Here is a 120,416-nt window from a genome sequence, read left to right as displayed (position 1 = left end):
AGATACTAAAAATTGAAAAATCCCAGCTAAAATTCAAGTTAATTCAATGAAATTTATTTACAATCTTAATTAAGGTTTACGTGTAAAATATTTTTGATAGTTTATTAAGATCAAAATGTAGTAATATTAGGATGGAATTTGATTTATTTTCTTTCTTGAAAAATTCATACGAATTAATCCTCAATTACAGCTATTCATATAAAGTAGTCCTAATCAATCATTATAAACTTGGTTTGACACAAATAGTGAATAAAATCTGTTGATTCTTTTCCATAAAATACGATATCTTGAATTATTGCAATAAATACTATCTGTCAAAAATAGTCTAAAAATGACTCATTTAATTTTGGATGATGATACAAATGGTATTTAACCCTTGTGCTCCCATCGACAGGCTTTGACTTGATTTTATGTGGTTGTAGCTTATTTGGATAAAACTCTGGTGTGTGAAACATTTCAAATGTACCAGCTGTCAAGCAAGCACTTACCATATTTTCACGACCACGCCCACTCTTTGTTTTTGATGGATAGAATAGCGACAATCCGGTGAAATTCAAAGCCGAGAGAAACATCGATGTTTCTTCAGTCAAATGAATTGACCACTAGCAATCTTGGGGAGGAAAAAGGGTTTACGTACAGCTTGAAATAGAATTTTATTTTGTAAATTAAAATCTTGTTGTAACTGTAACAATAAAATTAGAATGACGTTATTCCTAAACTGAAGACGTAGCTGCTATTTGTCTTTTTTTTCCCTGTTGGCTTGAACGAGGTGATCTACCAAGAAGCTTGCTTCATTCTGTATCTGGATTCCATGACATCTGAAGTGTTTGGGGGGGAAAAAATGAACAAAACAAAACAAAAACAAAAACAAAAAACAACAACAAAAAAAAAAAAAAAAAAACAAACAAAAACAAATACTATTTATATAGAGATTAAAAGCTTAGACAAGGCATTAGATTAGCTATAAGGGAAAAAAAAAAGGGCATTCATTTGAATCTCTAATTTAACAACAGATGCACTGGATTTTGAAAGATCTATTATATTTAACGGACTTTTATATTGGAGTTACATCTCTCCCATAGATTATATTAAAGTTCTACAAAGGCAACCGTCAGCTGGACAATCAGACATAGTTTGATGTACTGCTGGTTTGCAGATTTTAATGAACTGTAACCCGAAAGAAGTTACAATTCATACGATGCCCAACGTTTCGACACTCCTGTCTACGTGCCTTCATCAGGGGATGATCTAAACGCTGCAACCAAGAGGTCCTTTTATATGATCACTATTAGCGGCCTTTTTTTCTGACGAGGTCTGGTAAATAAGCGTCAGGCGCTGATAACCACGCAACGACCGCCTATCGTTAACGCTGCATTTACAGAAGGAGCGTGGACAGCGGAAGTTAAGTATGCCAAGCCTCCAACCAAAGGCGCTGGTGTTAACCGCCGATTAGTGGGGATTATTTTAGAATTATCCTACCCACATCGTAGTGGTTGGTAGGCCTGTATGCTCGATTATAAAGCTGATTTCCTTTTTGCAAGAAAAATACCCTTTTTGCGTGCTCTTTTAAGCGTGTACCAAACTGACGTTTTGTCTCTCCGATGTATTCGTTGTCACAGTCATTGCAAGGAATAGAATAAATGGCGTCGGTTCGTTGTTCTCTCGTGACAGAGTTGAATTTAATAGTATAACTTGTTGTCTTTATGATTGACAACAAATGAGATACTCAATTTTGTTGCAAAGGCGGAGGCGCGCAATTTGTGGTGACAGTAGTCAGAGTTGACTATTTTCTGTGTAACTTGGATGATCCGTTTCGAACAATGACGACAGATCTTGAACTTTTCAACTCACTCAATGCTTTCGATGGTTGGCCCTTTCAAAGTCGTCACTCTTTGTGGGTTAACATTTTCCTGTAGTTTTACATTCTCTAATACTAGATCTAGAGTTTGGGAAATCACAGAGTTGATTGTGGTGGTCAGTCTTCTTATTCTATTCCAGTGTCGTACACTCAGGTGCGTAAATGTGTAGACATTGTTTTCTTGGAGTTGTGAAAATTATCAAAGATTAGATTAATGAAGTTTAAGAAGAACACTTCACTTAATTGTGAAGTTTCTCAAGGTATCCACAGAAATCACGAAAACCACTCAGTTACCCCTAAATGAACCAAAGATCTTGTCGCTTGTCTAAAAGAGTCTACTAAGCTACCGCCTGTGAAGAATAGTTTACTGGTCAGCTGTTTTCGATTTAGGACCGGACCGAATCCAGCGAAAAACCATTTTTGAGCACGTTGGAGAACAAGGTCTCATTGACGTTGACGGCTAAGTGAACTATTTCACAGGCAATGACAGAAATCAGTTTCCTTAAAGCCATATTCCTGAGAGATGACATGCTTGTAAAGCGATTTGCCTTCGTAAAACCCATGAAAGGAAGAGTGTGAATGAGTTGAGTAATGCACCTGGTCTTTACCGCGATGATTTGTTAATTTGTTGCAAGGCTTGCTTACGTCTGAAAGATAGACCATCTGTGGAAGAATTGGACAAAATTGTCAGCAAGTGGGTTGCGAAGTATCCCAACTCCGAATGGGCTCACCTTTTCAATTATATGATCCATTTTCCCATACCTAATGGAAGCCTAGCCGCGTTGAGTCAGTCTGCAAAGCTGTCCATTAAGAAGTGTGACAAAATTGTTAGAGACAAGACAGGAATAGGCTTTCGGAAATCTGGGGCTGAGTACTTTCTTGGGAAGGGAATTGGTTTGTACGCCATTGTAAACAGCCAAGAATTTCGATGCCTAGAAACAAAAGGGGAAACGAAGACTGACTTTTGGAGGAGTAAAGAAATCTCTGAAAAGCTAGAACGCGTCTGTGGTCAAAAAGACGTCAACTTCAAAGGTGTCATAACGTATAAAGGAATTCAACTCCGGTTTGACGACACACGCTATCCAAAGGAAAGTAAAGATGACTTGTGGTTCTACATTGGTTTTTCTGTTGCCGGACCCTATGCGTATGACCCAGTCGACAGTGACACCTATGCAATCATGACCCGCAAAACCAACGAAAGTTTTCATCAAAGCGTCTCTGCGAAACCGAAAGACATTAGTACTAGTGGTACGGCTATAGCGAGAAAGAGAAAACTTCTTGAGTTAAAGTATCCAAATATAGAACGGAGTCTAGGGGTATGTGATGAAAAGTTTGAGAGCCCAGATAAATTTTCAAATGACTTTCCGAAATTTCCTTACAGTGATTGGCCAGAGAAGAGAGGCAAACCGATGAGCTCCTCTATGCCCCATTTTCTAAACGCACCACCAAGTGATTCTTGTGAAAATCTGTTGAATGATTCGAACTTCGCCTCTTCTTCTAGAGCAATTTTTCCTCCAGGAATGTCATCTTGGGTCAGTGTTGACTGCGTCAATCTCCGAGCAACAAAATCGATGCCGACCTCATATGCATATGCACTACAACATGGCAGCGAACGATCAGAGGAGCACATGGCTAAAGCAACCAACACACAGCAACCAGGTGAAGTTTGTGGCTCGTTGCCTACAAAAACTCGCAAATGGAAAAGCATACAAGGAACCCGAGGAAGTAATAAAAAAGTATTTCAGCCTAAATACGTCGATAAAGCAGGAAAACTTCATCATGGTTCTTGGGTCCTTGGTGCCGAGAAATCGAGAGAATGCAAAGTTCATACAAGCAAAAGTTCTGCCGACATAAGAGCGACAACTCGATGTCCTTTTGCTCACTCATGGCGAGGAGACACTCTACAGTATGTATGTATGGAATGCACACGAAAGAACAAGCCAGTTTGCAAAGAACGAAGAAACCATGATATGCATATTTGGAACTTAGGCCCCTACTACACGGAGAACGGGACTACCTGGAAAGACTCACCTCAATGAAAGCACGATTTCCACTGAGCACGATGTTCAAGACAAATGAATGTGATTAAGAAACCTCTGCCAGTGCAGCCAGAACATGTTTAGAAGACAATACTAAAAAGAAAGTGAATTTAGACTAGAAAACCTCACATAGCCAGTGAGTGATAAGATGAGAGGACAGTGTCACCTTTACGTCAAACAATGCACTACGTAGGACGTACACTTCTCTAGGGGTTGAAAATCAAAAGGTAGAAGCTACAGAAACTAGAAGGTTGATGCTATGAAAAAATTTAACTATTAGTATAAAATATAAATGTTGAGAGGCAGCTACAAAGCTGTTTAAATCTCTGTCAGAGAGTAAAAGTTAAAAGATTGAGAACCTAAATGTTTTTAACTCGCTCAAGTTGGCTTTCAAATTCTAATAACAACCAGACTGCAGCCTTATCTACAATGCTATAAGATATTCATCTACTAAACCAATCATTGCTGGGTGATAATGAGATTTTCTGATACTTCACACAGATCGAGGAGAGTTAATTTTGACATATTTATTAGCTGTGCACACGCAGTGTAGAACTTAAGTGAGAGGAATGGTAGCCCATGTGGCCGTGAAAATGTTTTTGTTACTTCGCGACCACGCTTTTGTATTTTTATGACTAGGATACAGTGAGCATCTACGTAGTTAGGGAAGTCGAGAAACGATGGCTTGTTCAAAGCTCTTGGCCGGTCAGTGGAGACGAGCGAAAGAGGCTTGGAGTAGTTTTGAAAGTCGTAGCAAATAAACCTGAAAGTCACTACATTAAGAAGCTTTAAATTAAGACTAGGTGCACACTAGAGGAGATTTTTTCGGATTCATAAATGTTAACGAATTCATCATTTCAGGGTTATAGATTCGTAGAACTTTATTCCCGATCGTTTACATACGTTAATAAATCCACAACGATTCTTGAATGAGTGGTTACAAAGCTGCCAAAAGAAAGGGAAGAGTTGATCGAGATGCAAATTTTAAATTGTTCAGGAATACGTCTGCCATTTTGGGTCAACAACATTTTTTTTCCACAAGCAGACCAACATTAATAAGCTAACCTTTCGGTCATCTTTAGTACTTCTCCCTTACTGTCAAACCACAAATGTTATTAGATGGATTGGCTTGTCAAGAAAGGAAACATGATACAAACGCAAAAATATCAAAAAAGAAAGCCATTTTTAGTTTAGGATTGTTTCTGGAAACGAGTTTCAGATTTACATATATCACACGACATATTATGATAGGATTATTTTCAAAGTGATTGCATCTTAAAAGATAAACATCTTTTCATTTACAGACAGTTGCGATTATAATTCTTTGTAATCTTTACTGCATAAATGTTCTCTCTGTCAATAGCCTGTCAGTAGCAAGTTGCTATGTACGCGTAACCTTAGAAACACGACTCTTTCTTTTCTTTACACCCGTACAATCAACTGCCAATAAGTTGAAAAAAAAACCGTCTAAACTCTTCTGATATTGGCAAACCATGAGAAAAACTGAACTTAACATCTGGAAAATATTGAGCCAATTTCTTGTCTTAATTTCTTTTCACATGTAAACAATTAATCCTCCGACCATCATTTAAAATTGATCGCAAATTTCCATATGGCAGTTGTTTTGAAAGCTACGGCCATGTCAGCCATGTTGGATGTAAACGCTTTCTTCAACACAGGATTTAAATTCTATCCGGACGATTAGTGTTATCAAAATATATCAAAAACAACTGATATACCTCACGAATCAAGCAAAGAAGGACAAAACCTTTAAAAGGTAAGTTTGTCTGAAAAATTTTCGATATTGTAAGGTTGGATTTCATTTCCATGTTGGTCCTTCATATTTCAGCTGTCCTTCGAAGCTTTTAAAAAAATTTAAAATTTAACTGGACAAAAGGCAGAATTTAGTCGTGATTGCTTAAGTAATACAGAAACGACAGGAGCGAACCTTGAATACTTTTGTTCCATGCGTATCAAATAAGCAGCGTTTCTGAATGTGTTGAAAAAAATCGCCATGAAATTTGCTTTGGCTGAAATCACAAATTGCACGATTCTTTCAAGTCATGATGCACGTCGAATTGAATTTACATGAAAATAATTTTATCGAATCCTGAGTTCTTAAGTCTTTCTTTCTTGATTTATGATCGGATATACAGTTTCGCTGTCTTATTTTTATAAGTAAAATTGGTTAGCACACTTAAATATTGATGCTTTGCCTTCGAAAAGAGTGGACGTTTACTGAGAATTGATGTTCGAACCGCTTCGGCAATTAATGCACTGAGCAGAACGACGATCATTTCGAGTAGCACATCGCCAAGGAACATTATACCTTAAGCAGGAATTCGAAAATTTTACATAACCGTATGATAATTCACTTTTATTTGTGTTCAGATTTTATTTGACTGAGGCAAGGAAGTCTCAAAAACGCCATTTGACAGGGAAGAACAAAAGCTCAGCGCCTCGCGGTCGCAAAAGGTAAGCTTCTGTGGTCACATTTTGCTAATCATAAATAAGTTTAATCTTCATAATTGCAAAAAAATAAATAGGCCCTAGGCTGCTGAAAATACGAGTATCAAACCACAGAGAATAACAATACCTATTTCATTTTTTGGCAAGTCTTCAATTTCATCTTTTTTCTACCCGTTGTTGCTGTCGGGGTTTTTCCGGCAGTTAGAAAACTGAAAACATAGCCTCTGCTGACAGAATTGAGCCAACGTTTGATTAGATGTCTTTACAACCATGGAACTCTCGCTTTATCAAAAGCGGTATCAGCAAAGGAAGACAGGCAAAGCGCAACTAAAATTATAGCTCTTATCTGAAAATATGGTATGCACCCGAAGGAAGATAAAAATCACTGCTACTCAAAATTTTTTCATGAACTAAAGACGACAAATGGTTTTTTAATGATACAAAAATACTCTTTCGCTTTGATTTGTTCTGGTTGAACTTTACTTGGAGACCAAAGAACGTAAAAATATTGACCTTATGGCAGCCGCATAGTAGCTGTCAATCACGTTGACAAAGGAAGATTAGTCTCAGCAACATAATGACATGTTTTTCTTCTGCCAAAAAAAATAACTATGAAAACAGCGAATCAAACGCATAAGAAAACACAGGAAATTTCTTAACGACATGAGGTAATTCGCTCAGATAAGCGTCCCTTATCATAATGAACTACGTTGTGAAGTCTAATATTTCCAAATATCATGGAAAAGTGTAGTCAGCGTAGGCCGGTTGTATGTTCTTGTGCCGTTGTAGTCACTACTCGCGGGTCACTGTAAGCTTAAGGACCTTCACTCTACCTAATAAGCTTTCTCCAATTTGTGTCCTTTAAACTTTTGACCTCTAAGAGTGATTAGCATTTACTTTCTCCTTAACATTATCACAATATAACGTCTCAAGAGCAAGGTCATGATTATAGAGGAAATTATTATCAACTAAAGAACTCAATTGATTCAACAACAAATTCTCTTTGTCGGCATCTTAGGAAATGTGTAGAGACCATTATGGAGAATATGTATATACTAACTATTGAAGTGTCTCTTGATAGGCAACCAGAATGGCGGCGACAGCGTGGTCGTTAAATCCAACAGTGACTGTCAAAGTCTACAAGAATGGTAACCCCAATTTTCTTGGAAAAACACTTGTTATCAACCGACGCCACATACGTAATATGGAGGCTCTGTATGACGAGGTAACGATGCACATTTCAGCCTTTAACGCCGTGCGAAAAATATGTACACCGATCGGCGGGCGACCAGTTCAGAGCCTGGAGAATATCAAAAATAAGAGCGTATACGTGGCTGCAGGGAGGGAGTGTTTTAAAAAGCTAAACTATGCAGATCTGGGCATAAGAAAGCCTCGCCCTCCGCGAAAGGCGAACTATTCCCCCAGGAAAGCCGTCATCGTGGCCGAAGGAAGGCACAAGATGGATTACGAATGGGCGAAAAGAGACCTAAAGATCATCCACGTGTTTTGTAATGGAGACGTGTTCAAACCGAGCGTCAAGATTGTTCTTCAAAGACGCCTTCAGCAAAGCATGGAACAGATTTTAGGCATTGTACAAGAACACGTTTTCCTAGCGGCTGCCATCGTATTGTACACAATAGAAGGCAAGCTGGTCTTCGCTCCCTCCCAGTTGATCAGTGGACAAAATTACGTGGCTGTGGAACGAGGGAGGATGTTTAAACGCGTGAATTACGGCGTGGCTTCCTCTTTACTTTCTAAAAGTCCGCGAGGGCCTTTCTTGCCTTTGATCGGCAACGGACAACTAATCAACACAGTAGGACGCTCGTCTCCAAAGAAGATTTCAAAACGAAAACTGCAGGCCACAAAAACCAACGCACAAAACAAATCCATGGAACACTCAACAGGCAATCAGTCAAGTGTCACCTCTATGATCGTGGAGTCGCCTCGTGATGTTATCTCTAACATGTCCCCAGGCCCTCCACTGGCCACGTCACTGTTACGTGTATCACAAGACATCCAAGATAGTTTCACCATCTCTGCTTCACCACCTACACAACTTGAGGGCGATACTCCCGTTCAAGAGTACGTTGCTCTGCCGATAAAAAAAAATGACAATGATGTTAGTTCAGTTGCTGACAGTGTGTTCAAAGCGAGTGGTTTACAACAAGAAAAAGCAGCTGAAATTAGGGATAGCCGTCAAACGAAGGAAGAAAAACCAATAGACCTACTTCCGGCGGAAGAGATTCTAGAGGAAGTGCTCCAGGAGGTAGAAGACGCAAAGACTTCCATCGAGAATTCTCACGTGCCAAACAAGGACGAGACCCACGATGGAGAAGTTGAAGATGACGTTGAAGTTATAGAGGATGAATCCAACTTGATTCAAGTAGCGGACAGAACAACTCAGTCCCAGGCGCAAGCTTGGCAGCATGAAGAGCAAGAAATAGGCGCTCACGATAATAACTTCGATGAAAGGATAAAAAATTCTCGCCTCTCACCAAAAGAATATCGCGAGGATCCCTCAGCCTCTATTAAAGATCGAGATGAAAAGTCTTCTGTTGACGACATTCAAAAGCCTGCCAACTCCACGGACGAAGAAGAGGAACAAAACACATCTCCAGTCTCGGAAACGGAAAAATCTGAAAATGAAGATTCTGATAAAAGTGAGGAGAAAAATGAAGATGATGATGAAGGAGAAAAACAAATTACCAACAAGGAATCAGAATCAAGCGATCCCCGCAAAATTTCGAAACCAGACAAGATTTCTAATGACGTTGATAAAACCAGCTATATTTCTTAGCCATTGTACCTCTCAGGAAGCAACTTAATTGCAGCTTCTTATCACAAAATTAAAACATAACTCAACATCCCGTATGTGATGAGAGTGGATAAATTTTTCCTCCAAAGCATCTATCTCGATCGATATGTCATCAAATTTTCTTAACAAATTGGAAAGGAAATGGATGGTAGCTAGAGATGAGAATTACGCATCTGATGCTTCATTTTATTACAAACTTGAGCTAATTTCAAATAACTGAGAACTAGCTGAACCGTTAACACACGCACAAATCTTAAGGAGCTGGGCAGCAGTGTTATTGTGATTGAATCACTGACTGTTTTATAATATGTTAACAAAACGACCAATGAGAAGTTAGCGAAACGACTTAAGACGTTAACAATCTGGTAGTTAGCAAACGACTCATAGTCGAAACGACCGGCTCCCTCCACAGAGGTTATTTGCTATAAACAAGAGTATCGATGTCATTTGATTTCGTAACTTAAGTGTCGTGAAAATGATGAATTAATCGATATTTATACTTGTATTATACAAAATGAAGCCAGATTAAATATTGTAAATTCTGTGTTTATCTTTCTGTAGCAGCATTTCACCAACATTTGCTTGAGTTTCTATTTACGGATTCATTTTGGCTTTTCCCTCAGTAGCTATATTTTATTTTTATTTTTATTTTTATTTAAACCCATTCCCCAAAAGCACCTTGGCTTAACGAGAGGAATTACAATAACTTGACATAACCATCTTATGCTCTTCATAGTTGTACGGCACATTGGGGAGGACCAGCGGAATTAAATTATGCGAAAGCAAAGATAGGTCACCCTAAGGAAAAATAATAAGACAGAGAGGGAAAGTCAGAGCGTTGGCAGGGATGTGCGATTTCACTTAAGTTGTTTTTAGCATTCGGGGTGGAAATCGTTGTGGTTTCCTAGTGTAAATTCTTACTGTCCAAGTCACTTTGATATCAAAGCATCAGTCTTCTCGCTTTTCGTCAATACTTCAATCTTATTCACAGGCAACCAAGACTCACTCAAAGATGACGGCTGTCAGTTTTCATTTTTCGTGAGCTTAAGGCCATATATAAAACGAAAAGCGATGCGCGAGGAATCATCCTAAGTCAGTAATCAAACTGATTGCCATGTTGCTCTCTAAAGGACCGACAGCGATGAAATTCATATTGCCAGAAAACGATCGACCTAAAAACACGATTCGGACACTTCTCGAAGAAACTATCAAGTGTGTGTATTGGGACCGTCAATGTTACACGCCAGGTATCGAGCTTTTTTGTTACCTCTGTGAACGGATTTATCCTACATACATTTCCTTTACTTTACGTTCACTTCTCACTAGACACGGTATTCATAAAGCTTCATTTATTAGATTAATCAACAAATTCTTGTAAAGTTCGTGGCTGTGCTGTACTGTACAGGAAACTGGGGAAAGAATTCTAAATTTGGCAAGAACGGAACAACCCCAAAATGGCACTGGTGCTCATAAAAGAGCTGTATACCAATGGTACCCCTGAAGGAGTTAAAAACTAAATCTACCGTTTATGCTTTAAAAGGTATAAAGGTGGTGCTAAGAAAATTGAACAGTGTTCGTCTAAAAGAAAAACTCGTTGTCTTCTTCACTTAACCTAACATGCATGTTAATTACCGTTTTTTTTTAAGACCGCTTGAAATTTATTACGAAGTGAAAGAATTACCTTTTCTGTTGTTTCATCCGTGTTAAACTAAATTGGAAGAGGATTATCAATTACCTCCAACAAAATTATATTAACAACATGAAAACGAATTATTTTATGGGTTGAAACTCAAAGCAAAGTCTAGACTATTATTGTTTGAATGATTACATTTTCCGGAAAATGAGGTACGAAAAAAGTATTTTGAAAGTTTCCTGTTTTGTTCATAAATCATGGATTTAAATTGTGCTTTGTTCAGTCAAAACACAAAAAAACATCTGCTTCTGTTATGTAGAGTTTTGAAGTAACATTCAGACACACAATAATTGTTTTGATATGTTTATGTGCCCATTTACTTCAACTTCAATTACATTTTCCGGTGCGAAAAATATATTATTGATGCATCATAAACAAAACTCTCATTTGAAACTTCTCACTAAGAAGAAAATGAGTGTGTCAACGGTAAATACCGTGCAGATCACAGAGTTAAATGAAAGTCGCTTTAGAGAAGAGGCTGTTGATATATTTAGAGTTAAAAAAGCTGCCAAACGCTCTTTTTTGTGTAGAGATCGCCGTGAGTTTGGTTCTCTTCAGTTCACGATAGGAAATCTGAAAAAAACCAGCGAGAACAAGATCAAGGAATATGAAGAAAACAAGCGTAATCTACAGTGGTTTTTGTACAATCTTCGGCAGAAAAGAACAGGTAAAAATTTACCGCCAGAGTATAAGATCCTTACTCAAATTAGATCATTCATGAGTTACACCATATTGTGAATTTAACTGTACCCAACAGCGCTTTTTGGGAATTAACACGCTTTTATGTGTCTTTAGCGTCGTATCCCAACGTTCATTCCTGATTGCTCTCGAACTCATCGCGAAAAATAGCACTTGATTTTGATTCGTGAAACACCTTCAACAGAACAGATAATACTCTGAAACATTTCGCATAACTAAATTGATCGCTTGACGTTTAAAGCCCCCTTTTAAATATTTCGATCTCCTCTGTGATTGTCGCTTAACCCTTTAACTCTCATGAGTGACCAAGATAGAATCCCTCCTTACAATATCAGTACAATATCGACCAGATAAGCGATGGGAATAAAAAATATATACATTTGGGGATAACTATTTGATCCAGTACTAAATTCTCTGAACTAACATCAAAGGAAACGTTGTATGGCCGGGCTAGGTAGCAATCCAAATTTCAAATAAACTTATCTATGAAAGCCGGTTTCAAGCTTCCTTACTGCCACATAATGCTTACTGTTAACGATATCCACTAAAGCTGGGTTTCGGTGAAGATGAAGATCAATGAGTTCTTTATAGTAGATAAAAGTTTTCCCTCGAACTCTCCTTATGCGATAAAACCCCGTATGGAAGCGGTTTAAATCGATAATTTAGCAAAATTCTTTCGTTTCCATTGCGCATCCTGACTGCGCAGCGTTTGATGCTTTACTAACAAGGGCACATTATGATCAAAGGAAGAACTCGTTTAACGTGCATGTTAACATCCTTGTCACCTAATTCAGATCAAGTAATCATTCCGATCCTGTAGGGAACTGCAATTTTGAATTTGTGTCACGCGGTTGAAAGCATAGGATTTTCTGCGAACTGATCATTTACAACCTCCTGCTAGATAGAACCCTTCAATCATGATACATGATCTAAAATGGAAAATTTTCTCTATTATCACCTTGACTCGCCGTTACCAGTAGAAAACAACCCACTCTGTGTTGAAAGCTTTTGATTTTAGCCACAATCTTCCTTCTGAAAACTTAGTGTAAACAAATTGATTTACGATACCCCGGATGAGAGCTATGACGACGGTATGAGGAACTATTGCTTAAGAAAGGGTGTGGTTCCAAGACAAACTTTAGTGGAGTCCAAAACATCATGACTGTTTTGCAGAAAATTTTAAATGTATACATTTGATATTTTTTCACCAAATGTCGGTACTGACACACAACAAAATAAATATTGACACTTGTCAGACTGCAATTACACCAAAGTAGCTTTAACTTTAAATATGAACAATGATGAAATTCAAATTGAAACACGGGAAAATTATTCTATCAGGTTATTGGTTCTGATGAAGTGAATGGAACCACAACATTAGGAAAGATAAAAATCTTTCAGGGCCTTTCTTTAAGAAAGCTTTTAAATTATTTTGAACTAAGTGATACCATATAAGCATCTAAACAAGCAATTTAGCTAATAACTATTTTGAAAACACAAATGATTATGCACTCACCTTTGTGGCTTACCGATGTCGCTATTAGCAGATTAACACTAAAAACTTTTAAAGTGTTATTGCCTACGCTAAAAAGATCTCATGCTTATTTAATTTTCGAGAATGGATTTTTTTAGGAAACGGTGCGAAACTTTGAACTATGAAAATAATTTGCGAGAGGCGAAGTTGTGTATACGGTCTATATTTCCGACTGATACTTTTCTTTTTATACCTATTTTATGTTATTTTCAGTTAAAGTGCGTAAGAGTCACCTTGGTAAAAAATTAATTCTAATTTTCGTTAATAGCATCATGTCCTCTAGATCTCAGATGGAAAATAACAAAATAATTGCTTGTATTATTCATAAGACTATGAAGTGTAAAGAAACACATTCGCGGTTCGATTTGCACCTTCAGAAGGATTTGAGTGCTAATTTCAGTGCATTTACAAAAAAAAGCCACTGATTTTAGCTCCTGAAGACGGCCAATCAAAGACAAACCCTTCATTCTTCATATAAAATGATAGCAGTTAAGAAAAAGGGTGTACATTTCTACAATTCACTGCGTGCAAAATCTATGAAAGATTCACGCTTTAAACAACAGTCACGCTGAGAGTTGTCTCACTGAAAACTCTTTGCACATGTATTTCGATGTGAAACATAACAGTTTGCTCGCTCATACGGGAGGAAAATTGTTAAGAACAGATCAAATCGGGCTGCCGAGGTCGCCCCGGCTTCGTCGGGAATATGTTTTGGATGGCAAAAATTTTGCTGGCTCAACGAAAAAAGTATGTTATGGGAGACTTCGTAAAGAAAGAGTCTCGCTGCTTAGAGAAATGAAGGTGTTGCAAGAAAAGGTGGAAGTAAATCTTAAAAGACAAAGGCAAGAAAAAAGTAACTTGGAACAAATTGTTCATCATTTGCATTCTCAAAAGGAAGGTGAGAGCGGCTGAAGGAGTTTAAATTCAAATTAATCTGCAAACGATCCAATGGAAGGGGCTTTTCGTAAAATAGCGAAGCATTAGAAACAGGACAAAACCAAAAGGTCGTCAGCTCTAGTTTAAAAGATAATATCTATTTACAATTTTTCCGACAAAGTTCGAAGTTTTCTTGGTGGAGTAAAAAATCGTTTGAGGCGTCAAAATGAGTATTGGTGCGGGCTCCTAAAACTCTGTCGGTTGAAGAAGAAAAGAATTACTAAGTTTTGACGGCAAAGATAATTTGTCAAGGTAAGGCGACGAAGGAGTATTATTTTTTGTGACCGTCGTCGTTATGAATTTCGCCTTCCTAAGATTGCTCGCACGCTGAAGATGCACTAACAAGATTTGTCTATAATTCCATCTGAACTTTCAATGATTGATCATCGGCAGACAAGTTTAAGTTGCCATGATCATGATTATTATGCTTTTAAAAAAAAGGACCTATGTCCTGGACTCTTTGCCACCCTTGGCTGTGAAAAATAACCGCCTTTACTTATCAACTTCTCACAGGTGCGACACCTCCAGGAAGTGTTATCGCTGGGAATGCGAGTGGTCTCGTGTCTCTACGCGGGATGCAGGCGCAAAGTGATTGTCGGCTCATCAAGAGCATTCGTCGGCCTCTGGCACCGGAAGCTACAAGAGATCACGGAAACAGGCTAATCAATTTCCAGTCTAATTTAACATTCAAGGAGGGCTCCTTTATTCCACGGGTTGTAGAACGCGAAATTCTAAGAAGACGAAACAAGCGCTTGAATGCTAAAAGACAAGAGCAATTGGAGGGTGTGAAACAACGAGAAATGCAACTGGCAGACACCGTGGGCGTGTATACAAGGATAAACATGACCAAGGGTAGTTTGAACTACAAAGGAAAGCCGAAATACAGGTAAAGGAAGTCTGAACAAAGATTCCGTACTATCGGTGCATAAAAAGGGACAGCGGTGACAAACACGACAAAGACTCACCAGTCGCAAAAATGTGATGTTAAGTAATGAATGTTTCTTATACTTAGGTGTTTATCTTACGCGAAAAAAAACAGACACAGATAAATGAAGCGTATTATCTTCGTTTAGATATTATCACCTTGTCATGGCAGATTTACGAGCTGAAATTCTCCCAGTTGCAATCTTTTTACCTTCAAATCGTACGGGGAACATCGAAAGTATGCAATTTCTTTCTATTTCTTTATTTTTCTTTGCCGTGCTAAGGCAAGGTTCCCAAAGTCTTGTGGTGTTGGAGTACCTCTAGGTATGGTGTTCTTTCGTGCAGATGCCATTTTGCAAAGTTTGATGATGATAGAAAAAAAATACATCCAGTTATCCATTTCTGGTTGTGGTCAGAGCGGATCTAAATTAGGATTTAATTTAAATGTTAACTGAAAGAATGGAGATTAAGGTTTGAAGCCTTCTTTTCGGCGAGGTCCGTCGCGTGAGTCACAAAGAATCAGTGGGGAAAAAAAATTATTGGAGTGAGAGAGAGGCGCACCAAAAAGTAGGCCAGAGGTACGCGCCGCGCCCCGACATAATTTTGATTTTTCCACTGATTTTTTTTTGACTCGTGCGATGGACTTCGTCGAAAAGGAGAGACTGCACGTAGTCTTGATGCATGGCTGAAAATCAATTATGCACGTAAAAGATTTAGTGTCTCTCAATGCCTCTCCCTGCTTTCTTTTTTCGCCCATTCACTTGCAGGGAGTTTGATATGAGGACAGGCGACTCTCATGCAACCTTACCACGTTCGGTGAAATGTCACTATGATATACCATCAATAGAACTCAACCAGACAGCCAGCTTGTGGTCTAAGGAATTTATTGAAAAGAAAAAGGTCGACAACACGTATAAAAGACTTTTGCCAAATATTGAAAAGATGGAGCTTATCCTTCCAGTACAAGATAATTCAACAGATAAAATCTTCAGTGTAGTTTCGAAACAAACAAGAAATGAATGTACACAAACCAAAGAAGTAATTCGAGGAAAAAGCAAGGCTGCCAGCGTTCAAAAAGATGATCGTAAAGGCACCAAACAAAAAAGCTTTGCTAAGGACCGTGAAAAATGTAAGAAACCCGAAGACAATAAGGTTTTTGCGCCTAAAGATCTTAGTGAATATCGAAAAGACGTTTTCGATGGAGAGATTCCTGTCGATTTTGTCGCGGTAGAAGAAACCTCCTCAGTCGTGCAAAATACAAAGACAAAAAATGATCTTCAGAGAAAGGCAGACCTAGTTGTAGAAGACAGAGAAGGAATAACTTCGACGAAAAACAACAGTACAAAGATGGTTCGCAACGTCAGGAACAAAATCATTCCACTTGTGAAAATTCAACGGCAAATAAAGCCAGCTGTAAGAAAGGATCAAAATGACTTTTACATCGACAGTGTCATGAAAGAGAATAATGTTACAGGAAACCAAGCAATTTCTGAGTTAAACGAAGTGTCAGATGAAGTTGATGGGGAAAAATCCCACATTCCCCTGAGCACTGGAAAGCTACAACAACTTATCCGCGAAAATGTGCTCGGCCAATCACAGAAGAGCAACAAGCAAGCCAATAAGAAAACAGTATTGCTTACCGACTACGTGCGCACTCTACAAAAACACATGGGTATTAAAGCCTCAGGATCAGAAATTGCGAGCAATTCGCCCGATTTTAGTGCAACACCGTTCATACCTGCAGGAAAGAGATTTGGATGTGACGACGAGTACGGTGGAGAACCTAGTCTCTTGGAGAGAAGGTTGAAAATTTTGCAGAAGCAAATAATAAGACTGCCCGCGACATTCACACTGATCGATGGAGACTTGGTAGAAGACTAAAAAGACAGGGAGTCCTAATCTCTCTTGTCTTTAGTGTCAACTGTCTCTGGTCTCCTCGCCCCAATTTCCCTAAGGGGCGCCGAGGAAACTGGGGCGAGGAGATGGCTGACAAGATTGAAATCTCCGCACAGTAGCAAAAAGTTGTCACTATTCAAACTGGTGCCATAAGTTGAAGAAAGCCAGCACAAACGAAAGATTTGCTTACTCACTCTTTAGTGTCAATATTGATAAGATAGAGATTTTGCGCTGATCTCTGTTGAAGCTTGCTTTATCGTATAAATCAGTATACAGATTTACAATGCGACTTCGTACAGAAAGTGTCATAGTACTCTCTCTCGCGATCAACGATAGACAGATATGAAGCCACGTTTATTACAAATGAAGGAAAATTATCTACCCACATTAAGATCGAATACTTCTACGTTACTGCTCTTGTATATGGCTGAAAGAAAAAGAGTAAAATTAAGGTTCAACTGTCGTAGTTCATCTAGTAAACATCAAGCTCATCCTCGGCTCAGGGCAAAATACTCAATAAAAAAAAAAAAAAAGATAGAAACTTGGCTAGTTGTCTCCCGCTCTTTGAAAAGAGAAGACCATGAGTCAGACTGTTTATAGAAATGAAAATAGTGACTGAGAAAGATCGGCTGCTTGGTTCATCACGAACGGTATGAGTCACGAGTTTTATGATGATGAACATCAGTATACTTCGGGCGGTCATCAATTAAGATTAAATCTTGAAGCATCTTTTCTAAACGATTCGCCCCAAATATTTATGAAATTTCCCCCTAGGTTTTTCCTTGGACTTCTTTACGAATATAAAGATAAAATGCTATTTCAATTTTCTCGTTGCCTAGAGGCACTTAGCAGGGGTTTAGGATAATAGTTGATCTGAAAGACGTTCACGGCCTGTTAGAATGTTCCAGAAGAGAAGTTTATTTGACCAGTGACATAGCATAATAACAATTCAATGAACAATCCAATAAAACGCAGTAGGTTCTCAGACCGAGAACAACTGCCAGAAGAAAGTTATTAGAACGAGTTTGGACTTTAGAGGTCAGCAGGTCAAAAAACGAATGTGGAAAATTACATATTTTTTTGTTGGCTTGTTTCAAGGTTTCGAAACTGGGTGGTGCAAACTTACCAAGAATTCGTAGGGGGTACCTCCCGATCCTCTTTTTTATTGAAAGTAGGAAGCTCTGTAATCTTCCAATTCCGAGAGATGCATGGTAAAAATCATACAAAGTAGAATAGCCAATTTAATTCCGAATTATTCATCCGCTCGCGTGCCTCTAATATTTCATCAAGGTTATCAGGTCTGTTGGATACCACAGCAGCTACATGCATACAACATCATTACGACATGCTGGCTCGCTCTGGAGAGGAGACGACGTCCTGTGGACAACCCTTTGATTGTCGACGTCAATTGAATATCCTTCAAAAGCATTATTCTTCAAGAAAAACAAGTTTATTTCATTGAAGTAATTCTTGACTCTACCGCTGAACTCTAACTTAGCAGCACTCCAAGCTTTCATTTTTCTCGTTTGAATGATGACCTTTATGATATACTGTTGTTACAAGTGGACGAGCTTTGCCATTAAAATACTTGATTTGATATTTATATCACGTTTCTGTTTTGATATTACTTGCAAATTTTAAATGTTTTGTGTGTTCCCTTTTTGTTGTATTAGCATAACATAAGCTTTTGACACTTAGCGAGGATTTTTCGATTCCAGTCTCAGTTCCACATCGAGATAGAAGCGCGGGCCTGTTTCCCTAACTAGTCATTGAGCCGCGATGACCTTAATGCCAAAAAAAGAAAAGAGAAGACACAAAACAGTGAACCTTCCGATATTTCCTCTGAGGGACCGCAAAAATATTTATATGATGTGTTATGATAAATTAGTTGCCAGGCGGAAATGAATTACTCTTTTCCTTTAAAGGCATCAATATATCATTCTCTACTTAATAAGAGGAAGTGTTAAAGGCACTGAGAGAATTGTTGAAGCTTCATTTGCAATATCGGCCCGAAAGTAGCCTTGCATTGACGTAGTGGCAAGACTAAGCGACGAAGCGCAAGCTACAAGCCGGCTCGTCTCTCGCTTCTTCGTCACTCCTAGTTAACCCAGCGCTAATAAGAGTTTGTTCGCAGACTTAATTTGCGGATGATGTTCAATAGACAGCCACTACCTGTTTTAGACCCTAGAATATTCTGTCGTTACAAATTTCCCATTTCGCCCATCGTTAAATAATCTCACTAGGATCTATGCGGGGCTCCTAGTGCAAAATGCTGAAAATTTCCAATCGATGCATCTTCTGTTTCACAAAAATAGGGGCCAGAACTTTTCCATTTGAAAGAAACCTATTTGATGGGAGGTTCTCTAAAATTTATCATCTTACCCCTGAAACATCTGTAATACTGTGTTAGCTCGCCTTGTCATCTGAGCACACTTTGATTTGCACAGACTTAGACTGATGGGGTGAGTGAGACGTCAACCTCGATCCCAACCCACTCAAGATACCATGTTTGTAGAAAGAGACCCCTTTTGGTGCGCTGGTGGATTTACCTTCCGTTACCAATTTGGCAGCGTTGTATTGGTAAAATAGGTGAATAGGTGGCAAAAATTGAAAGTACAAAAGTATTCCATTATTTATATCTTGAAAAAACATGATCTTAGTTTTAAATCACAGTTCCTGTCTTATTTTCGCGTGTGCGAAAACAGCACAATATCCTTACTTGTATTTTAACATCCGTACAATATAGTTTCGTGTCAACGACGCGTGATGCTAAAAAACATTTCATGCTATTTGCCAGCTGGTTAAATACTGTTTATTTCGAGCTGTGTAAAAAACTTAAGTTTACTTGAATGGTAGTACAGAACTAGTATGATTAGTCGTCCACATTTTGGATCGTTTCTCTCTTGTTCTTGTTTTTTTTTTCCACGTCTTTTTCCACGTTTTTGTCAACAACCTCAGTTCAAAACAACTTATATTCGACCAAGTTAGCATGGCACTTGAGCTGATAAACATACCCCTTTCGTAATATTGTAATATTTACTTACCACCTTAAAATAGCGCCACGACCAAGTAAACTCGAGTTCGCCGCGCGTGGGCTACAGCCAGACTGTATAGAAAGAATTTTGAAATTCTTTTCAAATTGCAGTCCAAAGGTGATCAAACAACGGCAGAAAAATGCGGTTGTATTGTGTCTTTTCATGACAAATGCCATTGTATTTGCCGAAAAATACATTTCCGGAATTCCTGACCTTGAATAAGTGTTACTTTGCGAAAGAAGCCATATCACGATATATTTTCAGAGTGTATGAAATAATCATTGAGTAACATAGGAAAATCGAAAGGAAAAGTTTGCCAGGGTAGAACAAAAAGATAAGACCAAATCGAAAATTCAAATTAACATGGATGGCTGCAGATGGTTGCAAACGGCGATTGCTACTGCACAAACCGAGGGGTTACCCACTCCACATAATCTGAAAATTGTTTACCGCTTTCTTCTAAGTTCGAACTTGATAAAAAAAAAATGCAAGAAACCAATTGTAAACTGCTTTCTTAGCATCGACTCCTTATCTCTCAATTTATTGATTTACCGTGAATCCCTTGAAGACGATATTTATGACACAGTTTAGTAAACTAGGAAGGCTAAAACCACGCACACAAAGAATTCCGGGTGCAATAAAATTCGGTCGAATCAATTACTGGTTGACGACTGTCGCTAATTACTGTTGCTCTGCCGTGCGATAAATTCCTTATCAGATGCCTAGCGTCTTCATTTCGTGATATCAAGTTAAGGGTGCACGGAAGCCCAAAGAGCAAAGTTAATGGTTCGGCTACGTCACTATTCTAATGGTGGATTAAAAAAACCACTTATCATTTCCTAAATTTAAGAGGTCTTTAAGTACTCAAGAGAAACTGAAAGTATTCCGCTTCAATCAGAATGAAAGGAAAAATGAAAATTTCAACCGTTGCGTCTTTTCCATATTAAGCAGTGAAGTGTTACCGCACGATCACGAGTTCCTTCCTGAAGCTGTTGACCATAGAAAGAGGAAGGGCGTAATAGATACCAGACAACGAGAGACGCTAAGTGTTACATGTAAAACGTAAAAGATAGATTTATCACCTCGATAAATGCAAATTCTAAAATTGCACCTTTAATTTGGCTTAGTTTTCTTCCAATCCTATTAAGAAAGGACCAAAAAGTATCCTTCCTTTGCAAAATTCAAATATTTTCACGTTATACCAGGAATGTTTTAAACACAAATTTGAGCGGGTTTCCACCACTTTTCCGGAGAGAAATTGGAAATTATCGTAGCTGTAACATCTCAGTTAAACATGCTGTGCCTAAATCTAATACCATTAACACAACAGTTGGGATATGTATCTATAACTCTCGTGTTTCCGGCATCCAGTAACAATTTCTTAGCGTACAAATTTGTTAGTTTTATCTCTTCACATAAGTCGTTTCTTTTTTGTTTTGTTTTGTTTTCCTCTTTTACTTAAATTCCGTCTGAAACAAAAGGAAAATCTCCGATTGAAACGATTTAAAATAGTCACTCAGTATTCAGTTGATGCTTAGCAATTTAATTCAAAAAGTCAAGTATTGAGAGGAGGATCTCGTTGTTCTCTCAGACGCTTTGAGGGTAGATGATAAGTCTAGCTTGTGTACAGAGTTTGTATGCCAGGATTAGTACTCAACCTGTAGTGCATCAAACAAAATCTTAAGGATGCACGTGCTCGTCTCGTATCGGTATGCACCTCGAAACGCTTGCAGTCAATCCGGCATTCTCGTTTCACGGGCCCCTACTTGATCCGTGCGAGGCATGCAGCCAGCCACCACCCAGCAATTTCCGCCTCAGCTACCGCAGCTTGCTTGACGATGACCATGACTAACATAAACCGACTCGAAACCACTAATGGAATAAACAAAAGAAACGTCCTACATTTGATTAATGAGACCCGTATTGTTAGTTGTTATTATTAGTAGTTTCTAATAAAAGAAGAATCTGCATCAGTTTTCTACCTTCTCATTATTTGCCATGTTTAACCCACCTTGGATCGGAAGTGACTTAAAAAGAAGGTAACACAAGAAGAAGTTATTATCAACTGAATAGAAACAAGTATGAGTTGGGTTTAGAAATTTTTCCAAGGGCGGTGATGTTCAGGTGTACACACACTGACATCTGATGCCGACCCACGTAAACCTAAAACAAAACAAATGGATCCTCGTTTCTCACTTTGCATCATTTCTTATGTTTATATTAGATCCATTACACATAGGTAGGCGATCCGCCGACTTCTGGGATTGTTTGTTCAAGCAGAGTTTGCATTAAAAAAAAAGCGAACTCTTTTAAAGATCAAAGCGCCGACATATTATCCACAACAGTTTGGAACGTCAGTTCTTAAAAGACTTTGTCGCCTCTCGGGAGTTTACCGCTTTCATTTGTTTGTTTAGGAGGTTGTGCTTTTCGAATTGTAGAGGTCAGGTCAAACAAATTAAAGTTGTTTCGCTTTCACTCTGGGACAGGAAAACACCTCATCATAATTGGTTTCATTTTCTTGATCTTTGTGTTTGGCAGCAGGGTTCCGAAAGCCTCCAGGCGTGGCGGGTCTTTTTATGGGAGCGACGAGAATGACTATGGGGAGGCAACAAAAAATGCACCGAATGAACTGTGCACAGCCAAACTTGAACTTCTATTCAACAATTTTATATTAAACCAGCCGACAAAATTGAAAAAATGGTTCTGGTGATTGTGATTAAAAAAAGAGCACAAAGAAAACAAAACAGTGACTTTTGATTTGTATCAAAATCACCAAAACCCACCACAATCGAGATTGCGAGATTCCAGTAGCCCATTAGAGAAAAGAATCACACGTGTATCACGCAGAACTCGCGCGCGTGCTGTTACCTTAAATGTTTGATGCGTGCGCGGGTGTGCGACAGGAGTGAATCACGGGAAGTTTTCATACCCTGAAGGCCAGCTTTTCTTTGTGCATGCTACCACATAAACTTATTTATTGCTGAAGCTGACGACGCTTACGTTGGCAGAAAAAATTTCCCATTTTCTCGATCAGTAATCATCGGATGAAAAATGTCTCTTTAGAGAAAGGTGGCATTAGCCGCGTCTGATTCGAAAAAATGGCTTTAGTTGCCAAGGGAGGATTAATTTTAGCTTATATTGTGATGAACTCGTTTGCTTTGAAGCTGCAACGAAGAAATGAAGATGTTTATGGCAACACATGGGTGGTCTATGTCGAAAGGGAAAAAAGATTTGTCGACGATCTGGCAGAGAGAAATGGTTTTGTGAACAGAGGAGAGATCGCAGGCTTCCCTGGACATTTCTTGCTTGAACACAAAACACTCAGAAAGCGGCGAGTTCGCAGAGATGCGCCGGAACACACAAATAGTCTGCTACGTGAACCTTTAGTGAAATTTGCTCGCCAGCAGAAAGTTTTGAGAAGGACTAAACGAGGATATTTTTCAGACCCTTATTATAAAGATCAGTGGTATTTGAACAACTCAGGTAAGTAAAACATTTGTAAATATATTTTTGTGTCTGCGATGAATTAAAATCTCCTCTCCCTGTAATGTAACGTGTTGTAAATGTGTTTGTGCTACTGAAAAGTGAGATCTAGCTTTGGTTATGGCTCATTGCAGCGGAATTGTGTAGATGATGGTAAAGGAAGCTGTTCTCTAATGGAAGCTTTCTAATCTTGATTTTGTTCGATGAAGACTTTCAGAGTTAAAGCCAAAATTATTTTTGTGTACTTAAATTTCGAGTTCGTGCAGAAATATTTTAGATTTGTGGTATCTCTTTTTTGCATGACAGCCAAGACATTTTGTCTGCTGTAAAATTAATTTATTGATGACGGTAAGAGTTAGCGTAGAATTTAGTTCAGTCGGCTTTCGGGCAAAAAAAAAATTCATTTACAGTGATCAAGTAATAGGAATAATACACGATGTTCCCTCAAGTAGAATTTTAAGTGTTTTTGATGCCCTATCTTAATGATCGAAAACACATCTAGAAAGCTAGGGCATGAAAAATTCCTCGTGAATATTCCTTAACTTCCCGTGTACTTAATACAGTTATGAGTTTGAAACTAAACACTCTTATTGGCCCTGTAAAACGGTCATGAACTATATTGCACTCCAACAGAGTGAACGTACAAGTGATTCCATAAACGAACTGAATCGATTCGAGCTATTTCTTTTAATCCCGTAAATGCGTTTTGCATGCGTTTTGCCTGTGGATTCAAATTTCAAACTTCAATCCCTTTATCTTATCAAAGCTGCTCAGCTACGGCTTGGAGGTTGGATTTTGCTGGTATCTATTTTTGCAAGGGACTTCAATGACAGAACCTCTCAAAACACAAAGGGAATCGTTAGCATTCAATTATCGACCCACATTTGGCGTGTGCAATTTATTTGCTGAATTTTTAGTCAACGCCGCTCTACCGAAGACTTAGGTAGAAAACGAAAGGACATCAATGTGGTGAATTCGTTTTGTAATGTTTTGTTTTTTAACAAATAAAGTATAGGGCGTCTATAAGTCATGTGTTCATAAAGGAAAATCACAACTGTTGGAATATTCTTAAAAATCTCATTGTGGTTAGCATAAGAAGCAGTTGCATACTTGATAAAAGCTAGTGGTCACAGTTTGAATTTGGCTAGAGGAGAAAGAACTACAGCTGTGTTAAAAAGCCCCACTGCTCAACATAATAGCTTGGCCTTGTGTTGGTTCCCTGAATTTCAAAGTGCACACATGAAAATCAAATATGCGGAATGTATTTCCGTCCAGCCTACCTCTAATTACACTTGATCATTAATTAATCACCCCCTGGTCTTTGCAGATATAGATCATTTTTCAATGATAAGACTTCAGACTAACATGTTTGCTAATTTAATGTAACTGGTGTCTTAGACAGGCATTCTTTCCCAATGAGCAGATGGTTAATAGCTCTTTTTGGAGATAACAGCACTCTTTATGACAAATTTGTCATCTTACGTTGGTGTTAAAGAAGCTTAAAATGTATACTTTGAATCTAGGAGCTGCTTTATTAACCATTTGAATAATTGATCCCTTCCAGACTCTTAAGCTTCTGCACATTATGGCAACCTTTAAATTAAATTTAGTGTTACATGTGTTCCTCTCAGGAAGAAGTCAATTTTAGAGGATCTAGAGAAAATTGAGACATATGTCCTAATGCATGATTAAAAGCTCTGATATTTCTATTTTCCCATCACAACATTTAGAGTTTTCAACAGGCAGGGTTTTATGATTGAAGAGAACAGTGAATACTCTTTCAAGCTATTTTCGAGTAATTATCCCTGAAGTTGATGTGTGTGAGGCAACTCTGTTTGATGTCAATTACTGCAAGGACATGTATATTAATTAGTTAAAGGAAAAAGGAAATTTTATAATTATATAAGTAGGTATTGTCTAATTGCATTTTGTTTGATGTTGTGCATTTTAATTTATATATGTTTTGTGTTTTGCATTTGAAATTGATGAGTGTTTTTGAAATTTTGCACAAGTGTCCTATTACCAGCTTAACTGACCCAAGATTGGTACACATGGCTTCTTAGCATGAGGGATTTCTTGAAACCTTTGGCCTTATTATTAACCTCAGGGAGATATTAAGCAAATAGGATTGTAAACTGGCTAAGTTCATGATTATTTTGAACATCTAATCGTAAAGTTCAGAAAAAAAGACAGCCAATTACTTCTTCAGTACACCTGCTCTTGAAGTTGTATTTTTGTTTCTCTGACACTCTGCAAGTCAAGAACAAGGCAATGCAATGCACTGTGCATGTATTGCTCTATTTTTCAGTCAGCTTTGAGGATTTGGTCTCAGCTTAGCTTAATCCTTTGTAACAATACTTACAGCTTATATCTGATAGTTGAGAATGCACCTTTTACTGGAACATCCTACCTTTTTCTCTGCCCTATGTAAACTTTGGCAGCCTCTTGAGTACTATTTTGTTTTATATTTACGTCTAAGATGCTTACAGTTGAAACTCTTCTTAAAAAGCTTAAAATTTTTTCTGCATGTTTTCAGGTTGAAATAAGAGTGTTCTCACTAATGACATTAATTTAGGCATGTTGCAAAAATGTGGCCTACAGGAAAACATCATTCAATACAGTCGAAATATTTTTCTCTTTTGTGAATATGCATGAAAACTCCTTAGTTTCCAATTAGTCATAGATCTAAATCTTTTTTTTCTCATACCAGTCAAGTCTCCTCTCAAGACAAGTTACCTTTTGTGTCTTCCTTACAGTAACAAATACTTACTATGATAAAGTATTTCAGCCCTATCAATACAGGATGTAGTATGATCTTTTAAGACCCTTTTCACCATAGCTTTGCATACCTACATGTACACAGTACAGTGTTTGATGCTCTTAAGGATGAACTCTCCAATACATTGAGAAATGGGAAAGGATTAGTGCCTTTATTTAGAACACAGTGGTTAAAAACATACATACCATTTATCTAATTGAATGTATTGTAATTATTCTCCAAGTCCTTTAAAACATTACTACGGCTTTGTTCAGCTTTAGTATCCTGTCAATATTTGTAAATGTAAGGGTTCCCCAGTAAACAGCTTCTTTTTGGGAGACTTTTTGTTTTCATCTACCACTTTTTTTATGAAAAAAAAGTGCATAATTTAATTGGGGCTTCTTGACTTTGCTACCTTTTCAAATCATCCACTCTTAATCTCAGGATATGTACTAGAAGGTATGCTACATGAAAAATAGGATTAAGAGATTAATGTTATGCTGTCATTCCCCTTTGGTTTCAGCAACATAGTTTGGACAAATTCCATATGCTAAATTTGCAGTAGGTAAAACTTGATAAGCAAATCTTGTGTACATAATGTATATATGTGAGATTGCTTGCATTTGGGGCAAGGTGGGGTCTCAATTTTTTTCTTGTGCCTGTGACAAAACTATTGACATCTTTATTTCGTACAGAATTTTAAGTGACAGACAAGTACTTGAAAACTGTGTTTAAACACCTTGAATATCACTTTCTTATCAATATTCTACAGGACAAACTGTAGGACCTCGGGGATTTGACATCAATGTCATGCCAGTGTGGAGAAAAAATATCACAGGACGCGGTGTGATAGTTACAATTTTGGATGATGGTATTGAGTACACTCATCCTGATCTTAAAGACAATTATGAAGCAAAGGCTAGCTGGGACTTTAATAGTCATGACAGTGATCCAATGCCTCGTTATAGCAGAGACAACATCAATAAACACGGCACAAGGTAGCTTTGCATTCCTATTTTGATCAGAATTGGCTCTAGGCCAGACAAACAGATCCTCAAATTGCTGGAGACACCAGCCAGTCACTATGTTTCATGTGAAAATTTGTTTTGTTCTTAATTAATTCATGGTCTAGTTCTGGTATTTTTGACTAAATAAATTAATATACTTTCTTATACTTAGCAACATCTTGTAGTGGTCTGTCAAGGTATTTTAATTTTTCCTCATTAGTGGTGGTAATTTATTTGTTTTGGTTAGAGTTAGTTGAAATGCCTTCTTAATACTTTATTATAAATAGCGATGTTTCTGATTAATTTTCAGGTGTGCAGGGGAAGTAGCAGCCAGTGTAAATAACAACAAGTGCGGAGTAGGTGTGGCTTATAATTCACGCATTGGAGGTGTTAGAATGCTAGATGGGGATGTGACTGATGCAATAGAGGCCTGGTCACTGGGTCTTAATAAAGACTTCATAGATATCTACAGTAGTAGCTGGGGCCCAGATGATGACGGAAGAACTGTGGATGGCCCAGGTCCTATGGCCAAGAAAGCATTCAGAGACGGTACTTTGGCATAACATTCATTAAAACATGCAGTCTGTAATACTAGATTATGGAAGCTGTAACAATGGAAGTAGAGAAGGGTAGCAATATTACCATTGGTGAGGGTGTTATCTTCTTGACAACACCACAAATCACTTTCCAGTAACTGTCAATGCAACACTAATATGTAGAGGTGTGGAATAAGTAATTACCAGAATTGTAAAGGGTAGGAAGAAATGAAGAGCAAACTGGGCAAACTGATATGAAGCATGAGGCAATGCTCTCGGTGAAACTGCTACTTGACTTATTTGTAACCTTGCCCTAATTAGTTTTAGTCTCAATGTAGTTTTGAGTGTGCATTTCTGTTATAAAGTTAGTTGCAACAGCTGACTGAGTAACTGACAAGCTAAACATGTATGTGCACCCAACTAACACTGCATTTTGCTACAGGGATCAGAAAAGGACGTGGTGGTTTGGGAGCCATCTTTGTCTGGGCTACAGGTAATGGTGGACACTATAATGACTACTGCAACTGTGATGGCTACATTACAAGCATTTTCACTGTATCCATTGGTGCTGTCAATGATCGTGGCAAGTCCCCGTGGTATGCAGAACCCTGTCCATCAACTCTTGCTGTAACCTACAGCAGTGGTGAAACCAGAGGTACAGACAAGCAGATAGTTACAACTGATTTGCATCATCAGTGCACAAAAAGCCACACAGGCACATCAGCTGCTGCACCTCTTGCTGCAGGTTTGTTTTGTTTTTGTTTTTTTTTTATGTATACCTATGTACTCTGCTGCTTGTAGTACACTCATGCGTACAAGACGTCACATAATCTATCAAATCGAGGATTAGAAATACATGAAATAAATTTCAGTCACAAATACCCATTCTCAGCCAGATGTGTATTGCTAGGATTATGATAAATTTTTAATGGAAAATTGTCTGAGTTGGTGAGACTGCTGTAATTTTTTTTGTGAAGGCAAGACAGCAATCGTTGCCCAATAGTTAAATGATTTAAGCCCTTTTTTTTGTATTTCAACATCATTTAGAGTGTATCTCTTATTCACTGTTAGCCCTGAGTAACAAAGCTTGGATGAACATATCTGTACCTAAAATAATTATTTAATAAAATTTGGCCCTTCTTGGTATTTTAAGCTCTTTTCATTTACAGCTATTCTTTGGATTATTGATGAGAATTTATTACTTGTATTGTCATACTTCCATGTGATGATTATTCTTCTCAAGAAACACAAATGAAATCAAAGCGTTTCCAATATCAAGGGTCTTATAAAGTACCTGATGAAGAAACATTTTATCATCAAACAATATTATTCTGTGTTATTGATAATGTGACTCTTGCAAGGCTGGTATGGTTATTGGCATACCAACTGAGCAGCAATGGAAACATTAAAAAAAAATTGTTTTGTTATCAATATCTACAGCTACCACTGCAAGAGATTTAAATGAAGTGTTTGTCATACCAGATATTAAAATGATATGACTTATTTATTTTTGTGACACTTGTTTGAATATTTGTGGCATAGTCTACATTCATATTATATTTACAGATGACTGTGTCATGTTAAAGATTGCTTGTGGTTCCTTTGGCTTCATCACTTTTGCTTGTTGGACAGAAAGCCTTTTTTTTAGACGGTTGATCTTATTAAATTTGAAATAACATTTTTTTAAACTTATTATTGTTCTGCAGATTCTATGACTTTTGTATTTTGCATAAAACACTTGTTATACAAGGCCTAGAACTTGTTGTATCTAAAGTTTCTTTTGTGCTTGCTACAAAGGTATAACTTTGTGGGGATGAAAAGTCAACTTGCCTGATCTAACAATAGTGATAACATTAGAACATATATTGATGTTGGTGAATCTTTTGGACTTTTATAATATTTTTGGTTTTATTTTTAGCTGGCTTTTCTTCTTCAAAAATAGTTTAGCTTACATTTCTTGTATTTTTATCAGAGACCATTTTACTTTACAGGTATATTTGCTTTGGTGTTAGAGGCAAATCCTAAATTAAGCTGGAGAGATTTGCAGCATCTGGTTGTCAAGACTTCCAAAATAACTGATCGTTTAGACAAAGGCTGGCAGAGAAATGGTGCAGGACATCGTGTGAATCATAAGTATGGATTTGGAGTGTTAGACACAGATGCTCTTGTGACAGCTGCCACTTCTCCCACCTGGAGACCTGCTGCTGAACAGCACATGTGCCGAGAACAGGATCACACTGATAACAAGAAGATCCCAGCCAAAGGGACTCTCACATCATCAATTATTAGTTCAGGCTGCTCCAGTAAGACAAACTGTGTTATGAAACTAGAACATGTACGAGTATACATCACATTGAGTCATAAATCAAGAGGCTCTTTAAGAATTATTTTAACTTCACCTGCTGGTACTAAATCAGAGCTTTTAGCCCCCAGAGACAGAGATTATTCTAGTCATGGTTTTCAAAACTGGCCTTTTATGACTGTGTTCAGCTGGGGTGAGAATCCTGCAGGCCTCTGGAAGTTAGAGGTCACTGATACCAAAGGCTTTGAGGGGGAGTTTAAAAAGTGGTCCATTCGGCTTTATGGCACATGTGAAGATCATCGCAACATCACATCAACTGATTCTAAAATGTGTAACAAAGTTTGTAAGAAAGGATGTGAAGAACCATTTAACGATTTGTGTCCCAACTGCTCAATGCTGTGTCATTGTGATTTGGGAAAGTGCCTGCCCCTTTGTAATCCTGATGACGACGTTGATCAAGAACAGAAAGAATGCCGTAAGAGTGCACAAGCAGGTGGAATTAGGGCTGACGATGATGATGAAGATGGAGGTGAGCAGGATGTTACTAAGACTCCAACCACCACTACGCTGCATGAAAAGGGAATATCAACATTTATGAAGTTACTTATAATCTTTATTCTTGTAGCTATTATTTTAACAGCTGTGCTTATCATGTGGCACTTCAAAATCAGTCAAAAAGTTTGTTGGGCCATTCCAGATAAAATAACCAATCAGAACCATGCTATCTCCCAAACACATGTGGGATATTGGCCTGTCTCTGTTACACCAGAGGTGAATAATCAGAACCTTAAAGGACTTGGTAACCTAAAGATGTAGGCTATTACACATTTGTTTTGCAAGTTTCTGCACACTATACCATTTTCACAAGGGGAAAGATTTAAAAAAAGGTGGACAGCTCATATTCTTACTCATCAACTTACAATGCATCAAATATGGAGTTGGAATTCCAGTGTAAAATGCAGTCAAGCAATAAGTAGTAAAAATCAATCACATCCCTGTAAAAGTATAGCTGTACCTTTGCAGTGTTACCCTACAATGGTAACAATTCAATAATCATTTGATAATTACAATCATTCTATTTGTTAATTAATTTTGATAAAGACAACAGTTTAGACTTGGTATTTGACAAATATTTTACTCTGAGTGTGAAAGTGCATAACTGGTTCATGGTAAGGTTTTGGTTCCAAATGACCTTAAAATTATTATCTCTTTAAATACCACTGGAAAGTTTTCCTTGATCTTATCCATCTAGTTTGGTGTCTTTAGCACTCAAGTTCAATAATTTTTTTGGTCCTTGCAAGAAATACACAAGCTATTCTGGCTGATTATTTCTTTGATCAATGTTTCATACGACAAAGAGGTTTTGTACTTTATACTGTAAAATGCTGTACATAGAGTACATCAGATTGATTTTTTGTAATGAATTTGAAAAGAACCGTTTTCTATGGTATAAACAAATTTGAAAATGCTGTAGACAAATACCATGAAATAACATGCCTAGTACATGTACATTTGTCCATTTGTACATTAAAATGAGCTTAATTTGATTTAAAACCAAAAGGCCACTGCATTAGCTTTACTTTGGCTTATATTTCTTTTTCTGTAATTACATTTTTTCACAAATTCCAAGTACACACTTAGGTGGAATGAATACCACTATAAGTTGTTCTTGAACTTTTTTGCTTAATGAACATATAAACATACTTGTAAAGAGCATTATTATGTGCCTCTCAAATAATGATACAATATCAATAAAATTGCTTTCATTTTGAATTTGTCAGTCACTTCTATTAAGTTGTGGGGAGATTCTGTACATTAAGTGGTCAATTATGGCACAAAGTGGTGTTGTATTACCCCTAATCTTTGGAACCTGTGTTTAGCGGTCAAACTGTATTAAGTGGTCACTATGCCATTCCCCAAAGGTGACCGCTGAAGGTTTAACTGTAGAATTGATTGTGTATAGTGCCATTTATGCCAATACTTCCAGATTATCTCAGAATCTCCCATATACAGAATGGGCCCCTCTTGTTTCCTTACCCTTTTTACCCCAATATCCATATTCTTCGTATTCTTCTTTATGCATTTTTTTTGGTACTGAAAATGAGTATTCATCAAACAATAAAAGCTTATTATTAGTATTACGTCAAGGAAGAATTAGATGCTGTTCACTCTCAGAGTTTAAAGAGTTAGAAGAAGTCTGGATACACCGTATTTATTCGATTAAATGTGGCCCTTAAAGAAATGCAGCATTTTAGAGCAGAAGTATTGATAAACGCTACCCTCGCATAAATGCTGCATCATGATGCTGTGTTTATTTGAATAATAGACTCAAAAAGCACACAGCAATCATTGGTTAGATCACAGTTGGAAATTTTGAGTGAGCCAAACACAAATCATTTTTAATGAACCAATTCTGATGTCCAGAAAGCATTTCCAACATTAGATCTTTAGTCACTTTCTGTTTTTTTAAATTAAAATGGTCAGTTACCATACTATTGTTTGCAAATATTAAATTGGATTTTAAATAAATGTGTAAATGCTGTCCTCATGTAAAAACTGCCCTTGAATTAATGCTTCACTCAAATCACAAAAAAATTAATAAACACCACTGCATTTAATCAAATAAATAGGGTATATGTATTCTCCACTAAGGAGGGAAAATTACATACAGTACTACAAGTTGTGTTTTTAACATAAAATCATGTGAGATTCTTTTCAATTATGTTTTATGGATTATTTTGATTTTTATTTCTATTTCTGATTAATGTTCATGCAATCAGGGACTTCAGTATGGAGAGAGACTGGGCAGGTGTTAATCTAGCAGTTGGGTTGGAGAGTTGATTTAAGATCATACATTTTCAGCTTTCATTCCAAGAGCTATGAGGGGCAGGGAAAGTAGCAAAATGTCTGCACATACTTTAGTGTAACTACTGAATGAGAGATCATTCAAACACAAGAAGATTTTGTGACCTCAATGATGTTTTCTGGTGGGGTTGATGAATTACCATAGCTTACATTATCTGGCCATTAGTGAAGTGTGCATGATAAAGTCATGAATAATGTGTAAAACTTCTAAAATGTCTTTGAATTGAAATGAACTTACATTCTACCCACTGGTATTAGCAATACTCCTGATCACTTCATGCTAGAGAAACCAGGATAAGCTCAGCATGGATGGGCCACTTGGTTCAAGCGCAGCCTTTTGTACTCTTCACAATCAATAAAAGTGATTGTCTTCTACAGCGATAGTTTTCACCCATTTCTTGTCCGGCACAGTCTGGCCATTGGCTTTCTGTTCTTTGTCTGCCCTGCCCCTGCTTGTTCTGTTAAGAAAGGGTATAATGAACTCACTACAGTTTACAGTCAAGCCTGTAAAGGGTGACCATGCTTAATTGAGGTGACTGCTCAATGGATGCAAAAATTAAAAAATTTAGGACTTTGACAACTAACTGCTTAATTCTGGGTTATGGCTCAATACAGTGCCACATACTACAAGGTTGACTGTATTAGGGTCTCACAATTTGTTCATTTCCCTGACCATACATCACAGAGGAGCAGTGAAGGATTGATTTCAAAAGTATTTCATTTAATCTTCTTGGAAGCCTGAGACAAGATTAAAAGCTGTTGTTTAACAGCACTGCATTCTTAGCCATCTTCAATTTAGCCAAATGCAAAACTTTTATCTGAACATTTTTTTTTTGTGAACAGTGTCAAGAGTGCTAAAAGCTAGTAGTGAAAGGACATTTAATTATATCAACTCTTTTAAAGAGAATCCCCAAGGCCCACTGCTTGCATAAAACTGCAGTCTGGGTTAGAATTTGTGTAAATAACTGGCCACAAATGTCTGAGGCCTTGATTCCTCGCAGGAATTCAGAACCTTTTCTGTCCCATGCTTTTGACAAGCCAAGACACCCAACTTTATCTCTTAGACTTAAGAACAAATTTTTATGAGCCTTAGCCAGCAGTGACATATTTTTGGTGGCTTTTACAATGTCAGAGTGTAATATTAAAATTTCATTCTCTTCCTATTTTGAAACTACCACTATGGTATAGGCCCCACCTGCTTGTTTAGAGTGTGATAAGTCAAAACTTTAAAGAAGAGGCATGAATTTTTATAGGAAGGCAAGGTAAGGTGTGATTTGAAGCTTTCTCTTTTGAATTTGATACGCACAGAACTGTTTACCTTATGAGTGATGTGTGAAATTTTCTCAAAATTTGTGTGAAAAGGAATCAGGACTCACTCCGACTTTACTACCCACTCTTAGTAAGATAGAAATAGGAGCTAACCCAAACCTCTGAACCCCTTCATTGATCATTTCCCATCTGTACAATGACACAACTGGAGATTACTTTTGATAAGCTGCACCTATTAATAGGATGCTATGTTCATTCCATGGTTTATTCTCCAATTCTACGGGACAATAACTCTAGCTTCCAAGTGACTATAGGACATTAGAGAACTGCTGTCCTACTGGACACAAAGAACAAAATCAGGGCATTGGTTATTGCAGTTAAAAAAAGCAACTAGCTTAATAGAGTCTTTAGATATGATCATAAGGACTTTATCACTTTCATGAGTGATAGTTTTGTATTTCACTTCAACCAGTCCTTGGAAGAAGAGTGGGGAGTGCTCTTACTCTAGTTTTGTATCCAATTGTGACAATGTTTCACCCTTATATCAACTTTGTTTGCAAGAACTTTATTGGGAAGGAGTCTTACCAAAGCAGAACATAAGTTACTAGAAATACAATGCTTCAAAATTTGGATCTTCTCCAAAATTAAGCACAAAACTGAAAAGCAAACAGCAGGGCAATGTTCTGAGGAAAAACATTTCTTGAGAAGTTTACAATCAACATAGGATCTCTAACAGCCCCTCAGTATGAAATGGTAAAATACACAGTTACACAATACCACAAATTCACACTTGAGGTTTCAAGCACAAGTACATTGTAAGTTCATAATATTCAGGGTATGGATCATATGGTCATTTGAATCTCCTTGAATATGTTAAATGAAATGGTAGAAGAGTTACAGACTAGGCTATGTTTTGGAAGACTCAGGATAGTTAAGAACTCTCTCTGCAAGGTGTGACAACCCTAGCATGCCTATCAAATAGACCACACACAAAAAAAAATTTAATAGACAATGACATCTACTTTAATTTTAAAGTGTTATAATACATGTTTCCTTCATGTTGTGAGTTCACTGCAATATGTCTGAAACAATCATAACTTTAAAATATTCTGCTGTGTTAATTACAAAACAAATCTTCGAATTGAAAAACTCCTTTTAAAGTTTGAACTGAGTTTGTTGAATGGTGCTGATCTGTACAAGTTTCAACTCTAAAAATTCTTGAGAAATTCTTCTGCACAAATACGCGCCCTAGCATTGACAGCCAACTTCATTTCACTGATCTCCTTGTCTATTTCCTCCATGAACTGAATAACAAAATCAACAAGCTTGTGCTTGAACATTTGCTCCGTGTGAAAGTTGGTGATGAGGAAGCTTATGTCGTATCCCTCAACTGGCTTCCTTCGAAGGATAAAGAAGTTTTCGGCACGCATCATCATAAAACGCATGAACTTCTTGCACAGGATCTTTTCAATCTCGTCAGCTTGTTTCACAGCAATGCTGATTCTCAGAGAGTTGATGGAACCTTCAATGAGCACCTTCTCTTTTTCATTTCGGCTGATGATGACTGGCGTTAGAAGCAGCTCCTTACTGCTTCGGACCTCCACTTCAGGTTTGTTATGCCTTTCCACCACCTGGGAATCGAAATTTTCCAAACACATGGACGCAGTGAGAGTCGCACGGACGGCATTCAGATAAGGGCGTAGGGTAGCAGCCATTTCTTTTTCACAAAGAGAAATCAAAATCTGTTTAAGTTACTGAAGGAAATCGTGCGACAGCGGAAACTAGCTACCCTCCCTCCTGCTAGTGCGCATACTCCGACAGAAAAGATACCGCTGGTCTTATTTGCAGTAACAAAAACAGGAACTGTGGGATATCATCGTGCTCGGCGACCATTTTCGTTTTGTATTAACTGCTTGAAATTTTTAGTGATAGTTGTGCCCTCTTTATGGCGACAACATGAATGATCCCATCACGATGACGTGAAGCATCTCTTTCTTAAAAACATGGAAAAGATGATAGTTTTATTTCGGTAAATTTGGTGACCAGAGGCTAAATTTCTTGGGGTGTGTTTTGGAAGGTGGTCTGACAAAAAGATGACTACATGTGTAGACTCTTTGTCTCTAGCTCTCGGGCAAATTAGCTTTGCAGTCAACGATTTAACCAAAAAGAATTACAAAGCGACCTTAAAAGAAATACACGAGGTGAGCGTTAATGTAATTTATCACCATAACATTGCATAAACACCAGTTATGTATGCTTAGAGAAGGTGACCTCTTTGATGTCAACCAGTATTTTTCCTACATACACCCAGGTAGTGAACCCAAAATATTTTGGTCAAATTCTTAGTTTCATATTCCTAATTTCTCACGGAATAAAATGTTTCAGCCTTTTAAGTTTAATGAAAAATCAAGCATACCATACATGTTTCATTTTGTGGATGAGATGTACTCTATGAAGTTTGATACTGCTGCATCATCATAAAACTGTTTAAGTTTATGTTTTCCTAAAATTCATTTTTCAGCTTATTGAAAAACATGGCTTTGAGGCAGAGCGTCACTTATTCCGTTGCTTATTCTCTTTTATTGACTTTGCTGGTGATGGAAAGAATAACGGCAAAGACTTCCTGCAGGTGAGTATGGCTTCATAGGGTTTTTACAAGGTAGGGGAAGTTAAAGAATTCTCTGGGCACAGGGCTCAAAGCTCAACCTTTTTCCAAGTTACTATTTGGCAACTTCACATCCTGACATGGTCATCATAAATTATACTCTATTCACAATTTTTTTATGCAAGAAAATGATGAAGCATTGATGCTCATGTATCAGTATCAGCTTGTTACATGACTGCAAAACATAGTTTGACAAATTGGTGACTTTTGCTAAACATAGGCATGTGTAGCATGCAAGAGTTATCTTTTTGGCTGGATAAGTTGAGATGGAACAGTTTGTGTTCTCAATGTTTTCATTTTTGTTACCAAAAAGAGCATAACTTTAAAAAAAAAAAATGAAAATGAAAGAGGAAAAAAAACCAATTTTATCTGAACTCAGACAAATATTATGTGATCTACTGTCTATATTGTCTAAATACTTCCAAGTTAAAATATAATGCATCTGTGTCACACTTACTATTGTCTCCTTTGCAGGTGTTGTTTGGTCATGTCACACAATGCCCTCTATTTTGCATTTGAGAGAGAGCGCGTTGTCTGATGAGATCAAATAATGGTTGCAAAAGAGACTACACTTACTGCTGTTCCTATTAAAGAGGAAATTAAAATTATTCATCTACAGTTACCTCAGAAATATAATTCCAATAGACCTTAACCAAAGATATTGCAATTTTGATTAAGTGAAAATACATTGAACAAGAGAAATGGATAATATTTCAAAGAGGGCTCTTTGATTGGTTGTTGCTGATCTGGACTTTGCCCTTTTTGAGTGAAATACGTGATAAAATGCAGGTTGTTTTACAAGGAATTAACATGCAATTGGGTTAAGTCCAAGGTAGCTTCAAGTGACTTTAATTCGTAGAAAAAGTCAAATGTGGGAGAATTGGGTGGAAAACTCAATATTAGTAGTATATGTAAATTTTTTCAGTGGGGTCACACAATGCAGTTAGAATATGTGATAAAATGCAGGTTGTTTACCAGGAAATGACACATGATAAAGGGAAGTCCAATGTGGCAAAATTGAATTTGACTGGTGGAATACAATTCAAGCATGTGAAAAATTGCCTAATGTTCTTGTAGTGCAATGATTGGGTATGTTCTGATTGGACTTTGGACATTGTTTTCGTTGTATATGACAGAATGTAAGTTGTTTGGCATGTGTGTTGTGAGTAAAGGAGTGGAAAAAACATGTTTTAACTTAAATTTATTTGATTTAAATGCATACCTTTCATATCCCAATAAATCTCATCCTTAATCGACAAGGTTCTTGCGAAGGCCATAAACCATCACAGTTATCAAATGAGCCCAGTATTTCTGATTAATGTCATTCTTTGTGCATAGCCCTGCAATCCTTGACATCATTTAAAAGAAAACAATACCCAAATGCTCTGATTGATGCAAGATATTCAAATGCTATCATATGATTGGTGGGAGATGTATACCCTAATGCGGCAATCTGATTGGTGCAAGATACATACCTTAATACAGCAATCTTATTGGTGCAAGCAACATACTACCTTATATGCTAACATAGAGTAATTTTTTTTTAAAATAATAACTCAAAAATGTAGATGCCAAAATTTTTTGTACTTGCTATAGGGTGTACCTGACAAAAACAGCCATAGCTTGTTGTGCTGGACTATTACACAAAATTCTTAAGCTATCTCTTGATGGCCAGAGCAAACAGAAACAGTTGGTTTTAAAGTAAAAATGATTAACATTATTGAAAATTTGTCACAATTTGTGAGGAGGAAAAAATCTAAGCTCCTGGAGTGGATCTGAACCCAAGCCAAAACTTATTCCAGAGTTATAGGCTCTGCTAATTGAGCAGCAGAGACCTCACTGATGAGCTGGACTACCATATTTACTCATGTATAAGTTGAACATGTGTATTAGTTAACCCCCCCATTTTCAAGGTTAAAAATTGTATTTTCATCTTATTTAGTTAAAGAAGTAGAATTCAGACTGATAGAAATTTCCCAAAAAATTAATCTCTTATTTCTGAGGATGTATTGAAAACATGGCAAATTAATAAACTGCAGTGCAAAATGCAACTGTGTGCTGTTAAGTTCATCAGCACTTGTTTATATTACCATGATTTAAGCATACATGGATTTCTGAAAAGACTTCAGGCAATTGTTATGCTAATTTCTTGGACTGCTGGGATTAGGTCTTTGTATATGACTCGTGTATAAGTTGAGGGTGATTTTTTGGGCTGAGTTTTTGGTCATTAAAGGTCAACTTATACACAAGTAAATACAGTAATCATTAAATGTACATTGTGCTCCTAAAGAATTCTTTCATCAATATTTTAAGTAAAAAATTGTTAGATGGCAACATGGTTGGCTAATGGCTTACCGGCAATATAAAGAACACAATTTTCACTACTTATAAATTAATGCAGAAGATGGGTGAGCTTGTGTGGTTTCCCCAAGTAGATGCCTGCACATTGCAGTGTGTATTCAGTGACTGTCAATCAAGAAGACAAAAATAGACTATATATAATGGTTTTATAGAAAGAAGGAGGGTAATTTTTTAATTGCATAAAAATAAGGGATTAAAATGCATACTAATGTACACTATATACTGTATGTTGTGGTGTAATTTTTTTACTGTGTCTTGTCATCACTAAAAATTTAACCATATCACATGAACTGTGCATTTTACTCTTGGGAAGTGTTTAAGGAGATGTAGTCTGTGATGTGGATATTTATCTTACAAAGGGAAATAGTACAAAATTGAAGAGATACTGTCTGTGTCTGTATGAAGTTGCAAGGACATCTTTAAGACCTATATCAGATAAAGCAAAGTGTATTGAAAGTGAAGCTGTAGATTCACTTGGCAATATTGTTTGTAATTATAAATTCCTATTCTGTCTGGCAATGCTGTTTTTTTATCAGTTTGTATACAGCATGTTTGTATTGAATTTTCATATACAGCAATATTATTATGCCATTTCTGTCTGTCATTATCACTTCCTTTTTTGGTAGGAGATATGACCTCTTCAGTTTCTTTATTTGACAGTGAGACTAAATAAAAACATTCATACAATGATTTGCGACCTAATGCATTATTTATTGTCTGGATTGCTAAAGAGCTTCCTGTTTCTACATTAAGTGCCAGTTCCTAATTCAAGAATGCCAGATGCTTGTTTCCAAACCGAACTTTTCCTCCATTTTGTGTTACGCCATCGAGACGCCAGAACATAAGCAAAGGACGCTGAGACCTTCCCAACAGTTACTGCCAAATATTAGCAGAGTATTGAAGCTAAACAAAGTACAAGAGGTAAGACTGAAGTGGTTTTTTTCAAGATTAAGCACAAGATTACAAGATTATTTTAGAATTAGTTTGCTGTAAATGTTGAGAGGTGTTAAATGGCTGCTTCTATTAGGGGACAATGAAAATTCTGAGACCTTGTGCTGGTATGGACCCTTGAAAGTTGCTAATTTTTAAGTTATATGTTTCACATAGGCTGAGCTACACAAGGTTGTTTACAGAGATTTTGCTTGTGAGTCAGAAAGTATGCTATTTCTCTATGAACAAGATTCTTTTTTTATGTGTTTGTTTAATCAAAAGATTGAATTAAACTGAAAACTGCATCTTATTGTGGGAGCTTTCTAATCTTAACTTAAGTTGTTGGACTGATTACTTGATATTTTTTAACTAGATTAGGAATGTGGAGAATGTAATTATAGTGTTATGCATCCATACAAATTTTCAAATGGATGACTCCATAAAAGAAAATTGAATAAATAGTCACTTGACCCCTTGTAAAAGTTTATTTTCAGATGTTACCATAAGTTGTGCATGCTTATTCTCTTTTGGTCCTCCTCGTTTTTCATCTGCTTTGATAATACCAGTAATGAATGTAGACAAAAGATATCTGATAGGGTTAAAAGTAACAGCTGTTGTAAATTTGTTTTAGTTAATATTCCTTTATTATGCAGTCACTACTACTTTTTAGAATGGAACACTAAATGAGAAGTGCTTGTTGTTTTTATAACTGTTCCAGCCCTTGCTCCTTGGTGTGCGGTTCGTCTTTATTAATGATGAACTGAATTTATTAATTGTCTACATCTATAAATACCAGATGGACTAAAAAATTCTAGAGAACCATACACCTCTAGCCAGCTTGAATACACTGAATTTTCATATCATACCATAACATGAGGAAAATAGAAAGGTAAAATGGCCATACAACTGTAGATACAGTACATGTATATGTACAGACACACCTCAACAAGCTTAGAGGGCACATAATATTCAGACAGCCACTTTGATTGATGTTTGAAGGTGTAAAATTCCAAACTTGAACTGCAGTTTGCTACAGGGATTAGGTCTCAGTGCAAGCTAGAATGTTGAAGTCCCAAGCAGAGATGTAAGAACCAAACAGTAAAAATTGTTCCAGTTCTCAAACCCTGCATGTGTTGACTACACATAAGCAGGATTGGTACTCTGCTTGCTTTGTACATTACCTTAAATTTTCCTCTTTTCTGACGCTTATTTTGCAGGTAATATTTGGCCTTAGCCTTTTAAGTTCCTCAAATGATGATTTAAAAAACCATGGTATGTGTGTTGGTACAGCTACATATGTGTAGGTCTTTGCTACATGTGTATATGTCAAAGCTCTTCAAGTATTAACCCTTTCACTTCCACAAGTGACCAAGACAGAATTTCTCCTTACAATAACTATACAATAACAAGCAGGTAGGTGATGAGAATAGGGAAGAATATCAATAATGGGATTATTAGTTGATCCAATACCAAATTCTCTGAATTAACATCATAAGAATTGTATGACAGATAGTAAGGAGAATTATTGATTAGATCTTGGGAGTGAAAGGGTTTATGTCTGTCTATTTTTGTTGTCATTAGCTGTTTTTATCATTCTTGAAGATTTGTTTCAGCTGGTTTTGTTTTCTTTACAGCTGGCCAATTTGTCAAACACAAGTTGCCTGACCTTTTGAGATCATATACTGATGCAGGTGAGAGATTTTTCAATGATGTTAATTAGGAGTTGGCAGCTATATACAATCAATGAGGGTAATTTTGTTTAAAAAAAACAACAACAACAAAACTGTGGTAATGTGTTGGTGGGAGAGCATAACAGGGTAATTTAGTTTTATCATCTGAGTTGGTAACGTAAATTGGCCACCAGAAAGAATTCAAAGCTGACATTTGTAAGAGTTAGCCTTTGTCAGAGCTAAGGGCTAACACTCAAAACTTCAGCTTTGAAAGTATTGTATCAAAATAGTGTACATATTCAAGAGGCAGACACCTATATCACCCCTAACTCCCCCACTTTCTCCCATGCCCCCCAGTACACTATTGCACTTTTAATTTGTACTAGGATATGGGAAGGGGGCACTGAGGTAAACTGCAGTTCCTTTTCCTGACATAATTATTTTTTAAAAAATTTCTAGGGATATTGATATATTTGTTGGCTAATTTTGTCACTGAGAGTACATGCATGTTATCAATTTCTGTGTAGCCACATCTGAGAAGTACTGTGCATACAGCTGACACTGACATGGTTAATGCACTTCTAGCCTCTTTCTATGGGGTTTAGTTCCACAGAAACCACTAGCCATAATGAACAGTCTAGAGATAGTGTCTATCTGCAATATCATTGCAATACCACAAAGAGCTGTTTCTAAGTCATTAGAGTATCACATTCAGAGCAACACTTCTCTTTCTTATCCAGAGAAGAAAACATAATGAAAAGATTCTCAATCTTTCATCAGATGTTGGAGGTGTACAGGAAGGAGGCTTGACTGATGTTGCTATTGAAGTGTTACATCGCGTTTTGTCTCATGTGATCCATGGACCAAGAGAACAGGTTGGAGTTGGAGATGATCAAGTGTCTACCTTCTTGGAAACCCTAAAGAAAGGTTTGTGTCATTATTTTTTACCATCATTTCTAGCTTTAGGCAGTGGCATTTATCTGTGTTTATTTTATTGCAATTGCCCCTTACCATCTTTATGAATTTGCTCCTTGAACATTAAAAAAAAAATTGCGTGTTTGTCGAAATATAAAATGATTTCAACAGAAGAGGAATTTGTTGCACCATAAGGAAAGGAGTTGACATATATTTTTTAAATTTTTTTCTGACTTAATTGGATAGCTGAGGGCCACTAATAAATTGAAGTGTAAAACTCTTCATTCTTCCCAGATTTTCCCAAAGAACGTGTGCCTGTAGTCCTTGCTCCTCTTCTTTATCCCGAGACAAAGGATATTTCAACTGACAAGTAAGATTATGTTAAGGTCATCCCTTGGCATTACAATAGTTACCACTTTCACTTCTCATAATTTTATTCATAAGAAGTGGGTATGCAAAAAAATAAAGTATGGCTTTCACTTTATCGCTGAAGCTCACTGGAAGTATAAATTATCATTTTCATATACCAAACATTGTACTTCAGCTTACCATTGTAAGCTGAAGTAAGAATAAGATAATCTATTGATGAGTAGCACAATCACCATGCCCATAGGGGGTTGACTGCAAACTTTCACTAATTTCTTCTGTTTTACATTTTCATTGAAGCCAAATCTTTGCTTACAGATAAAGTTGTTCTTGTTGATTATTGTAAAAGCATAAAATCAGAAAACCACATTACTGTCTTAGAGAAAATACCCGGGAAAGATGAAAAATTGAGCCAATTTTGGTTGTAATGCATAACACAATCTCAGTGGTAAAATTTTTGAAATACATTTTTCAGTGAAAAGAAAGCTCATTTGAGCAAACAAATTACACCTAATGATAACACACAATAAACACTACATTTGAGCCAAACTTTGACATTTCAAGTTTATTAAAATGCTTAGAAAGGATTCATCATTCCTGAGTATCCTTTGTGTAACACTGGGTTTCAGAATTTGGAAGTACACCAAGTTGTTGTCCGCAGATTGGCTGAACTGGAATCCTGTGGGAACAAAAATACATCAACCAAATGCTCATACTTGGTGTTCTAAAAAAGCGAAAAATCAGTCTAAAGGATTGACTATAAAAGGAGAAATATCAGTGTAAGACAGTCGCTACGGTTTTCTAAAACCTGATTACGCAATAATATTTTTCATCAACTTACCGGGTAAATACAAATTTGAATCAAATGCGACAAAAATGAAATAGTTTGAAATAAATCAGTTGTAATAGTAAATGTGAGTTTAAAACAGACCTAAAGAATTGATTTTTTCCCAAACTAGCAATTTTCACATTTTCCATACATGTTACAGAAGTGAGTATGGTGATTGTGCTACTCATCATTATATCTTCCCTTGGGATTGGAACGTGACATCACATTTCTAAAATTTTAACCTCTTTGACTTTCCAATTTTGTGTATTGCACTTTTGTTAGCAGTTTTATCTGGCACTCATTATTTCTTGGCAGTAATGTGCAAAGGTGATGCGTGAAGACTGTACTGTAGTATTTTAATTTCAAATGCATCTGTTTTCTTTTTCAGCCTTTTTCCAGAGCCATCAACTCCTTCAAAAGTAGTGGTAAATTCCTACATTTAGTTGTTTTAGTCATTCAAATGTGAATTATTCAGACAGTTCTTATGTTACACAGAGTCCACACAATGTTAAGTGCAGATGACTTCTTCCATTTTTCAATTTCTAATTGCAATTTTTTTTTTCACAAATCCGTCATTTTAAGTTATCATGCAAAGGTTGTTACAGTATAATGTAACCAACAGAAAAATGCTACAATTCCACAAACTCAGCTACTTTATTAAACATCGAGTAATGTTCTTAACAAGGAGCGACTTCTAAAAACTGTTAGATACTTACTGTTAATAAACTTAATTAGGCACACCACATATATTCTAGCTCACCACTGACACAATCTCACTGCTATCTCCAAAGTTCCTTGAAATGAGTAATCTTCTGTAGTAACTCTCTCATGCTATAGCTTTCAAAACAGTTGTTGTTCTGACAACAACTACTCCTACTTGTACATAAGTGAGTCTTTGCATATATTCACAAAGTTTTCTGGAACATTCCAGAAGCTTACATAAGAACTATTTTAGTAGTATCACATAATAAGTGTGTGACCTGGTGAAGTATTCTGGTAAGTTCTACGGTATGCAAGTCAGCATGATTCCACAGTCTGGAAATTTCTTGAAGCGTCTCTTGATTTGAGTTACCTTTCAATTTAGACATTGTTGTCTAAAAGTGACACAGTCTGTTTTTTTCCCCTAGATGGAAGATGATTTGGCTGATCTTATGCTGGAAATAGGATATTCAAGCTGTGCAAGGTAAGGCAATATATAATAAATACTTGACGGTTGAGACTTACAAACTTTTGAGCCTCAGCAAATGCATTCTGCCCAACACAGTAATTGTTTGGTGTTACATCTCTGTTGAAGTCTACTTCATTGGAATCCAATCATCTCTATTAGACCTTTGTCTGGGAAGCCATGGACATCTATAAGTTCTTGGATCAGTTAAATGACTCAACAAAAATGCATTTTTCGCAGTACATTGTTAATGAGATGTTACCTCACATGTTAAAGTGATTTCTCTGGAACTCTATGAATGGATGCACCTTTTAGCCAAATTTTGTTGTGATAATCTATTGGTACACTCTATTGTATGTTGTAATTTGGTAAGCCATTCAGTTGATGCGGGGTTTAAAATATGGTTTCAGTGCAGAGGAAAGATCAAAAGGATTTGTGCTTGTTGTACCACTTTCTAGTCATTGGGTATAAGTGGAAAATATGTTTCAGGAGTTTTTTTCCCATGCATATCCATGGCTTTTATTTAATCTTTCTAGTGTTGAAGACTGTCAAGATACCTTGACTAACTTTGGTGTTCAAGACATCACACCAGCATCAGTAGCCAGAGTACTTGGTAAGTATCCATCTTAGAGACTATTGCTTTTTTGTTACCTTTAGTTGTGTATTTTCTCTAGCTTAAATAATATTGGTGCTTTGTTCCAGGAGAGAAGTTCTGTTGATGAAAGAAAAAACAATTTATAATTATCTAGAAAGTCAAGCACTTAAAAAAAATGTTGAATTTTGGCTAGAAGTGTTTATTTTTGCTTCAGGGATGATGGTCAAAACAGTGTTTGGTCTTGGTGAACATGTTATTGTACAGGTATGAATGAGTCATTTTTAATGTTGTTAAAGTTTGTGTAATAAACCACACAAGCTCTGCTGTTTGGTTTGGGTCTTCATGAGTGTGATGATTTTGTACATACATGTCACAGTCTGTATATTATTCCTTGTCAATGTTAACACTCTGTCTTATTACAGAATTATGGAAATAGTTCAGTTTCATTAGACAAATTGGGACTCAGTGAACTTACCCCAGGTCCTGCTACATGGAATGTGGAAGTTTTTGTCCAAGCATTGAGGGAAGTGGTGAGTAAATGGACAAAAATCAAGGGCATTTTGAAGTGTGGAACAAGGCTCTGAGCATAACTTTCTTTTGAATTGCCTATTGCCATTTGAAATCATTAAATGTTTGTCAGAAAGGAAATATTATGTTGAAGCAATGAGAGATCAGAATTGTGAGAAAATGAAATTCTGGCAATGACTGCAATATGTTTCACTGAGTTTTGTTGTTTTCAATTTGCTAGATTCCATTATTCAACTGGCGTCAAGTGATTCAAGAGTTAGATTATCCTGAGTTTGTTGTTCCGAGTCGGGAAGGGCTTCAGCTATTGTTAACTGCTTGTCACAGGGGACTGATGGAGATATTTCCAGTGGATGTTCTCTACAGAACCTGGACCAACACAGAAGGCCAGGTTAGTTCATACTTCTGTATCTTATTCTTCTAGTGTTTTATCAACCAGAATCTAATCAGAGTTCTTTTTGTGCTTTTAGCTTTCCTGGATCCAACAGATCCTTGCCAGTCCAGATCTGTTCTGTTTTGCTGACTATCCATGTCACACAGTAGTAATAGACCTACTTAAGACAGCCCCTGAGGATGATAATAGAGAGATTGCAACATGGTAACTATGGCACTATTGAGATGTCCAAAGGTCATTTATTGCTTATTCTGGAATGGCAATGTTCTAAAACTAGCCTAAGGTCCTTTTTTTTAACTATAATAATATTGATTTAGAGCAGAGGAAATATTTAAAGGAGTGAATTGGAACTCAATGTGAAAATACTCAAATGCTAAAGCCTGTCAAAACAGACAAGTGTAAGTGACAAAGCCACAATAATTTCAGCTCTGGTGTTCATTTCCAAGAAAAGGCAAATTTATCAATTACTTTAGGTGCCTGAGAGTTGTGGATTAATCCAGTTTTTATAAAAAATAATTTAAAAAATAACTATATTTTAGCGTGCATTTTAGCTCAACAGTTTTCCTTTTACATGGCACTTTTGTTTTGTTTGTGGTCAATAGTGATCCAAGTATATGTACCAAATTAGGTCTTCATTTCCCCTGTATCACTTATGATTTTGCTGATACCTTACTGACTTAAGCATAATTCCCTTAAAACTTCATGATATCATTTTTGTATTTTTCTTGCAGGAAATCTCTCAATCTGTCAGAAACCTTGTTAAGACTAGCAGAGGCTGGTCACTACGACACAGTAAAATCTTTGTTTAATTTTCCTTTGAAGCACTGCCCAGATGTTCTGCTGCTTGCCTTGCTGCAGATAAATGTAGGTTGAGATTTGTTCAGTTTTAGCTATCATAGAAATAAGTCAACATTGTATCATTTTGGTTGCCAGCTGCTTTACATGGTTAAAGACAAGTAGATACCTTTACAAACCTTCATAACAGTATTTTGAGATCTACTTTGGGTTGTTGAAAATTGCTACCACTTGGAAAAAATCTTCTCATCTATTAGTTTGCTGGGGTAGACAAACACCAAAACAAGAATAAACCTCTGGGGGACAATAATGGTCTGGAATGGATAAATTTAACAAGGAAAAGGAAATGGAAATGGTCAAGTTTTAAAAATTTCTAAGAAGTGCAAACCTTCCAAGATGCAACTTTTTACTACCAGCTCCTAGTTGGTAGCCTGTAGTGCACCTGGATGTGTCACTCAATACCTTAGGCAAAAACAGTAACGTGCATGTATGTATGCAGGCTGTCTGTGGTGCAGACTTCTTGATGAAGGCTGCTCCCATGTTTAGCAAATCCTGGCAACCCAGCCATGAGAAGAGATGAAAAACCCTTTGAAAGCATTGAAAAGGGATTGGAAAGAGTAACAGTACCTGATAAATTAAGATAGAACACAGTTTTACTTTAATCTTTTGTAGAAAAAGGAATTCTGACGCTTGACCTTGGTCAGTTGACTGCTATCCATTTAAAATGTACAAAGACTTATTGATGTTGTTTTTTGCAGCCTCTATGGCTTTCACTTCGCAATGAGCTTGTGTCACAACTCATCCCAGTGTTTTTGGCTAACCATCCCAACTCTGGCAGTGTTTTGCATTATGTGTGGCATGGTCAGGTATGTGAAAATCAACAGACAGCCTTACATAATTTTCAAAGTTAAATATAGATTAGATTGTTACTACAATCAAAGCTTTCTTGAAGGACACTGGGATAATATGCTGACAGTTCTACTATTGGTTGCATTCATGAAATCTGTTTTCTAAAGGTTAGTCTTTTCCATAGGGCCAATCAGCATCAATTCGCCAACTCGTGATGCAAGCCATGGCAGAATGGTATGTGAAAGGAGACATGGATCAAGGAAGGCTATCCAGGATCTTGGATGTGGCTCAGGACCTTAAGGTCAGAAACATTTTGTTCTGGCCACTGTACCAGTATGGCTCTCATTTATGTTTCTCACAGGCCCTATGAGAGCTGTCCAGAGGCATATTTTGCTGCTTGGGCAATGGCATATGGTAGATTGTCCAACCATTCATTATAAAATCTAAAAACAAAATAAATGAATGTGCTTACAGTTTCTTACTTTTTTCTTGCATTAATGGCAGAATGATTTGTTGATTTTCTTTCAGGCCCTGTCCATGCTTCTGAATGGATCTCCATTTGTGTTTGTAATTGACCTTGCTGCTCTGGCATCACGCCGAGAATACCTTAAGTTGGATAAGTGGCTAAAAGACAAACTTAAAGAGCATAAGGTGATGGAAAATTTCTTACTGTAATGTGAAATTTCAAGACAGGTCTACTTCTAAATGATATTGTGTGATTGTTAGGGCTAGAGAAGCCCTGAAAATGTTTGTTTTGTTGATTGTTGTTCTGTAGTGCAATTTGTTTTGAATGCTAAATTGGCCACTTTTAAGAGTTTCTAAAGCTGACATGGGGATAATGCTCCAAATATCAGCTTCAGAAACTCTTTATGGTGGCCAATTACATTATCAATTCACTTGATAAAATTAAATTTATCTCTTTTTGTAGAAACCTTACTCAGATAGTCACACTACAGAATCAAGTTTTACTCCTTCCCTTAGACCATTCACTGATCAATATTTTTGCTAGATTGTGTTGTAACCTCATTTTTTTGTGGATCATTTCAGGAGGAATTTGCTCAATCATGTATTGTTTTCTTGAGACGTCGCTGTCCCTCTTTGCTCGGGGTTACCATTGACAAGGAACTTCCAAAGAGTGCTCAGCTTCCTCAGGAGACAGTGGTTACCATGCTTTCATGCCTCCAGGCATTTTTAAGGTCAGTGTTTGAAAGCACACTATCATTCGTCTCTGAGAACATATGGTGAGGGTTATATTGTACAGGAAATGATACGTTCTTTGTTAAGGTCACCGAGGCTAAATGGAAATTGCTTGAATTTTATAGTCAAGCACCTCCAGAACTTGCAGAAACCATCAGTCAGATGTTGACTAACCATGGTCCCCTGGTGAAGGCACGACCTAGTGCTGCTGTGGTTGGAATTCCATTCAAGAGACAAGGAAGCTTGGATGCAGGACTACCTCCAAACCTTTCTGGCCAGGTAGAATGGAGACTTTGAATATCAATCTCATGCACGATCCTTTTTCTAATTATTACTTATTATTTGTTTCTGTGTGTTTGTTTTTAGCTTGACCCTCTGACAGGGCTAAACATCCCTCAGTCACCTCTCCCTACAACCCCAGCCACACCCACCACCCAGTTACCATCATTCCCACCCCACCCCCTCACTGGTTCTGTACTCGGACCCACAAGCAGCCTTGGAGCTGTTGGTAGCATGAGCACAGGTCTGCCCCAGGCGGTACAAAAGCCACAGTCTCAGCTTGGACAGCTTCCTCTTACAACACCAGCAACATCAAGCTCAGGGCTACAGTCCCCAAGTTTCAGCTCTTCGCAGAATCCCCTGTTGTCGCAGCTTCATCAAGCAGGTGGGCTAGGACAGTCTATTGGTGGATCAGCACTGGATGCCAGGCTCTTAGTAGGCCTTGGAATCCAGAAACAGCTTGGGGGCTCTTTACTACAGCAACAACAACAGCAACAGCAAAGTGCTCTCCTCTCTCAGTCAAGAAATCAGGCAGATAAATTACGACAAGGTGAGAGTGAGTGCATTGAGCAGCCTCAAATTTTTTTCACTATGAGTGTGCATCAAGCACCACTTACGGCTTGGACTCCTCCCTTGCTACTCAGTGTTGTCGAGGGAATAGCCTGAAATCAAGAAAATGTTGTTTTTGTGGTTAAAAAAAGTTCAACCTTCTCACATTTCCTCTTTTTGTGATTGTCAGCTGCTTCCACAGCAGATGTTGCTCAAGTGTGGCCAGGTATGGATCAGTCCTTCACAAAAGAAGTAGAGGATGAGGCGAACTCATACTTTCAGAGAATTTACAATCATCCCCCGAATCCTACCATCAGCATTGATGAGGTGCTCGAAATGCTGAAGAAATTCAAAGATTCACCTGTCAAGAAAGAGAGGGTGAGTACCGTTATTCCCGGAACAATTTGGGCGACAGTCAAATTTTTATATATATAGCAAGGTTTTGTCTAGTAAATTTAAATAAAATCAATAACGATCACTTTTTCTGTTCTCTTTTTAGGATATTTTTCTCTGCATGCTTCGCAATTTGTTTGAAGAGTACAGATTCTTTCCTCAGTATCCAGACAAAGAGCTTCACACAACTGCTTGCTTGTTTGGGGGAATAATTGAGCAGGGACTTGTAACGTAAGTCAATAGTAGTAGCCATCTTATTTTTTTTCAGGTTCAAATTACTGTAGCTGATATTATGGTCGATGATTAATCAAATAAATCTGTAGGTTTGAATATGGAAAGTATAACGTCCCTATCTTTCAGGTACATGGCCCTTGGAATTGCTTTGCGTTATGTCCTGGAGGCCTTGAGGAAACCGTTTGGCTCAAAAATGTACATGTTTGGAATAGCTGGGCTCGATAGATTCAAGACAAGGTATACTATTCTAGATGCTTTTAATCTTAGTAGTGGTTAGGAAAAGTACACTCTGGAAACTGTTTAGTGTTTTTTATCTGCTTTCAAAGAGTGTATGTTAAAATTAACCACTGAACACGGTGAATGAAATTCCAAAAAGCGACAAAACCCCCATTCAGAAATTTTGTTTTACGTGTCAAAATGTCCAATTTCGGACGTCGTCATATTGAAAGCAACTTAGCGATTGTATAGACTTCAACCAAGATGGCGGCTCACATCTTACTTTTCTGGTTTCGCTTTGGTTATCGCAAATCTCATAAGGATGTCTGAAAACGTAGAATTACAATCTAGGAGAGTTTCTTTCCCTTTTCTTACTTTGTTATTAGTGGAGGGGAAAATTGAAATAAATATTTGGAGCTGATCTTTCCCTTAACATTTTTCTTGTGAAGTGTTGTAGAGGCGATAATGAAGGTTCTTTGTTGTCAAACAGGCTCAAAGACTACCCGCACTACTGCCAGCATCTTGCATCAATCCCGCATTTTATGGAATTCCCGCCCACGTTAATAGAGTACATTGAGTATGGACAGCAATCCAGAGAGCCACCAATGGGGAGCAGAAATGTACAGGTAAGTGGCAGCAACATAAAATAAAATATTCTATATGTTTTAGCGCTTTGCTTTTTGTCTACCCCGACTAAATCCTAATGTTGAGGTGCACGTCAAGTCTTGTGTGAAAAGTTATTATGGAATTTCGATTCTTGGAACCTCCTGGGAAAATTTGGTGTGAAACAACTTTTTTTTAGTGGGTAAGGGCTGAAATATTGTGAGTTTCGAGGGAGAGAGAAAAAGAACCTGCGAATTCTGGATTGTGCCTAATGTGTTAACCAACTTCTTTGTTCAAAGTTGATTTCACTTTTTCTCAAACTTCTAGGTAAGTTTTGATGAGAAAAATATTTCAATGTGTCTCTAGACAGAAGTTTCATATATTCAAATTTTTCTTTTCAAGAGCTAAGTCTCTCTTTGAGTGTATGCAGTAGTTCGGTATTGTATCAATATTATACGATTCAAGTGCATAAAACTCGCACCGCACTTTTGCGCTTATGTTCGTAACGTGGACAAATTCGCTGTCGCACCACCCTGTAATACTGCAATTTATGGAGTTTTTATCATTCAAGTTTTCAAAATAACGCCTAAATTGGTCTTCATTTAGCTGAATAAAGGGGTAAGTTTCTAAAGAAACTGTGGTGCTGCGTCGGTGGTAGAGTATAACTGGGTAATTTAGTATTATCAACTGAGTTGATAACGTAAATTGGCCTTCATGAAGAGTCTAAAAGCTGACGTTTCGAGCGTTAACCCTTCATGAGACCCATTTAACTGCTCTTACGAAGAGCTAACGCTCGAAACGTCAGCTTTTAAACTCTTTACGGAGGCCAATTTACGTGATCAACTAAGTTGATAATACCAAATTACTTCATTTAGCTGACCTTGTTTCCTCTTGATCCGAGAATCCTTATTTGGACCTTAACGTTGTTTCTTTTAATCTCCCAAGGACCCTTTGGCGTCAAGATTGCTCAACCGAGCTACTCCAACTCTGACCAGTGTATCAGGTACCTCGACCTTCACCAGCACAGCAGTCAGCAGACCGGTTCCACTTGGTCCTTCCATTCCCTCCATCCCGTTAGGTTCAGGACCAGTGCCATCATTACCTCTGGTCCCCTCTGTCTCTTCAACTAACACTGCTGTATCGTCGCCTTCTAAACCAGTGACAACATCAGGTATGGCTTCTGTCATCCCGATATAGAGTCCCGAGCTCAACTTTTATCAAATCCAAACTTGGTTAACCTAAAATCGTGAAATGTCCGCCAGATGTAAAATTTTAGTCGCCATCATTTACGACATTGAATGCGATTGCTTATCTTATTATGAGATTTAACCCGTAAACGCATACACGCTGGTCTGATTATCACTTTTCCTCATCTGGATTGAGAGTTTTTTCTCCTTTCATTTTCCAAAAAGGAAGTTGTTTCTTGAGTCAAAGAGGGCAAATTTTACATAACAGTTTTCTTGATCCGACGGAAAATGTCGATCTGCCATGAAACGAAATAACCGTTGTGATATTCCATTTTCACATACCAGTCATGCGTGACATTATGCATATAACAGTAAAATGCCCGAATACTGAATGACTTTAACAAGCAGATTGTTGCCACAATAAGCAGGATACGTGCCAAATCCACGTTTAACTGTTTAACTGCACATTACTATGTTTTTCATCATCCTCGTCGTTTCAATAGAGTACAACAGTTCTTTTATTAATCGTTTGACCCCTGAGAGTGACCAGCATCTAATTTCTCCTTAAAATATCACCTCTGAATCAAAATCAAAGTCGCGAGAATAATGGAAATGATCATCGACTAAAGAGGCTCTTGATTTTGAAATTAACTCTCATTGTGAGTACCTCGGAAAATTTATGGAGAACAGAGTGGAGAATATTTCTATTGATTTCAAGGTGTTAAGAGTTAAAAACAGGGACGACGGCAATGAATAACGTTACTGATTCATGGATTTATTTGATTTTAGCTGCATCTCCCGTTCGAGGCAAGGAACCATCCATTGCCACTGCAAACAATATTGATACCTTACTGGGTGCTACGGAATCGAGTGAAATAGTTCAACCACCAGAAAATATTCAAGATAAAGTACATTTTATCTTCAACAATATCTCCCAAGCCACTCTGTCACAGAAGGTTAGTGTGATGATTTTCCTTGTTATTCGGTATAAATTAGTTCTAATAAATTTCACAGACTTCACAGTCACTCTGAAAAATTTTATCACTTAAAGATGGCTTTAAAAAAATAGATTACTGAATAATGAATAAAAGGACATTTAGCTTGGTTTGTCTCTCACATTCTTGGTGGAAACTGATCGCTGCAATTAAAAGGTAAAGATTTCCCAAATCTTTCAAAACTGAATGAAGTAGCTTGCACCGAGAAAGTCCAAACTAGCTTCAGCAAGTGATCTGTAGCGAATATAGAGCAGTTTTCAATTGACTGTGCAAAGTAATCCTGGATTATATAGGATTTGCTTTACTTTTTTTCTATCATTGGTCCTGAAAACTTCCGCCACTCTCTCAACCAATCAGAGAGACCAGAGACATGCGCTTCAGGCTTAAGGTTTTTACTTTGTGTACTCATTGGCTCTTAAAGTTATTTTTCTTCTTTCTGAGAGGCCTTTTTTAGACACTTTGCTTTTGATTATACAACACTCAATCGTAAACACCCTGATACACAGAATGGCATGAACTGCTCGTGCATTTCTTTGTTATTGTTCCTCAAGATGTTTTGAAAGTTTACGTTATTTGAAAACTTCTGACATATATCACGAAAGGTATACACGTTCACGCGATTTCTTATCTCTACGGGTCTTCGTTTGATTTACTTTCGCGTGTATTTCCTTCCAAGGCTGAAGAAATGAAAAATCTTGTCCAGAATGAGTACACTTTGTGGGTATCACAATACTTGGTGATGAAGAGAGCCAGCATTGAACCTAATTTCCATCAGCTGTACTTGGAGTTTATGGAATCACTCGACATTACAAACTTTTCAAAGGAAGTGCTTAAGGAAACATACAGAAACATCAAGGTGTGTAGCTATGAAATCTAGACTGTTTGACTCTTCACGTTCTATCGCATCCTTACATCAGTATGCATATTCCCCTTACTGTTTTCCATACAATTCTTAAGGTACTGACTAGGAGAATTCGTTTATTTAGGATTTTTTTTATGTGGTGATTATTTCCTTTATTCTCAATACGTAAATGTGGGATTCAGGGGTAATGGTGTAGGGAGAAGTTAAGATACTAGTCACTCTAAGGGGTTCACGGGTTAACGGTTGATTGCTTTTTGCGTGAACCTAGCGCACAAAGTATTTCGTAAAGAAAGTAATTTTGTAAGCGAGATCTTTTTATTGAACTTTAAAATGTGTAAGAAATGGTTTAATACAGTTGTGATTGTGATTTCACAACCAAGCGTACATCTAACTCGGAACAAGGGATAAAAATAAACTTTCGAGTTAACTTATTTTGAGACTTGCTGAACAACTGCTTAGTAAAGCTACAGCAATTTGTCAGGCATTTGTCGTTGAAAATACAACAACTAGTAGTCATGATAACTCACTAGGTATTGGCCAACACAAGTAGCTATCTGCAGGATTGTATATCTAGGAGATTTATTTCCCCAACTCTTTTGACTACTAGAGGTGGCCAAAAAGATTTTTCGGTCAACCATATAATTGCGTTTCAAGAAAGAAGGTAATGAGACGGTTTAGAAAAATCTCACTGGGGGATTAATTTCTGATTTAACACCGAATTCTCTGAACTGAAATTACGTGAAATGTACAGCAGACAGTGCAGAAAAATGTTACTTAGATCCTTAAAGTGAAAATGTTAAGGTAACAGACGCTGAAGGTTTAAGTGTTACGACCCGTTTTGATAATACTTATACTATTTACGCAAACTTCTTTAGGTGCTTCTACAGTCCGACAAAGTCCCGGCAAACTTCTCTGACCGATCGTTGCTAAAGAACCTCGGCCACTGGTTGGGACTCCAGACCTTGGCCAGAAACAAACCTATACTAATGAAGGTACTGTTCAAGTGATAGCTTGACTCTACAGTTGTTGTTGACTTTATCTGGTGAAATTCGGTCGAAATCTTTTGTATTTCTTTTGTCTGTGGTAGCTATCTAAAATATGAAGAATAAAAACTTAAAAAAGTATGTGGTGATTGGTTAACGTTCGTGTGTCAACGTTCGTGTTGTCCTGAAAAGGATTCCTCTCAGGGTGAGTGGCAGATGTGTCAGCAACCTGAGAGGACGTCATTATCGGAGTAAAGTGGAAACGTTTATTAAAAAGCATTTATTACACTTATTTACCACTTATTTGCACATGAGGTCATAGGGTTTTAAGGGCTAAAACCATCATTTTGATCGTTTTGTTTTTGTCAGGATCTTGATGTAAAGTCGTTGATTATCGAAGCGTACTTTAAAGGACAGCAGGTATGCCGATTGGAGAATTATTTTGTATTATTTTTTTTGAAATGTGAGGTAATTTTTTCCGCGAAAGTGCTGCTAAAAAACCTACGTAATGAAACGTAAGTATTTAATTCTTACTTTGGGTAGCACACTTTGAGTCCAGATAAATGAACGTAAGACACCTGGATTATATCATTGGGAATGAGACAAGACTATTGGTTTTGGAGCCATGCGGCAATTCGTCTTGACCAGGGCGTGAAATTGCGCCTAATACAGGCGCCAATGCGACTAAATTTTTTACTTTGGCGACCAAATCCTGAAAATTAGTCGCCAAATTGGCGACTAGAATATTTCATCATAACCTTGCCTAGAGATATAGTAAATTAAAAAGATTTGCAAAGATAAATCCGCGGCAAACTTCCTCATTAAGTTTGTTTCCAAAACGCAGCACATGCATCTCGATCGATAACTAGATTTAGGATGGATTTAGGTAGTTTGAACGTTGCATATCATCTATTCTATTGTCCACTTTGTAGCACGTTAAAGATCTTTTCCCTAACTTAATTTCTAGAACGATGACAGCGTAAATAAAGGGTTTGTTTGTCTTTGAAAATGGCGACCAACTTTTTTTGAATTGGCTACCACTTTGGAGAATTTAGGAGCCAAGTGGCTATCTGAAAAAAAAATTTCGAGCCCTGTGGTACTGGAGTTAGTGTTGACCCGTTCATTGTTATTTTGCCCTCAAGAATCAAGTAACGGAGAGTAACCGCTGGTCAAAATGTGAGTCAGTGCTTACCAGGTTTTGTTTGTTTGCTTACTCCATAAAAGGAAATGCTCTATGTTGTTCCATTTGTGGCGAAAATCATAGAATCCTCAGCCAAGAGTAGAGTGTTTAGGCCGCCCAACCCGTGGGTGATGGCCATCATGTCAGTGTTGGTTGAGCTGCATCAAGTACCTGACTTGAAGGTGAGTAATTATAGGAGTTAGAGACGGACGGACGGACGTTCTGGACAGAGGCATACGGTTCAGTCGTGGATTAAGAGTATTTTTCGCTGGAGCAGGGTGCCGATCTCTTGTCCGTAGTGTTGGTTTTTAAAGTTGATAAAAATCGCAATATTTTAGAGCAGCTGCACGGACCTTTCAGAAGTCGCTCGTTTTTCAAAACTGCCCTTTTAACGCTCTTTAATATCTTTGGTATAAATTATTCCCTTTCCGTGGTCCTTCCGTGTTTTTTGGTCCTTCTTTCGTCTTCCTCATTTCCCCCTCATTTCCTCTCATTCCTTCTTTATCCGCCTTCCTTCTCCTCCTCCTTGCCAAATCTTCTCGCCTCCTCTCTCTCATTTTCAACCCTTCTCTCCATATATTCAAACCTTTTGTCCTTAATAATGCACATGATATATTCATGAAGTATTGTACCATTCTTTGCTTTCGTAAACTTTTCTCTTTTTCCCTTATTGTAGCTGAATCTTAAATTTGAAGTAGAAGTCCTTTGCAACACGTTATCCATTGAGATGAAGGTAAGACATGTCTCAGTGAACCCTTACCATGTCCAAGGAACAAGTGTCATCGTAGCTGTTACATTAATGTTCCCCAATTTTGTCTCCCGCATTGCTCAACCAGATGCACAAGAATGTTTGTACCTTAACGCCTCACCAGCCGAGCCGTAAGGTCACTTATTTAATTTAAAAATATATACAGATATGAACCGAGTTAAAAGAAAGATTAAATGCACCAAAGCCGAGCCGCCAAGATGTCATCCGTGGGGTTGATGGGTTGAAGGGCTGAAGGGTAGCCCTTTGTTTACACCAATGAATAGACGTCACTATACGGAGGCTATAGTCGCTAGGAAACCGAAAACCACATGATGATATCAAACGAGAATTTATCGTTACCGTGACACGGCAAAGGCTGACCTTGAGCTCCAAATTACGAACCTTAAGCTCGTAACATTCTGTGCGCCTGTGGCTCTTCCTCAGATCTCTGATACGTGCCGGGCGTCATGGTCATTTATGATAATCACAGTGCTACTTAGGTAACGAACGAAGTTTTGGACTTAAAATGAAGTAGTAGTCTGTGAACAATTCTTTATCAGATGTTTCATCTTTTTGTCGTTATTAAGTTTTCTTTTTTTTTTTCCAAGGAAATTAAAGCTTCAGAGCTGCTTAAGGATCCTGAAAAACTGAAACACATCCCTCACCAGTTGTCTTCTCCAGAGAAAGACAAACAGCGTAAGTGCTTAAATTATATACAACTTCTCATCATTCATGAATTTCTTTTTATTCTAAGTGCAACATGTTGGAATTATTTCAACACTTTGACAGTCCTTCGATTATTCTTTGCCAAGAGGCTTTTAAGAGTAGAATAATGTCCTAATTTTCGCATTTTAAGCGAAGAAACGCGAGTATGAAAAATGAATCTGCCCTCATCTAAAGCGTTAACGACGGATGTGCATTTTTTTAAACCTGCAATATACCCTTAGGCTTGGCTGCGCGCAATTTTTGTTTGTTTTTAATTACTCATTCCACAATGCGCTGCCAGTTTGTTGTTTTATTGTTTCCTCGGGTTTAGCGAAAATTACACCGCATCTACATCTAGAAGAGTTCACTCTAACCATATTTTTCCAGCTGAAGTAATGATTGTTTTGTTGTATTTCATCCTTGTCTCCAATTAGCTGCGGCTAGTAGCAGTTCTACGCCCACCCCCACAGGTTCATCTCAACAAGGACAGCCTCCTGTGGCACCTCCACCCCCTCAGTATTCATATCAGGAGATTAATGTAGCCTCACTCGCAGGGCTGGCACCACACATTCAGGTTAACACGCAGGTATGTCATCGTCCAAGACGTGAGAGCTAAAATTCGCAGATTTGAAATATTCTCTTACTTAAAGGCCTTGATAAGAGTGCTGAAGAAGAGTATAATAGTCATATTTAGCGTGTTACGAACTGTCTGGAACAAAAAGGATGCTACTGGCTTAGCATTGAGAACTTTTGGGTTGATGTCAGATGATTAGATTAAAAGATTTCGGCAAAATGTCTCGATTTTCACAACCTGTGATGTGTAGCATGAGTCTATTACAAGAAGATTTGTGGATGTTTAATCGCATTGCCATGATTATAATATTTAAACAAAGGAGCAAACGAACGAGAGCACGAACGAGCGGACCACTATGTGTTTCCTAGCGTCAATTTTTCTCTGCCACCAGATCCCACTGTTCCAGCAGCACCCACATCTTAAACAGTTTGTACGTCCAGCTATTGAGAGAGCCGTGCAAGAGCTTGTTCATCCAGTGGTGGAGAGATCCATTAAGATTTGCCTTACCACAGCTGAGATGATAGTGAAGAAGGTGGGTTTCGGTGTGCAATGGACGGTATTGTTTGAGTTTTCGATCCTGTTATAGACTACGAGCAGTTCCCCTTTTCGGCGGAGTCTGTCGTGCGAGTCAAGAAAGATCACTGATTCGCCCCCCTTCACTCTTGGAGGGGCCCCCCGCGGCGCACCAACATCATTTTATTATTTCACGGTTTATTTTTTCTGATTCGCGCGAGGGACTTCGCCGAAAAGGAGGGAATGCTCGTGGTCTAATTCTTTAGCAGGTTTTTGCGTCGTCTTGGTAACCGGATTGGATTTTTTTCTCTCCAAAGGATTTTGCCTTGGATCCGGAAGAGTCCCGAATGAGAGCCGCGGCCCATCACATGGTCCGCTTCATGACAGCAGGCATGGCTCTGATCACGTGTAGGGAACCGCTCCTTATTAGCATCAATAACAATCTTAGATCGAACTTCCAGGCTGCTCTGAGAGTGAGTATGATAATTAAATCGAGCAAAATCACGCGGAGCGATTAGATCCTTTGTATAGACTACATTCTGTTAGTTATCATCACTCAAATTTCGAAAATCCCTGGAGGAACACAGGGTTAGCAAATCTTGTGCCTCAAAGTTTTTTTTGTTTGTTTGTTTTTTCAAAAAAGCATGGAAGCAATACTTTAGAGCCAAAACCATCATCCCCAAAAGAAGACATAAACTAGGGTTTAATAATCTGAAAGAGATCTATTTAGGAGAAAGGTCAATTCAGGGGAGTCCATTCCGGAGGGAGTACGTTGTGTAAAATCTTGTAACAAAATCTTTGACTTCAGGGTGCTAACCAGCAGCAAAAGGAATTGATTGAACAAGCTGCATCTGTCATCAGTGAGGAGAACACAGAACTGGCGTGTGCATTCATTCAGAAGACAGCGGTAGAGAAAGCTTTACCTGAGATGGACAAACGTCTCACTACAGTAAGGAGTGTGGTTGTAGACTCTGATTTCTAATATGTACTGTACAATACGCTCTGTAGAACGCACTTCGATTGAGCCTCGATAAAAACAAAACTGAGACAATCGAACGGGGCCAGAGATTACAAAGGCAAACATTACAAGGAACCAATGAGAATTAAAATGGATTGTAGTAAACTGCTTAAAGGTTTAAAAATATGCGTGACTAAGCACCGGATTCGCTTTGGTTTTGTGTCTGATTGATTGATATAAGGGCGGTTTTTCTGTTGACCACCAAGTTGTTTTACATGGATTAATGTGTTTTGCAGGAGTTTGACGTTCGTCGCCATGCTCGTAGTGAGGGACGGCGGTACTGTGATCCAGTGGTTTTAACATATCAGGCAGAGCGCATGCCTGAACAGATTCGACTGAAGGTAAGCGTAATTGGATAGTGCTGTCTGTAATCCTCGTTTCAAGCCTCCAAACCAATTTGAGTTCACAAAGCAGATTAATACCTTGTGTATGAAATGATATTGGAATGTGAGTTACCAACTGGTTAAGCCGAATATCTCGGATAAATCTCGATACAATTTTCATCCAAAGAGTTGCACGCGACACCTTCTTGTAACTTGTGGATGCTTATCCGTGTCAGGTTGGTGGAGTAAACGCCAGTCAAACAGCTGTGTATGAAGAGTTTGCACGAAGTATTCCTGGATTCCAACCTCCAGCTGCAGGCGAAGCCATCTCCACTCCACCTCTGCCGAAACCTGTCCAGTACGAACATGGAATACTCGGCAATGCTGAGGTGGGTTGGAAAATTTTTTTGGATTCAGAGATTTTAATTGTTTCAAGTAAAGATGGTTTCAAAGTTGTGTGGAGCAATTCTAGTACCTCATTGTGGTTGATACTCAAGCATGGACGATTGGGTAATTGTTTTAGAATTGAAGTGACAAGTTCAACTAAACTCGTCGCTGCTTAAACCGAAAGTTGTTCTGTGAAAGTATTGATTACTCCCAAACTCCGTTGTGGCAGGTTCTATGCGCTCTTGGCGAGAGGATTTTGAGGCGGTTGTTTTTTTACCATCCTCGAGGCTTTGGTAGCTATTGACTGAAACGTCCCTCCCTGTATTCTTGTTGTCCACCGATTATTTATGCAGTATTGATGATTGCCTGAAAGGTGACTCAAGGCAGGCTGGGTTGCACAGATTTGTTAGCCATATGAGGATTACTTTATCTGGCGGCTGGCTAGCCACAATTTGGGGAGTTCTCTGGGCTCCCAACGGGGCAGCTTTTGTTACCATTTGTTCCTGTCAAGTTTCAGGAGCAGTACACTTCACTTTTCCTATGGATGAAGAGGTTACTTATGTATATGAGGCTAATTGTTGTTATTAATTTTTTTGTCATTTGTTTTTTCACCAGGCCTTTATGCCTGAGGAGGTGGTACAGATTCTCGGTAAGTGTGCAGCAGAAATCGAACAACATCTGCACGCCATCATCGCTCCGCCCACCAATCAGCATGTCGTCACTATACACAGCCTGCTGGACGCTGTAGTGCAGGCACGAATTTCAAGAGACAACATGACTGCTCTGAGGCTGTTACACAAGGTTTGTGGAGTCAAACATCGTTTTATGTGGTCAGATTAGATGCTGTCACTTTTAATAACAGAACACGCTTCAACATGATGTAAATGACCACCTGGACATACAGTGGAGGCTCGAGCTGCTTATTGCTTTGCCCCACTTACCGGTAGTCCTACGACCTCTTTTGGGGTTGAAACTATGCTAAATGTACACAAAACCGGCTAATTTTTCGTTTGCTTTGTGTTAGGCTGTAGAGGGTCTTCTTGAAGGAGTTGCACCATTAGCTACTGATGCAGAGTTGTCTCTAAGATATCGTGATTGTCACCTGATAGTACTTAGAGGACTACAGGACCCCAGAGGATACGGACCCATGTGGACCGCCCGTCACGTGACCAAGTTAGTAACAGGAACCGTTCATAACGTTGTTTTCCATTCCACTTAAAAAGTGATTTTTTCCAATTTACACTACCTTTACTACGAGGTGGTGTCTTCAAGTTGGTGTTTCATGGGCAGATAGGTTTTCATACATGTAGACAACACTGTCAAGACAAGGATAGTAGAGAATGTTAGGATAAAACACCAGTTTTCCTTTAGAACAATCAAATAAATTTATAGCTATCAGTTAAGAGATTTAGTATTTAGATAGGGTGGGAAAAGTTGGCTGATTTAATTTTTTTTTTCGCCCTTAAAAACCTCGGGATTGAATACCATGGCTTGACATGGTACCATGACATCTAATTTTGCCTTTTCTAAAATTTTTTCCAGGTTCGTGTGTGATTGTCCACCTGACTTGAAGTTTAATGTAGACGCCATTGACATTTTGATCCGTAGCCACTTGATCAATATGAGAGAGTTTGATCTTCATCTTGTTCAGGTGTGTTAGCTATGTGTGGTCATCTACATAGATCGATTTCCACTTGAGTGTATTTCGATTAAGTACTGTGGGCCTAAAACTAATTATATTGTGAGTGCCAAACGGAACAAGGAAAAGCTTAACAGAGCCGATTATAATTCATTGTAAAAACAATCAAACTACCAGAAGTGCGGGAAATCGCGAATGACTTAGTTGCGGTTGGTTTTGGTTTCGCATCTGATTGGTGGAGAGTGTAGCTTGAGTAGTTTCAACCAATCGCAGAGCAAAGAACACCCATGCAATCCCGGATGACGTATGGCGCCCAACTGAATTGTTTTGTTAAAATTTCAAGTTCAATTTTGTGATTATTATTTCCTTTTATTTGACTTAACGGTTTTTGTTTGTTTGTTTCGTTCCTAGTGTATTGACAATGGTCACAATCTGCAGGCACTTCACTTTGCTATTCAGCTTGCTAAATACGTTTCCGATGAGAAGCACAGCCCACATGTCACAGAGGTAAAGGCGGTTTTAAGTGCGAAGTATCAATACACATTAACAAACATTTATGTCATCTAAGTCGATGTTTTAAGATTTGATGACGTGGGAAAAAACGGAAAATGCGGCTGAGCAAGATATGTTAGGCTTTCGGTATTAAATATCATCTCTTACAATAGCTATAATTTTATGGATATTTGTATTGTCTCTTTTAATTGTAGAATGATCTTTATCACACAATTGAAGCTCTAACGAGGATAGCTCACAGCAGGCAGAATAATGAAGGGTACGTTTCTTATTATCTGTTGAAGGTCGCATATCAAATTGTTTCACTCTAGAAGAATCCACTACATCCTGCTATACTCTCGACACTCGAATCGAACTGCTCCCTAATGCCTAATATTGTTATTTTCTTTTCTTTAAACAATCTTCCAGCTTGTCCTCTTTGTTGGAAGCCTCACACAATGGCCCTCCTTCCCAGTCTGTCGGCGGAGGGCACCACGAAATGGGTGACAACAAGGCACCTGGAGGGCCTACATCTTTGACCTCGAGTGTGTCATCAGGTGTGAGTTCCAATTTCCATGGTTACGAGGATCCACCTGGTCTGCACGAAAAGGTAACAGAGTTATTGTTATATAGCTGTGCTAGTGATGAATTCAAACCAGTGAGGACCATGATGATGAAATTAATTTTGTTTCGTATGATTTTATGAAGATGACCACAGGATTAAGTGTCGTTTTTTATGTTCTCTTGGTGTTATTAAGCCGCATCTTGATTTTCAGGTGGAGTACTTGTTACGAGAATGGGTGCGGCTTTGCCATCAGCCCGGAGCAGGGAAGGAAAGTGAGAAGGCCTTCTCAACATTCGTTGCCCTGGTCAGTCCTTTCGTCTTTATTGTGTGATTTGTTTTGTGGTCAACGGAAAATGGTAGACGTCATTTGTTGTGATTAATATTTTATCGTATTAAAAAGGGAAATACCTTAAGTTAGTCCTGTCTCAAAACTACCAAAATTATTGAATAGGTAGAGAAAATAAAGTGAAAATACCAGGAGAATTCAGTGTCTAACAGCTGCTTCTGTATTTATTTATTGTAGCTTCATCAGCAAGGCATTCTGAGAACTGATGATCTGATCACAAGGTTTTTCCGGATCAGTACTGAGTTGTGTGTGGAGGTGACATACAGAGCTTTGGGAGATCATGTAAGCTCCTTATTATTTCCTTTCGTACTGAGCCAGAACTACAGGAAGCACTCCAACCAGTCACAACAAAGATCAACACCGTAAAGAGTAAATGATCCCTAATTGGCTCAAGATTTTGCATCTTATATGGTTGAGAGGTCGCTGCGAGTTCTCTAGAAAATTTACAAAGCGGGGTAAAACAAAATTAATGCAATCTGGAAAATGTGTTGTTTTAAAGTGCGCGTGAAGAAGTTGTTTGCCCTCCGAACTTCGTGAGATTAAACCTGCTCTTTGCCCTCTCTGCTTAGCAGTACCGTTCAGTAAGTGTCAAGGTTGTTCAGAAATCTTTCAAAAGGCTATTTTCTACCGAAACAGAATCATCCTGTCTTTCGGTGCAATAACATGACTAGCTTCTTTCAATCCAATGGTTACAGGTTTGAAAAGTGTATCATCCACATTAGAAGACTTAAAGAAAAAACACTGCGCAGTGCCGTATGAAACTCTAGTTTTCAGTAGCTTTGGGTTTAACAGTACCCCTAACTCGTTACTTTCCTTTCCCAATTTCAGCCCAACAGCCCCACCGTGGCGAGGGCCAAGTGTCATAACACCCTGGATGCTTACTGTCGTTTGATAGCGCTCCTGGTGCGTCACTCAGGAGATGCCTCCAACAATGTGACCAAGATTAACCTCCTCAGCAGAGTGAGTCACTGTTGCTTTAACAACTTGTAGTTCTCAGTTGATTTTACTGTAGTCATGATCAAATCTCGTAATGATGTACCTATCTTAATAGGTCCTTGGCACAGTCGCTACGGTGTTATTCCAAGATCATGAGATTCGTCACACGGAGTTTCAACAGCTGCCTTATCACAGAATCTTTATAATGCTGCTTGTAGAGCTAAACCAACCCGAACCCATCCTGGAAGCTATAAATTTCCAGGTCCTGCAAACTTTTAGGTAAGCATTTTTTCACCTCTGAAGTGAATGGCTTGAGTGAGTTAAACCATTTGTCCCGAATCATGATTTAGAGTCTATCATCTATTAATCACGATTATTACTTCTAGGTGTGCATGAGTACGGAACTTTTCTGCTAAATTTCACGTTAATAATAAAAGTTTATGTTGCTTAGTGATCACTCTGTAGATCTAAACACCTAAGAAATTGTTTATATTAGCACTGTGTTCCATGCCCTCCGGCCATCCCGTGCATCAGGGTTCGCATACGCCTGGCTTGAGCTCATATCGCATCGCCTTCTGATGTCCAAGCTGCTTCTAAACACACCGCAGCAGAAGGTAAGTTGGATCAGAAAGCGAGTTTGATTCAACGTGTTCAGAAATCGTGCATTACACAGCACGCTCTAGGCAAGATGAGAGGCAAACAAATCGTTGAAACTAAGTTATCCAACAAGTTGTTTTGAGGTTCTGCAATTCATACCATGTTTGGGCAGTGATATATCATTGGATTAATACTTTATTTAACCCGATGCTGAATAAAAACCTATTGTCGTGTTATCAACAATCTTCGTTTTACCAGATTTTAAACTCGTAAGAAGAAAACGTAAGAGACACTTGAGTAACTAAGGTGATGTTAACATCGTTACCCTTTTCTCACCATTAACCATCTATACGCGATTTTTTGATCGCGCTTGGGAATGTGTATTGAAATTTTTGTTCGTTTATTTGTTTCTAGGGCTGGGTTTTGTTTCAACAGCTGCTAATCGATCTTTTCAAGTTTTTGGCTCCATTCCTGAGGAACGCTGAGTTAGCTAAACAGACTCACTTGCTTTATAAGGTTGGCAGGGACAGCTGTAGAGCTTCGATTTTGTGAAACTTTTTTGTCCTTTTTTTTTTTTTAAAAAGTTTACTTAGATGGATGGTTTGTTACGGAAAACCTTAATACTGAACAGTTTTATAAGTTGATCATTTGATCCCTTAGAGTGACTAGCATCTTAATTCTCCTTATAATATCACCCTTGAATCACACATCAAGGTTATGAGAATTTAGGAAATGATCACCAACCCAAAGAAGCTCTTTGTGTTAACAAATTGGGAAATGTATATAGCACAGTATGGTGAATATGCATACTTATTATCCAACTCTACAAAGCAGAGTACAAATAACGCGCGAATAGAGTGCAAATATCCTGTGATATTGCCGAATATAGCAGGATATTGGTTATTTTGTACCGTAAAAAACCTGTTGAACTAGTCGGCTGCACGCGCTACGCTTCTCTATCCGCTTTGCTTTTCTCGTCTTATGAGAAAGACTTGGCAACAAAAGGCCGTTGGATAATAAATAACTTATTAGACGTTTTGGTGCGAAGTATCGTTGAATATTTTTACTCGTTGATTGTAGGCCCCGCTGTCGTCTAAGACTTCGAATTTATCTTCCTACGTCCCCCAAATCAAAAATAGTGAAGCAGTAGTTAAAATGGTTAAGAGTTTGGTTTAGGTAACGTTTCAGTTCAAAACATACTTACATTTGGATTTCCGCTCGAATTATCTGAGGATTTTCGCCAAACAAATACAGTGTTTGTGGAAACAGTATTCTTTAGATGTAGGCGATAAAATCAGTTTCTTGTAATGTTGATTGATTTCAGGTACAGTTTGTTTTAGGTAACGTGTCGTTGATGTTCTCTGCATTTTTATTTTTAGGGTACACTACGCGTGTTGTTGGTCCTGCTTCATGACTTCCCAGAGTTCCTATGTGATTACCACTTCAGTTTCTGTGACGTCATCCCTCCCAACTGTATTCAGATGAGGAATCTTATCCTTAGTGCTTTCCCTCGGAACATGAGACTCCCAGACCCCTTCACGCCAAATTTGAAGGTAACGTCTCTAATTTAATTTGGAAAACTCGCGCAGATTTCTTAATATGGCAGTTTTTTTTTTATTTTGTTTTGTTTTGTTTCGTTTTTGCTTTCTAATAGACCAGTGTGGAAAGGGCGCATGGTTGTGTGTGTTAAGTAAAGCTACTAAAGTGGTCACGAGATTTGCACGCACTGAATGGAGGGCTTTTCGATCGAGCGTCGTTAAACAAAAGCAAAGCAATCAATCAGCCAATCAGGGCATAAGAAAATACTACAAGGAGCTTATGAGAACTTGAAGGAAATACTAGGGAACTGTGCTCTTCAGACAAATCACAGAGCTTACTGAAATAACACATGTGAACTAGCGGATTGCTTTCGATTCCCAATGATATCTCCATTTTTCACATTGTCTGAAATTCTGGTTCACAGGCAAAAGTTCTTGTTAATTCTTTCCCTCTGATTATACGAACACAGGTTGATTTGCTGACTGACATCGCTCATTCGCCACGTATCCTGACAAACTTTGCCTCTGCTATCCAGCCTGCGAACTTCAAAAAGGTAAAATAGACTGGGAAGTTTGCCTGATCTAATATCCGACAGAACTTAAGGAATTTTAGCTAAGTTCGATATTTCTTTTTTGTTTCTGTACAGGATTTAGATTCGTATCTGAAGACACGTGCTCCAGTAACCTTCCTGACGGAACTCAGAACGCATTTGCAGGTAATGTCTGTTTCTTTCGATTTTTTATGATTTTATTCATGACGGTGTAAAAAGAAAAAGAAAAGATCCTTGGGAGGTTAGGAAGGACATCGCAATGAAAGCAATGTTTATTACTTAGAGGCAAAGTCATCGCGGTTTTTTAAGAAGCTGTAGTAACGACCTGTAAAAGCAACAGGAGCATTTTTTTTAATCCGCATTTAAGGGAGCTAAGAAAGCGCAAAGTATCTCATATGGCTTTTTTGTGAGTGTAATTGTTTTAATTATATCTTGTCTAATTAGGTATCCAATGAAGCTGGAACGCGTTACAACGTACCTTTGATGAATGCCTTGGTCCTTTACGTCGGAACGCAAGCCATTACTTACATTCACAGTAAGAGCGGTACCCCATCCATGTCAACCATCACTCATTCGTCGCACATGGACATCTTCCAAAATCTGGCTGTGGATTTGGATACCGAAGGTACAGACTTAATCTGTAAACGAACGGCATTGAGTGGAAAACGGGAGGTTATTTTTCTCACAGAGGAACTTTTTTAATTGGGATTGAATTGATTTGCTGTATAACGCCCGGGGATTGGTCTAGAAACTGCGTCACTGTCATATCCTCAGCCAATCAGATACAGAATTGAAACCAATCACGTTTTCATTACTTGCATTTGTGTTTACTTTTATTTCGTATTTTTCGCTGTGATATATCCTTCTATTTCTCCTTCGGTAACTGTGGTCCTCTTTTTTCGGCATTGTAGTGCTGTAGCATTAGGTAGTCTGATGGATGACAAAAATACTTTTGCCTCTCCAGGTCGATACCTATTCTTAAATGCGATTGCAAATCAGCTGCGTTATCCAAACAGCCACACACATTACTTCAGTTGTGTTCTGCTGTATCTCTTTGCTGAAGCAAACACAGAAGCCATTCAAGAACAGATTACAAGGTGCGTACACATTCTTCCAAGACTATCCTTTGCTGATACCATTTTGTTCAGAATAACTCATCCTTTTGGCCAATGCTCCAAAATTAAGAGGCGCTGCCTTTGCCCGACATTTGATTGGCTTGTAAAACAGACAAGATGGCAAATGAATTTAAAACAAGACGAGTTTCTGTGCAGATTTCATCCCTAACTGCTACCTCCATCGGTAAACGATCCTGTCTCCATTGCTGATTTATTTGAAAGAAGTGCTGAGATAAACGTTTTTATTTACTTGATCTCTTGTAACCTTGGATATCCTGAATTATCTTTTAATACTTTTATGACTGTGAGCAAACATTTTACCCATGTAATATGTGTATATATATATTTTTTTTTTGCTTTTTTTTTTTTTTTTGTAGGGTATTGCTGGAGCGGTTGATTGTGAACCGACCTCATCCTTGGGGACTACTGATCACCTTCATTGAACTCATTAAGAATCACCAGTACAAATTCTGGACGCACGAATTTGTTCACTGCGCTCCGGAAATCGAAAAGTAAGATTGAATTTCTTCTACGATTAACAGCGGTGCTCCTTCATTAAATGCATTTTATCGATAAGCTGAGAAGATACGCGATGCATCCTTCCGTACAGATGCTTAGTGTAATTGTAAAGTGTATATAAATGTTACATCACCCATCTGGGTAAAAAGAGGAAGGGCACTTGAAAATTGCATCGTTTTTCCAGTTCTTTCTCGATGAATAGAAACTTCTCGTGTCCTGTGCTAAAATTTTGTGATGAAGGGAAGAGAACTGTGTCAGAGACGGTTGAGAGATCTATTAGATTATTGTGAAAAATTCATTTCTGATTTTTGATCATTGGACTGGTTCTGACCATCGTTGAGACCGCTACGTTACTCAACCCTTCAACCCCTAAGACAGGCTAGCATCTAATTTCTCCTCACACTACCACCCCTGGTACTGAGGAGAAAGGAAATGATCACCAACTAAAAAAGTTCTTAATTGTTAAATAAATGTTCCTTGTTAGCACCTCAGGAAATGTATTGAGAACGGTATGGAGAATATGCATACTGATATTAAGTTGGAAAGGGTAAGTGGTTTTCAAATAACCTGGTACATTTTCCTGCAGGTTGTTCGAATCCGTTGCACGTAGCTGCATGCAGCAGAAACAGGCACCGCCCAGAGATACTGCTGAAAACCGAGAGTGAACGCACAAGAAACAAGCTGTAAATTTGTACAACAGGTTTCAAGAGATCCAGTCCTTATGACATTGAAGTTTTTGACAATTTGTAATTTTTGTATCGTAGAATGCTGAATAAAACAACGCTTTGGAGAGTATGTTTTGTGTCTTCCTTGTTCTTGTTTTACATTTTTAGGACTGGTTATTTGACTGCGATGGTTTTATTTTCTTAAATTTACTCCTGTTTTCATTTTGGTTTTTATTGGGAAAACGTCAATCAAAAGGAAATATAAGAGTCATGAAGCATCAATTTCCCCCCACCCTTTCCCTCAGCCCTCATTCCCGGATAACTCACGGGCATTTTGAATGCTGTCCGTGTTCCGGGGGTTAAGAATTTGAACCACTGAAGTATTAAATATAGAGGAGTTTTGATGGAAAAGAGTCCGTTTCCGTGAGCAAATGATTAAGAAAAAAATGTTCATATCGCAGAATGTGTAGAATGACTCATTCAAGCGAAAAACCCATCGGGGACACCAAAAACTAGTATAAGTCACGCAAAGAATCGTACGATAGAAAATTGTGCTTGAGTTGGGCATTTGAACGCAGTGTTTTTTCCTGCCTGTATAGGGCGCTTTTAATAAAATAATTAGACACTCGAGCTTGTTGAATATGATTATAACCAAATCGACCTTACAGGCCTCGTTGGCTATCTATCATCTCATCCTACGCGCGCTCGTGATTGTTAAAATGTAATTCATTAAAAAGAATTGTGAGCACAAGCTATGTTAATTTGGTTTTAGAATTCTCCAGAGATTCTATTTCAAATTAAAACATATCTTAAATTGTGCATCTCTAAACTTGATCTTCGCTGCCGTTAAGCTGGCCTCACGGCCCCTTCAAGGAAGTCGAGAATTTGACGAGGATTGTCGAGAGGTTACCGAATCATAGTCGTCAAAATTCGGCGCCATGAATGAGATCACGTGGTAGAATAAATTTTCGGTGGATACGAAAAATGGCGGTATTTTGATGTTTTGACTAAATTGATTGTTAGCTTTTATGTTGAGGTAATTGTGACACATACATCAGGACACCTGGTTACAGCAGACCTCTCTTGGTGATCGATAATGAGAACCAAGCCTTCAATCTGGCTAAAGATTTAGTAATGGTTGACGACGAAAGTTCTTCGCCGGAGTGGTGTTTTGGCCGCAGACTCTCCGCTCTGCAAAACGCTTCTTGCGCTGAGGATGAGATCGTTGCTTTAGGACAGTTAAGGGAGACGCTTCTTCCCACTGGCGATAAAACGTCTTTGGATGAGGATCATTGCGAGAAAGAATGGCTTCGCTCAGGTTTAGATAACATAGTGAATCCTTTCCCGACCAAAACACCTGAAACCTGTATACCTTCTCAAGATGATCTTGATTCGTTTACTTTCTATCTTTTCGAACGACGATTTGGTTGGTCGGAGTTTACAGCGAACTTAGACGATCTACATACAGAAGCAGATGAGCATTTAGTTCGTAGGGGATCGTCTGGGTCTGTTCGAATTCAGGATGAATCCAAGTTTAAAGCGAAGCTGAATGAGTTACTAGACGAATTTCTGAAGTGGTATGTTCATGATTTTAATTTGTCGCTGTGGGAAATCGAGAAGTAGTATCAAATCTATTAGCACACCGACGAACCTCAGGTTTCTAGATGTAATAATTTAAGGTGAAATAGGTTAGTTATCAAATCCAGTTGTGATTGCCAAATTAAGAATCGTATCACCTTTTTGAGTAGCTAGAACATGTCAGCTCAGTCTGCGACAGACAATTTACGCTTTGCATAAGCTTTCCCTTGATCGAATCACAAAATCGCACCTCTTTCGCCAGTGTGAAACCCCTAGCACTTAATTTGAATAATTCCGAATGTGTTAAATTTTCTCGCTATTTTTACGTTAATTTCGGGCAAATTGTGTGGTTTTTTACGCATCCACCTGGATGGTAAACTGAGAAGTTTGTTCAAATATTGATTCATCGGAGATTACGTTGTCAAGATCGATTCCTGTCTTCTTGAAGAGTGCACTTAACAGCCCTACATTTTTTAACAAAAATTGATGCAAATCTTATTAAAAAGAAAGATTGTTTTGATAAAATTTGAATTGGCAATTTCCCAAGGGGTCAAAAAATTTCCATTGGACTGTCTATCCTCTTTGTCATCAGAAAAGCCTTCTTTTTTTTGGTGGGAAAGGCATGTGTTGAAATCTTAACAATATTTTATATTTGGGATCATGGTTCCTTGCTTGTTTGCTCAATGTAGTTATGAAAGTTGTGAAAGTGGGACAGAGTTAAAGCTAGCTGGTCAATTAGAGCTGAGCTGTTTGGTAGTTTGTTGACTGTTGTGACTGAAGCATGTTTTCTTTTACAGGTATCTTGCCCAAGTTAACCTAACGGAAAATCTTTTGAGTAGTTTTAAATATGCAGTTGCTAAAGGTTAGCCAGAATTCAGATATTTTCTTCAGAAGTTGCAACTGTTTAATGGCTAATGATCCCAATATACATTGTACAACCAGACAAGATGTAATGATTAACTCTTCAGATAGTCTGTGAGGCCATCTATTCTTGTAGATATCAGTGTATTCCTAAATGTGAGATTTTTAAAGTTAAAAAAAGGTGGGATACGTGTACTTGTACTAATTTCTGTCCTTTTCAGCTCATAATATGCCAGTGGTTAGGAATCAGACATTTGTGCATATCATGGACTGGCTAAAGCTTGCTAGCTCAGATAATGGAGTGGATAGCAAAGTGTTTCCTTTAGTCAAGGATGTTGTTTTGGCTGGAATCACTGATATCTGGTCAGCAATCAGGAACACTTGCGTGGCTAAGTTGTCAAAACTTTTGGAACTTTTTACAATGCTACAAGTGGAAGAATTCTATCAAAGTTTAGTAAAGGTAGCTAGGAGTGAAATGAAAATTTTTCTTCTTGCCACATGATATATGCAGATCAATTTAGGGAGGGGGGGGAGGGGAAGGAGGAGGGGCATGGATACATGTAAAACTTTGAAACCTTTCACACCGAAGAGTGACCACTCAGTTCACTCTACCATTATGTTCATGATGTGTTATGAGAAGAAAAAGAAACATTTCATCTAAAAGGAAAGTACTGCTTGAGTTAACACCAAATCCTGAAAGCTAAAATCACAGCAAATATTCTGTAGAAAGCAAGGAGAACAGATGTTGAGTTCTATAGAGTGAATGTTTCAACTAGGCTGGAGAATATTTTTTTTATAGATAATATTTAAAGCCCTGATGAAATAGGCCTGATAGATGATGATAGTTTGCTTATTCCAACTGTCATTTTTATCATTGGCTATCATGTTTGCAACCAAGAGGTCCATGATCATTGACAATGGTTTGTGTTGAATCCAATATACATGTAGTGTTCTCATTACATTTGCCTGTTTTCCCATCATAGATTTGTCTGGGAAAGGAAACATCCTGGCAGGCCAAAGAGGGAGCAGTGATGTGTGAGTTTTGAAGTTTATTGCTTTTTTTTTACACATCATATACACTGATTACATTATTTTTGAGACCATAATATTTTTTTTGGTTAGTAATTGTGTTTCTCTGTTTTATATTTGCTTCTTGGTCAATTTCCAGGCATGACTGCTTTGGTGTGCCAGTTTCTCTGGAGTGGAGTTGTATCACCTGGGAAGGAGTCTATGCATTCAGAAGGACCTCGATACATGCTGAAGGTCAGTGGTTGTACATAACCCGCAAGTCACCAAATTGTTTCCAGATTGCCTACAGTAACTACATGTAGGAAGCCTCATCCATGTCTAAAGAAAATGCTTGTTAAAATAACGCTATGTTATATTTTGGTCCATCTCTAAGTATTAACTGTTATGTCCTGGGGCAAAGAATAAGCTTCCTTTCCATCAAGACCCTTGTTTATTTTCTCTGTATTCACTGTACGTATATTGCTAATGCGAGTATTATGCATCATATGATAACAAATGTGGAAACTTAAACAATTTATTAAACCTTGTCACTTGCTTTCCATTGAATTACTTTAACACCCACCATGCAAGTTGTACCTGATCAAGTTAAATGTAAAAATAATTTTGTTGTGTTTTGCGTTAACTGCAAATCATGCATTTTTATGAATTGTTTTTATCAAGGTAATTCCTTTTGCAAAATAAGACACAAAAAAGCCTTTTAAATTATTTGAGTATGAATAACCATGTAAGCCTTAATTCTGCAGTGAAGGCTTCATTTGTTTTAAGGATGGATAATTCTGTCCACTGGATAAAGCTCTATCCGGTGGATAGTGCTGTATATTTTGTTAACACTTACATGGATAGTTTCTGAATAACGATGTATCTGCAGGGTAACATTCTCTATCTTTTGAAAAACTGGGCCCAGAATAGAACTTAAAGTGTACATTGAACCTATCTCCAATAACTGAACATACCCAACATGTATCTTGAAAATAATGTAAATGTACTGGTCAGTGAGTTTGTGGTACTGTTATATTGTATGTCTATCTTTTGTTTCAGTTTGGGTTGACAATTTTGACATCACTGCCGGAATTTATTATGTCCTCTGTCCACTCTGTTCTGTTCTCTCTGCTTGTTCATCCACAACTTAGCATCAGGGAACACACAACTAAAGCAATATCTGCAATATTGTCAAGGTGTGAGTTTGAGGTGAGGGCCACTTTCTTACAGCACGCATACACCTGTACATAGATTGCCTTGCAGTATAAAATTTCCCAAATTGAAACAATAAATGTTAATTATAAGATGCTTAGAGGAATAAAATCTGCAAACAAAGTACCAAATATTCCGTTCATTTTACATGTAGGTTGCATTATCATCATTCCAAGAAGTAATCAACAGATTGTGCCATGGAACACAGGAAGGCAACAAGGATATCAGTGAGAGCATAACTGAGGTACATGCCGTATGCAAATATGATTTATTATCCATAGTGACACAGTGAATTAAAAAGGTTTTGGAAACCTAGAGAACCAACTAACATGTGCTGTACCATTACATACCCTGATACAACTAACTCCCCAAAGCAAATTATCACATTGTCAAGTGATCCACTAGTACAAATGTTTAACTTGCTTTTATCACCTCAACAATAACTCAACAAAGTCTTCTTTAGGAAAATTGAGCAAATGCTCTCTTGGTTACTTTTGCTTTCGGCAGATTTTTACGTTGTCTTTCTTCCTCTTATTTGGGGTCTGGAATGTATGTTTACTCAAAAAGTCATGACCTCTCCCTTGATCAACAATGTTACAGCCATTGCGGTTTTCTTGGGGATGTGACCTTTTGGTATATTTTTATAGAAACCTCCCTATAAACTTGCCTCCCTTGCTTGTCTTCTACTTGTGTTGCTGGATGCTGGTATTGACAAGTTTCATCAAGAGTATTTAAAGTAATTGTTTGGTTTTACCAAGAAGTGGAATTATTTTGTTTTAATCCAGTTACCCCACCATGCAGTGTTAAGACAGCACTTTAGGTTCCTCAATGCCCACGAAGCTGAAGGCTTATTAGGAGTTTGTATCTTCTTGATCAAGGTAAGTGTTGGATGTTAAAGGATAAAATTCAACTCACCTCTGCCATGCTTTCCTTAAACTACTTTATTGCCATGTGGTATCAGGTTGAAGTTAACATTTTCAATTCTTCTCATCCACAGCATATCCCTCCAGGTTATCTGTTGCCCAAATGGCCTCTATATTTCTCAACACTAAATCTTTACCTGATGCATCCAGCTTCCACTGTGAGGCAGGCAACAAGTGTTGCCTTTAAATATCTCGGTAAGATTATAAACCTCTTAAAATGGATCATGACTGTAAAGGTTGCTCAAGTAACACTCATTTTAAGGAGAAAAGTTTTGCAATTTGCCTCATTTTGGAGGTGAAGCAGTTGCAAATTAGAAATGGCCTAGTTAATGATTCAGTAACCCTCTGCCTCCCAAAAGTGATTAACATGTATTAGTGGGTGAATTCTTCTTATATTGGCCATATATTATACAGCTAACAGGTGATGAGAAATTACAAACTTATCAGGTAGAAGTTGTTATCTTGACTTGACACCATTGAAGTTTTTGGGACTAAATGTGTACCAACTAGAGGGGAGAATAAACTATTAGATCTTGGGAGTTTAAGGGTTTCCTGAAATGCAACAGTAAATACAACAGAACTATTTCAAATCAAACAAAAAACACCACAACCAAAAGTGTAAAGTAATGTAATCCATGTTGCAACAAAATATGATTGCTTTTCCTTACTTGTTTTCAGTTGCTAAAGACAGCAGTAATCCTGTGTTCTTAAAGCTTGTCCTTCAAGGACTAGCGGCTGACTGGAAGGTTGAGAATGACTTGTTAATGGCAAACCTAAAGTCAAGCCATACCCCTGATCAGTTTGAGCCATTCACATCAAACACTACTCTTAACCCTGAAGATGATGCTGGTGCTTGTGGATCTGAAAGTCAAGTTCCATTTATACGCACCCCTAGTCCAATGTCAAGCCCTGATTTATGCTATGCCTCAGCTGACTCTCTAAGTAATGTTGGTGAGTTTTATGCAATTTTCCTGCCAAGGTCTTCATTGGAAATTATTATTAGTCTTAAAACCTGTGATCATGTTGACTAATTAGGTATCGCTTAATCTGCACCACACTTAATTTCACCAATGTGTGGTGGATTATGCAATTTTTTAACTCAAAACTTTTTCTTTCTCTTTTTAAATTTGCATTTTCATATGAATGTAATGGTGGTAATGGAACTTTGTTTTGTGCAATGTTGATCTGAAATCACACTTGTGATTTCAAATCTTACATATGATTTCAGACAAATTTGTGTTCCACTTAGTTCAAGTACCATTATACAGTACAAGTCATGTATACACTACACAAAATTGTATAAGTATAGGAGCTAGAAGAGATAATAACTTAATTGAAGAGGATGATACATCTCTAAAGCTTCATGGTGTAATCTCTTTCTTGTTTGGGTTTTAATTCAGGACCTGAAGCCCAGTGTGGCTCATCTTCTGCTCAGACTGGGATGTCACCAGTGCCACCTAACAAATCCACAAGGACAAGTATTCGGCAAGTTGCAAAACTGTTGGCAGGTAGAAAATTTGTTAATGTTTACTAAAATGTATCTCATTGTACAATTCATGTAGACTTAGGAAATAATAGTCTTGAGCAGGGTACAAAGAAAAAACTTAACACTGTTACAGTTGTGGTGTCTCCTAGGTCCAGTTGCTACTGTTTCAATCACCATGCACTACAGGCTCATTATTGCATTTCTCTCATGTTGAAAAGTTTAATGTGCAAATTTATCTTTACTCAACCCTTCATCATAATACATGTACATACCAAGCCACTTCAATGACTATTGGTTAAAAAAAATGCATTTTTTTTGACAGACGGTGCATCACCTGATTTCTTAATGTCTGAGAGCTGGGAATGGAGAGAAGGAAGACTGTTGGCTTATGAGCTCATTTTAAAGTTCTTAATAACAAACCACATCCATTATGTGTTTCCTACATATGTCCTCCCTGTATCAAAAGCCTCTGCATCATCATCTTCAGTGGATGAAACTCTTATCAACAGGTACAGTTACAACATCAGGTGTACTTGATGGTTGTGAACACCTTTGTATTAAACCTTTTGACTACTATAGGTGACCGAGACAGAATTTCTACTTACAATTTCAATAAACATCAAACCGACATGTGATGAGAATAAGGAACAATATCGATTGGGAGATTATTAGTTGATCCAATACCATAATCTCCATACTAACAATAAGAAATGTATGGCAGACAGTAAGGAGAATTACTGATGAGATCGTGGGAGTGACAGGGTTAAAAACCAACAACAGTACATTTAAGGAAACCACAACCCACAAGGTCCTGTTTAAATGGCCTAAGGATTTGAGTTTAAAGAGATTAGAAATGGTTTATGCTACATGAGAAGGAAAATCTCAAAATTAATTATTTAAGTATCCTTTCAGTTTGGCCACACGATGTGAAACAGATTGATTGATCAACCACTAAGAATTTAAACATCCTTCAGACAGCTTGTGCGTCGATCAGTTCGAGGATTCAAAGTCCCGCCCCCGGGCCAAGATTGCGTTCAAATGCCCCACTCGATACAGAACAATTCTTTTTGTGATTAACGAATGTTGTAGAATTTAGCAAAGTTATGTATTGTTGCTGTTGCTGTTGCTGTTAGGTTTGTTGCTCATAAGCATCAATCTACGATGTGAAAATTGTCTCTCTAAGCCATTTGCTCACGACAGCAGACTCCTCACCTTAAAAATCGTCCATTAAAACACGTGTATTATACTTGAAAGACTTGCCCACCCCACCCACACAAGATTCAAATTCCCCACCCCCCGAGCATGGACGACAGTCAATGCCTTAAGATTGCCGGTGGGGATGTTGAAGCTTCAAATTGATCGGCGCATTACATGTAGCAGACATTTTTTTATTATTATTTTAACCACTGCACCCTAACAAAAATAATAATGTACTCTTGATGATGCACTTTTAACTATCTACAGGTACATGTAATTTGCACTTTAATACTACTTGCACCTTTCTTTGTGTCTAGTTTGTCAAACAAAGCTTCGCCTAATCATTCTTTGTTTGTCAGAGACAGGTAAGTGGACACAGCTTCACTTTCAAATTTCGTGTCGTTGATCCGTCTCCCATCCTCAACTATCCTTGTAGAATATTCCTTTTATCTCTCGTTTTAATCTTTTTTTTTTTCGATGCTTGGAAATAACGTTGCTCCTTTAAGCCTTAACCGCCATCTTTCCTGCCCTCAGTTTGTTTCTCGGGCGCTCTCGTCCAGTTGTGTGATTGGTGTATGATGCATGAAGTGTATTACTGTTACTTTTTCAGTCGAAGTCTCCTATTATATCCTCTATAGGCTCCATTACTTAGATTCAAAACTAGCAGCAAAAGTTACAAGCTATGTGGGGTTAGTTGTCGTTCGTAATTTTCTTGCCGTGAATTTGTTTCAGATCAAAGTCAGACGTGTCGCCTAAATCACATCCTTTATGTGTGAAGAGCAATAGTATCGGTATGATAAACTCCGCGTCATCTGGAATGCTGTACACCACAACAACCATTAAGGTACGGGACAAGATTTCTGTTCAGTGGCCGTGAAAGTTGGATAAAAAATGTTCAGATTAGCATTTAACTGATATTTTTTCCCATAGAGATCATTTGCGCCTGTAGTTCTTTCAAGTGGTTACTTCACATACTCTTCATTCACCATACTCAATCTAAGTCGTGCTTTGATTTATTCTCCTCTATCTCATAACCCTTCAAATGTCTGGAACTGATCGGTAACTCCCCTGTAGCATCTGTAGCTCATCCCCCTCCCCCCCCCCCCCCCCCCAAAAAAAAAAGAAAAATCAATACTGGAAAAAATAAAACTCTTCATTTAGCAGACAAGTTTTTCTATCAGCAGAACCAGTTTTTCCGTAAATTTGTGTCTTATTGTTAGGAGAATTAAACATCAGTTACTTCTAAGAGTTCAAGAATTAACCTTTTTAAATTTGAAAGTATCAATTTTTGAACGATTGACAAACTGAAAATGAACATTCTCTCTTTGTAGGAAGGAGAGAGCGGCTCCTTGGAAAAAATGCAAGAAAGAACAGAATCAGTTCAGGGCACGGACACCAGGAAAAGCAAATTCCCCACAAAAGCGAAAGCAAAGTGTGTTTCTTAAATCTGAACCCTTGTTTGTTTTTAAGAATATTTTAATTTTTTAGGAGTTTAGTTCTAAATGATATGATTGGCAATATATTTAGGTTACAGAACGTGAGCACATGCAAATGTTTCTTCCATTGGACTCCGATATATCACAATTTGTTTTGATTAACTGCTTAGTCTTTTTAAGCCATGTATTGTAGGAGAAAGATGTGAATATTTATTTTCAGAGAAATTTTCAATTTACTCTTCGATCCTCCCGAACAGAAACTCTTCGGGCCTTTTCAGAGGAAGGAGCGTGGGCTCGCTTGGCCTGCAGGGCTGGCGTCTTATTAGGGCTTGTTCACGTTTAAAAGCTCGCGATCTTTTATCAGAACGGTCGTGTTTGATTCGGAGTCAGAGTGGACAGTGGGGGTAGAGGGCGAGGTAAGGGCTAGGAGAGTAATTTTTATAGCCCCACCCTCGTCCCTCTCCTTCCTTTTGACCGTCGCTGCTACACCACCCCCACTACACCCCCCCCCCCCCCCCGGCACAAATTTCTATCTCTCCTCAATCTCCGTTGCCATAAAAATCAAAGATGGCAGCTATGATTTTCGTCAATAAATTAACGAGCACTCGCTCTCCAAAATTACGCCTGCTCTGCTGGATAGGGCTCGCTTAGCGATTGGTCCAGGATCTCACGCGATTCCCTCAACAAATCCTCTCGGTCAATCGCGACCAATCGCGATTTCGCGCGCTTGATACCGATTATTGTATTGACTGTGAGTGCGTAAAGCTTCATATTTATTTTACTTTGTTATGAGAGGCTTTTTCGACTACTTCAGCGTTTGAGGTGTTTAATATCTTTAAACTCGACAGGAGAGCATCATCTTGTGTTGCTGTCGAAGCTGATACTCACACAAAACAACTCATCAGACAGTACTCTGTGGCAACGCCTCACATTTCACCTAAGAGACCTTTTAGACTTCCACGAACGAGCACGTTTGCTCTGGTAAGAGTTTTTTAGATAGATATTGGAAACAAACTGTTTCATTCTTCGGTGCATTTCAAAATTACTCAAAGAATGATCTGGACGGTGATAATTCTTTTCCAGCCAGGGATAGGCGTTGCGAAAAATGTCATGAGTTTTCAGGGCTACTTGGTCAGGCAATGCGTTGGCTATCTTTATTTTTGTTTGCTTTTTCAGGGTAATTCATTACTCAATCAGACGAAAGCTTTGGATGCAGAACAGCCTTCCACTGAGGTATGAAAGAGTAGACATCTTATGTTGAGTATGTATTAGGAATTTAGAGTTTTAGAGCGTTATCGTGTTAACTTTCAGATCGTTGGACTAGAACGCCGTTCCATTCAACAAATTAACGGTTTGCGTAACATAGACTCGCTAATTAGTACTTTTAGCGTACTTGGTATAATGTTGGTTACATTGGTTTTTTGATAAAATCAATTTCGTTTTCATAGGATCTTTCTGTCGAAATGATGTTCCGTTGTTTAAAATCTCCTTTTGGATGGAGCAGCTCTCGATCCGGTTTGTGTTGCTAGCTCAGTAATATTTTTAAATGAATTAGACATCTTTAAAATTAGAATTTACACCATAAGTAGTAAAGGTTATTGCCGAAGTGATTAGAAGTGATTAGAATTAATGAGTTGACACTGTCTTTGATCCTTTCATCTGAAGTGCCATTTCGAAGATAACATTTTACTTAAGAATTTGAACCTATAATGAGTAAACTCGAAAGCGCCCCCCATCCGTAAAGAAAATTCTGGTAAGTTGTAAAGACACGCTTAAGAGAGCCACTACATGTGAAGAACGAGCTTTTGCTTTGAGTTTTCTCTTATGACTGTCAGCTTGTGCCAGCTGCAGATGGTGGGTCAGGGAGGAACATTGATAAAGCGAAAACCAGCCAAAGCCTGGAATAGTCTGCGCCATTTTTGTTCGCCCTATTTTTTTGGATCGTTTCCACCATACATGACCTTACATGTCTGGCTTTTGTATTATAGGGGAAGGTTCATCCAACAAGGTGTCTCTTAATTTATCAACGTTGGTCTCGTAAGTCTCGATTGTCTCGTAAACTGCACACTTTGTAACATCAGTGGGATATTGATTCTGATCGAATGATGATTTTCCAAATTAAATTTGACATTCCAGAGACGAAGATCCTCAATGGACGAACGCTCTTCAACTGGGGCCACTTTCCTCTGTCTTATCGCAAGTAAGAGTGCTTGTAAAATTATGAAAACTCTGCCGCACTTTTCTTAGAATAAAAATTTCGTTTTTCTTGTTCTTCAAATAGTTTTTACAGCACGCGGATCAGAGCATTAAGTTCGAAACCGCTCGAAAATCTCAGCATTACAGTGGTTACTCTATTGGAATATTTTAGTATTTTTCAATGCTAATACAGTTTTGTTTCTTACTCACTAGGTATTTCTGCAGACCGTAGAATGTTTAGCTGATACCAGATGGGAACTGCGTCGAATGGGGCAACAGGTACTGACATAGCTAACTTAACTTTGACCAAGAAAAAGCCGTTAGAAAAACTTCGCCTAAATCCAGTGATACCCAGTGACGCCTCTTACAGTCAAGTTCCATAGTGCTCCTCTTAGTCAAGGTTGTAAAAAGATATCATCCGTGATACAAAGAGATTTTAGATGGAGCGTCGTTAAGCCCAAACCAAAGAAGTGACCACTGTTCACAAATGGGGAAATATGACCGAGTCAGTGATACATGAGTACGGCCCCAAGTGCAGGAAACAGCGAAGGATGAAGTCGCGAAGGGTTTTGGTTTTGCATCTGATTGGCGTTGATTATATTGAATCTAATAAAGAAATGCAATCTTAGCTCACTTTCCACACTCAACTTAAAATCACTGTAAAAGACTAACATGCTATCTCAGTCACGCCCTTCTTTAAAGGATATTTGATGCTCGGGTTATTTTCCCTTTCCTAAAATGTTGTTGTCGTCATAATTTTTAAGGTTCTTCCGCTGGCTACAGAAGTGGTTCGCTGGTTTGACATGAAACCATTAGAAATCCTATGGGACAATTTCCTGTCACGTGATCACACCCTGTTGTGTTATGGCAGCTGTATTGCCCTCAGGTATTCCATTCTCCATGCTGGTCGCCTGATGCATTTCTTGGAGCAGCCTCCGCCGAGTTGGAAGGTATTGTAGACAAGGCAGTGTTATGGCTAAAGAACTGTCACGACACACAAATAGGACTTTGCGCAAACTGGGAAGGCGATGACAACGAGAGCGCGCTAAAACAAAAGACTAATGAGCTGGAAGAAAGCTTTGATTTTTGTTATCTGCTTATAATTGTAGTAAAATTTCCAAAATTTTGTTTGGTCTGAGAGCGAAAACTCCAACAGCAAATTATGTGCATTTCTTCTTGGAAACCAACGACGCCTTCACATCTTATTCTGAAGTGAAGGTCTGGTGTCATTTATGACGCAAAATATTTCAGAGAAATATTTTTCCATATTTTTAGTCAGTGTTTTCCTCGGCGTTGTCGTCATGATAGCGGAAGGTCCCTTATGTAGTACTGGACTGGCATCCCATTTAACAGGAGTACCAATGCTCCAGATTACTCCATGTTACGGATGGATAAGCTCCTGTGGCTGTGATGAGTCAGCCAATTGTGCAGACTTTCCTTTTACATTTATGTGTCCGTGTTTGATCTGCTTTGGAAATGAAAGGATTTGATGTGGATGTTGTTATAGACAGTGATTTACGTAGTGACTGATCTTAAAAAGTTCAACCTTTTTTCGGTCTCTAGGATCCAGAGAGCTGTGGTCGGGCTGCATTGACAGTTGTGGAGGAAATTAAACGAGGGCTGAAGAGGTGGCTACATCAGGTGGGTTTGCAGTCTACTAAATATAGCCCACATAGTTGCCCACCATTGTCAAAACTTTTCGCTTTAGCGACCTATCAGTTAGACTACTAGGAACAAACCAAGTTTAAGCACCACTAGTTTTGGTTAAGTAGGGTGGGTTTTGAATGAACTCTAATCTGATTCGCCGAGAAAAATCAGTGGGCCTCGGAAAAATTAAGTGTCCATTTGGCCAAGAGAGAATTAGAGAATTTTGATTTCCCTTTCATTCACCGTGGTTTATTGGCTTAAAAGGAAGGGAAAAGACTGAAAGTGAGGGTTAAGTGTCAAGAGCTCGTTATTTTATGTAACTAAAACAAAATGATTAAATACACTGTTTAGAATCTTATGTTCTCTCTCCTCTTTTAAATCTTTTCCATGCAGGTGTACGATCTATTCACAGATCCATGTTTTGATAAGCTGTCAGTTGTCGCCATGGAAACGATTATGATGTCTCACATTTGTTTTCCTTATGAACCGGACAACTTTGACCAGGTTATAAAATTGAGATAATTGGCCAATGAGAGCCTGCAGAACAGGCGTCATTATCATGCATTACTGTATATTCGCACAATTCAGGCGAGGGAATACAGGCGCGAAGTGCGCATGAAGGGTTAGTCGCACGCGTGGAGGAGCTGCCATATTGTTAACGAGAAACGTCTTGATGCATTTGCAAAGGCGATTTTTCTTTCGCCCTTTTCCTCGCGTGCACAACTCGCTCGAGGCGTTTAGGTCGTTCTTGCGTTCGCTCGAAAAAAAGCGGGAAAAAGTTCGCCTGATCTATTGGCAAGGTCGTTAAAGGCGTTAAATTTTAATAAATTTCTTTAGGTAAAGGAGCTAGTGTCGGGACTCTGAGAAGTCTTGAATATGAAGTCATCTCCTGTAAACTTTTTCCTTGTTTTCTTTAAGATAGAAATGATCTTTCCTCCCTATTTGAAAATATGTGGATCTGTAGAAACTCCAAGGGTGGAATACTAGCAACATCCGACGATAAACCACCTTTTACTTGCAAATACAAAATGTTCTCTTTTATTTCAGAAATTTTATAGGTTCCACTTTGTGGAGTGTGATCATTTGTGATGGCATAGTTTTGTTGCTTTAGAGAGATACTGCCTCATGCAAAATGAGGATCTGTGAGGGTCAACTGAAGTTGTTTTATACTGCACTATTTTGGATCAACGTCAGATTCTGAGCAACTGCGCACCTTCCCCTCCCTTAACAGTCTAACCCCACTTAAACTCTAACTTGTTATCAGTTGATTGTTGTTGCACATTTGTTCAAATACTGACATTGTTTCATTATTCTTAGTTCATATCTGCCGCTTGTTTCAAAACCTCGGTCAGTTCTGGGTGTCCTCCTTCAGCATGTTTACTCTGAGTGTTTACCAGTGATAGTAATTAGCCCTTTTTTGAAAACAATCAAACTTCCATTTTTGTTCTCCTGACAGAAACTCAGAGGGGAAGAAATTGTTTTAAACAAAATACTCCTTCTTTATGCCCATTCGTATCCAGAAAGTCCTATAGGTGAGTCGATTTGACTGTTTTTTATCAATATGCATAGAAACGCGAGAGAGCGATGTGCAACTAATTGCAGTAACGTTATATAAAAAGGAAAAAGCTATGAGCCAAATTCGAATTCATTAGCAAACAGCGTGAGCATACGGCACTAACATATATTTATGTATATATTTTTTTCTTTTTAAATCTTTTGGAGTCGCTTGAAATCTCTTGAATCTCATATGCCCAAGAAGTTTAAGAGAATAATTATTTCAGTGGAAATTCTGGGCAAATGCTAATTAACTCCTATTTGTCTTTTTCCCTTTTTTTTGTATTTCAATTTTTGCTTTTTTATATGAAAACGTTATAAGGAAAACGAGACAAGTGACTGTGACTCCATGGCACTTGAAACGTTATTCTTTGCTACAGGAAACAGTCCATTTTAGGACTACTCTTATCCTGACGATCGCCCAAAGTCATTCAAACGTGTGGCTAGTATTAAATGTCACTCTTTACACTTTCTCTTAGATGCGTTCACGCCTTTTTAGACAAAGCGCTAGACACCTTCTCGAGCAAAACACTCTAAGGATGAGATTCAGCCTCTTCTTCTTTCCGGTTGGTTTTGTATACAGAAGACTCAAACTCCCATTTCATTAGAATTTGTCTCGTGTCTCAAGGAGCAGTGAATGATATTTTCACTGCCCTCGATTGCGAAGGCTTTTTTTTTTCGGTTCATTTGCTCGCTGTACTTCATAAGAGATTTCCTCTTAGTTGTTGCCTCTTTACCCTTTTTAATCTTAGATTCCTCAATCTTGACTTGTTGTCCGCGCATATTGATTCATTTGACTTCTGCTACAAGCTTTGGTATAGAGAAATAAACATTGACTTCAGTGGGTGAATTTCAGTCGTCATGTCTAGAACTCGCGGGGTTTGTTAGCGTTATGAAAGCTCAACAACGCTGGTCTTTCTTAAGAGTCTTAGGTTCGATCAATTTCTTAATTTGACGCTTTAGTATTTGTGTGGATTAAAGTGTTGCAGGTGAACGAGAGGGGAAAATTACTTGTGATTTGGACGATGTTGATTTAAGTTGCAGACGAATGGAAAGAACAGACTAGTGATGTTTATTTTACAGATATTTTGATAAATTAACTAGGAAACACGGAGCACTAACACGTATAGAAATGGGTTTTACGGTGGTTTGAATTAATCAACCAGGAGATGCAATTTTCAATTCAAATTTTAAAGTTGTTTTTATTTTCGGTCTTGTTGCATCAGCTATTATTTTAAGTTATCAAAGGAAACTTTTAAGCCTAGTTTGCTTCGTCAAATATTGAAAATATGCAAATCGTTTACTGTTAACTGGATGATATCACCTAAAGGAAGCAGTCTTGATTTCACAGCATTGATGCTTTTCTGAAAATGGAATAGATGAGCAATATTTGCTACATAAGCTACTTTTTAATCTTCATTGTTTTGTTTTTTTTTCTCGAAGAGAGTGGGGGCAAAAAAATTAACATCGAGAAAAATCTAAAAAAGATATATTTAGAGTAAATAATCTCTCGGTTTTGGCTTTGTTTAGCAGCAGGTGTCCCCACGTTAAAAAGAAAGGTTAGCTGATTCGGTATTAATTATTTGGAAGATAAATTTTTTTTTTCGTATGCAAAACGGTCAGTTTTATACACAATATTGTTAAGGTCTTCCATAAGTGCTGCCATTTACTTTTGACTGATATTAAAGATCATGGGCGGGGAGATTTCGTTCAAACAAATTTAAACACAGTTACAATGACATCGTTTATTATCCATCAGGAGAAATTCTGAATTTTATGGGGCGGTTTATTTTAATTAAGGGTATGGTAATCTTACAGGCCTTAGTTGGCGAGTAATCGTGAAAGAACACCAAATATTGTTAATACTGAATTCCGCGAACATTGTTAATATATACATGTCGTGTGAGGAAGTTTTGTCAGAATTCACCCATATGACTGATTTGTTGTCTTGACATCACCTTAGCTATGCAAATTTAAACTGGATCATTGGGTGAGGTCATTCAACTAATTTTTGTTTAAAAAGGCAAGACGTTAACTGAATTGTTGCAACAGGCAGCGATAACATGAAGATCTCGTCTTGCGAAGCGGTCCTACAGTACGTCCCAGCACTTTCCGAATTTGCAGATCTTCGCTTGACTTTCGTGGTTAATTTGGTGCTTAATGTTTTCTTTGTCATGCAGCGGTAGCGTTAAACCTGCTCACGATCCACGCAATACGAAAAACCTGGTCGTTGCCAAAAACGTTGAAAATATTGCTCTTAAGTCTTGCTGTTTCTGATGTTGGAGTCGGTTTAGTGGTCCATCCATTTTACATTTCTCTTCTCGTGAAGTGGCTACACTATAGCAAACCCAGCTGTTTTACCTACAAGATATTTTTCATGATCATGTCTCTGTTTGCATTGGCGTCGTTTTTTGGTGTTGTTCTTTTAAGCGTGGACAGATTTATGGCGATTCAGTTTCACCTCAGATACAGGGAAATCGTAACTCACAGGCGTGTTGCTGCTGTGGTGATCACCGTTTGGGTTTTCAGTGCTTCGCTGTCTTTGACACCAGCATGGTTCCCGAGCGAAAGTTCTCTTATTATATTCTTTGTTGGAACCATTTGCCTTATGTTTACTACTTTGGTCTACTGCAAGATTTTTGTGGTTTTACGACGCCATAAAAACCAGATTAGAGGCCTTCAGTTGCAGCAAGCAGCACCGAACAGTGAAATGAGAAACTTAACTAGTCTTTCAAAATCAGCAGTCAATTTATTCTACGTTTATGTTGTGTTTATGGTGTGCTATTTGCCAAGAGGAGGCAGTTTAATTGGAACCGCAATTTTAGAGCGGAGTACTATGATAAAGGGTTTTCTTCTTTGTTCGTGGACTCTGGTGTTTCTTAATTCGTCTTTGAATCCGGTAATCTACTGTTTAAAGATGAGACACTTTCGACATGCTGTTAGAGACATCTTGAGGAACATGCGTTTTCGCAGAAATCGCTCCCAAAGCGAACGTAGAACTTTTTCTGATTTCCGCGGTGAGGACGTGACTCGCTTTCCAACCGGTTTATGAACAACCGATTCGGCAATTGAGCGTGAAGTGCAAATGGTTGAGTGAAAGAGTCGGTTTATTCAAAATCGGGGAAACTTTCAAGGAGAACAAGGAGCTGTTGCTTAAGTCGATGTTTTTCAGAATCGAAACACTTGGAAAACCGTTTTGGCAATTGAAGTATGATTCACTTCCATTATAATTATAATTTGATTGATCAAATGTCGACAAGTATACTGTGGTCATAATAATGAGATTTAATGCGATATTTCAGTAAATTTACGACTTTTGGTGGTATGTGAATTAATTGACCTTATTTTCTTTCGGATTTGTGAGGGGTGAGAGCAAACTACTGACTAGCAACTACAGCGCGATAGAAGCGAACACCTGGTAGCAAAGTATTTCTATTTTTCTATAATTTTGATGAAGATATAATCTGACTAAAAGTACTAACCCTTACCCCAACCTTTTTTCCTAGTCGATGTTTGGCTCGTAAGAGCAGATTCAACTCTTAGGAAGCTATGATGAAGTAGAATATTTCAGTCCGAATGCGATTTAGCCTGACCCAAGCGGCATATTTTATTTTATCTAGTTTTTTGCCTATATTCTTATAGACCTGTCGACCAGTTTTTTAATCCTCGAATACATTTTAATTCTAATTATGGTACTTTCAGGATCGATGGCCTCTAGTTCATTGGTTGAATTACTGTTATGTGTTACCCTCCTTAAATAAAGTTGTTGTTATCATTATACTGTGACCAAAAAGCGTTTTCTCCTCACGGTATCTGTCCATTGTTATACATACGTATAATGGAAGAAAAATATCTCCTGGGGAAACTGTTTCATTAGTGTGGGTGATTGCGTGTTTCCCCGTAAATTTTGGATTTTAATTTTAATATTTCAGGATGTAGGAAACCAGTCCTGCTAAAAACAAAACATTTGCCATAATGAAATTGTAATTCTCTCGGGAAAAGTTCAGCCTTCTTTTAATATTTGCAATTTCAAGCAATTTTGCCCGCGACAATTGCCAAAATTAAGGAGAAATGCCTTGTCTCAGCTTATCAGTTTTGGTTATTTTGACATGTTTGTTACTAAATACCAAATCGTTAGGGCTAAGTTTCTGAGAAATGTTAGGCAAACAGTGCGAAAAGTTTAGATATTTTGTGTCTGTTTTATAAAACATTCTTGTTTAATTACGACTAATCTATGAACTGAATATACTCACAGCACTACTGCTGAAGGATCAGCTCTAGCTCGGCATGGATAACAAAGTTTGCATTCATTGCAATTATGAAAGGGTTTTGAATGAGGCCAAATTGTGATCGTTCTTAAGATCACCCCATTTCCTTGCAGAGATTTAACATTTTTTATCGGCTTGGTTCTCCTCTTTCAAGCCGCAAAGATCAAAAAAGGAAATAAGCAACGGAAGTCACCATCAAAGCTCAACTGCACTTGCTCTCTCGAAAGCCTATCGTTCCTTTAGCCCTTTATAATCCAACATCAGCATTCATATTCTCCCTACTGTTCTCTACATTTCCCATGGTATTGGCAGGAGAATTTGTCTACAAATCAAGAGTTTACTTTTTCTAACTGGTGATGATTTCTTATATTCTCATGACCGTGATGTGTTATTCAGTGGCAATACTTTAAGGAGAAGTTTGATGTTAGTCACTACTGGGAGTTAAAGGGTTAATCACTACGTTTGTGGATTTTTTTGGTGTCTTGCAATGACGTCAGGAAAAAAACATCTTCGGTGGTCGTCTGAAGAGTTGTGCCTAATTGTTCTATCTTCATTATCTAACAGGGGTTGTGCTGAGGAAACAATCTCGTGTGGATGCTGATTCTTCGTATATTCCACCGTCCGACGGTTTTCTCAGGTAAGTATTCTTTGTATTGATGCTTTGCATTTTTTCAACTTTTTGTTTAACATAGGCATGCTCGCATGCAATAATTGTTTTTTCGTGGATGGGTGGTTTTATGTTTGCATTTCTGAAAAAGAAAAAGAGCATTTACCTAGCCGTAAGGTGGCGAGGTGAGTATCCATCTCTCTCACCGACGCTGAGTTGAATAACTGCTCTGGCGTGTACAGTGAGTACCACACAAGCCGAACAACTAGCAGATCAAACAGTCAGGCAGCCATTTTGTTTGTCTTTCAGTTTTTCAACGAGAGCGGCTACCGTACAACAGCATGCACTGCAGGTCAGAGCTTATCTTACGTTTTCGTACACTGTTGCGTGCACTGTACACTGTTACGTCTTAAAAGTAATTTTATTTGGGGGATCTAAGTGAAGGATGATCTTATTCAGTGAATGGCAAAGACATACTTGAAGAAAAAGAAGTCCGATTGCTGTCAATACGTGTCGAGCTAACGAATTTCCGATAAGAACGAGATTGGAGTGTCCGAAGTACAAATCGGATGGTCGTAGGCTGCACTCCTACTGGGGGCAATCGAATTTTTTATGTCCGTGTACGCATATGTCATTCACTTAATATCGTCATCTTTCTCTTAAATTGATTATGTTGTGATGTAATAGGGTTATGTGTCGAATTTCTTCCGAACTCTCGGTGTTGTAACTGTGAATATATGAAAATCATATGTGCGAAATACGTATAAAGAAGTGAATATGAAAGCGATCTTGGCAGTAATGAACACTACTTGAGCAGTAGTGAAAATAAGGCTTGGAAAAAAAATTCAGGCCTGTATGGGATTAACCCATGACCTCCGCGGCACCGGTGCAGTGCTCTACCAACTGAGCTGACAAGCCAACTGGAAGCTGGTCATAATGTTATAATGTTTTCAGGCCTGATTTTCACTAATGCTTAAGTAGAGTTCATTACAACGAGAATCGCTCTCGTATTCACTTCTCGTTGTTGTGTTCCTAACATTGAATCAGTGTTGTCAACTCTTTTTTTAAAGAGAGAAAAGGTTTCACCAAAACTGTTTTTGTGTAGGCCAGCAAATTCCTGATCTCCGAAGTACATTCAGTTCTCCCAAGGTTCCTGAAAGATTGCGATGCTGACCAGTTGGTGAGAAAACTATTTTTTTCTCTTCCACAGCTTTGGGGCTGTTATTTTGTCGTTGTTACTGGTGTTGTTTTTGATGTAGCATTTTCATATGTTTGGGCGAACCTCTATATTAGAAGGGCTAATGTTTGTGTCTTTTTTTGGAGAAGCGGAGGGTTATATCCAGACCGCTCGAACTCCGTTTTAAAATGGTCTTGATGGAAGGCTTCGCTTTAGAGAGAAAAACAGAGTTCTGGTAGTCAAACTGCGTTCAATCTTGAAGTTGAAAATGTGTGTGTTTTCATTATCAAACAGATCATGATCTTCCCAGTGCTAGTTCATTATATTGCACAATTCTTTGAGGATTCTGCCGTGTGCAGAGCACTGCTGGATGGGTGAGGAGCCAGTTTTTAAGGGATTTTCGTTAGTATATTCAATACTTTTTGTCGTGTGGCTAAAAAAATTTGCATAACTATACATTTTCCTCTGCAATCGCCTTACTGATTGACTTTTGACCCGAAAGCTCAATTAGTTGAAGTCGACCTGAGTTTGTTGAAGCCACTAAACAAAAAAAGAAGTGATTACTGATGGGCATTTGCTGTCTGAGACGAAAGTAGATACTAATTATCTACTGGAAATGCAGTCGTTTCAAGATAACGGTTACTTAACAAGTGTTTGTCTTTCATGGTTATAACTATAAAAGAATGTGTATCACAATAAGCTCATGATTAATTGTAGATCGCGTCGTTTCGACTGCTTTACTGCAGGTATTCGACTTTTGAAGTCTAGCAGTATTGCAGTCGAAATGTCGCCGCTAAAATTGATAGAGACTACGTCTATATGGTGAGTCAACCGATTGATCGTTCATTTATCATTTTAGTTACACTTAACATGATTGCCTTTTCAGATTGTACATTATATTGTACCGGGTGGAGGAAATGCACATGCAGGGAGACACCGGGTGAGAACACTTCGTCAATATCCTCATAGTTATTACGTTGATCAATTAGAAGCTTTAGCATTCCCCCTCCGGGCAACCTCCCCGGGCATTTGAACTTTTGAAGATTGATTCGTTTAAATCACCCCCTCCCTCCCTCCCTCCCCGGGCTAAATGGAGTTCAAATGCCCCACCCAAGTGCCAGATTTGAGTTTCAATATTTTGATAAAAGGAAATATGAGCGACCGTGACTCACCTGTAAACCTTTTCTTCTGAGCCATCTGTTCGCGAAACTGAACTTTTTACCTTTAAACACCTCCATACTAAAAGATAAAACACGTTAATTCCGCTGGAAAGACTCGAAAGATCTGGTTCAAATTCTCCACTCCACCGAGGTAAGGTTCAAATTTCCACTCCCCGGGCACGGACGACGGTTAATTGCCCGTGGGTTTCCCGGGGGCGGTGTTGAATCTTCGAGTTAATTGGTGCATAAGTCCTTGCCTCAGCTTAAGTGCTCTCGCGGGTATATTAGCTAGGAGGGCCCTTCCCCTTCCCCTTACCCACTCCCCGTTGGAGCTAGCTCCCAGGCTAGTTCATGCCATGGCCTAAGAACCCAGCGTTGACAATTTCCCAATGATGAATGTCCTAAATTTCTTTCTATTGCAGAGACGATTTACACTCGCTGGTGCAGACCTATCTGGATTTTTCCCTTCTTGGCCTCAGAGAAGTGATTAACACGAAGGTAACTCCTGCCAACTAGTATTTTTACACAAGAAATTAAGTTTTGTCGTTTGTCGCACAATGTTGTCACTTCTGATGTGGATCATAACATGTCGACTGCATTCTGCTTTTCTTGGAGCAAACTGCATTCGAAACGTTGCGATCCACATCGAAAGTGATTTAATCAAGAGATAAACGATATTCCCTCATTTATACGTAATCAGCGAGTTAAAAATAATGTAAATTGCCGGAAATGGCCTTTTAATTCCTTTTTCAATTTGTTGTATTAAAAAGCATCTATGAGAGAGTGAATTTAAGGTTTACCCATCTTACTACTTCGTCACCAGGAACTGGAGTTACAAGTGGTGCGAGAGGTCCTAGAAGTGTTCATTAGAGTGTGCATTTTTCTTGATCAACCCACATTTCTCAGCTTTGTGTTCAAAGCCATCAGTAACAGGCTGGACTATGTAAGTTTTCCACTTTGTGGCTTGTATGTAAACTCAAAAGATAATGTTACTGTGACAAGGGGCCAATGAAGAACCCAAAAAACAAGTCTCGATGTGCCACCAGTAAATATGAGCGTTCAAATATGGAGAGATTTTAGTTTTTACTTTGTTGGATTAGAAGTTCGCAGGTGTCTATCGACCATTATCCGATTTAGGGTGTAGTCAGGTTAAACCCATGCAATGGTGCGGTTCTATCGACTCCATTGAAAAATTTCTCTTCTTGTTTGATAAATCTTTTGTTCCACAACACATCTTTGTCTGTGTCAAGTTGATTTGTGTTGTAGGCCAATTATTGTTTGTTTACTTTTCATGTTAACCTTACGTCTCAGTTGACGGACTTCAGCTGTAACTTCTTACGATATCAATACACCGCAAAGCAAACAAGTATCTTGTCAAATATCTTGATGTAGTAGGGAGTTCTTTTTTTTTTAAAGTAATGGATAGCAAGTTGATCGAACTTCAAGCCGTAACATGATGAAACTGCCCAACTTCACTTCTCTTTTTCTTACCTCGTACTCAGGAACCTGACTTGGTGCGTCTTATGAGTGAGGAGGAAGGAAGCAGCAGGTTGAACGAGACACCTGATTTACTGATCTTGTCTAACGATATACCGACCAGTCCCGCTGAGGAGCTCGTCATAACAGGCGAAGACGAGGAGGATCCTGGTTAGTGCCTCATGAAATTTACATGTAACTGACCTGAAAAGAGGGTTGTTTGGTTCCTTACACGAAAGGGGCTGTCCAAATTTTTGCAGAGTTTTTAATGAAGGGTGAACTCAGAGCAGAGTTGAAAAACGAATGATATTCACCGAGCAGTAAGGCGGCGAGGTGAGTATCCACCTCTTTCACCGACACTTAGGCGAATAACTGTTTTGGCGTGTACAGTGTGTACCATATAAGCTGAATACCTCGCAGATCAAACAGTCTCATGCAGCCATTTTGTTTTTTCTTTGGCTACCGGGAGATAAAATTAGTATTATGCTAATCATCTCCCGATCAGTCAATCAATGCGCAGGGAAAATCGATGGGGACTTTCGTTTTATACATTTGGTTCAATATTGCTGAACAAGTTTTTCTGAGTGGTTACGGTCTCTTTAGGAGCTGTAGCAACTTTTCTGTCCAAAAAAACAAGAGGCAGCAAGTTCTTTTTAGTCAATGACCAATAGAGGTGCATGCTCTTAACTGGGAAACGAGATTAGCGCATGTGCACAATTGCATGGTTCAAAAAGTGAACGTGGTATTTGTATTCGCATTCAACGGTTAAGGTTCCTGGCGAGTGCTGCACTCAAATACTAGTCTACAGGTTTAAGGGTTAACGAGTTTGGTGTCTTTGACGTCTTCTTTTGATCGATTGTTTAGACGCTGGTCGTGTAATGCAAGAGTCAGTAGCTCTAGACACTTCACATGAGAGTAGTCGAGGTACAACACGATTGCCCAGCCCAGAAGTAAGCGCGGACAATGAAGAATTCTCTGACTGGGACAGCTGGGAAGATGAAAACGAGGTACAGGTGTAGTTTAAGGACCTTTTTCAGGTTTGAAGATGGGGAGAGGGTGGGGGTGGGGTGGGGTGGGTTACATGTAGTGTATAGTTAGAGTGACTATCGTGTATAGTCACAGTCATTTAGTGTATAGTTAGTTTAACATTCCTTTCCTCATCTGGCTAAGGGCAAAAAACAGATTTAAAAAAGGTTTCATGGCTACTTATTGTTTATCGTTAAGTCTCGTGTTTGATATTGTTTGTTTTTGCTTCCTATTGTAGAATGAAACTGTCCTTATGAGGTTGTTTTCGGAATTTCTGCGTCAAATAAGTCAAGTCTATCAATCAAGAAGCGCGGAAGGTTTGTAATTCTCCCTTTTAGAAGAGTTCTCAGCATTTATGGGGAGGAACTCATCTCCCATAGATTCCTTTTTTCCTTGCTCGGTATAAATGAGTAACATCCCTCTCTGACTTTCATTTTTCCTCTTAAACCAACCATTTACATTTCTTTTAAGAAACAAATGGAAAGAAGGAGTTATATAACGCCTTTTGGTATTTATTTGTAGGCTATTCTGTATTTCGAGGAGAACTTCTCAAGTGTGGGGATACAGATCAGAAGGCCATAACAAAGTAAGCACAGTTGTTGGGTTACCGGTAGAGTTGAGTTAACGCAGTTGTTATTTAAACAAGTTTGTACAAGATTTACAAAACACTTTCATTCTGAAGCAGAAACATTTTTCTCCGTTCAGTCTAATTTAAATATTAAATATTACTTGTTAACGTTGCAGAGTATTGGTTGGTTGGTTCGCCTGCGAACAGGCCTTTATTATAAACGCTGCAAGACGCGCGTTTCTCCGCCCGCGGGCAGACGGGCGACTAATCAGGGAGAGGTTGGCCCCTAGACCCCTCTCTAGTTCGCGTTGCGCAAGGCCTTATAGTTTCCGGGGGGGGGATACGCTGTTGCCGGAACGCCATTAATGTAGGCCTGCTCACAGGCTATTGATGGATATACATTCTAAACCTAACGGACGGAAATTCTACCTATTTCAGAAACTTGCGCTGTTAAATTTAGGTGATTACTTTATTTCCCTGTTATGATGTTTCTGTGTTTTCGTCTCTCCTAAGCATAATGTCGTTCCAAGGTTGACAGACCTGAGTCCCGCTTACTTGGTAAACATCACTGGAGTGTGAGTTGAAAATGTCTGATTGATGGCACCGATTCTTAAACGAATGACTGACTGCCGCAAGAAATGAAACGAAGCTGATGGAAGGATGGAATGTTCCCGTGTTGTTTCACTTGCTTCATCAGAGAGACAAAACGGAAAGTGTGTGCAATTTGTCTACGTGACTTGTTGTCTGTCGTTTGATAATGTTTCCTGACATAAATGAATCACGGTTTGGCTTTTTGTAGTTTGTTTGCAAGTGTACAGCTGTTTACGACAATATGTTGTAGTTGCTACTCTGTACGCAGCCAGGTAGCGGTTGATAACACACGAACCGAAGTTAATATTCATTGAAGGATCGTTTTTGTCAGTCTCATTTTTTATAATAATAGACGTTTTGCCAAATCTAGGCATGCCTGGATTTTTATTAAAGAGAGGAAGGAGCTTAAGAGCACCAGAGCGTAAGATAAACTTACAAACTTATCGTCATTTTTCAAAGTGGTGTATCCGCCTTCCATTTAATTTTAGCACGAGGTTATCGGACAGCATTAAAATGTTTGTGGCTACTCCTCAATAGGAAAGAGCAGAAAGGATAGTTCATGACTCGCGTTGAAAACGCGAAAGTTACTTGTTTGAAGAGCAGCACCTTTTGAAAGTTGAGCTCTGGGTTACAAGACTGAGAGGCATGGTGTTGGAAATATTAGGGGTAACTGCTGCATTGACCCTAGAGAACACGTAGCGTGTTAACAATATTGGTGTGGATTTTGTGGTTCAAAGGGAAGGTTAGATGGTCATTCAACATCCTAATTATCATGTTGGTATCTTTCCAGTAAAACATCTGAAATAAATGTTTATGTCAGTTAATGGCCCGTGCGTAAGAAGTCATTGTGTATAAAATAATTTGTACTTCGTACTCGTCGGCGAGACTGTCACGTCACTTTTGCTAACATGCGTTCTTGTAGCTTTATTTTTGGTTTGTTCCACTGATATGTACCATTTTCCCGTTAACGACGATCCTACAAGGGCCTATATATTTTTGCATTTCACTCGATTTTGAATGCAACAATAAACTCCATTACAGAGCTGTGTCCTCTTGTTGTGGATTGATAATTACTGAGTTCACGTAACTACTCGGCGCCGGACTGGTTCTAAGAACTGATGGATTAACCCGAATGACACTATAACCACCGATAAGCAATCCCTTCAGCGAAGCACGGTAGGTACCATTTGTGAAGGCATACACGAATGGGTTATAAATCACAGACGCCTTAGCCATCAGTTCAGGAATTTCCGCTTCCCCGGATGAAAGCACGTGATGACCATTTACAAGAGCAGCTATGCTTACTACACAGTACGGTAACCAGCTTACCACGAACGCGGCTATAGAGAAAGAAGTCATGCGCACTAGCCTCATTTTAGATTTCATTCGACATGCGCGGATCATTGGGTTTCCTTCCAGAGGTACTCGTCGAATCACCCTGCGGAAAAGAATAGAAATGGGAAACGGAATGTGAAAGCAGACAAAGAAAGTCCGGAAAGAGGGAGCTGAAAAAGTGTGGTCAGTCTTAAACATCTCTGCATGGGGGCTGCAGTCCCTTTTGACATATTTGAATCCGCCCGTTTACTTTCCTAGTTTTGAAAAAAAAAGATATTAATACTGACATGTAGCAGAGTATGGAAGTTGAGTACCGTTCATGACAGTTTCTAACCTCGTTTATTCATGTGTTCCCAACAATATGCGTTGGTTAAAGTACCGAGGTAATTTGTATGAAACAAGGATATTTGCTACGATTTGAGATTATTTTGAGTGTTAAGCGATTACGCATGGTCTCTATAGTGTGATGACTACATGGTCCCCTTTGTATCCCCAGTGGTTGGGTAGTATTGTTTACGCGGGGTAATCACCGGTAAAGCCGTGACACATTTTGGTGCCTTCCGATCTACGGAGATCATTTAGACTGGAAATAAAAAGGAAAGTGGCTTTCGACTGAAAAAGTTTGGAGAAGCAGGGTCATGTTGAAATGTTGTCTTTTCTATTTGGCCAAATAATTGCTAAATAATATTACATTAAGTTTCATGCCTGTTAGCCACCTTGTGCTCTGAAATCAGTACGTATAGTCTCCATGCTGTTCTCTGTGTATTTCTTAATGTGCTGACAAGGAGAATTTGTTTAACAATCAAGAGCTCCGTTAGTTGGTCATCATTTCCGTCATTCTCACGACCTTACTGTGTGATTCGTGGAATTAGATGCTGGTCACTCCTATGGGTGAAAGGGTTAATGACACTCACCAGCTAAGAAAGCTAACTGATATTGTGTGGAAAAACACAACTGATATTTCGTCATACGGTTAGGGTAATTTGAATCTAACGACTCAACATGCATTAATTGATGTACACGTACCTATAGATCATGTAATGGAACGTCCCAATTACAGTAAGCGGAAGGAAAAAGCCAAACACCAATAGGAAGGCAATATACGCTACGCTCTCCGGTTCTGAACTTGTCCACTCAGGGGCGCAGCTTATGCCAGCTTCACCGGGTACAGCCCTGGTCCAACCAATCACAGGAGGAAGATTAAGCAATATCCCGTATAACCACGTACTTAACACTAGCAGAGACATATTTTTAGCATGTATTTTAGGTTTTGGTAAAGTCTGTTTGATACCGTGATACATAACGCCGCTCATCACAACTAATGTAGCGATAGTGGTTATACCAATGGCGCCATTTGCGAAGGCGGACCACTTGCATCGCAGCGATCCCTCCTTAAGCTGTTTACCAACGAGATTCGACGCAATTACCACGGGGTACACTACGATAACCATGAGAATGTCTCCGACTGCTAAGTTGATCATAAGAGGAGTCAAGACTTTCTTGCGGTGCTCGCGGTAGTGAAGAATTATCAGAGTTAAGACATTTCCAAGGAATCCAACAGTTACAACAGCAAACATGACCACGGCATACGCGAGGTACATAGCGCGCCAGTTGAAAGATTTTCCTCCTGGTAAGCTGTGAGTATCTTTTGTAGTAATATTATCCATGGATGCAAACTGCTGGGCTCATCAGTTACAGGAAACCTGGGCAAAGAGACAAACAAATCAAAATTTTGCGTCAAAGTAAAGAAAACCTCCAATTAAATAAAACCTGAATGAAGCAAAGTTACGCTTGCATATGGCGAAAAATCTAACCCTGCAGGCACATTTTTCGATTGCAAACCGTGGTAATCGTCTCTGATTCTTAAATAAACTCAATCTTGTTTTGTACTGCATGGTTTAATGCAACCTTTTCGATATTTCTCCCCATTCGCTAACACTTGATTAAAGCTTTTCCGTCAAGTAATGACAATTTTCAATGTCCCTGGTAGACAAAGGCTGAGTAGGTATAAATAGACCGTAACAACACAAGGATGTTTTTATAGCGTCCCACGCCAATGTCATATAGGAAGTGATTGCCTTCATGCACACACCATAGCGTGGGATGTAAGGTGCTATTACTGACATGATAAGAGGTTAAGAGCTTAGCGTATTAATAAGGGCAAAAGCAAGGTGCAGATGTATTTAACAGTGTTGCCATTAATGTGAAAAGGGATTTGTGATTAACTTAGCTATTTTAACACTGTGTAAACGGCATTGGATGGAATCTCGCTGTTTTGAAGCCAGAAATTTTATTATATTTGGCTGATTCTGGTAGTTTATCACTGTTTTTTAAATTTTATGTCGGGCTGACCTTGAGAAGTTGATGAACTTGACCAAGTACTGGCTTGCCCTTGCCGGGTTTGATACAGATGGGCATATTAACAGATTGCCTGAGTGGTGTAATTGAAATTTTGAGACAAAATCCTGAATGAACCAAAATATCGAGCCTGGCGGCATGATTTGTTTTGTCTCGTTCTACAGAGCATTTTAACAGGAGATTAATAGTACATACAGCCGTTATATAAAGAACATTCAACTCTATAAATCACTTCAGTTCTTCCTGTATTTTACCCTGAAGTGGGACTATGCTAAAGTGGTACTTCCAGTTGTACCTCAGAGCAGCGGCTAAGCAAGCAATGTCGGGATGAACAAGAGATTCCGAACGTGAACAACATCTTCTAAAAATCTTATTTTTGTACAATTTATTGGCCTGGTTGAGCGCAAAACCTCCCGCAAGCCTGCCTTTTTTCCCGAATTTTCAGTGTAATTGCCAAAACCTGGTGAAACGGAAAATAAACGAACGATAATCTCTTGAATCACGGTTTGCTGCTGATTACAGTTATACGCAACAGGCGTGTATGTTGTATGTTGATATTTAATCAAACATTTTAGTGAATCCTAGCTAACGTTTCGAGCGTTAAACCCTTCGTCGTTCGCTCTAACGGCTAAAGCTTGAAACTCTTAATGGTGGCCAATTTACGTTATCAACAGGTTAATAATGCTAAATTACCCTGTTAAGGGAAACGGTTCGAGATGAGGGGAATTGGAATTAGAAGATAAGAATTCACTAAAAACCTTTCTTCTTAGGAGATAATTTTAACCTGGCAATGCAACAAGCAATTCATGGAATACGACGATCGCAAAGACAGTGATTACAGGGGAAAATCGCGAGCGAATTTCGCCACTGTTTGATGTACGGGCTCACTTGGCAAGTTTTGAACCGATTGCGGCGCTTTTTTCCCTTGGATATCGTTTTCAAGCTTCATTTTGAAGAGTTATGTAATAGTATTTCATAATGAAATTTGATTGGCCGACTTCACCGGCTATTCGCAGCAGTGAGCTATGGAAATCGCACGAATGGGTGCGCAAGGTAAATGCTAGCGAATTTAATCATCGACATTAATCAGGTCGCAGCGATCGTCCAGAATTGAAATCGCTTCACCGCCGGGCACCAGTTGACGATTCTTGCCGACACGATCGAGTTAACGCGAAATTCGAGTTTGCCAAGTTTGGGTCAGTGAGGACCTACTTAAGTTTTAGAGGCAAACACCAGATTATTGTGTTCATTGTTTTCGAACTTTTTGAAAAACATAATAGCTTTTGGGTATGTTAAAATTTCTTTTGAATCAGTCATTCCTTTTATTCATTTAAATCGCGGCAGGTAGGTCGAGTATTACTGACTTTCTCAGCATTGAAAATAATTGCTAAATATAGATAACAGAGAATTTAAGCAGGGCACCTGCCATTCCAAACGTTACAGACAGTTTCCGACGTTTTCAAGTGCCGGGTTTTCAAGGTTGTGGCAGTAAATATATTTCTCCATATTAGCAGTTCGCATAACCTGTGGAAATCAACCTGGATAGCCTCGAACCAGTCACGAAAACGTTGTGCGAGTGTCTCGTGGTGAGCAAAAGAGAAAAACAGATTTAACGGTGTTTCGTTAATTGTCAAAGCCTACGCTAAGCATATTAAAATTCTGAAAAGAAGAATAACACACGCAAAAAAGGAGAGGCTTCTTTAGTGGTCTTTCATTTTTTGCTTTTTTAAATGACTTATTATATAAAGCAGAAGAAATCTGAAATGCATACTTGGATATTTGACATTGCACGGAACTGATTCCTTCAGTTTTAAACAGACTATAAAAATTGTTCTGGTTTTTTTAATTACTAAATCACTTGTCTAGTAGCTTTTTTAAGGTTCTACGCGATGTTTTGAAAGCAGCAGTGGTTTCAATCTGTTTTGAAGGAGATTAGTTCTACGTTAATAATATGTTAAGGGAATTCTCTCAGATCTGTTTGAAAAGAATGGTGAATTTATTCCACGAGAGATTTTTTGTTAACTTGAAATAGATAAACCTTTCACTTATAAAACCTACCTTTTGACTCGACTTAGTGTTAATGAAGATGGCAGGTAGTGAGAAGCCGGCGCGGTATTCTTGTTCAGTTTTCTCATACGTGGTGAACCCGAACTCTTTACAATACAGCAGTTCTCCTATAATTAAGAGATGTTTGCCACGTACTGCTTAAGTGTCCACTCACTTGTTTTGAAAAAGGCGTAGAAAGTGTTATTTCTTGCTAAAATATTTAAGTGCAGGTTTAAATGACAGGTAGGAACCTGTCCAGAATTTTTCTGCACGTTCGAATACGGTCAGCAGGGTACACATGTGGTTTTGTTAATTCAAAATATACCATTTTATTAAAAAACCGGATTCAAAAAGTCTAATAAATAATGCAAGCTGAAAAGGTTTTTAGTCAATTAAGGGAAATATTGCGACAAAGACCTTTATCAAGACTAGATAAAAAAGAATCGGTCTTTGTTTTAGAAGAGACTTTTGGATCGACATTAATGCTTAAGATATGACGAGGAAGATGTGTTCTTTATCCTTTAGTGGTTTCGACGACTATTTTAATACATACTTTTCATTCTAATAGTCAGTCATAACTTAGCAGTAAATGACGTTCCTCTGGTTCTTAAATGCCACATGTTCCAATAAACACACTTGGTATATTTCATTCATCAAGAACCTTTTCCGAGATGTCAAAACAACAGAGGCATCGGAGCTTTTGTTATAGGGGGCTTTTTGATTTAGAGTATTACACAAGAGCGGACATTGAAAATAATCTAAACTCCCATTAGCCGTTCCAGGTCAATATTAAAAAGTGGTTTGGATTTTAATACCTTAGACTGAGAGAAAGTTGCAATTTTTGTTTTTTATAAAGCTAAACGACTCTACAGAAGCACGTCACACATCAATGAAATCTTTCCAGCCAGCTAGTCTTGAAGAATTCAGATAGTGATATCAAATATCTTAATTTTGTTTTTGTTTGCGGTACAGTTTTAGTCGCTGATAAAAAATAATATAAGATTTAGAATAACAACTTTGAGCACTTACTGTACCAATTATGGTAAATTGATTCCAATTCCGGATTTAAAAATTGATAGTATGGTTTTTTTTTTTATTTTTCCGGCGGTTGAGTCGTGTTGCACATTTGACACCTCTCATTTCGACGGGCGAACGTGTGGTAAAAATTGCGGACTTCTCTGAAATCGTTCCATTAGAACAAAGAAAAATTATTTCTAATAGTCCCTGATAAATGGTAAATTTGAAGTCTGTGATAGGCTGCAATAATATCGTTTCAAAAACAGTTGAAGATGTATGGATATTTCCAGACTTAGCAGTCTCAGCGCCGAAGGCAGGATTCTTAGAGTAACTCTATTTACCAGAAAGAAAGAACACCTTTCTCGTTTGCTCCGAAACAACGGTTTCAAGAGAGTAAAACGTCACTCTTTTCAATGAACGTTCTATCCATGAAGTCTTAAACGCAAGTATTAATAATTACCTTCTTCCGGCGCTTCCTCCGATCATCTACATTTCAATAGAGATCCGTAGGTTGATGCAATTATGACAGATCAAAGGAAAGTTAACCATTTTGCCGAACTTTGACTTGCTTAGCGCACATTACTCGTTGAAAAGACTTCAGAAGTTATAACAGAGAGTATTAAAATCGATTTTTGGTTCACTCTAGCGTTTCGGGTGAGTTTTTATTGCCGGACTAAGTTTGAAAACTTTCACTTGCGTCTTCAAGGCGCAATCCCACAATTTTAGGATACATCGTAGTCCAAAGTAAAGGATTTACATTCTAATACAGGATGTTTATCGTTTATCGTTTGTAGTTTGAATTTGTTCTTAATGACTTACAATGAGTGGGAAAAGTCTTTCTCTCGTTCTACTCCTTTTTATTATTTGTGTCCTCTCCCCATTTCAATGTTGCCTGTTGTTACCAAAACGCTAACGAATTTGTTGCAACTTTTGCCACTCATGTAGCTTCCAGGAAGCTCGCATTCATAAGGAGGTCATATGTTCGATTCCTGTTAAGAGTATTCAGTTTTTTTTTCTTGCGTATGACTCGTGGTAATATAAAAATAAAATCTTCCGCCGATCACGTGAAAAGGAAGTAGCGGAGCGTTTCGTGGAGGATAATGGAGTGTAACCCTGCTTTAAAGTTGCGTCAAAATTTCAGCCTAAATTAGGAAAGAAAATAGAGATCAGAAAGGAGTTTTGTGTCCTTTGTGAAAAAGTTAGGAAACACCACTGCTTGAATTTTTGTGTCTTCACAGGATTAAAGTTAAAGACCTACGAAAATCAATCGTCACAAGTTTAAAAAACATGTATTCTCGTTTATTGCGGCTTCTTTTTTTTTTTTTTTTTTTTCATTCCCAAACACAGCTTGAGAATTTTGTCGAAGCCTGACAGCCTGAGAATCTTCCTCCATTTCAAAACTTAATTGAAATCAAAAGTATGTCTATGTTGCGGTTTCCTTCGTCATATTTTTTTCAAATGGCACTAAGCATTTATAAAATTAGTGCAGTGTTTGAGCGGAATTTTGAAACGTAGCCAATGGAGAATTACGCAGAATTACGTCGACAGCGAGGTGCAATAAACGACCGAAATTGTTGTAAAAGATACTGTATGGCATTCAATGTTATTTTCATCCAATCCGTTATTTGACAATAATTTATACCCTTAAACCCCCTTGTTAAATCTAGTGGTTATGTTTCAATCAATTCAAAGCTTCAACATCCCCACGAGCAACCCCCTACGCATTTGAACTTTTAATGATTGTTTTTTTTTTCAAATTCCCCCTTCGTTCCCCCCCCCCAAACCCGGACAAAAAAATGTGTTAAAATGCCCCACTCACGCTCAGAAAATGCTCGCGAAAGTGAACTATTTAGCCTAAACACCTCCATATTTAAAGATATAACACTTGTGTTCTGGTTCAAAATCTCCCACTCCAGCCAAATACGTTTCAAATTTTCCACATCCTGGTCACGGACGACGGTCAAATGCGTATGAGTTGGCTAGCAGGGAATGTTGAAGCTTCGATCGACCGGTGCATTAATATAATGTTTATGTTATGTTCCGGAAGTGTAACAACTAGATGATGAAAATTTGAACTAACCGCTATGAGTTATGAGAATGGGTTTTGGGACTGTTATGTCTTTCATATGAAAGAGGTTTCCTGAGCTTCCATCCTTCTACTCGTTCATTAATCCTGGATCATGTGTAGCACCTGCGACCTTCTGAGGTTCTCAAATCGCTATTACCGAATTAAGAATTTGTCAGTGAAACCTTGAGAAACAGACAATTCTCAGTTTATTTCCGAAGATGAGGAGCGTTTATTATCAAGTGGCTTCATTTCAGTCATTACAATGATAACAATGATATCGAAAAGTATCACAATTTTTTCCTCATTATAATTTACTCAAAACATTACCAAAATGTTCGAACGTGAATGTTTACCACCAGCCCAGTTTAGTGGTATGGTGGAAAATCAAATGACAAGAAAATATTTTACTGATATTTCAAGCGGGGGGTAACCATTGCAATCTAATCTGTGACCATCTGGTAACCATTTTACCTCAGCCTAATTGAATAGTGGAAAATTGTTTTCTTTTCAAGAGCAAAAATTGCGACGGCTCGTGGCCAATCGCCAAAATAATCCAATGACCCATGGCCAAATAATCTTCCCTCAGTTTGAATCAGTTTACTTTTCCTATACTGACTTCTTGTAGAAATTTTTGTCTTCTCTGTAGTTTTTTGCGGCTTAATTTCTCTATTTAAAATGCTCTTTACCGTTATTTTTTTGTGATAAAATGAATAATTATTCCAAGATAATAAATACGGTGGACTCTTGCCATTCTTCAAATAAACCATCGAAATACGCAAAAGTTTGGTTTAAAATAGTGCTTTCCTTAATGAATAGGGACAATCAAAAAAGGAAATTTTCGTCTTCATCTGTTTTCCTAGAATTCAAAAACTATAAAACGCGTCGGGAAGTAAATTGTTATTCCTTTTTCAAACTGTTCTTCTCTTTATATGGGGATTTACTTTTTATGAAACGAATTTTTCCGAAGGAGCAAATATAACAGACTCTCCCCATTCTTCAGATAAAATAGCGAGATATGATGAAATTCTCAAAAATTCAGAGCTTACCTTTGTGAATCAAATGGTGACATCCACAAAGGAAATCCACCCTCACTGATCTGTTTCCCTGTGAGTCAAAATTGAATCTTGAAACGCGTGTGAAAATAATTATGTTGTTCCTTTGTCAAACCGTTTCTCGTATTCAATGAGGATTTACTTAGCAAGCCCATAGTCGATACTTTAAATCAGGCCATAATATTCGCGTTATGTTAACATTACACTTTCGTGAGAAAGTTTCCCATTTGATCATTGTCTTGCTTTTCCTCAAATCTCTTCTGGGTGTTTTAGGGAAAATAAATATTTTATATCCAAGGTCTTGGGATCATGCTAGAATATGGAGTCGATCGATAAGGCGAGAAGAAACCACAATGTAAACACATCGCCGTGAATGGGTATGAAAAATGTCAGGTGTGCTGAAAATATTTTTCGCCAACAACTTTGTAAGCAACATGCACGGGAAAGTGAAATGCAAATTTCATTTGCAGGCGCAAAAAGTACTTTTTAATGAAGACTGATCAATAAAAAACAAAGAGCGAGACGTCAGAGAATAGAAAGAAGCCTTTGAATATTAATATAATTTTTCATGTAACTTAAACCTGATTCTTCAGTCAAAACGTTTTTGCACGAAAAGTATTGCATCACAATCTTTCCGAAATCTTGTCAATTAAAACCTTAAATAAGCCAAGCACACATCAGTTGCAATAAATCAAAATGTTTTCCTGATATTGCTGCAAAGTGAATCTTTTTTTTCAACCAGACAATCTTTTTTTTCCACTAGAATCCAGTTACGCCGCTAATGACGCAGACAGTTTGTGTTTTTTAAAGCCCAAAGTCACTTGGTTTTGAAAGGAGCCAATCTTCTTAATCACGACCATTGATTGTCTTTCTGCATCATTACCGGTCAAAGCTTTTTTTTCAATTTTTCTTTTAGCGATATTTTATATTTCTTGCAATAAGTAACACGGCGTTTCGAATAATCCAACGCAGCTGATGTCGCGTTAAAAAGTATCCGCCGTAGGATTAAAAGACGGGGACGAAAACATGTTTGGCCCTTGGCATTACATTTTGTGTAAATTGCTGGTGGAGTTTATTTTAAACGGTCGCTGGCTATTTTTCGTATGAGATCTTCTAAAAGGTAAAACTGTATGTAACTGTTGGTTACGTGTGCTTGTAAGAGTAGCACAAGCAATCATTCCATCGCGCATTTACTACCTAATGCGCCAACAGAACTGATTAGCCATCATACGAAGGCGAAAGTGATGACAACCTAAATAATTGTGTGATGTTGTTTTGCAGAGGACACCAACGAGAATCACGAACCTTGATCGACTTCTGAGAGTTCACTGCGGCTGGTTACAGAGCCACTACCTTGATCCCTGCAATACGTAGAGTGTCTCAAAAAAAGTTTAGTGATCGATGACCACGAGGAATCAAGAGTAACCTTTTTTGTCACAAGTTCTGAAGGGCTCCTGTGAAATCATAGCAAGAAAAGAACGAAAAGGCATTGATTAACGCTAAGCCCTGATTGTTAGTTGAGTAGGTGGCGCAAATGTCATTACCCGAGTAATTTCAGTTTTTGCCGTTGTATACCATGAAATCCACTTGTGAATGAATTTCAGAACTTAAAAATAACAGCAAAATGCAGAAAAAGATAAAATTTGAAATTGGACTCTTGAACTGCCCCTTGTCATCCACGTGCACGTCATGCACTTGATGAAAGAGAATTAAACTCAAAGACGTTTAAAGACACGAAAGGCATCCTGAGGAAGAATGACAGTTTTGACGCCAATAAGTAGACTGTAAAGTCATCGTGTTAGCATTTTATTCCAAATTGAAAAACCAGAAAAGCGTAGTGAGCACTAGGAATGAAAAGTGTTTTCCGGCTGCTGTCAGTGCCTCTGAAACAGTTGTGCTTATGGTGATTCCTCAGGCATCCTCTACTGCGCACCCTCTACTGCGCACCCTCTGCTGCGCACCCTCTACTGCGCGCCCTCTACTGCGCACCCTCTACTGCGCATGAAAATCACGTAATCAGGCGAATAAGCGCGCACGCATTCCGAGAACACGGTATTGTTTTTCAATCAATGGACCAAGTAAAATGGACCGATAATCTTTAGCTCTTGAACAAGCACGGTGCCTGATAACTTTTTGTTTGCATAATTTTGGTGTACAATTTATCCCCTTTCAACCTAGGAAGTTAAAAAAAAAATTCTTCGAATGGAAAAAAGATAAAGCTAAAAGCGTGTACAAAGCCCGTTACCCGAGGATGCAAATTATGACCTTGAAAGGAACGACTCGATGAACGTTTTGTGTCTATATCATTTGTATTTGCGTGATTTTCGGACAAATTATTAATTAAATCGTTCCATACGATCGAGACTTTCTACCTATCAAGTTTTTTAAAGTGTTACTTCAAAAACCCTGACTTCCAGCCGCAGCAAAATGTACCGTGAACCGATAAAATGACGCGCGAGATTAAAGCTAGTATTGGCATAAATGTTTGTTCAGGAATAATAAGTTTGGCTTGTTATATCTCCTAAACAAGCACGGTGACCTATCTTTTTATTGTATTTTCGAAACAGACATTGGCAAGGAACATTTAAGGCCTGTTTTGGCCTGATTCAAAGCTTTGTATTCTTAATAACTCAACTTGAAAGACTTTATATTTCCTGTTTCTATGCTGGAATTTTTCAGACCTGTTCTATGATTTGCTTCTCAGTTTAAAACTGAATAATATGAGAGATTTTAGCTATACAATGGCCCTTGCTGAAAAAATCTGTTTAAAAAGATTCTGGTGTTTAACTGTGAGCCTCGAATTCATGTGCAAGAGCTAAGGCTCACCGTCAAGCAATGCGCACATTATCTATTCACATTTATTGCGTTTGACGCTAGGAGAACGCAACCCATAATCTTAGGATTCCTCTGGTATACAGTTGGGATTCCTGTGGTATACGGTTGGGATTCCTGTGGTACTCAAGGATGACCTTTTGTACATGTGGTACTCATTTTCGTCGTACGTCTGCATTTTCTGCGCCATCTTGAATAATTTATCTTGTTTTGTCTACGTCTCATTCCGATGCGAAAATGACAATCGCGCACCTTGTGCCAAGTAGTTCAACTGGAAGTAGATTGAAGGCGGTTTAACTGGAACTTTTATCCATTATCCATTATCCATTATGGAGGGAAGTTTGCGTTGCATCTGGAACATTAGGAAAATTATTTCAAACGGATGGTGTTCTTTCAGGAAAAGTAAACCATTTCACGCCGATCTTTCCCTTGGAATTTCATGTCTACCTCGCCTTTAGAGAAAGAGCCGTTTCTTAACAGTTTAAACGAAAACCTCGTTCCAGTTAAAAGGTATACAGCAGCCGTTAAACGTTCTTCTCTGTGATATCAATAAAGTCCTGTCAGTTCAGCTCCTAACATCATCTGTCTCTTTACTGAACAATATTTTCCATATAGCCTTCAACTACTCTGCAGACGTTTCCCTCTGGTTTTAACTAGTTTACCTCAAACCGCGTAATGGGTACCCAACCATTCGTTCCTGATTCGTGTAAAGCCTGCGTTAGAACGAAAACCAAAGAAAACTTTTAATCTATACCACGTACGCACTTCATAATCAATGATTACTACTAGTGTTAGCTCATATCTCTGCTGTGGTTGTAATAACCAGATTATTTTCTCTCCCAAAGTTTCTTGGCGCTGAGATGATAAAGTTATGATCTGTTGCTTCATCCGGAGCCACTCTCGGCCTGTTGTTACCGATGATAATTCGTACGAGTGTCCGCCGAAATCTTTCATTCATAATGATATAAATGATTGGATTGTAGACAACAGAGGCCTTAGCCATGAGTTCAGGGATTTCTGCCTCACCTGATGTGAGTACATGGTGTCCTTTGATAGTTGCCGTGAAGCTAACGATGCAATACGGTGACCAGCTCAATAAGAAGGCCACCATGGTTGCTATGATCATTAACACTGTTCTTTGTTGGTATCTTCTGCGTTGTGCGAGGATGAAAGGATCCAAGGGCACAGGAAAGCGTCTAAGCAATCTGTAGTAACAAATTTTTGTTGCATATTATTTACAGCCCGGGTACATTAATGAAAGTCAATCAATTAAGCAAAAGAATGCACTTTCTATCAGCTTACCGGAGTGTTTATCCATTAAGAATGTTGAGAGAACACTTGAATCCGGCGCGTGATTTATAAACTTTTGTCGTGTTCTCCCAACTTCCCTCGTGGGTTATTATACCGCTTAATAATAAAAATTACAATTTCCTCAATTTTAATTGGTTTAAAAAACTCCTATTTTCCACTAATTCACTTGCCAAGTTGTTTTTGTAGTTTAAATCAACCAATCATATTCAAAGTTGTAGTTCAAGTCAACCAAACACAACCTTGGTTTTAATCATAATAGAAACAGTATACAGACTCCTTAATAAGGGCTTTCTTCAAGATGGATAATTTTTTCTTCTCTTCACGGAAATTGTAGTTTTTATGATTAATTACCGCTACAAACCTACAGAAAATGTGGTCTATTGCTTTTTACAGCATAAACTTACAATAAAACACAGCACGTTTCAATTTTTTATGGGTTTTCCTGTGCAATAAACGATAAGTTTTTGGTCAATCAGGGTCCCTGCAGTATCTTAGTTCTGCTATAATAAGTTTTGACGTTATTTCCTCGCTAAACACCGTAGAGTGGTTTTCGATTAAAAAATGCTTCAAAGACCAAAAACTAAAGTAATCCTATGGGCCAATAGGGGCAAATATAATATTTGCAGGCACAGAAAACAAAAATGCCAAAATTTTCCCATTTCATCTGGATCGGTTAAAAGTACATATAAAAACTGCTAAAAAAACCATTTGAAAAACCATACACTTCAGACACTCCATCTTATACTGATCATGAGGCTCAGGTCGTTTTATCTCGATTGATGGCTCATGTGCACTTCATTACCCATTCCCCTTATGAAAGTTAATGGCGGTAAACAGATATATTGTTCAAATTTAAACCAACCGCGAACTGAACGGGAAAAATGAAGTGTGCGCATTTATAAAATATGATGTTAACAAAGTGCCAGCAAAGAAGAAAATGTCACCGAAATTTCATCGAATTTATTTTTGGTTAAAGCTTATTACAGCACTGAAAAAATTATAATGATTAGATTGGATTTCGTTCAGAACAGAAGTTCACCACGTCAGTTCTTCGTTTTCTTTATTACTTACCTGTGAGTCATGGTAAGGAACGTTGTTATCATTATAAACGGTATAAAGAAACCACCGGCGACTAACAGAACGATATACACAGTGCTCACAAGGTCCTGAGTCGTCCAATCAGGTGCACAGCTAAGACCGGCCTTACCGGGCACAAACCGGTTCCATCCTATCAAAGGAGGAAGCAAGGCGACAAATCCATACAGCCATGCGCCCATGATGAGGACTAAGTTTTGTCTGTTAGGAATGGAGTAATTTGGGTTGTTTCTCTTGATAGTTTGATACACTACACCGCTCATTGCTGTTAGAGTACCGATGGATGTAATTCCCGTTATACCGTTGATAAACCCGGACCAAATACAAAGAGGTCCTCCCGTACGCATCATTTGACCTTGCATGTTATTGCTGATGACTGCTGGGTAGCCAAACACGACAATCATGAGATCTGCTACGGCCAGGTTCATCATTAATGGAGTGATACTTTTCTTGCGGTGTTCCCGGTGTCGAAGGACTATTATGGTGAACAGATTACCAAAGAAACCGAATAAAAGAATGAGGAACATGATCACGCTGTAGCTCCAAAAAACTGAATTCCCAGTAAAGGTTTCCTCATCATGACTAGTCATGTTGGTGTTCGGCCCTTCTGTGGACTCTGTGATTCTCTTGTTTTGTTTTGTTTTTTTTTGTTTTTTGTTTCTAAAGAAAAGGAAAAAACTAAATCACGATTAAATATGAAGGACAAGATAATTGGACAGTGGTACAGTAGATTTCGCCTCAGTTCAACTTATCAAATTTTTGTGCTGACTCGATCAATATACATGATCTGTTCATCCGGACTTACCACCGAAGTAATTATTTCGGCCTAAGTGCTGAAGAATTATTTTTCTAATGCTGTGAGAAGCGGCAGAACCTGTGAAGAAAAAAATTCTGAGTCCGAAAATGAACCAAAGTGTAAGGCTGATTTCAGTTCCGTCTGCATAGCCAATGTCGGTATTCTTGGCAAATTTCACTCTCATTTTTCTGTGCCGTTGAATTTCATGCACATTCAAGTTGTCATACTTGCAAAATTTTAGATACTGTATCTGATACGATACAATTTAAATAGCTGTTTATTTTAAAACTGACCTTTGAGACTCCCCACTGTGTTAACTCTCTAGATGTTAATTTGGACAACCTATGTGGATCTTACAAGCTTTGTGAACTCTGCTCTAAACAAATATAGTTACTCGCTAGATTTTTCGTCGCTGACATCCTCGAACTTATACGTATACAAGCAGAATAAACTTATGATGTGATTCTTATCTTACTGCCAAAGTCTGCATACTCACTTTTCTTTTCTTTTTTATGGGGTTACATTATGACATGTTTTATTTAAGCGAAAAATCGGATTTTCCAGGGAGTAACCTCAATGAAATATGGAAAACAATGTAATTCAGCATTGGCGCTAAGTCGGCTCCTTTGCGTCATCCAATTTTTTTGGCGAAATTAAAGTAGTGAAGAACACCTCTGATATGGGTTGAATTTTTGCTTTCCTTTTTCAATTTTTCCACTTATCCACACCACTATTCTTCAACATACGATGTCTACGTGGAAGATGTCACGAATCGCTCAAGCTTGATTTGACAATCTTTACTAGAGGCTGCCTGATATTCATCAAGAGGAGACAAATTTCAACCTGTTTCTATCATACCTCGCACGTCTTTCTTTCTTCATTTTCAGTGGAAAGTGCAGAAGCTTTACACATATTTCAAATATTGATATCATTATAAAACGTAATTCTGCTGTGATGGCCAGGGAAAAATTAACTTTTCCATTTTTCCTTGACACTAGACACTCAGTTATATAATGCCGAAATAACATGGGAAACTTGCATCAATGTAAAATTAACCCGCTTGGAGTCATTGCACAGTTGTGTACACATAGAGCCTTTGTCTACTTTCTAATTTTACTTACGCATTTGTCGTTCATATAAATCCTCTTTCGATTCCAAAACTACTTGTCATGATGACAGAAGTACGTGATGAAAGGGAAAGCACCTTAAGCGATCGTTTTTACACCTGCTCAGAATGTTATTCACTTTTCCTTGGCCAAGTTTCAATTATTTTTTTAACGAAGGAAAACATCGGTTCCTGTTTCCATAAACAGCGTTCAGCCGAAATCATTTTCATGTCGTTTTTTATAGTAATGGTGTACAACCACATTTACATTAGTCACATAATGATATTGTTTACTGAGAAAGCTTTGCTGAGTATCTGTGGGGGAGCGTATTGTTGTTACGCTGTAAGGACATTTTTAGGGCATTTCAAATCTTTATCTTGGAAAGAAATCAATTAATCCACGATTGGGTATTTATTTTCAGTTATTTGAAAACATGATCGTCGTGTAAAATGTTGTTTTACTCTTTTCTCGTGCATGAAAAGCAGTAATGGGTATGTATTACAAAAAACAATTCTGCAGAAAGTAAATTAACATCGTGGGGTACTTTTTTTTTCAAGATTTAGGCGGAAAACAACTTGTTATTGTTAACGAATATCGAAGACAGTTAGTTCCACAGAGGTGCTTAATACCCATGAAAAAATTTAAAACGCGCAAATCTTCTCGAATTTTTCTGATGAGTGAAACACAAAATCTAGCAATTGCGGTGTCATCAGCAAACTCCAATCTGACAAAACCATCATTGATTCGTGATAGCGTTCTCTTTCTACTCAACCTGCATAAAAGACACTGAAAGCGCAATATTAACATTTCAGAGCTCGAAAAAGTTTAATTCAACCGTGAAAATCTGTTTCTGAGGATTTTTTAAAGTATTTTTTTTTAATTAATTATGCAATAATTTGCTTGATCACAACTTCATGTAGCTCTGAAAGATTAAAGTGATAAAATAGCAAGCTACAGAAGATTGGAAGAAGATATACGGACTACTTTTGATCTTTCAACCGGATACATAAAGTAGATTTGCTAAAAAATTTAGTTAGTTGAAGGAAATCCCATAACTCAGTATGGAATACGTGGAAGGGAAGATAAACGTATAATCTGAGATGTCGATCTACGTAATAACCGAACACATGGCAGACCAACTTCAGTTTGTTCATGTTTCAGTTTAACATTAACGGGAAGTTGTGGCCCAATAAATGCTCTTAAAACATTCCGCTTTTACTTTTTACCATGAAGATCAATTTCGGTTTATGCTTAATGTTGAGATTTGATGCAAATACATCACTGTCATGCATTCTCAGCTATTTTAAAACTTAACTTTTTCAACTTTGAGCTCAGTTTTGTAATCAATCGATGTCAATTTTACCCATCTAAGCAATTCTTGACCTATTTTGGTTTGATTGATCTATTTCTATGTGAATATGTTTACACTTTAACTAATCTCCCTCACAGCGAACGAAATACTGTTCCCCGCAAAAAAAAATCACTCTAATTCAGTATGACAGACAAACGGCTACGTTTATGTGAGTACCATAGCTTACCTTGTAGCAGTTGTACAGGATCAAGGCAAATCGACGAAAATCTTTATAAATGATGCCAAAAGGACGTTAAAACTCTTCTATATGTTTAGTTAATCGAATCAAACATAACTCAATTTGCTACAAGGTGAAGTAAACTATCAATGTTAAAACAAAGCCTAGCGCAGTAGTTTATGAACTTAAGCCTCTGTTATGTGGTTTTCAATTTCTGAAAGACTAAATCTCCAAATCCGAATACAATTTGCGATTCGGAAGCTCTATCAAATATGAAAGCTCATAAAAACCACAGGAAATGGTTTTTAAAATTAGGTCAAATAAATAGGTATACGAACAAGTTGAGTAGGTAACCCAGGATCTGAATTTGACATCGAAGTAGGACGCTAGATCATGGATAGAAATGAACATTGCTTGTTGGAGCCCGACGGTTTAATGAGTTGTTGGTTTCTCAGTTGGAGTGATTTTTCACACGATTAAATGCTAAAAAAGGAAAGGAAAAACCCTCCATCGTTAACTCACAACAAACGCAAGCCTAAAACTGCCTGTGAGCAAAATTTCTCAAGCAAGAGTAAACTACAGTAAAAACCCGTGTATAAGAACCTAAAATTTACGAACCTGTTAAGACGAAAACTTCCCAGTTAAGAACCCCTGTTAAGAACCCCTGTTAAAAGAACAAGTTCTACTTTTAGAATGTAGAGTTTGCCCAAATTTGATACACTACATTGCATGCGATACAGAAAGTTAACAAAAAACCCACCAGAACACTGGCAGTGTCAAGACCACAATACTGTACTGTCAATACATCCATAGCTGTGCACATACCAGACTGCGTATACAAGTCAACCGTGTGAAGCAGGGCACTATGAGACTAGCGTACAGCGCAGTATCACACCCACACCCACCAATACATGTTGTTTTTTTTTCAACAAAAATTTAGAAGGTGATTAAGAACCTAGATAGCCTAAATTCACAATAAACACCATTTATATAATAACCTAAGGAAGTTAACGTGAAAAAACCTATGTTCTTACATGCGGGTTTTTTCTGTATCTCAGTCTGTGATTATTCTAAAGCCTTGTGGATTGATCGAGGAATTTCGTTTCATAGTTTAAGCCTCTCTATATCTTCTATATCTCTGTGATGCACGCTAAACGATATGGCTGTGATAAAAATCGCATTATATATACGTATGCCAGTCACATAAGTCTCATCCCTGTTCAAATCTTGGTTTATTAAGTTTGGAGTACGAAGAATACCTCGTCACATGATTGACGCATAGTAAAAACTTCACAAGTCTCTAAACGTAGTAGTAAAATATTATAAGCGACTAGTTTTGTTTCCTCCCTCAAACCATGTATTTATAGAATGAAAGAAAAAACAAAAACAAAAAACAATAAACTGCACCAAACCGGCGGATCAGTTTACACGAGATTGAAAGTGAGATATATCCTATCTGCGACATATATCCGTGGTAACATTTTTTTTATGTACTTAACTTTGCTGAAGGTCACTTGAAATTCCTTGCAATTTCTTGGCATTTAATGCCGAAAGATTTCTACAAAAAACTAAAAAGTCAAAATTCACAACACTTTCCAATCGGGCTCTCTAGATCTCTATCTCTCATTTGTAGGAAGTACCTTACGAAGAAAGAGAGAGGCATATCAAAAATAATAGCTAAAACGATTAATATAGCTTAGAACCGGCAGATGATAGTTTCATAAAGAATTAGATGTTGGAGTTTGATTTCACCTCTGGCTTTAATTAACTTCTACAGCGAGTGACATACAGGGTGACATAGTCAAGCATCAGAATAAGCCACGCACTTTTTTCGGCAGCTCTTGTCATTATGTTAAACTTAGCAGTAGGACAGACGCGTACTTACAAAAAGCTTACATGCAGAACATCCAATTGGTTGCACGAAATTTTATTAGGTAATGACTCGCATAGTTTCAGCTGTCGGGTAAAATTTACAAAAAACAAATTTTGAGATTTAAGTTGGGAGTTACCTGCTGACCTGATTTCCAAGAGCGTCGCGCCTCAACCGCGTCAGAAAGTCTGTAAACACTCCTACTGTTTCAATTGTCAATCTCTCCAGAAAGAACTGAAGATTTACATCAACAAAATATTTCCATAAAAAGCGAGTGTTTTGTGTCGATTTGCTTCCGTTCCAATACAATCCAACCACCCAACCAGAAGATGCTTGTTTTAGAGTAATTAGCCCAAAAAACGTGCTATGCCTTTTCTACTCGTGCGAAGACCAAACCCCTGCGTTCTGTTCTCATGCACATGATGCTTACTTACTGGAAGTTTCCTCTGACCACCTTCGCCATCTTTTACGTCCCTGTCGATGTGAAGGTCGCACACTTTACTGGTCATCATGCTGATGAATATGTGAAATTCGTGTGTTTTTTTATCATTTTTCGGTGAAAATTAATTAGACAGCTTACGTGTAACAATTTAAACCGCAGAAATACATCTCGGGCTTTAGGGAAATTAAAATTACCCACGCATTTCCTAGAATTCCGGCTTCAGTGGGAGAGGTTAGAAACCAATCTCCTTGATGCAGCCATTTATCATGTGTTCATTTACTAAAATACAACTTATGTTCATTAACTCATGATCTCGTTAGACCATTTTATACAAACGCTATCCTTCCTCATTGTTCCTGAAATCGTGTTGACATCGTAGGATAAAATGCAGAATTTTTTCTTAGTTTTCCCGTAGAGGCATTTCGGGAAAACCTTATAAACTAGTAGATCACATTTAAATTAGAAATGCAAAGGCAAGAAAAGAGAAAAAAATTAAGCTTTTACACTTCAATGATGTGACATGGGAGTTTGAAATATGCGTCATCACTTTTTATTTTAATTATAAGAACTTTAAGCATAATGAAGGATGGAGCCGTTTATTTTTGCGCTAAGAAATAGAGGTTCATGAATTCGCTCTTCCGTTTGGAAAGGTTCCGTATAACCTCAAACTTTTCTGAATATTCTGCGTAATTTGCTGTTTAACTTTTCCCTTGAAGTAGAATCCCTGGTATTGTAAATTGTTATAAAACGTTCGAGAAAAATAACAATCTGCAGGTGCTTCCTTTTCCTTCAGTCAGGAGGCTTTTCACCTTTCTTTTAAGCTTTCTGGGATAAATCAGTTTTGTATTATTTTCATAAAAGTAACTTGAGGCAGTCTAATTGTGATTTGTACAAAATTTACGGTCAAATAATAATATAATAACATAGTACCCTAACTGCTTCGAATATGGTAGACTTTTTTTTTCTTTTCCTTTCATTCTGTTCTTACCCACTCCCTCTTCGACAATATGAATCAACAAGCTCATGCTAGGCCAACTTAAAAGCTTGACAATTGTTTCATCAAGACCAATCATAATCCAATAATACTTCGTTTAGCATTATGAAAGGCGGTTTGGATCAGAGTTCAGTTTAGCGTAGCCATTTGATTCCTCTGATTTTTAGTCGAAAATCCCACTTATTGCTTTTTCATCGCCATTCCCCACGTCCAAAAAGTTGACATACCAATTAATGAACAAAATGACTAGTCCAGATGAAACTTGTTAATCGCTGCTGGATTCGACTGCCATTCTGCTACTTTTTAACAAGAGATGAATTACCGCGTAGATCTCCATTAATTTATCCATTCACTTTTTCAAAACAAAGAGATACAACACGAAATGCAGACAAATAAGAGACACTGTTTTGAAAATTAAAACTGCAACTTTCAATGCCTTTATCAGTTCGCTAGAGCACAAGATCAAGACAAATAAATGTGGATGCAATGGATTTAAAAAAGGAATAAAACGGAAGGCAGGACAAACAAGAACAAATAGAAAATCCGGCGCGGTTTGCATTTATTCAACATGACAGAGTACCTATTGTCATTGATGCAAATTCAATTCATGTAAATTATCTACGAGCTAATAAGGCAAATTTTGTCATGTTCACTGTTTCCTTTCGTTGGTAAGCTTCGGCTTTTTGTTTCTGGTTGCTAAAGCCGTTAGACATTCGAGCCATTCGTTATCTCAGATTGTGTATGTGTCCAAAAGCTGTTTCCATCCACCAGAGAATTACTCCTTAGGAAGAGCACTTACGCGGTTTGCATGCAGATAACCGTTCTAAACCATCCGTTAGTTTATCACATTAATGTTAAGGTATATTTTCAGTGTTTTCCCATGTATAGTGTAATTTTTGGGGACTGGTGAAGCAGGTTTGTGACACACAAGGAAACCTCGTCAGTTATCACGATGCCTCGGACAACGTCACCTCGCTGAAACACGACTCCATATTTTCCACAAAGATAGAAGCAAATTCACTTTGTCGTTGCATAGACCCAATTAAAATACGACCCTGAGTCGCTTTGAGTTTCCTGTTAACGCACTATTCCTTAAGTCCATCCATTTTTTACAGGTCCTTTGATCGTAAAATTTAAAAGTAAACGAACTTGCTTGATCGTCTCTTAATCGTACTACACTCTCTTTTGGTTTATCAAGACAGGAATAAAGTAGGAATAATACCATAATACGCAGGGAATGCATTGCTAAGACTCCTGATCAACCAGTTTGGTGTGATAAGCATCATAGTAAAGGAAGTGTGGAATTGAAAGGAATGATTATTTCCTGTAAACAAGACTTTAAAATTGTTTACATTCTCAGATTTGCTGATTTTAATTGAATTCAGTGCCTGATCTGATAACCAAATGAGCTCATTCTTTTTTTCTTCCGATAAAAACTGAGTGAGTGAGAAAACAACGGAAAAACTGGTGTATATATATATATGTCCTTCTAGATTTAAGCAAGTTTAGAGACCCTTCTCAGCTTATTAACATTCCCCAGATTTTCATTCATCTCACGCAAGCAATATCGCTCCGCAACTTAGGCTGGGGTAAGGGAGCGGTCATTATTTCTCGCCTGTGGCCGGGGGGGGGGGGGGCTGGGGAAGAGGAGAAGGAAGATTTTTTTAAGAGAACAGGGGTGGGTTGGGGTCAGTCCTAATTGGTGGATTCAATTAATTACCCTTTTGATGATTTTGTAGTTGTTAGCTTTGTTTCTTGTTCAGGGGGCTTATGTAGTAAGCAAATGTATGTGTGTAGAGCAAAAATTCAACTTTTTTTTTATTTGCTCCAAACGACCCTTTTGGTGAACTGTTTTCAAAAATAATATTCAAAAGTTCCAGAGAGTTTTTATTTTGGCAAAAATTTACGCAAGTTCGAAATCGGCCAAAATGTACCTAATTTGCATAATTTCTATCGGGCTTTCAGTGCATTTTCACAACGCTCGTACAAGAATCTTGAATTCAATTTTTTATAAGTTGTTTTTCATCCCTTGTAATAGCTCTCCAACTATATTTCATCTCCAACTAAACTTTCTTTCGTTTGTAACCACCCGCGTAAAGTACACTATATTTTGTATTCTTGTCTGTACGCTGAATTTTGCCATATTTCAGACGACCATAACATCGGGGGTATACGAATGTATATAAATCAAAGGAGCTATTTTCAACGAGCAATTCTTCGTTTTTATCATGTAAAAATATTATTTATGGCCCGTGAAAAGCGAGCGCGCCAGACCAAAATATATAGCGTGCATTTTCACGGAGTTCAGCCATTTTCTTTGCTGTACTCCTATTGCAAGTCACACGCTATTGGGACAAAACTCGACGTGTTTGGTCTCCACTTCTGTTTCGATTCATTTAAATATATCAAATTTTAACTTAAAATTACCCTACCTTTATTTTTAAGTGAACAAACCACCGTTTTAGGTAAAGTTTTTGAGCTTATTTTCTCGAGTGCTAAATAAACAAA

General features: G+C 38.1%; 7 protein-coding genes and 1 pseudogene across 9 annotated transcripts; 5 read left to right on the top strand and 3 right to left on the bottom strand.

The window, feature by feature from the left end:
* Positions 1-5,356: 5,356 nt before the first annotated feature.
* On the top strand, positions 5,357-17,251 carry LOC131780801 (uncharacterized). Its single transcript, XM_066163549.1, has 7 exons — positions 5,357-5,674; positions 6,289-6,372; positions 7,448-9,162; positions 10,562-10,661; positions 11,280-11,541; positions 14,557-14,929; positions 15,735-17,251. Exons 3-7 carry the CDS (start codon positions 7,457-7,459, stop codon positions 16,846-16,848), a joined length of 3,555 nt encoding a protein of 1,184 aa, XP_066019646.1. The 5' UTR covers positions 5,357-5,674; positions 6,289-6,372; positions 7,448-7,456; the 3' UTR covers positions 16,849-17,251.
* Positions 17,252-22,842: 5,591 nt separating this feature from the next.
* Positions 22,843-31,757, top strand: LOC131780810 (PC3-like endoprotease variant B). Its single transcript, XM_059097405.2, has 5 exons — positions 22,843-23,381; positions 26,912-27,137; positions 27,457-27,695; positions 28,125-28,427; positions 29,674-31,757. The coding sequence occupies exons 1-5, from the start codon at positions 22,997-22,999 to the stop codon at positions 30,798-30,800; spliced, it is 2,280 nt and encodes a 759-aa protein (XP_058953388.2). The 5' UTR covers positions 22,843-22,996; the 3' UTR covers positions 30,801-31,757.
* Positions 31,758-35,113: 3,356 nt separating this feature from the next.
* Positions 35,114-35,921, bottom strand: LOC131780807 (actin-related protein 2/3 complex subunit 4). Its single transcript, XM_059097403.2, has one exon. The coding sequence runs from the start codon at positions 35,831-35,833 to the stop codon at positions 35,327-35,329; it is 507 nt and encodes a 168-aa protein (XP_058953386.1). The 5' UTR covers positions 35,834-35,921; the 3' UTR covers positions 35,114-35,326.
* A 70-nt stretch (positions 35,922-35,991) lies between these two features.
* Positions 35,992-70,216, top strand: LOC131780795 (CCR4-NOT transcription complex subunit 1). The gene is made up of 58 exons (XM_059097389.2): positions 35,992-36,319; positions 36,640-36,747; positions 39,898-40,065; positions 41,292-41,346; positions 41,709-41,765; positions 42,525-42,671; positions 42,954-43,029; positions 44,243-44,279; positions 44,982-45,037; positions 45,556-45,632; positions 45,829-45,878; positions 46,037-46,144; positions 46,363-46,530; positions 46,610-46,737; positions 47,265-47,397; positions 48,087-48,194; positions 48,362-48,478; positions 48,706-48,828; positions 49,225-49,373; positions 49,500-49,653; positions 49,741-50,203; positions 50,393-50,580; positions 50,702-50,826; positions 50,956-51,066; positions 51,536-51,671; positions 52,594-52,819; positions 53,625-53,791; positions 54,507-54,686; positions 55,568-55,684; positions 56,045-56,095; positions 56,900-57,037; positions 57,532-57,588; positions 58,212-58,299; positions 58,743-58,894; positions 59,274-59,414; positions 59,713-59,868; positions 60,204-60,344; positions 60,650-60,754; positions 60,973-61,125; positions 61,739-61,924; positions 62,148-62,296; positions 62,666-62,774; positions 63,174-63,269; positions 63,470-63,534; positions 63,684-63,864; positions 64,031-64,123; positions 64,343-64,447; positions 64,994-65,125; positions 65,217-65,380; positions 65,598-65,715; positions 66,113-66,214; positions 67,078-67,251; positions 67,707-67,790; positions 67,884-67,952; positions 68,232-68,412; positions 68,752-68,884; positions 69,280-69,414; positions 70,008-70,216. The coding sequence occupies exons 1-58, from the start codon at positions 36,212-36,214 to the stop codon at positions 70,084-70,086; spliced, it is 7,377 nt and encodes a 2,458-aa protein (XP_058953372.2). The 5' UTR covers positions 35,992-36,211; the 3' UTR covers positions 70,087-70,216.
* An 854-nt stretch (positions 70,217-71,070) lies between these two features.
* On the top strand, positions 71,071-96,881 carry LOC131780804 (uncharacterized). 3 transcript variants are annotated; one of them, XM_059097399.2, is made up of 37 exons: positions 71,071-71,663; positions 72,462-72,526; positions 72,747-72,985; positions 73,509-73,560; positions 73,694-73,788; positions 74,593-74,742; positions 74,900-74,989; positions 75,531-75,623; positions 75,743-75,863; positions 76,347-76,619; positions 77,069-77,176; positions 77,477-77,663; positions 78,669-78,716; positions 79,084-79,195; positions 79,683-79,783; positions 80,636-80,768; positions 80,964-81,020; positions 81,236-81,302; positions 81,776-81,824; positions 81,924-81,987; positions 82,197-82,262; positions 82,748-82,933; positions 83,547-83,624; positions 84,024-84,134; positions 85,087-85,162; positions 90,017-90,089; positions 90,369-90,411; positions 91,165-91,239; positions 91,531-91,610; positions 92,123-92,176; positions 92,819-92,894; positions 93,220-93,339; positions 93,899-94,043; positions 94,737-94,879; positions 95,137-95,215; positions 95,421-95,484; positions 95,980-96,881. In XM_059097399.2, the coding sequence occupies exons 1-37, from the start codon at positions 71,221-71,223 to the stop codon at positions 95,999-96,001; spliced, it is 4,038 nt and encodes a 1,345-aa protein (XP_058953382.2). In that variant the 5' UTR covers positions 71,071-71,220; the 3' UTR covers positions 96,002-96,881. The 3 variants fall into 3 exon arrangements, with proteins under 3 accessions (XP_058953382.2, XP_066019914.1, XP_066019915.1); XM_066163817.1 differs by having other exon boundaries at positions 77,477-77,671; positions 78,671-78,716; XM_066163818.1 differs by lacking the exon at positions 78,669-78,716.
* LOC131780806 (adenosine receptor A3-like) lies at positions 87,185-88,448 on the top strand (annotated as a pseudogene).
* Positions 96,882-97,029: 148 nt separating the features above from the next.
* LOC131780805 (melanopsin-like) lies at positions 97,030-106,182 on the bottom strand. The gene is made up of 3 exons (XM_059097401.2): positions 105,928-106,182; positions 98,419-99,095; positions 97,030-97,495 (listed from the first exon to the last, which is right to left on the bottom strand). Exons 2-3 carry the CDS (start codon positions 99,057-99,059, stop codon positions 97,093-97,095), a joined length of 1,044 nt encoding a protein of 347 aa, XP_058953384.2. The 5' UTR covers positions 99,060-99,095; positions 105,928-106,182; the 3' UTR covers positions 97,030-97,092.
* Positions 106,183-109,561: 3,379 nt separating this feature from the next.
* On the bottom strand, positions 109,562-111,783 carry LOC131780802 (rhodopsin-like). Its single transcript, XM_059097396.2, has 2 exons — positions 111,148-111,783; positions 109,562-109,970 (listed from the first exon to the last, which is right to left on the bottom strand). The coding sequence occupies exons 1-2, from the start codon at positions 111,759-111,761 to the stop codon at positions 109,562-109,564; spliced, it is 1,023 nt and encodes a 340-aa protein (XP_058953379.1). The 5' UTR covers positions 111,762-111,783.
* Between the last annotated feature and the right edge of the window lie 8,633 nt (positions 111,784-120,416).

Source organism: Pocillopora verrucosa, chromosome 3 (assembly GCF_036669915.1).
Source record: "Pocillopora verrucosa isolate sample1 chromosome 3, ASM3666991v2, whole genome shotgun sequence".
Lineage (NCBI taxonomy): Eukaryota > Metazoa > Cnidaria > Anthozoa > Scleractinia > Pocilloporidae > Pocillopora > Pocillopora verrucosa.
Note: the sequence above shows the minus strand (reverse complement) of the source record. Positions and strands in the feature narration are given on the sequence as shown.

Bases quoted from the DNA above. Each gene is read 5' to 3' on its own strand.
- LOC131780801 (XM_066163549.1), top strand. From the start codon at position 7,457: ATGGCGGCGACAGCGTGGTCGTTAAATCCAACAGTGACTGTCAAAGTC. The intron at 10,662-11,279 runs GTATACCAATGG...CTTCTCACTAAG, and splicing joins CTGGTGCTCATAAAAGAGCT to AAGAAAATGAGTGTGTCAAC. The intron at 14,930-15,734 runs GTAAAGGAAGTC...ATTCACTTGCAG, and splicing joins AAAGGAAAGCCGAAATACAG to GGAGTTTGATATGAGGACAG.
- LOC131780810 (XM_059097405.2), top strand. From the start codon at position 22,997: ATGGCTTTAGTTGCCAAGGGAGGATTAATTTTAGCTTATATTGTGATG. The intron at 27,138-27,456 runs GTAGCTTTGCAT...ATTAATTTTCAG, and splicing joins ATCAATAAACACGGCACAAG to GTGTGCAGGGGAAGTAGCAG. The intron at 27,696-28,124 runs GTACTTTGGCAT...ATTTTGCTACAG, and splicing joins CAAGAAAGCATTCAGAGACG to GGATCAGAAAAGGACGTGGT.
- LOC131780807 (XM_059097403.2), bottom strand. From the start codon at position 35,833: ATGGCTGCTACCCTACGCCCTTATCTGAATGCCGTCCGTGCGACTCTC.
- LOC131780795 (XM_059097389.2), top strand. From the start codon at position 36,212: ATGACTACATGTGTAGACTCTTTGTCTCTAGCTCTCGGGCAAATTAGC. The intron at 49,654-49,740 runs GTAGAATGGAGA...GTTTGTTTTTAG, and splicing joins CTCCAAACCTTTCTGGCCAG to CTTGACCCTCTGACAGGGCT. The intron at 65,126-65,216 runs GTGAGTCACTGT...CTATCTTAATAG, and splicing joins AGATTAACCTCCTCAGCAGA to GTCCTTGGCACAGTCGCTAC.
- LOC131780804 (XM_066163817.1), top strand. From the start codon at position 71,221: ATGGTTGACGACGAAAGTTCTTCGCCGGAGTGGTGTTTTGGCCGCAGA. The intron at 79,196-79,682 runs GTACGGGACAAG...CTCTCTTTGTAG, and splicing joins ACACCACAACAACCATTAAG to GAAGGAGAGAGCGGCTCCTT. The intron at 92,895-93,219 runs GTAACTCCTGCC...CTTCGTCACCAG, and splicing joins GAGAAGTGATTAACACGAAG to GAACTGGAGTTACAAGTGGT.
- LOC131780805 (XM_059097401.2), bottom strand. From the start codon at position 99,059: ATGGATAATATTACTACAAAAGATACTCACAGCTTACCAGGAGGAAAA. The intron at 97,496-98,418 runs GTACGTGTACAT...TCTTTTCCGCAG, and splicing joins TTCCATTACATGATCTATAG to GGTGATTCGACGAGTACCTC.
- LOC131780802 (XM_059097396.2), bottom strand. From the start codon at position 111,761: ATGACTAGTCATGATGAGGAAACCTTTACTGGGAATTCAGTTTTTTGG. The intron at 109,971-111,147 runs GTAAGTAATAAA...TTGTTACTACAG, and splicing joins TTCCTTACCATGACTCACAG to ATTGCTTAGACGCTTTCCTG.